This window comes from Giraffa tippelskirchi, chromosome 6 (genome assembly GCF_054371585.1).
Source record: "Giraffa tippelskirchi isolate mGirTip1 chromosome 6, T2T-mGirTip1v1.2.pri, whole genome shotgun sequence".
NCBI classification, from domain to species: domain Eukaryota; kingdom Metazoa; phylum Chordata; class Mammalia; order Artiodactyla; family Giraffidae; genus Giraffa; species Giraffa tippelskirchi.
In genome coordinates this window covers 54,181,189-54,325,367 of record NC_137280.1, presented here as the reverse complement: position 1 = coordinate 54,325,367, position 144,179 = coordinate 54,181,189, and the positions used below count along the sequence as shown (strand labels likewise).

General features: G+C 43.3%; 3 protein-coding genes and 1 long non-coding RNA gene across 11 annotated transcripts; 1 reads left to right on the top strand and 3 right to left on the bottom strand.

Annotated features, from left to right (window-relative positions):
- Positions 1-31,481: 31,481 nt before the first annotated feature.
- Positions 31,482-50,886, bottom strand: SDR16C5 (short chain dehydrogenase/reductase family 16C member 5). 7 transcript variants are annotated; one of them, XM_081505089.1, is made up of 9 exons: positions 50,598-50,886; positions 49,537-49,637; positions 48,617-48,939; positions 44,061-44,407; positions 40,648-40,779; positions 37,308-37,407; positions 34,001-34,145; positions 32,827-32,952; positions 31,482-31,785 (listed from the first exon to the last, which is right to left on the bottom strand). In XM_081505089.1, the coding sequence occupies exons 4-9, from the start codon at positions 44,391-44,393 to the stop codon at positions 31,692-31,694; spliced, it is 930 nt and encodes a 309-aa protein (XP_081361215.1). In that variant the 5' UTR covers positions 44,394-44,407; positions 48,617-48,939; positions 49,537-49,637; positions 50,598-50,886; the 3' UTR covers positions 31,482-31,691. The 7 variants fall into 7 exon arrangements, with proteins under 7 accessions (XP_081361215.1, XP_081361218.1, XP_081361213.1 ...); XM_081505092.1 differs by lacking the exons at positions 48,617-48,939; positions 49,537-49,637; positions 50,598-50,886 and adding exons at positions 44,743-44,852; positions 45,059-45,151; XM_081505087.1 differs by lacking the exons at positions 49,537-49,637; positions 50,598-50,886 and having other exon boundaries at positions 48,617-49,257.
- Positions 50,887-50,938: 52 nt separating this feature from the next.
- Positions 50,939-132,564, top strand: LOC145511557 (uncharacterized). The gene is made up of 6 exons (XR_014057942.1): positions 50,939-50,995; positions 75,998-76,167; positions 127,053-129,768; positions 130,059-130,220; positions 130,796-130,964; positions 132,278-132,564. It is a non-coding gene; the product is annotated as an uncharacterized LOC145511557 (long non-coding RNA).
- On the bottom strand, positions 71,689-95,043 carry LOC145511555 (short-chain dehydrogenase/reductase family 16C member 6). Its single transcript, XM_081505093.1, has 7 exons — positions 94,877-95,043; positions 86,549-86,895; positions 80,418-80,549; positions 78,402-78,501; positions 77,288-77,432; positions 73,488-73,613; positions 71,689-72,102 (listed from the first exon to the last, which is right to left on the bottom strand). The coding sequence occupies exons 2-7, from the start codon at positions 86,867-86,869 to the stop codon at positions 71,976-71,978; spliced, it is 951 nt and encodes a 316-aa protein (XP_081361219.1). The 5' UTR covers positions 86,870-86,895; positions 94,877-95,043; the 3' UTR covers positions 71,689-71,975.
- PENK (proenkephalin) lies at positions 130,432-135,098 on the bottom strand. Of its 2 annotated transcripts, none has more exons than XM_081505095.1 (3): positions 134,674-135,098; positions 134,096-134,236; positions 130,432-131,408 (listed from the first exon to the last, which is right to left on the bottom strand). In XM_081505095.1, exons 2-3 carry the CDS (start codon positions 134,231-134,233, stop codon positions 130,755-130,757), a joined length of 792 nt encoding a protein of 263 aa, XP_081361221.1. In that variant the 5' UTR covers positions 134,234-134,236; positions 134,674-135,098; the 3' UTR covers positions 130,432-130,754. The 2 variants fall into 2 exon arrangements, with proteins under 2 accessions (XP_081361221.1, XP_081361222.1); XM_081505096.1 differs by having other exon boundaries at positions 134,767-135,085.
- Positions 135,099-144,179: the final 9,081 nt, after the last annotated feature.

Below are 144,179 nucleotides of genomic sequence, written 5' to 3'. Positions count from 1 at the left end.
GTCGGACACGACTGAGCGACTTCACCTTCACTTTTCACTTTCATGCATTGGAGGGGGAAATGGCAACCCACTCCACTGTTCTTGCCTGGAGAATCCCAGGGACGGGGGAGCCTGGTGGGCTGCCGTCTGTGGGGTCGCACAGAGTCAGACACGACTGAAGCGATTTAGCAGCAGCAGCAGCAGCCTTTGGTTGACTTAATTGAAAATTGAAAACAGGAAAGATTACAGTCTGCCAAAGGCCTACAACTGGCTAGTGGCAGATGCCTAACACTTGACCTGCAGATTTTGGTGAGACTGGGGAGGCTCTGGCTCATTTGGAGGGCAGAGCCCAGTCTGATCTCAACTGAGAGGTGTGAACATCACCACCTGGCCTCAGCAATGCCCTGGTGGAAAGTCATGCATGTATGTGTGCCTGCTCAGTCACTAAACCATACGTATCTCACTCCTTGCCAAATCCCCGCGCCCACCCCTCCCCCCACCCCGCCAGGCTCCTCTGTCCATGGGATTCTCCAGGCAAGAATACTGGAGTGGGTTGCCATTCCTTCTCCAAGGGATCTTCCTGACCCAGGGATCAAATCCACGTATCCTGCACTGGCAGGCAGATTTTACCATCAAGCACCTGGAAAGCTCATGTGTGCATGCTTATAGTGTGAGATAAAGACAGCGGGGAGGGATAGCAAAAGTGGAGTTGGAGGTGTTTGGTTTCTTCAACTGGGTAGAAGATGAACTCTGGGGATGAGTGAGAGGATTTTACTAGGATTAAACAAAGCTCGAATGTCTTCAAATGCAAAAATATTCAGCCACTCACTTCATTATGTGCCCAAATACATAATGTATTTTGGTTTTTGGTGAATGTGCACAACTTTGTGGAAAGTACCAAACACAAAAGGGCACACCTTAGCTGCTCTGGTAAGATTAGGTGGGGAGGGGACAGGTAGAGGCGGGGGTCCAACCTTCAAGGGGAGGTTGTAAACAGGTGATGTAACCACAGAGAGGGGACAAGAGATGTAGGGTAGTAAGGACAGGAGGAAATCTGTAGTCATGGGAACACCTGCAGGTTAGGGAGGTGGATGTAGGGTGATTTTACTTTCTTTGTAAATATTCTATTTTTTCACCTTGGTATATGTTATTCATTAAGAAAAGAATAAAGTAAAAATTGTCTTCGGCTTCCCTGGTGGCTTAGTGGTAAAGTATCCCCCTGCAATGCAAGAGACTCAGGAGACGTGTGTTCCATGCCTGGGTTGGGAAGATCCCCTGGAGAAGGAAATAGCTACCCACTCCAGTATTCTTGCCTGGGAAATCCCATGGACACAGTAGCCTGGCGGGCTACAGTCCATGGAGTCTGCAAAGAGTCAGACACAACTTAGCGACTAAACAGCAACAACAAAAATTGCCTTACTGGATCTTAGTCTGGAACGACTTTCTGCCTGTCATGTTTTTCTTAACGAGTTACTTTTAATTTTGAAAAATTTCAAACTAGTAGAAAAATTTCAAGAATGGCCCAAAGGACTCTGACTTAGTCTTCACTCAGACCCACCAGTTGTTAACACTTTCTGTGTTTGCACACTCTTTCCCCTACACATGAGAATTACGTGTTCTCTCTGAGTCTCTTGAGAGTACATTGCCCTTTATCCCTAAACACATTAAGTGCATATTTCCTAAGAACAAGTACATCCACTTACACAAACGTGTACAATGATTAAAATCAGGAAACTTCACATCATTGCATTATTATCTATGTGCTGTGCTGAGGTCAGTCACTCAGTCCTGTCCGACTCTTTTGCCACCTCATGGACTGTTGCCTGCCAGGTTCCTCTGTCCATGGGATTTTCCAGGAAAGAATACTGGGGTGGGTAGCCACTTCCTTCTTCAGAGGATCTTCCCGACCCAGGGATTGAACCCTCATCTCTTGCATTTATAGCGGATTCTTTACTACTGAGTCACCTGAGAAGCCCATCTAATCTATAGACCTTATGCAAATTTCACCAATTTTCCCAGTAGTGTCCTAACTAGCAATTTTTTTCCCCTGGTTCAAGCTGGAATCCTGGATTACACGTTGCATTGGGTTTTCATGTCTCTTCCATTTTCTTTAATTGGGATCAGTTTCTCCTTTTGTCTCTCATGACTGACATTTTCAAAAAGTACAAGCCATTTGTTTTGTAGAATGTTCCCCAGTTTGGCTGATCTTCGACCTCCTCATGATTAGGTTCAGGTTGTGGGGTTTTTTTTTTTTGGACAGAGTCCTATCTAAGAGTTATTGTGGCTTTTCCAGTGCCTGATACTAGGAGACACATAATTAGTGGTAATATTAACTTTAGGTTAAGCCTACATATTGGAGAAGGAAATGGCAACTCACTCCAGTATTCTTGCCTGGAGAATCCCAGGGATGGCGGAGCCTTGTGGGCTGCCGTCTATGGGGTCGCACAGAGTCAGACACGACTGAAGCGACTTAGCAGCAAGCCTACATATTTCAATGAGTCGATGTTTTGGTTGTCTTCAGCTCAATGTAGTGTCATGATTAATAGGTAGTTTTGGAAATATGCTAGAAAGTAATGTAGACGTACAATTAATCCACGTTAAGTTTAGGCTCAAAGCTTCCCCGGTGGCTCAGTGGTAAAGAATCTGCCTGCCCATGCAGCAGACGCAGGTTTGATCCCTGGGATAGGCAGATCCAGTGGAAAAGGAAATAGCAACCTACTCCAGTATTCTGGTCTGGGAAATTGCACGGACAAAGGAGTCTGGCGGGCTACAGTCCATGGGGTCGCAAAGGGTGGGACACGACTTACTGACCAAAGAACAACAACACAGAAACAAGGAGTGAGAGCATAACTACACTACCAGGCCGGGCTCTCTCACAACAAAAAGGCAAATTAGAGGAAACTTTCAGGTAAAAGTAAACATTGACATCAGCAAGAATAATGTGTCTTCAACTTCTGCATAATGTGTAGTTCCTAGAGAACCATTTGGATACATATTTATGTCACATCTGCTGACAAAATCTAAGCACCAAATGTAAATTATAGCATTTGGGGGACATCATGTATCTGTGTGAAATTCTCCTTGAATGACTTGGCCCGAATTTAAAATGAATGGGTTGACTGATGGTTCTACAGTATTTTGATATTGGATAGATCACCGAAATGCTATTTCTATTGATGGCTATAAAGGAAAATGATTTGTTTGCTTAGTTCAACAATGAATCATAAAGACCTTGGGTTTGAGGATGCAATATACTTTATTTGTATGAATCCATTTAGAAGCAGAAGTAAGAGACTTGGGTTCAGTCCCTGGGTGGGAAAGATCGGTATTCTTGCCCGGAAAATTTCATGGACAGAGGAGCCTGGTGGGCTACAGTCCATGGGGTGGCAAAGAGTCGGACAAAACTGAGCACATTTAGAAGCTATTAAGTATGTGGAAATTAATCTTAAAGGATGTTGATGGCAGAAAGCTTGACTTTTCTGCAGAAAAGCAATTGGATTTCTGTGGCGTCTTTATTTTTGAACTACTCTTGTTAAAATGTGGTTTGCCTCTTACTGGTGGAACTGTTAAACATGGCAAATGGTGTTTCGTTTTAATAAAATTTTTAGCCATAGCTGAACCACTATGGGTTTAGAAAGAACAGCAAAAATGCTTTATGCAGAATGGACTCAGCAATTCTTTAATTTGGAAGTAGAGTGATTCTTTTTTTGGAATAAATCAGATTTACTAGTTATTCTACATTCCCAGTGACAGCAAGAAGAAAAGGGGGAACGAGGAAACGTGAACGGAAGTGGGATTCAGGAGAATCAATGCTCAGGTTTTGGGTAGTGCAATAAAAGGAGTCTGGCTAGAATAATTCCTGTTTCCATAACTGTGAGTCCAGTCCTTCTTTGAAACATTGTATACAGTTCAATGGAGCTTCCCTGGTGGCTCAGTGGTAAAGAATCCACCTGCAATGCAGGAGAGAGGGGAGAGGGTGTGTGTGGGGATGGCACTCCAGTATTCTTGACTGGGAAATCCTATAGACAGAGGAGCCTGGCGGGCTACAGTCCATGGGGTCTCAAAGAGTTGGGCTCGACTGAACAACTAAAAAACAACAAAACATAAAGTTCAATATCATGAAGCGGCAATGTGGGCCAAGGGTGAAAATGGCAGTAGCTCTATGCTGCCATCTGGTGGTTAACTGCTGCACTGCCTCCTCAGTGAGTCGGATTCACCCGCCCTCAGCGGGCCCACCAGATAGCAGGCAAAATCGGAGGTTTAGCCTGTTGGTCCACTCTGCAGCATAGGAACTCCTTAGTTCTTTTGGTTTTCTTTTCTTATCTGTGGACAACATCTCGCCTCTCCTCAGATAACTTGGTGCCCTTCCTACTGTCTCCTCTTTTCCATCAGTATACTGGAAAAGACCCTGATGCTGGTTAAGATTGAAGGCAAAAGGAGGAGAGGGCAGCAGAGGATGAGATGGTTAGATAGCATCACCAACTCCATGAACATGAATTTGAGCAAACTCCAGGAGACAGTGAAGGACAGGGAAGCCTGGTGGGCTGCAGTTCCTGGGGTCTCAAGAGAGTTGTTCATGACTTGGTGGCTAAATAACAACAACAACGTAATGTTGGTCATGTTTACACATGACCGAAGGGGTAAATACTCATTTCGTGATGCATTTGTATCAACTACAAGTTTTTAACTTGGAGAATAAAAACTCTGACTGATTTTAATGCAGTATTTAATAAATATTATATTTGGTATTATTTTTTATCATAAACTTTACCAAAAATAATAGCCAACCAACCAACTGTTCATCCAACCATCCAATACAGATTCCTATTAAACTTAACAACACTGATGCTGTACTAGTTACCATATTTTCAAGAATTTCTTTCTAGTCTGGTTTTTAAATAGACAAATGTTTAAAATTAAAATACAGACTTAAATATTTTATTGAATGTATTTAATATCGTATAATTAAAATATGGACTTTAAGTTTGTGGCAAGTGGTAGTGGTTTAGTCACTAAGTCGTGTCTGACTGTTGCGACACTGTGGACTGTAGCCTGCCAGGCTCCTCTGTCCATGGGATTCTCTAGGCAAGAGTACTGGAGTGGGTTGCTATTCCTTCTCCAGGTGACCTTCCTGATGCAGGAATTAAACCCGGGTCTCCTGCATTGCAGGTAGATTCTTTACTGACTGAGCCACAAGGGGAACCCTATGGCAAGTGTTAGGTATTCCATAAATCCTCTGTCTGTAGCACTGTGTTCCTGAAATCCTGTTTCCACCCACTCTGTCTGGCTCTGCCCTTTTGATTTGCGAGGATCCCAGAGTGAGATCCTGAGCTGTACCCATCTGGAGGTTCAGGCATGTCTGGAGGTTTCTGGAAGGACCCCCAGAGAGCAACTATCCTGAGATGCAGGAGAGGACGTTGGAAAGAGTTTCTTGAAGAAGCCTGCTTCTTTTCAAGCTTCAGAGTAAGAATGAAAGGGACCATGGGAAAGTCAGTGGAGAGAAGTGGTGTTGCTGGTTGTCCCACAGGGTATTGTCCCCAGGGTTATTGTGAGTACAGGTTCGTGTGACTGATGCACCGTGAATCCAAACACGCTGAAACATTGCAGTGTGGAGCAGAGACAGGTTTGTTGCAGGGCCCTTAAAGGATACAGGTGATTCGTGCCCTAAAAAGTTCTGAGGTCCCTGGAGCGTTTCAGCAAAGCATTTTTAAAAGCCAGGTGGGGCGAGGGTGTGGTTGCAGAGTTCGTGATCAGCTTGAGCACAATTCTCTGATTGGCTGATGGTGAGGTCACAGGGGTTCCCTCTATCGGTTCTTAGGCTCCAGAAGGCCTGGGGCTGTGTGTTCATGGTCCTCAAATAGTTAACATCTTCCATTTGATGGAGGGTTTTCACATCTGCAAAGCAACTCAGGAAATGTGTGTCCAGTACTGTTATCTTGGTTCTTCAGAGAAGAGCTGCAACAGAGGATATGGGGGAAGGCTTGTCCCGGGAAGAACCCATGGGGTCCTGCTCCGTTACATTTTGAGCAAGGAGGTTGTGATGCACACACCGAGCAAGGCCAAAGGGGCCTGTAGAGACAACAGGGGGGCCACCAGCAAGACGGTGGCATCGTTTTCACCCAAACAGATCATGGAGAGAGCGTGTGGGGGAGTGAGCGGAGCACAGGCTCTGGGTCGGATACTGCAGTTTGGCTGCTCCCAATACCATTCCCAGGTGGTTAGTGGTAAAGAACCTGCCTTCCGGTGCAGGAGACTTAAAAGATGTGGGTTCAGTCCCTGAGTCAGGAAGATCCCCTGGAGAAGGAAATGGCTACCCACTCCAGTATTCTTGCCTGGAGGATCCCATGGACAGAGGAGCCCGGTCGGCTATACAGTCCATGGGGTCGCAAAGAGTCAGACACGACAAAAATGACTTCACTTACTTAATGCCATTCCCAGGTTCTTTCCCTTCCTCAACATGGGCTGTGGCTCACCCACTTCCCTTTCTAGGTTCTTTCACAGGAATGGTGGCCCCGCTATTCATTTCAACAATAAAATGCATTTGTCTCCATAACAATTTTCTCAGGATTTTCCACAGAGAGGTTGGCTGATGTTGAGCAGATTCTCTGGGCCAGTTCTTTTCTAATGCCTGTAACACCCATGGCAACATTTCTGAAAGCAAGTCCTGCAGGCCACCAGTTCTTTTGGAAATCTCCAAGGGGGAAAAAAGAAAAGCAGCATTAGGGGTAAATACATTTAGAAAGCACTGAATTTAAAAAGTTAATCCAGTTTCTCTGTCTCATATCCAGTTACCCAAACAACTAGAAATCTGCAGATTGATAATTTGTTGTTCAGTTGTCTTGTCTTACTCTTTGCGACCCGACGGACTGCAGCACACCAGCCTTCCCTGTCCTTCACCGTCTCCCAAAGTTTGCCCAACTTCATGTCCATTGAATTGGTGATGCCATCCAACCACCTCAACCTCTGTGGCCTTCTTCTTCTTCTGCTTTCAGTCTTTCCCAGCATCAGGATCTTTTCCAGCGAGTCAGCTCTTTGCATCAGGTGCCCAAAGGACTGGAGTTTCAGCTTCAGCATCAGTCCTTCCAATGAATATTCAGGGATGATTTCATTTAGGATTGACTGGTTTGATCTCCTTGCTGTCCAAAGGACTCTCAAGAGTCTTCTCCAGCACCACAGTTTGAAAACATCATGTAATAATTATTTAATATTAGAATAAATAATGTATTATTATTATATTTTTCCCATTGCTATATAATATATCTTCAAGTCTTATTTATTTTACTTCCTAAATATTTCTCCATTTTTGTCTTTCTCTCTCCATCCCAATTCCCCTACCAAATATCCTATTTCAGGTTTTAGCTGCCTTTCCTAATCACCCTCTTTCAACCCCACTGCCAGATCCTATTTAAAAACATAAACGTCACACATCATGCCCTGCTTACAACCAGTCCACTCCTCATTGGTGCTTTCTAACTGGTTTTCACTGGGATGTTCGAAGAGGTGCAAGAAAAATTCGACAGGAAGCTTTGGATAAGCCAGTTTAAACAGAGTTCTTTACCTCTCAGAGCTCTTAAATATTGACTACGGAGATTTTTGCTGAAACCAGTGCCTGTGACTGGTGATGTTTATTTTGGTTGGCCAAAATTTAATTCTGTTATTTCACTAATACTTTGATAGTTATTACAGTCAATAGTTACACCCAACAAACCTGTAAAGTCTTCAAATTTTCATGAAATGTTGTCTTCCATACACTCTTCTGTAGATGCAAAGGAGCATTCTCCAGCACTATAGGTTTCATTTTAATTTTTCAAGTCATAATCAGTCTCTAAGGTTTTTGGCCTTTTTGTTGGTCTAATATTCACATCGTTTGAATCAACACTATATTCTGAAGAACTATCATCCTCTGAGACACTAATATACATGTCACTTGGACAATCAGAGGAAGTATCTGCATAAAATTCACTGTAAAGATCTTCACTCAAAACTTCATGATGTGTCATTTAAAAAAATTTTATGTATATAATATATACAGGGCAGGAGGAGAAGGGGACAACAGAGTATAAGATGGTTGGATAGCATCACTGACTCAATGGCCATGAGTTTGAGCAAGCTCCGGAAGATGGTAAAGGACAGGGAAGCCTGGCCTGTTGCAGTCCATGGGGTCGCAAGGAGTCGGACACGACTTAGAGGCTGAACAATCATAAAGGTTGGAACAAAAACCTAACCAAGCAAGTGTGAATGATAACGATAATCGTAAGTTGGCTAATGAACCCTTGATCAGTTTTAAGCCCTAGCAAGTTTACCTGGTGAAGTTAATTGTTGTTGTTGTTTAGTTGCTGTGTTGTTGTTCGGTTGCTAAGTCTTGTCGGACTCTTTGCAAGCCCATGGACTGTGGCATGCCATAGTCATATTAATACATAATGTTAATTGTATCACTCTCTAAAACATATTGATATGTCTCTGGGCAACAACATTCTGTTAACAATAGACATATCTCCAGTCAGTAATGTGTTGCAGACTCCTGACCTTTGTGACCCTTGTAAGAGAAGATACAAGATAGAGCCTTTCCTTAATCTAGCTGGATGGGCCCCACCCTTTCTCCAGGGAAGCACAACAGAGATTAGGATTACAAATTAAGTCTTTTGAGAAACACTTCCTACAGCAATTGTGAAGAATTCAAACCAGTGGGGATTGACTCCACTCTGCCTCCCCCACGTAAGAATTAGTGTCCCTTTTGATGTTGCCCCTAACCATTTATCTTGGCTACGTTGTCTTCCTCACAGCCCTGGTGAGAGAAAATGAAATAGATTTGAAGGTTAAAGAGCTTGGCTTTGCAATTTCAACCACTTACTCGACCTACCAGCTGGTGTAAGCTTCCGTTTCTTTAGTCTCTTTCCTCCATCATTAAATTCTGTATAAGATCTACCTCACAGGAATGTTTTGTTGTTAAAAGTGTTAGCTGTTCAATTGTGTCCGAGTCTTTGTGACCCCACGGACAGTAGCCCACCAGGTTTGTCTGTCCGTGGGATTCTCCAGGCAAGGATACTGGAGTAAGTAGCCTTTTCCTTCTCCAGGGGATCTTCCCAACCCAGGGATCAAACCCACATTTCCTATATTGGCAGGTGGATTCTTCACTGTCTGAGCCACCAGGGGACCAACTGATTAAACAATACACCATCTATAAGGTAAAAAGCTCAGTGACTGGCATGTAGAAACTGCTCAATAAATGCTATTTCTACCTATGTTTGAAGGGCTTCACTGGTGGATCAGTGACAAAGAAGCCCCCTGCCAATGCAGGAGATGTCACTTTGATCCCTGGGTCGGGAAGATCCTCTGGAGAAGGGAATGGCAACCCACTCCAGTATTCTTGCCTTGGACGTTCGATGGACAGAGGAGCCTGGCGGGCTACCATGGGGTTGCAAAATAGTCAGACATGATTGAGCAACTAAACAGCAGCAACAACAACTTGCATTTGAACTTTCAGGGGAGCTGAGCAGGAAGGTCGTGAAACAGGCTCACTATTTGGTTCTACCTCCACTCTGAATAATAAGTATGTCTCTTGTGTATGAGGAAGGCTCTTGAGAAAATACCTTATGTGATGTACAGAATATTATCCATACAATGGGTACAGGACCTAAAGAGTGGGTCTTGGGCGACCGTCTCTCCACTGTCCGTGTGAACTCATCAGCTTCACGATGCACGGTGCATGGATGCATCCTCCAGGATGCACGGTGAGGACTGCAGTGCCAGGCCAGGGATACCTTCCTGCAGAGGCACCAATGATGCATTTAACTGCACATTGTTTGCATTTGTGTTAAATAAGGTGAACACATCTGGCCCTTGCCTTGGGTCAAAATTCTTTTTCCCCCTGAATTTATGAACAAAATAAGTAGTATCTTTTGTTTGTTTGTTAAAGATAAATAACTGTTCAGACTTTGCGGCTGTGCTAGCCACTAATTTCTATTTTAAAAATTTTGATTAAGGACATTAGAAAAAAAAACACTAAAATTTTAAGGGAGATGTGAACAACATTTAAAAATGGTCATGGGGTATGTATGGAGGTGGTGTAATGTTTTCCTAAATAGTAATGTGCTTAAAATAATCTAGAAAAAGACAGTTAAATATGCAGTGGACAGAGTATGAAATTAGGTAAGACAATTCTCAGGAGCAATGTAAAGATAAGAAATCACTGAAGTTGTCATGTCTCTGTTATTCTCCATTTTATCGGTAGATGGCACCCTTCTCCTACCTTCAAAGCTTTTATTTACACTAAGGTGTAAAGGACTGACAAGTCCATTACAACAGTAACTAAGTCCTCTTTGGGTCTCAGCTAAATACATAAATACAGTCCTATCACCCTGAGTCTGGTGGGCTATATACTCCATAGGGTCACAAAGAGTCAGACACGACAGAGAAACTTCACCCTAGGCCTCTTAGTCTAGACAGATGACTCACCTATTATTTTATCAAAAAGATCAATCTCTTCATTTTTTCCATTAATTTATTTATTCAATTCACAATCATTCATTCAGTACCTGCTATATGATAGAAGGGGCTTTCCTGATGGCTCAGCAGTAAAGAATCTGCCTGCCAATACAGAAGATGACACAGGTGTGATCCCTGGGTCGGGAAGATCCCCTGGAGAAGGAAATGGCAACCCACTCCAGTATTCTTCCTGGGAAATTCCATCGATAGAGGAGCCCGGTGGGCTACACTCCATGGTATCGAAAAAGAGTTGGATATGACTTAGTGATTAAACAAAACAACAACAATATGCCAGATACTGCTAAGTTCAGAAGGATGCAAAGATGTATGGCTTATGGGCTTTGCCTTTAGCTCAAAACTTATTTGGACTTCCTAGGTAACACTAGTGATAAAGAACCCGCCTGCCAGTGCAGGAGACATAAGAGACGCAGGTTTGATCTCTGGGTCGGGAAGATTCTCTGAAGGAAGAAATGACAACCCACTCCAGTATTCTTGCCTGGAGAATCCCATGGATAGAGGAACCTAGGAGGCTACAGTCCATGGGCTTGCAGAGTCGGGTACGACTGAGTGACTGAGCACCAAAACTTATTTGGAGGAGACAGAATTATTATAATACTGTGTACTACAAAACTTACTACAATAGTAGAGATATTTACTTGATGTTATAGGAGCCCAGAGAGAATAGACTAAATCCAGCCTGTGGGAGGGAGTGTGAGGATGCTGCCTGGGCTTGTCAGCAGTACCTATGGCTAGTCCTGTGGGATAAAGAGGAATTGGTTCAGCACAGGTCTGGGCACAGGTCCATCTAGGTGAGGAGGGTTGTGGGTGAAGGAATGGAGATGAGACACATCATAGATATGAGGGTACTTTTCCAAACAGCTCAACCCTAAATGCTACCAGTGTTCTTAGTCCTGGGTCCATATCAGATTACTTGGGGACTTTCTAAAAAATACAATCCCTGGACTTCATTCTCAGATATTGTTCTTCAGTTTCTAAGTCACGTCTGACTCTTTGCGACCCTATGGACTGTAGCCTGCCAGGCTCCTCTGTCCGTGGGATTTTCCAGGCTAGAATACTGGAGTGGGTTGCCATTTCCTTCTCCAGGGGATCTTCCCAACCCAGGGGTTGAACCTGTGTCTCCTGGATTGGCAGCTGGATTCTTTAACACTGAGCCACCAGGGAAGCCCCTAATTCCCAGATAGTCTTCTTTAATTCATCTGGAGATGCCTAGGTGCTGGTATTTAACAAAATAACTTCCCTAGGTGATTTTAACTGGAGAAAGCAATGGCAACCCACTCCAGTACTCTTGCCTGGAAAATCCCATGGATGGAGGAGCCTGGTAGGCTGCAGTCCAAGGGGTTGCTAAGAGTTGGACATGACTGAGCAACTTCACTTTCATGCATTGGAGAAGGAAATGGCAACCCACTCCAGTGTTCTTGCCTGGAGAATCCCAGGGACGGGGGAGCCTGGTGGGCTGCCGTCTATGGTGTAGCAGAGTCGGACACGACTGAAGCGACTTAGCAGCAGCAGCAGCAGCAGGTGATTTTAACAAGCATCCAGGGTTGGGAAACACTGTTTTTGCTTCAGAGAGTGATGGAAAATGATGACTCAGGAGGGTAGACAGGAGGCTTCCTATTTTACATCTGGGAAGCTTGTTAAATATGGAGATCCTAGATCCCCTCACAGGGAACTTAACAGTTTTCAAATGAATGTGCTAACAGTGGTCAGAGGTCATATCTGAGAAACACCAAAATATATCAGGAAAACCTTGAGTGTCTGGCTAAGGTGTGTGAACTTTCCCTGTTGTCCCTGTGGTACCATTTGAGAGGTTTACTTTGTTCTGTTTGTCTTTTGAGTTTGCTTTTGCAAGGGACTGAAATGGTTTTGAAATTGCTTTTTCAAGGAGCCAGCATGGTGGTCTTGAGGGAAGGATGGTATTTCAGGAGACAGGGAGGTAGTGCAAAAAGCTCTTATAAAACTCCAGCTGGGAGGATAAGAGCCTGCCCAAGGGTGGTGGCAGTTAAGGATAAAGGTCCGGATGTGGGAAGGGGTAGATGTAGAGATACCTGGGGCACCAAATTGCCAGGAGTTGGTGACAAGTAGCAGCAAGCTGGAATCGAGATTCCCCAAAGAAATAACAACAACGTCAGATATGCAGATAATACCACCCTAATGGCAGCAAGTGAAGAGGAACTAAAGAGCCTCTTGATGAAGGTGAAAGAGGAGAGTGAAAAAAGTGGCTTAAAACTTGACATTCAAAAAACTAAGATCATGGGATCTGGTCCCATCACTTCATGGCAAATAGATGGGGAGAAAATGGAAACAGTGGCAGATTTTATTTTCTTGGGCTCTAAAATCACTTCAGATGGTGACTGCAGCCATGAAAGTAAAAGATGCTTGCTCTTAGAAGAAAAACAATGACAAACCTAGACAGCATTTTAAAAAGCAGAAACATTACTTTGCCAACAAAGGTCCACCTAGTCAAAGCTATGGTTTTTCCAGTAGTTATGTATAGATGTGAGAGCTGGACCATGAAGAAGGCAGAGGGCTGAAGAATTGGTGCTTTTGAGCTGTAGAAGACTCTTGAGAGTCCCTAGGACAGCAAGGAGTTCAAACCAGTCAGTCCTAAAGGAACCCTGAATATTCATTGGAAGGACTGATGTTGAAGCTGAAGCTCAATACTCTGGGCACCTGATGTGAAGAGCAGACTCATTGGAAAAGATCCTGATGCTGGGAAAGACCAAGGGCTGGAGAAGAAGGAGACGACAGAGGATGAGGTGGTTGGATAGCATCACTGACTCAATGGACATGAGTTTGAGCAAACTCAGGGAGATGGTGAAGGACAGGGAAGCCTGGTGGGTTGCAGTTCATGGGGTCGCAAAGAATCAGACACGACTGAGTGACTAACACTAAATATTATTAATATCTACATACTGCAGATGAAGATGTAAGACGAGTAGAAACCTCAGTGAAATAGCGCCAGGAGACCAGCAGGTGGAGCTCTCACGCCCTGTGACAATAGAGCCAGACAGGAAGGACTCAGCCAAAGACAAGCTATGTGCTTACTGAATCCCTCCCCACTTCTTTCCCCCTCTAAAAAACCTCCCCTTGCCTGCAGGGACTTGCTGTGGCTGCCGACCCCAAGTTACAAGGCTCTGCGTGTCCCGAATAAGCCCCTCTGCTTGAGAAGCATCGGGCAGTCTGTCAGCTTCAAGCCTTCATCCTGGTGGTCCACGTGGGGTACAGAGAAGACCCCTGAGAGTGCCGGGCTGGTGAGCAAGAAGGTCTGGGAGCCACGTGGAGCCCATCAAGCTCATGGCTTCTCTGAAGGACTCTGGAGCTTGAAGGTAAGTCTTTCTCCTCCATTGCAGCCTCCACCCTCTTTGCGTGTGAAGCTCTCTGGGCTTAATTTCGGATCTTTAAGGTTCTGGTTTTCCTTTTTTTTTTTCCCCTGGGTGAAATCCTTCTTTTGTATGAGTGTAGTTGTTTGGTACTTTGGTCTGATTTTTGTTTTCTTTTATTATTTAGTTTTGGCTGTGCTGGGTCTTCATTGCAGCACGTGGGCTTTCTGTAGTTGTGGTTGGCAGGCTTCTCATTGCAGAGGCTTCTCTTGTTCTGGAGCGCTGGCTCTAAGACACTCCGGCTTCAATAGTCATGGCGAACGAGCTTAGTTGCTCTGAGTTATGTGGGATCATCCTGGACCAGGGATCCAACCTGTGTCCCCTGCATTGGCAGGCAGATTCTTAACCATTGGCGCACCTGGGAAGTCCCTGGTCTGATTTTTGTAGTGTATGTTTCACTAAAACCATTCCAGTTCAGCTGTTCATTTGTTCCTTTGGAAGAGGAGCTGACCTATAGGAACTGCCTGAAAAGCCCGACTCAGTTCCTCTGGGACCCAGCTGTTTCCTTAGAACTGGCTGTTATTAGCCCTGAAGGTTGTTTGGGATGTTTGAACTGTTTGAAGTGTCTGAGCTGTAAACTGTTTGAGCTGTTAGATTGTTTGAAAATTATTCTTTTACTCTAGGGGGAAAAAAATGAGAAATGGGATTCTAGTTATCTAAAGAGTTTGAGAGTGTACCTACCCTCTGCAGGGATTCCAGCTGATTTTATGTTTAAAAACCATAGTCCTGCCTTGTGCCCATTTCTAACTAAGCAGACCTACCTGACCAAAGGAGGTTAGCACATCAGTGGCCATGATGCGGACCTTGGAAATCCCCAAAGCTAATTTTCTTAAAACCAGATTGGACTTCTAAAAGAAAATCAACCCTGAATATTCAACTGGAAGGATTGATGCTGAAGCTCCAATACTTTGGCCACCTGATGCAAAGAGCTGACGCACTGGAAAAGACCCTGATGCTAAAAGAAGTACGTCAAGGTTGTATATTGTCACCCTGCTTATTTAACTTAGATGCAGAGTACATCATGAGAAACGCTGGGCTGGAAGAAACACAAGCTGGAATCAAGATTGCTGGGAGAAATATCAAGATCCTCAGATATGCAGATGACACCACCCTTATGGCAGAAAGCGAAGAAGAACTAAAGAGCCTCTTGACGAAAGTGAAAGAGGAGAGTGAAAAAGTTGGCTTAAAGCTCAACGTTCAGAAAACTAAGATCATGGCATCTGGTCCCATCACTTCATGGGAAATAGATGGGGAAACAGTGGAAACAGTGTCAGACTTTATTTTTTTGGGTTCCAAAATCACTGCTGATGGTGATTGCAGCCATGAAATTAAAGGACACTTACTCCTTGGAAGGAAGGTTATGACCAACCTAGATAGCATATTTAAAAGCAGAAACATTACTTTGTCAACAAAGGTCTGTCTAGTCAAGGCTATGGTTTTTCCGGTGGTCATATATGGATGTGAGAGTTGGACGGTGAAGAAAGCTAAGTGCTGAAGAATTGATGCTTCTCAACTGTGGTGTTGGAGAAGACTCTTGAGAGTCCCTTGGACTGCAAGGAGATCCAACCAGTCCATCCTAACGGAGATCAGTTGTGGGTGTTCATTGGAAGGACTGATGTTGAAGCTGAAACTCCAATACTTTGGCCACCTCATGCAAAGAGTTGACTCATTGGAAAAGACCCTGATGCTGGGAAGGATTGGGGGCAGGAGGAGAAGGGGACGACAGAGGATGAGATGGTTGGATGGCATCACTGACTCAATGGACATGGGTTTGGGTAAACTCCGGGAGCTGGTGATGGACAGGGAGGCCTGGCGTGCTGGGATTCATGGGATGGCAAAGAGTCAGACATGACTGAGTGACTGAACTGAACTGACTGAAGGGGAGAAGGGGCAGACAGAGGAGTAGATGGTTGGATAGCATCATTGATATAATGTATATAAGTTTGAGCAAACTCTGGGAGATGTTGAAGGACAAGGAAGTCTGGCGTGTTGCAGTCTATGGGTCGCAAGGAGTCGGATGCAACTGAGCGACTGAACAACAACAGCTCCCACCAGAAGTAAATTCTCTATTGTAACTGATTGATGCAGTGCATTCCTAGGTATCCAGTTGACAAACTACCTATTACCTTTTTGCCTTCACTTGGGAAGAAAAACAATTCTCTTGGGCAGTAATGCCTCAGAGTTTTGCTGAGAATCTTCCAATTTCTCACAAATGCTGGAGGGTGATCTGGATAATATAAAGTTCCCTGGAGGTTCTACTTTGTGGCGATATGTATGTGATTTTGCTGCTTTGCTCTCCTTCTGCAACCACCTCACAAGGATACAGCATCTACTCACGACTTTTAGCCTTAAAGGGGCCTTCTGTCCCCAAAGAAAAATAGCAGTTTGCCCACTCCCAGAGTGACTTTTTGATGATAGCCATTCTGACAGGTATATGGTGATATCTCACTGTGGTCCTGATTTGCATTTCTCTGGTGGTTTGTGAAGCTGAACACTTTTCTATGTGCCTCTTGGACGTCTGTGAATCTTTGGAAAGATGTCTATCTAGGTTTTCCAACCATTTTTTAAAATCAGTTTTGTTTTTTTTTAATATTGAGTTGTATAAGTGGCTTATGTGTTTTGGGCATTGATCCCTTGGGCTTCCCTAGTGATTCAGCAGTAAAAAAAATCCTCCAGCAATGCAAGAGATGGAAGAGACTCGGTTACAATCCCTGGGTGGGGAAAATTCCCTGGAGGAGGGCATGGCAACCCACTCCAGTATTCTTGCCTGGAGAATCCCATGGACAGAGGAGCATGGTGGGCTACAGTCCATGGGGTCATAAAGAGTTGGACATGACTGAATGACTGAGCATATTAATCCCTTATCAATCATATAATTTGCAAATATTATCTCCCATTCAGTAGGTTGACTTTTCATTTTGTCAGTGGTTTCCTTTGCTGTGCAATGTTTTTAGGTTAATTGGGTCCCATTTGTTTTTCTTTTGTTTCTTTTGCCCTTAGGAGACCATCTAGGGAGTGTGTGTCATAATGAGAAAGGAATTAAAGATGGGCTGCTGAGAATAGCAACATGTAGCGAGATAGTGTTTTAGGGACTGAGTGTGTCTCTCCTGGCTCCCAATTCATATGTTGAAATTCTGACTTCTCCCAAATGTGATGATGTTGGAAGTGGGGCCTTTGGGAGGTGACTAGGTCATGAGGGTGGAGCTGCCATGAATGAGATTAGTGCCCTTTTAAGAACAGACACAGGGGGCCCCCCCACCCCACTCTCTCTTTCTCTCTCCCTCTCCCATTGCAGTATTCTCTTTTTTAATAGTTGTAGAATGGTATCCCACTAGGTTTTTTTTTTTTAATTGTAGGATAATTACTTTACAATATTATGATGGTTTTTCCTATACATCAACATGAAACAACCATAAGTATACATATGTCCACTCCCTCTTACCCACCTCCCCACCCAGGTTGTCACAGAGCACTGGGTTTGAGCTCCCTGCGTCATACATGAAACTTCCACTGCCTATCTATTTTGATTATGGTAATGTGTACATTTCAATGTTATTCTCTCAAATCTTCCCACCCTCTCCTTCCCTTACTGCATCCAAAAGTTTGTTCTTTATTGTCTGTGTCTCCTTTGCTGCCTTGCACATAGGATTGTCAGTACCGTCTTTCTAGATTCCATATATATATGTCAATATATGATATTTGTCTTTCTCTTTCTAACTTCAGTATGTATAATAGGCTCTAGGTTCATCCACCTCATTAGAACTGATTCAAATGCATTCCTTTTTATAGCCCACTCCAGTACTCTTGCCTGAAAAATCCCATGGACAGAGTAGCCTGGCAGACTACAGTCTATGGGGGTAACAAACAGTTGGACATGACTGAGTACGCACACACACACCACTCTTTCTACCCTGAATCAAACAAACCCAGGCCCTGAAGATGTGGATTGGCTCAGTCAGGCAGGAAGGAGCCTGGGGCGAAGTTTCCGAGTATCAGCTGCTAGGAATCGCTTGCAACAGCTAGGGTGAATGTATCAGGGCAAAAGCGATGGACTGGGTGAACTCCACTAGCATAATATGATATCCTCGTCACAATTTGAGAAACAGGGAAAGAGAAGTAAAAAAATATCACCCTGGTCACATTACCTGTGAAGGCTTATGGACATAAGCTTTTCTCCAAATGACTGTAAGTTGTTTTAAGTTTTCCTTTATGTGGTTATGATTCTGCACAATTCGTTTTCCTGTGTTTTAAAGTCCTGGATCAATTGTGAGAAGCACTTCTCAATCATCATAAGAGTTTTTAGAAACATAATTTTTAATGCAATACAAACATAACACTTCTTATCATGATGAAAAATTTAAGAGTAAGTAGTACATCTCTGATTTCATGTGCTATTTTAAAAAATAAAAGTCTGGATAGGGCTTGTATGAGTATCCAGGTTGACAGCTGTCACTGGTCGGGGTGAGCAGAGAGCAGTGGTGCTGGGTTGGTAGGTCCTGATCTGTGGGACATGGACAGTTTGTGCAGAGAATGTTACATTCTCTGGTGATGCATCCATCAAGACAGCAAAGTGACTATATTCACAGGCAATATGGTGACTCAGATGGTAAAGAATTTGCCTGCAATGCAGGGAACCGGGGTTCAATCCCTGGGTTGGGAAGATCCCCTGGAGAAAGGAATGGCAACCCACTCCAGTATTCTTTCCTGGAAAATCCCATGGACAGAGGAGCCTTGCCAGCTACAGTCCAAGAAGTCACAAAGAGTCGGACATGACTGAGCGACTGACATACACATATGCCATCAGAATCCAAATTTGCATGTTTATGCGGGAAGGCAGGTAACACAAACAGATAAATATCAGGTGAAGGGAAAGGGTCCATGCCCAAAAGGGAATTGCAAAAGCATATTATCATGTAACACCTTCTGATTGCTTCAGCAGGAGTTCAGAAGAGAGAGTCTGTGTGTGTTTAATCTTAGTAAAAGAAACTTTTGGAAAATTAAGAATAAGAAGCTCTTTCTTTACCTTCTGGTATTCCAGTTGTGCATATGATACACATTTGAAATTGCCCCACAGTTCTTGAATGTTCTGTTCTGTTTACTCCCCTCATCTTTTCCTCTTTGCATTTCAATTTGGGAACTTCTCATTGAACTATCTTTTAAAAATCAACTTATTTTTAATTGGAAGATAATTGCTTCACATATTGTGTTGGTTTCTGCCATACATCAACATGAATCAGCCATAGGTGTACATATGTCCACTCCCTCCCACCTCCCACCCCATCTTACTCCTCTAGGTTGTATTGATCCATCTTTAATTTCATTGATTCTTTCCTTGGTTATATCTAGTCTACTAATGAGCCCATAAAAGACATTCATTTCTGTTATGGTGCTTTGAAGTTCTATGGGTTTTTTTTTTTGATTCTTTCTTAAAGTTTCTAGCTTTCTGTTTGCATCACTCTAATGCATATTTTACAACACCACCAACTGTGTTGGGAAGACTTCCATACTCATAACACTTCCAACGTCAGATGTGTGTGTGTGTATGTGTTTTATCCCCACACAAAGAAGTTTTCCAGTTCTCAGTGGACACTGACTGAGTATCTTATAAATGGACACAGTTCTGACACTATCTACCTGGAGCTAGCATCTGACTCTACAGGTTAGGGCTCAGTCCCATAAGACTGACCACACTTCAGATGCCAGTTGTAAGCACAGGTTGTCACCAGTGTTTCTGACCTACTGGCTTGAAATAGGAAGTTCACATGCCTCCTTTTTCCAGTTTGATTAATTTGTTGGAATGGCTCACAGAAGTCAGAGAAACATTTACTTACATTTATGAGTTTATTATAAAGTGAAGTGAAAGTGTTAGTTGCTCAGTTGTGTTTGACTCTTTTGAGACCCCATGGACTGTAGCCCACCAGACTCCTCTGTCCATGGGATTCTCCAGGCAAGCATACTGGAGTGCGTTGCCATTTTCTTCTCCAGAGGATCTTCCCGACCCAGGGATTGAACCTGGGTCTACTACATTGCAGGCAGATTCTTTACCACCTGAGCCACCAGGGAAGCCCTACAGTCAGAGAAACACACGTTTAAGTTTATTATAAAGGATGTTATAAAGGATACAGATGAAGAGATGAATTGGGTAGAGGTGGGAAAGGTTCTGAGTGCAGGAGCTTCTGTCCCCATGGGACTGGGGGTGCCCATCCTCCAGCCATGGGAGGCATTCACCAACAGGGACAGTTTCTGAACCCTGTCCTTCAGGTTTTACAGAGGCTTCATTACATAGGCATGATTGATTGCATCATTGGCCATTGGTGACTGATTCAGCCTCCAGCCACTCTTCCCTTGCAAGAGGTTGAAAGTTCCAACCCTGTAATCATGATTGGTTCCCCTGGCAACCAGCCTGGACTCTCAGGGACTTTCTGAAAGTCCCCCTATTAATCTAAACTCAGGTGTGAGTGAAAGAGACTTGTCAAGTGGGTACTAGGACATCCATTTCATCTTTATCGCTCATCACTTAAGAGTTGCGAGAATTTTAGGAACTCCGTGCCAGCACTGGGGAAGAGGAATGTGTATGTTTTAATACAAATCACAGTATCACAATTACCTGTCTGTGCATGTTATCTACTGTTTCCATGAGAGCCCTGAATATATTAATCTATTTATTGTAAATTTCTTGCCCGGTAATGTGAATATCTGTGTCATATGTGAGTCTGGTTTCAATGATTACTATGTCTCTTCAGACTGTGTTTTTTTTCAAAAAGCATGCTTTGCAATTTTTGGCTGAAAGCCAAACATGTTTTATTGGGTTCTGGGAATGGGAGTAAATAGGCTTTTGGTGTGAAAGTCTTTCCCAATGATCCCTCTTCCCAGAGCCAAGAAGAGATCTTTCTCAGACCTTTACTGTGAGAACCTTCTGGGATTCCTGGAGAAAAAGCCCATTGAAGTGTGAGGGTCCTTAAGATTTTGGTTTTCAAAAGTTTCTTGTTGTCATGCTAGTTCATCATCATTGTTGTTGTTTAGTTGCTTGGTCATGTCTGACTCTTTGCAACTCTGTGGACTGTAGCCCACCAGGGTCCTCTGTCCATGGGATTTCCAGGCAAGAATACTGGAGTGGATTGCCATTTTCTTCTCCAGGAGATCTTCCTGACTGAGGCATTGAACCCATATCTCCTGCATTGCAGGCAGATTCTTTACCATCTGAGCCATCAGGGAGACATATATATAACTACCTATGTATTTTTTGGGGGTGCTTTTCTTTTATAGGTTATTACAAAATATTGAGTATAGTTCCCTGTGCTATACAGTAGATCCTTGCTGGCTATTTATTTTATATGGTTGTGTGTATATGTTAAACTTCTAGTTTGTAGCAATGTATCTGGTACCACTTGAAATTCTTTATAACACATTTGCAATGACATTTTAAAACCTATATGTTAAGGGTATTTTAGTATTTCATTGCAGAAAGTGAAATTATTTACAGCTATGGATTTCTACAGAATATTCTTTTACAAACTTTTAACTTTTTACTTTGTATTGGAGTATAGCTGATTAACAATGTTGTGATAGTTTCAGGTGAACAGCAAGGAGACTCAGCCATACATACACTTTTATCCACTCTCCCCCCAACCCCCATCTCATCCAGACTGCCACATAATATTGAGTAGAGTTCCGTGTGCTATACAGTAGGTCCTTTTTGGTTATCTATTTTAAATATAGCAGCATGTACCCAACCTTCCTCAAACTCCCTAACTCTCCCTTCCCCCAGCAACCATTAGTTTGTTTTCTAAATCTATGAGACTCTTTCTGTTTTGTAAGTTCATTTGTATCATTTCTTTTTAGATTTCACATATAATGGATGTAGTGTGATATTTCTCCTTCTCTGTCTGACTTACTTCCCACAGTATAAAACTCTAGGTCCATCCATGATGCTGCAAATGGCATTATTTCATTCATTTTTATGGCTTAGTGATATTCCATTGTATATATGTACCACATTTTTTCTATCCATTCCTCTTGTCAATGGACATTTAGGTATAGAATATTCTTTTAATTCTTTGTAATCTAAAAGAATTTGCTATCTTTTGGAGTACACACACACACACAAAGAAAACATAATGTTCTACTTTGATGTTTTTACTTGTGTTACTATTCATTATACTCTATGTAGGCCACTTATGTTGATATAATTTTGGGTAAACTTTGGATCTTGACTGTCTCGTTATGGTTCCTATTTGTTCCCTCTTTCCTCCTGACCTTCTCCTTTCTAATTTCTGTCTTTCTATCTCTTCCTGTATTCCTTTCAAAAATATGTCCTGAATGTCCATTTTGTTTCAGTCACTGTGCAAAGTACTATGTGTACAATATGTACTAGATGTGCAAATATATGCTATTAGTTCAGGTCAGTTCAGTCGCTCAGTCATGTCTGACTCTTTGCAACTCCATGAATCGCAGCACGCCAGGCCTCTCTGTCCATCACCAACTCCCAGAGTTTACCTAAACCCATGTCCATCGAATCAGTGATGCCATCCAACCATCTAATCCTCTGTCATCCCCTTCTCCTCCTGCCCCCAATCCTTCCCAGCATCAGGGTCTTTTCCAATGAGTCAACTCTTCGCATGAGGTGGCCAAAGTATTGGAGTTTCAGCTTCATCATCAGTCCTTCCAAAGAACATCCAGGACTGATCTCCTTTAGGATGGACTGGTTGGATCTCCTTGCAGTCCAAGGGACTCTCAAGAGTCTTCTCCAACACCACAGTTCAAAAGCATCAATTCTTTGGAGCTCAGCTTTCTTCACCGTCCAACTCTCACATCCATACATGACCACTGGAAAAACCATAGCCTTGACTAGACGGACTTTTGTTGGCAAAGTAATGTCTCTGCTTTTAAATATGCTATCTAGGTTGGTCATAACCTTCCTTCCAAGGAGTAAGCGTCTTTTAATTTCATGGCTGCAGTCACCATCAGCAGTGATTCTGGAGCCCAAAAAAATAAAGTCTGACACTGTTTCCACTGTTTCCCCATCTATTTCCCATGAAGTGATGGGACCAGATGCCATGATCTTAGTTTTCTGAACGTTGAGCTTTAAGCCAACTTTTTCACTCTCCTCTTTCACCTTCATCAAGAGGCTCTTTAGTTCTTCTTCACTTTCTGCCATAAGGGTGGTGTCATCCGCATATCTGAGGTTATTGATATTTCTCCCGGCAATCTTGATTCCAGCTTGTGTTTCTTCCAGCCCAGCGTTTCTCATGACGTACTCTGCATAGAAGTTAAATAAGCAGGGTGACAATATACAGCCTTGACATACTCCTTTTCCTATTTGGAACCAGTCTGTTGTTCCACGTCCTATTCTAACTGTTGCTTCCTGATCTGCATACAGGTTTCTCAAGAGACAGGTCAGATGGTCTGGTATTCCCATCTGTTTCAGAATTTTCCACAGTTTATTGTGATCCACACAGTCAAAGGCTTTGGCATAGTCCATAAAGCAGAAGTAGATGTTTTTCTGGAACTCTCTTGCTTTTTCGATGATCCAGCAGATATTGGCAATTTGATCCCTGGTTCCTCTGCCTTTTCTAAAACCAGCTTGAACATCTGGAAGTTCACGGTTCACATACTGCTGAAGCCTGGCTTGGAGAATTTTGAGCATTACTTTACTAGCGTGTGAGATGAGTGCAGTTGTGCGGTAGTTTGAGCATTCTTTGGCATTGCCTTTCTTTGGGTTTGGAATGAAAAGTGACCTTTTCCAGTCTTGTGGCCACTGCTGAGTTTTCCACATTTGCTGGCATATAGAGTGCAGCACTTTCACAGCATCATCTTCCAGGGTTTGAAATAGCTCAACTGGAATTCCATCACCTCCACTAGCTTTGTTCGTAGTGACTCTTTCTAAGGCCCACTTGACTTCACATTCCAGGATGTCTGGCTCTAGGTGAGTGATCACACCATCATGATTATCTGGGTCGTGAAAATCTTTTTTGTACAGTTCTTCTGTGTATTCTTGCCACCTCTTCTTAACATCTTCTGCTTCTGTTAGGTCCATACCATTTCTGTCCTTTATCGAGCCCATCTTTGCATGAAATGTTCCCTTGGTATCTCTAATTTTCCATGGAAAAGAAATGCAAAAAAAGCAGAATGGCTGTCTGTGGAGACCTTACAAATAGCTGGGAAAAGAATAGAAGTGAAAAGCAAAGGAGAAAAGGAAAGATATTCCCATCTGAATGCAGAGTTCCAAAGAATAGCAAGGAGAAATAAGAAAGCCTTCTTCAGAGATCAATGCAAAGAAATAGAGGAAAACAACAGATTAGGAAAGACTAGAGATCTCTTCAAGAAATATATGCTATAGGCTCTGTTACAAAAATTATTTATTTATTTATTTTTGGCTGTGCTGAGTCTTCATTGCTGCACAGGCTTTTCTTCAGTAGTGGCAAGCAGGGCTACTCTCTAATTGTGGTATGTGGGCTTTTCATTGCAGTGGTTTCTCTTGTTGTGGAGCACAGGCTCTAGGGCACACGCACTTCAGTAGTTGTGGCACATGGGCTCAGTAATAGGCTCAACAATTGTGGCACACGGGCTTAATTGCCCCACAACATGTGGGATCTTCCTGGATCAGGGCTCAAACCAGTGTTTCCTGCATTGGCAGGTAGATTCTTTACCAATGAACTACCAGAGAAGCCCCTGTTACAAGCTCTTAAGTGGAACATTTTCTTGATACCTTGAACTTCTGGCAGAAGCCACAAAGCTGAGGATGATAAGGATCTTTATATTATGAAAAACCATATTAAACATGAGCATGAGATGTCATCTTCTGGTTTCAGATTTCATCTTCTAAACATCAGGTTTCATCTCTAACATGAAGCCGTCATTCCAATCTTAAACAACAAAATCTGAATAAACTGAAAACAAATTACTTTTCTTTGACCCATCAGAAAACTGAAAGCAATAAATTAAGTGTTTGTGATTAACATAGGGGACACAGTAAAAAACTGGTGTATATTGAGCATTGTGTGTGGGTGTGTTCGTCACTCAGTTGTGTCCGACTCTTTGCGATCCCATGGACTGTAGCCCGCCAGGCTCCTCTGTCCACAGGATTCTGGAGTATTGAGCATTAGTAGGTACCAAATCATACACTGGGCATTTTATAAGTGTCAGCTCATTTACTCCTTATGAGGAATTCAGTTCAGTTCAGTCGCTCAGTCGTGTCCGACTCCTTATGACCCCATGGACTGCAGCATACCAGGCTTCCCTGGCCTCCACTATCTCCCAGTTTACTCAAACTCATGTCCGTTGAGTCAGTGATGGCATCCAACCATCTCATCCTCTGTTGAACCCTTCTCCCACCTTCAATCTTTCCCAGCATCAAGGTCTTTTCCAATGAGTCAGTTCTTAGCATCAGGTGGCCAAAGTATTGAAGTTTCAGTTTCAGCATCACTCCTTCCAATGGCTATTCAGGGTTCATTTCCTCTAGGATTGACTGGTTAGATCTCCTTGAAATCCAAGAGAACTCTCAAGAGTCTTCTCCAACACCAGAGTTCAAAAGCATCAATTCTTCAGCGCTGAACTTTCTTTATAGTCCAACTCTCACATCCATACATGACTACTGGAAAAACCATATCTTTGACTAGATGGACCTTCGTTGGTAAAGTAGTGTCTCTGCTTTTTAATATGCTATCTAGGTTGGTCATAGCTTTTCTTCCAAGGAGCAAGTGTCTTTTAATTTCATGGCTGCAGTCACTATCTGCAGTGATTTTGGAACCTCCCAAAATAAAGTCTCTCACTGTTTCCATTGTTTCCCCACCTATTTGCCATTAAGTGATGGGACTGGATGCCATGATCTTAGTTTTCTGAATGTTGAGTTTTAAGCCAACTTTTTCACTCTCTCTCCTCTTTCACTTTTATCAAGAGGCTCTTTATGAGGAATTACACATGAGGAATTATAGTCATCTGCAGCATTGCAAAAGGGTTTCAGAAAGCTCACATCACTTGACGTAAGTTGCATAACTCAACTGATTTGAATTCCCATCTATGATCTGAGAGAACCTCTGGCCAAGATCACTGAGGCCCAGTTTCCCATGTTTAGAAATCTCTGCAGTTATTAGGTGGAACCATGGCTGCTATAATAAAGGCAACAATCCTCAGTCTCACTTGCATCTGACTAATAATGTTTGAAGAGTGTATTGTGTGGCTGTTTCTAGAAACATTCTTACAAGGCAAATTGTGCCTGTGTCCTTTTCATCCTTATCCATTCCTACATCTGCTGCCTGGAGGGGTCTATGACATCTGCCATCTTGCTGGCGATATGGTTGCCACACTGTGGGCAGGACCAGGTGAGGAGCTGTCTGTGGCCCAGGTCACTGGAACTTCTTGGAGCAAAGCCCACATGGAAGGCATGCTCCACTTACCTTTGGACTTTCCCATGACAAAATACACTTACAGTTCCTAACTCACTGTTGTTTACAGTCACTGTTACAGTTGAACCTTATTTTAATTTTTTTGTAATTTATTTGTTACATATAATCTTGTTTGAGTTATATTCATTCTCTTAATACAACCCTTAATTTTTTTTCTTATAAAGCATCTAGGAAATAAATGCGAAAGTTGAAGTCCTAAAAATTTAACAATTGACTTACAAAGAGGTTTTGTTTTCAAACTTTAGAATTATCTAAACCCACTGATAGGCTTCTCTGGTGGCTCAGATGGTAAAGAATATGCCTGCAATGCAGGAGACCTGAGTTCAATCCCTGGTTCAGGAAGATTCCCTGGAGAAAGGAATGGCTACCCACTCCAGTGGGCTTCCCATGGGGTGCTAGTGGTAAAGAACCCACCTGCCAATGCAGGAGACATAAGAGATGTGGGTTTGATCTGTGGGTCACTGAACCTTGTTTTTAAACTAATATAATTTTTAAACTAATCTATATCTCAATACCTTGCTCCTTGGAGGAAAAGCTATGACAAACCTAAACAGCAAGTTAAAAAGCAGAGACATCATTTTGCTGACAAATGTCCATCTAGTCAAAGCTATGGTTTTTCCAGTAGTCATGTACAGATGTAAGGGTTGGACTAAAGAAGACTGAGGGCCGAAGAACTGATGCTTTTGAATTTTAGTGTTGGAAAAGACTCTTAAGAGTCTCTTGGACAGCAGGGAGATCAAACCAGTCAATCCTAAAGGAAATAAACCCTGAATATTCGTTGGAAGGACTGATGCTGAAACGGAAGCTCTAATACTTTGTCCACTTAATGCAAAGAGCCGACTCATTGGAGAAGACCTGACTCATTGGAAAAGACCCTGATGCTGGGAAAGATTGAGGGCAAGAAGAGAAGGGGACCACAGAGAATAAGATGGTTGGATAGCATCACCGACTCAATGGACATGAATTTGAGCAAACTCTGGGAGAGAGTGAAGGACAGGGAAGCCTGGTGTGCTGCAGTCCATGGGGTCACAAAGAGTTGGACATGACTTAGCAACTGAACAACAAATGATAACTCAATACCATGTTGAGCAATGCTATATATGGCAGAGATGAAAATATGTGATGTAAGTTCAAGTTCTCAGGTGGGAGGTGGCAAGGGCTCATAATCATATGGACTAGAAATCTGGTGATCCTTGTTTGGCATATGGGAACATTGGGTTCACATTGACCTTACTTTACCTTGAAAGTTCTGTCACCCACTAAGGGAGACAGTAGTGTGAGGGGGAAAGCTAAGACAAATTCATAATTTTGCTACAACTTGGATGTTTTTGTTGCTTTCAGCAGAGTCTTCTGGAATTGAAGACCGGAGAGCACCCCGGTGCAAGTGGAGGTGTAAGAGGATGCAAGTCTGTTCCAGGAGGCCCTATCTACCTGCAGAGCAGAACCTGGAATGGTTGAAGCAGCCAGCACCCTCTGTGTCTGATGAGAAGCCCTGGGAAGTGTGGATTCCAGACAGTGGCCTTAGCAGAAATAAGGTCCTAATAATTTCCCCAGCAGCTTCCATTAAAGCTTGTCTTCTAGACCATAGAATCCAGACTGGCAGCCTAATATCACCTTTTATCTTCTTGGTGATCAGACTGAGAAGAGCAAATTCTGGACCTGATGCAGAGTGCTGCCCTGCTCCAGATATCCTGTACTTTGCCTGAGATGCAGAATGGGAAGGTCTTGAAGGCAGAGTGGGTCTGTGGTTTCCATCTGAGAAGAGGATAAATAGTCATTTGAGTAAGCAGACTGTGGCAAAGCTGTAAGTTGACATCAACAGGTGTCTTTATCTTTTTCCATAGTGAAATAACCCCTGAAGTTTAGCTGGCTCATGCAGTGCAAATCAGAGACCACACTCAGCTTCCGTTGCAGGCTAGTTCAGTCATGTGACTACTTCTGGCTGATAACATGTGGTGTTGGAAACCCTAATTTCTAGTGTGATGATATGTGGAGATGGAGCCTTGGGGAGGTAAGTAGGATCAATTAGGTTGTGAGAGTGGGGCCCTCATGATAGGATTAGTGCCCTTATAGGAAGAGCATGGTCTCTCTCTCTCAGTGGTCACACATAGGGGAAGGCCATGTGAGGACAGTGAGAAGAGGGTTGACTGCATGGCAGGAAGAGCCTTTACCAGAAACTGAACCCACTGGCACCTTGATCTTGGGCTTTCAGCCTCCAGGACTGTGAGAAAATAAATGTCTGTTATTTAAGCCCTTCAGTCTCTGCTGTTTTGTCATGGTGGCCCAAGCTAAGCTGACTAATACAGCATCACAACATTAACACCAAGCCAGGGACCTCCCTGGTGGTCCATTGGCTAAGACTCCACGCTTCCAGTGCAGGGGGCTGGAGTTTGATTCTCGGTCAGGGAACTATATCTCACATGTCCCAACTAAAGATCCACCACAGCCAAACAAATAAAAAATAAAAGTAAATATTAAAATAATAATAATAAAAAAACAAGCCAAAAAGCTGTCCCAAAACCATGGTCATACGTATCTTCCCCAGCCAAACTCCTTCCAAGATCAAGAGTTCTTCCTCATTCTTGAGCAGCATGCTGACTGCAGTATGTGAGGTGACGCAATCTGGAGGGCAGGGTGCCCACTCCTGGGGACAGCTCTTGTCTCTAGCCTTTTGAGTCTTGAGGCCTCTTTGGATGTTGGGCTCTTGATCGTGGCTTCATTAGGATTAAATTTCAAATGGAAACTGCCAGGAAACACTCTCTGAGGATGCTTGTTCCCCGGTGGTGTTAAATCACCTTGGTATTTATCACCCTCTGGAATTCTCTAATTTACATGTGCTCTCTTCTCCTCTGAGTGCTTCGAGTAGATCCAAATTCATTTAGACAATTGTACGGGTACTGTAAAACCACAACGGAATTTCGGGCCTCTGTAGTCGTCCAGCCAAGATGCACTCCAATTAGAAATAATTGCTGTTAATGCTGTTATGAGGTGGTGGGTGCCTGCTCTCCCCCAGACTCTTGTTCTCCAAAATCCCCTTAGAGTCTCTTCTTTATTCTTCAGTTAAAGAGACAGGCCCCTAGAATCTACGCGTTGGGAATCGTAATATGGGAGCAATATTGTGCCTCACTCTTAATTAACTTTGTTAGCCAAGGATTTGGCATAGGAGTTGGTCGATGCAAGTGGGTCTTTGATCCTCTGAATGCAGGTCCCTGGTTGAGGAGGATGTCACCCTCGTGAAATAAATGCCATTTCTTCTTCAGCATCCACCAGATACCTTTATGATTCTCATTTAATGAAATCATGTGTGTAAAGTGGCAAGCTTTGTGCCAGGCACAACAAATATGAGCTATTGTTTTTATGATCATAAAATAAGTTTTTTAAAAATACATAATACCTATATTGTTAAGGCCTATATTTTTGCAAAATAATACTTTACTTTGTTGAAGAATTTTCTTCTTTTCCAACAAAACAGTAAAAAACAAAATATTTTAGCCCAGCACTTCTGCAGTTTATATAACCACAGACATATGTGTGTGTGTGCGCTCAGTCGGGTCCAAGTCTTTGCAATCCCATGGACTCTAGCCCTCCAGGGTCCTCTGTCCATGGAATTTCCCAGGCAAGAATACTGGAGTGGGTTGCCATTTCTTTCTCCAGGGGATCTTCCTGACCCAGGGACTGAATCCACATCTCTTGCATCTCCTGCACTGGCAGGTGGATTCTTTCCCACTAGTGCCTCCTGGGAAGCCCAAAGTATTTTAAACAAGGAAGATACAGTTGTTTTGGAATATTGAAAATAATAACCCATTTTTGCAAAAAGAAAACATATTTTCAAATGTCTTTGTGGGCTAATTTTATGAAAGACAAGTTTTTAAAAAAGGCTTTCTGAAGGGAAAGGAAATACAGGGGCAGAATTGTCAGAATCCTACAGGCAGCTCAGGAGAAATCAGTCCATAATGGATTCTAGATGCCACATTTCCTGAGATGGCCACCCCTCTAAGAGCATCTTACCCCCAAAATGACTCTCACAGGGACTCCCAAGGTACTCCTCCCCACTACCCACTCTCCAGTGACAGAGACAGGAGACAAAGGCTGCTGTTTCTCTTGCAAGGCAGGTGGTTCCACCCACCCGGGGAAGGAGATCTGGGGCTATGGTAATTAACATACTTCTTTTAATCTTGCTTTTATAGTTAATCTCCAAAGCATGAAAAGAGTTGGCCAGTCGATTAAACCCTAAGCATGCAATACATCTGAAATGAAGGCAGCCCTGATGAATATAAATGGATAAATTTGTTCCTTCTGTAAAAAAAAAAGTACCTTACGAGAACCTCAGTTTGAACTACTAAATGAAACACTTGAAATTACCCACAGGAATGGTTTCTAGTTTAATAGGGAACAGTTCATCTAACTCTGGAGAAGGTCATTTCTTCAGGGTCATAAACAACCGCTCTTTGGTATCTTCTAGGAAAGCAATGTGATTCTATTTAAAGTTTGGTCCAGGATCACTGGAGCTTCCCAGATGGCGCTAGTGGTAAAGAACCAGCCTGCCAATGCAGGAGATGTAAGAGATGCGGGTTTGATCTCTGGGTCAGGAAGATCCCCTGGAGGAGGGCATGGCAACCCACTCCAGTATTCTTGCCTGGAGAATCCCATGGACAGAGGAGCCTGGTGGGCTACAGTCCATGGGGTCGCAAAAGAGTCGGACACAACTGAAGTGACTTAGCACGCACAGCAGTATTACTGGCCCTTGGTTATGCAGGAATGTGCAGTAAAGCTGCCTGACACGGTGCCCCTGGGGAGCCTTCCACAGGTCTGGCACTTGCTGAGTACCCAGGGCTGTAGAAACAAGCATCTTTGTAGGGAGGAGGACGAGCATCTGTGTGGGGAGGACATGGGAGGCTGACCTTTCCATGCCGGACGGCACAGTTTCAACAAGGCCAAGTCTGACAACAAGGTGATGCTCCCCAGCACTCTGTGTCCTCAGGACACCCCACCTCTGCAAGCACCCAGGCTTCTCAGCCCTCCCTTCCTCTGTCCAATGCAGGTTCAGCCACAGACACCTGAGCAAAATGATGGGCAGTTCACAAGAGAGAGAGGATTATCTCACTTCCACACATGGGGTCACAAAAGCTTGGATGTGATTTAGTTAACTAAAACGACAATGACAACAATAACAACATTCACTTCCACAGCAGTTGCAAGCCAACAACAAAAATGGACTTTTTTTTTTTAATTTAAAAAACTCAAAAGAAAAACAGAGCGCAACATTATTTGCAGAGGCACTGGTTGCAAATACTAGTCCAGACAGCAGACAAAGGACAGTGCTATGGTCTCCAGGTACATTCTGTCAACAAAGACACTTCTTCATTGAAACAGATGTTGTATAACTGTGGGTATCCGGGGATGTCAGCCACAGAATTGGTCTTCAGTTTTTCTTCCTGGCGCCAGTGAAGCCATCCATCAAATTGAAGGCCCCCATGTACTCACCCCAAAGCAGCCCCACCTTGAGGGGCAAGAAGCTAAAGAGAACACAAGAGGGAACATCTTGGTTATCATTCATGGAACATCTTTACGAGCTCCACTGAAAAGCAGGGCCATTGACTTGCTGTAGAAGACGTCAGTCACTCATGCCCACCTGAACGTCCCTGTCTTGTGGTAACTCAGGGCTCGGCCACCACGTGGGAGGACACTGGCCCAATGTCTCCGTGTCTCTCTTTGCTTTATTTACATTATTCACTCACTTCCGTGTCAGTCTCAAGGCCTGACTACATTCTGTAATGATGGACAGGAAGCGTGCAGCCTTGAGGAGTCTTGATCCTGCCTTGCAACCTTGCTCTGTTGCTCACAGTGCTACTGGGCTCTTGACACTAAGTTCCTCCCACTGTCCAAAGAGGTTTATTGACCTTTCTATCCTGGACAACTGAGAGAAGTCCATGCAGTAGCTCCTCAGAGCTTTGGCGAGACCCAACTAAGACTATCCATCTTCTGCATCCCACTCACCCCTCCTGACACTCTGACCCTGTCCATCATGACGTTCACACCCCAGGATGAGGAAGGGCACAGTCAGCCAACTGGAGACTTGTCCCAGGAGTGGGGACAAGAAAAAGGCCCTGGGTTCATGGACCCTCTGGGGGCAGCCCAAGATATCCAGGGGGTTCCTGCCCTTCCCAGTTTCAGGTCTCTGGTCAAACATTATCTTCTCCATGTGGTCATCCTGATGCTTAAATCAGGATGCATCCTAGAGCCCTTGCTCCACAACAGGAAAAGCCACTGCAGTGGGAAGCCTGCTCACCACAACTACAGAGTAGTCCCCACTTGCTGCAACTAGAGAAACGCCCACACAGCAATGAAGACCCAGCACAGACAAAAATAAAATAAATAAATTAAAAAGTTACCTTTTTTGTCCCCCCCCACCCCCCACCCCCCCCCGCCCCTGTTATCTTTTAAATGGTTCCTCTCTGTTGGCTCTGGAGTAAGCTGTTGACTGGACTGGCACGTTGAGAATTAATAGGAGCAGAAACATTACCTTTTTATTTATTACTTTTTTCCTCGAACATTACCTTTTTAAAAACACAATGAAGTATATAAACTTAGGCATATACAGGTACATGTTTTCTTGCAGGATGGCATCTACTATCTTCCTAACTGCATATTCTGGCTCCAGAATCGGTAAGAGAGAAGGACAGCTGGTGGTGGGTTGGGGGTGGGGGGGGAGGGTTAAAAAAAACAAATAAAGAAATTAGAGAAAGCAATTCTTAAAAATTACAATAAAACAGTTGTAAGCTTCCCAGGTGGAGCTCGTGGTATAGAACCTGCCTGCCAATGCAGGAGACATAAGAGACGCGGTAAGAGACGCGGGTTCCATCCCTGGGTCGGGAAGATCCGCTGGAGGAGGAAATGGCAACTCCAGTATTCTTGCCTGGAGAATCCCATGGACAGAGGAGTCTGGCAGGCTATGGTCCATAGGGTCGCAAAGAGTCAGACACAACTGAAGCTACTTAGCAAGCATGCACACACAAGATATTATCATTTATTGGCTTCTTTTCCTTCCAGATTTGATATTTTTCTATACTCCCTTATTATCAATATGGTGAGTAATAACTAGAATTTGAAGTGGAAAACAGGGATTCTAATTAATACAATGATGTCATAATAGGCACATGTGTGAAACCAAATTAAACAAATGGCCTAAATGTTGCAAAGCGCATCTTTGAAAAGTAACTGCCTGTCATCTGATGAGTGCAGACTGGGTATTTACGCCCCTTCAACAACCTCTCGTCCTTCTGTGGAATCAGGGATGAGAGCAAGGTGGAGTTGGTGGCAGAAAGGGGGTGTGAGACAGGAGCACCAAGGAGATGGGGGAGCAGGTTGAGGCCACAGGGTGGCCTTGCAGACGTGGATGTAGCCTTGATGTTTGTGTGCTGCGCTCATGTCGGTTGTATCCGACTCTTTTCCACCCCATGGACTGCAGCCCACCAGGCTGCTCTATGAGATTTCCCAGGCAAGAATACTGGAGTGGGTTGCCATTTCCTTCTCCAAGCCTTGATAAACCATCACTATTAAACCTAGTGTCTTAATCACTAACACATCTAAGGAAAGAAATTCTGAAACCATTTATAAAGCAGGCTGAATGCTGGAAAAGTCTTTTTAAACAACTTTAGCCAGAACAAAATAAAATCGATAGTCAATCATTTTTCAAAATACAGCTCCTTTGAAATCAAATGACATGCTTACCCAGTAGTACATCCGTCAAACATTCCGGTTTTTATAAAAAATGGACACACGATAGTGGTTTTGATCCCCTTCTGTGCCTTGGCAAATGATTCTAAAAATATCGCTTCAGCAAATCCATTGGCTGCAAATTTACTTGCACAGTAATCTGAAAAGACAAATGATACTATTATATAGTGTAAAGTTTTTAAATGGCATTATAGGAAGATTTCCTCGTAACATGAATACCGGCAGAGACAAACCATTTCAGAGTTCTTGTTTTGCATGATCTTGGTCTGCTCTGCCTGGAAGAGGTGAGGGGTGAGTGGGAAGGTCGGTGGTGACCTCAAGGTCAGATGACAACGGCTGTGTGGGCTTGAGGAACAGCAGGGCTGCAGGGAGTCACACAGCTGAACTTCACTCCCGTGGTAGTGATGGTAATGCACTCTGCAGCCCTGACACGGGGCACCAGATGTTGGTTCTGCCCCAAAGAACTCTGGCCCAAATGGGGAGGAGGACACATAGAAGAAGAATTAAAATAATAAGTCAAGGGATTTCCCTGGTGGTCCAGTGGTCAAGAATCCGCCTTCCAATGCAGAGGACGCAGGTTGGATCCCTGGTCAGGGAACTAAGATCCTACATGTCTCGGGGCCACTAAGCCACGAGCCACAACTATGGAGCCCATGTACTCTAGAGCCCGTACTCTGCAACAAGAGAAGCCCCTGCATGCTGAAACTAGAGAAAAGCCCAAGTACCACCACAAAGACTCAGTGCAGGCAAACAAAAACAAAAACAAAAAACTTATACTAATAATAAGTCAAGTGAGAATCTAGGCGGCAGAGATCAGTGTGGGTCATGATATCTGTCAGAGCAAGTTTTCTTCCAACTCGAATTCTTCCACCTCCAGAAAAAAAACAAAGTTTTTCTTATTTGGGCTTCCCTGGTGGCTTAGACAGTAAAGAATTCGCCTGCAATGCAGCAGGCCTGGGTTTGATCCCTGGGTTGGGAAGATCCCCCGGAGGAGGGCATGGCAACCCTACTCCAGTATTCTTGCCTGGAGAATCCCATGGACAGAGGAGCCTGGTGGGCTACAGTCCATGGGGTTGCAAAGAACACACTGCCCCTTCAACCTCAACTGCTTGAGTATCTTCAAATGCAGGGGAAGTGGTATCTGGGTCAGTTTTGAGCTTTCTGTCCTCGGTTACACTCACTTCAAGTCAAAACCTGGACATTCAGTTTGCTGAATGGAAATGTCAGGAGAAGAAAAGGCATTTAGGTGACTTATCCTTCCCTCTGCCTCACAAAGCAGAAGACACACACCTTGGTGCTCTGCTGGGAAGCAGCTACTCCAGCCAGCAAGAACCAGGCTTCTCATGCTAGGCATGGAGTATCAGGCAGTTACTGCCTCAGATGCTGGAAAAGACACAGAAGAAGTGGCGAGGGGTGCAGGGAGGTGAGAGGAGGGGTCCTGAGCCACCTCTGGGATCATATGAGTCATCTGGTAGAACTATAACTCACTGAGCTCCTCAACCCCCGAGACTGGGATGAGTGGGCACAGCCCAGGGCCAGGGAACCTGCATTTCAAGTAGCAGCCCCAGAGGTTCTGATTCTGGGGAGTTGCTGCCCACGCAGAGAGTACTTGTTTCTAAGGGAGCTGGGGAGGAGAGACCTGCGTCTGAAGAGAGAGATGCTGTGTCTAACTAAAGGATTAACAGGAGCTGTAAATACACTTGTGGTATGTCAAGGACCTGTGACTTCTCAGATGTACGAGAGAGGGGGTAATAATAATACTTGATGGATTCTAAGGAGGACAGAGGCAGGGAGACCCAGGCTGCAGGGAGACGTGTACAGACGGCTAATATTGGGGTGATGAGTGGTTCTGGAAACCTATCTAGGCAGCTGAGAGGTACTTGCTGAGACCAGTGTTGTGAATCTGGAACCAGCTGTGAGTCAGCCAGCTGGCTGGTCTGCTACCTGAGTGTTGCAATTAGGGTTCTGATGGATGAGCCTCCGGGGGACACCCTGCGGGGAAGGACAGGACTTCCTAGAGCCAGCTCCCCAGTGGGCTCTCTTCACCAAAGATCTTGTTGTATGTCTTGTCCCCTCCCCCCTGCTAATGTCAAGTCGGTTGCAGGGGACATAGAAGAGACAACAAATTCCTGCCAGTCTCCAAAGAATGGAACAGCAAAAGAAAGTTAATTTTAGGTTTCCTGGGGTGAAGACATTTTCTCCAAGCTCCCAGCCAGGGGAGACCACTTAATGTAAAATTCATAGAGCAGAAGGGTCCTCTCTTTTTTTTGGCTGCGCTGAGTCTCCATTGTAGTGTGCAGGCTTTCTCTACTTGCTGTGTGTAGGGGCTTCTCTAGTTGTGGAGCACAGGTTCTAGACTGTGGGCTCAGTAGTTGTGGCGCATGGGCTTAGTTGCCCTGAAAAGACTCTTGAGAGTTGCTTGGACAGCAAGGAGATCAAACCAGTCAATACTAAAGGAAATCAACCCTAAATATGCATTGGAAGGATTGATGCTGCAGCTGAAACTCCAATACTTTGGGCACATGATGCGAAGAGCTGACTCACTGGAAAAGACCCTGAAGCTGGGAAAGATTGAGGGGGCGACAGAGGATGAGATGGTTGGATGGCATCACCAGTTCAATGGCCATGAGTTTGAGTAAACTCTGGGAAATTATGGAAGACAGGGAAGCCTGGTGTGCTGTGGTCCGTGGGGTCGCGAAGAGTCAGACACAACTGAGAGACTAAACAGCATATGAGATCTTAGTTCCCTGACCAGGGATGATACCTGGTCACACACCCTGCATTGGAAGGCAGATTCTCCTTCACTGGACCATTAAGGAAGTCCCAGAAGGGTCCTCCTTAACACCCCGATTACAGTGCCAGGTGAGTTTGGGGGAAGGTGCCTATGCTAATTACTTGTGTAAGGAATTTATAAGTAGGGTCTCTTTCTTTTTTAAAAAAATTGGAGGATAATTGCTTTACAATGTTGTGTTAGTTTCTGCTGTACAACAACATAAATCAGCTATATGTATATGTATACTCCCTCCCTCCTGAGCCTCTCTCCCACTTCCTTATCCCACCCATCTAGGTCTTTTATTAATTCCAAGCAATTGCATAAGACCTAATGATTCTAAAGTGCATAGTTCAATTTCATGTAAGTATAGCAGCTGGGCAGTTTTGCCGGATGATCAAGTTCTCAACAACTTACCTTACTGAATATATGTCTGCATCTATTACCATTTGTTATTAGTGCACCAAGTTAGTGCTGATTATTCAGAGCTATTGCTCAAGCTGCGGTTGTGAAATACCATATTTCTCTTACCTGCCAGTCCATTTATTCCAATTAATCCAGCTGAACTTGAAATGCACACCAAATGTCCATGGTCATTAGCAATCATAGCAGGTAGAAAGGCTTTATAAGTCTAAGAAGATCAAGGTAAAATGCTTAACATTTTATAGCACATTATATTTTTTTCAGATGTTTATATAATCATCATGATTGAAAAAAGTTGTTCAAGTTCAAAAAAATACCTGAAGGAAATGGGACATTCAAACTTAAATATTTGGCAAGTAACCATCTTAACTTGTTTAAACTGTGGATCAATATTTTGCTGGTGGTTATTCCAGTATTTTAATTGGAATTTCAATTATTAAAAATAATTTACTCAAACTTACATTTGCTCATATTTGACTTTTAAAAACACAACAAAAACAATAATTGAAACAGTACAGGAAAATCTTAATTGTGGTATCCACAGTCCACAAATCAGTTAGATCACTCAAAGATATGGTTATTTAGATTTATGGTGCCTTTTTTCCTCCCTTGACTTATATTTGAGTTTCAAATTTTTCCTGAACTTTGTTCACAGGACATGTGGCTGTTGGTTTCAGTTTAAAAATATCACTTTGTTTTTAAACTCATCTGGCCTGCCAATATCCGCTGGATCATCGAAAAAGCAAGAGAGTTCCAGAAAAACATCTATTTCTGCTTTATTGACTATGCCAAAGCCTTTGACTGTGTGGATCACAATAAACTGTGGAAAATTCTGAAAGAGATGGGAATACCAGACCATCTGACCTGTCTCTTGAGAAACCTGTATGCAGGTCAGGAAGCAACAGTTAGAACTGGACATGGAATAACAGACTGGTTCCAAAGAGGAAAAGGAGTACGTCAAGGCTGTATATTGTCACCCTGCTTATTTAACTTAGATGCAGAGTACATCATGAGAAACACTGGATTGGAAGAAGCACAAGCTGGAATCAAGATTGCCGGGAGAAATATCAATAACCTCAGATATGCAGATGACACCATCCTTATGGCAGAAAGTGAAGAAGAACTAAAGAGCCTCTTGATGAAGGTGAAAGAGGAGAGTGAAAAAGTTGGCTTAAAGCTCAACGTTCAGAAAACTAAGATCATGGCATCTGGTCCCATCACTTCATGGGAAATAGATGGGGAAACAGTGGAAACAGTGTCAGACTTTATTTTTTGGGGCTCCAGAATCACTGCTGATGGTGACTGCAGCCATGAAATTAAAAGACGCTTACTCCTTGGAAGGAAGGTTATGGCCAACCTAGATAGCATATTTAAAAGCAGAGACATTACTTTGCCAACAAAAGTCCATCTAGTCAAGGCTATGGTTTTTCCAGTGGTCATGTATGGATGTGAGAGTTGGACGGTGAAGAAAGCTGAGCGCCGAAGAATTGATGCTTTTGAACTGTGGTGTTGGAGAAGACTCTTGAGAGTCCCTTGGACTGCAAGGAGATCCAATCAATCCATCCTAAAAGAGATCAATCCTGGGTATTCATTGGAAGGACTGATGTTGAAGCTGAAACTCCAATACTTTGGCCACCTCATGCAAAAATGTTGACTCATTGGAAAAGACCCTAATGCTGGGTAGGATTGGGGGTGGGAGGAGAAAGGGCCGACAGAGGATGAGATGGTTGGATGGCATCACTGACTCGATGGACATGGGTTTGGTAGACTCCGGGAGTTGGTGATGGACAGAGAGGCCTGGCGTGCTGCGGTTCATGAGGTCGCAAAGAATCGGACACGACTGAGCGACTGAACTGAACTGAACTGGCCTGTCAGGGAGAAGTGGTTATGAGCAAGAGCCAGGAAGGGCAGAATGAGGGCGTGTGCATGGCTGGAGAGGCTGATGTGACTGGTCTGTGCAGAGGCCAGAACAATGCAACTTGAGTGTGGGCACCTCTCCTTGCGAGTCAGGACCATGCCTTTTAATGTTCAAGGCATGTAGTTATCAGGCTGCTGGTGGGCACGCTGTCCCTGGAAGAAAAGCTATGACAAACCTACACAGCATATTGAAAGGCAGAGACATCACTTTGCTAACAAAGGTCTGCATAGCCAAAGCTATGGTTTTTCCAGTAGGCATGTATGGACGTAAGAGCTGGATCACAAAGAAGGCTGAGGGCTGAAGAATTGATGCTTTTGAACTCTGGTGCTGGAGAAGACTCTTGAGAGTCCTAAAGGATCTCCGTGCTGTCCTTGATCCATCCAATCAATCCTAAAGGACATCAACCCTGAATATGAATTGGAAGGACTGATGCTGAAGCTGAAGTTTCAATACTTTGGGCACCTGTTGTGAACAGCTGACTCACTGGAAAAGACCCTGATGCTGGGAAAGATTGAAGGCAGGAGGAGAAGGGGGCAAGAGAGGATGAGATGGTTGGATGGAATCACTCAATCAATGGACATGAGTTCAAGCAAACTCTGGGAGATAATGAAGGACAGAAAAGCCTGGAGTGCTGCGGTTCATGGGGTTGCAGAGTCAGACACAACTTAGCAAATGAACAGCAACAACAAAGTTGACTGTGCATCTTAGTGTGCCCCTAAACAGACCTGGTGGATGTTTGCTTGTTAATTATGCCTCCATTCACTTCAAGGGAGTTTCTGCCTAGGCAAATGGTGAGGTCACCTGGTCATGTCTATGCACGGTCACTTTCAACTTTTATGAGCCCTTATCTCACTGGGCTGTTTGAAGGCTTACTCATGAGGTGCCTGGGACAGTACCAGACAGGATGCTGGCCGTCAGTACATGATTAGGACACAAGGGCAGCTGTGTCTTTGCAGGATTCCCTGAGCAGAGGTGTGGGGAGGTAGAGCTTAAGGTGGATCAGGAAAGGACAGCTTGAGCTAGAACTGAGAAGTCTGCACTTTATTTAAGACCAGTACTGCTGTAAGAGTCCACTCTGATGGTAAAGAATCCACCTGCAATGCAGGAGACCCGGGTTCAATTTCTGGGTCAGGAAGATCCCCTGGAGAAGAGAATGGCAACTCATTCCAGTATTCTTGCCTGGAGAATCCCATGGACAGAGGAGCCTGGCAAAGAGTCAGACATGACTGAGTGACTAACACTTTCACTACTGTTAAGAGAACAAGAGGAAGCCTAAGTCGCTTCAGTCGTGCCCAACTCTTTGAGGCCCCATGGACTGTAGCCCACCAGGCTCCTCTGTCCATGGGATTCTCCAGGCAAGAATCCTGGAGTGCGTTGCAATTTCCTTCTCCAGGGATCTTCCTGACTCAGGGAGCTTCCTGACACAGGGATCTAACCCACATCTCTTATGTCTCCTGCACTGGCAGGTGAGTTCTTCACCACTAGCGCCACCTGGGAATGACGTTTATAATGAGAAGAAAAAATACTTACCCATATATGTGCTTTGAAATTCACGTCAAGAGACTTTTCTATAAGCTCATCTGGGCAGTCCATGAACTTTCTGCCTGTTACGATTCCTGCATTGTTGATCAGGATGGAAACATCACCAACTTCTTTCTTCACCTGAATTGAATAAGGAAATCAGCACCACCAGGGCAGCACAGGCAGACCTTGGAGATACCTGGGTTCAGTTCCAGACCCTCCGCAGTAAAGCTGACGCCATAACATAGTGAGTCATACAAATGTTTCGGTTTACTGGTGCATATAAAAGTTATGTTTACACTATACTGTCATCTATTAAGTGTGCAATAGCTTTAGGTTTAAAAAACAAGTCGCCTTAATGAGAAATGCTTTTTTGCTAAAAATGCTAACCGTCATTTAAGCCTTGACTGATCTGCAGTAACAAACATCACTGATGACAGATCACTAGAACAAATATAATAATGAAAGGGTGAAGATTGTGAGAAACAAGGTGATGCTGAGACATGAAGTGAGCAAATGCTGTCGAAAGAAGGGTGCCATTAAGAGTTGCTCAAGGCAGGATTGCCACAAACGTTCAATTTTCAAAAAAATCTTCAGATGGTAGAAAAAATGCAACATCTGTGAAGTTCCATAAAATGAGGTACGCCCATAATTCTTTACGTCAACTGGATTTATTTTCCTGTAGTTTTAGATGCTTCTGTTCTTGTTAACTCAGACTGAGCTAAAGCACTCTTAAAACAAAGCGTGTCTATTTCCTTTGCAGAGTTCATGGCACATCAGAGATCTAAGCCTAATGCCGTTCTACTCATCTTCCCCTCTTCTTATGATGGTTCCAAAACCTGTAATGCTACTTTCCTACACGGAGAGTTATTCTTATACTCAGTAGTGACATGGTTAGTGACTTTGTCGCATGCTAAAATGAAGCATGAGCCACACAGCCTTTTGATGAATGTGGTGATATATCAGGCATGATACCGTGCCATGTAAATCAAGCCCTGGCACTTGTAGCAACGGGGATGGGGCAGGGAGGGAGCAGAGGGAGTATGATAGTCATATGAATGTTTCAAACACACAGGAGCTCAGAACCCGTCCATCCTGTTTTCATCCCTTGGCTGGTTCTCTTCTCCCCAACACCAACGTTTAGGTGTAAGATCTGTGAAGGGAGGATCAAAGGGGCCCCCATCTGTTGCTGTCGCCCCGGCACCGGCCAGACTGGATACTTAATAACTTTCATTTAAGAAATAAAAATCCTGGGAGTGCCACTGGAGCCTTCCCTTTAGAACAAACCTTCAGGAAGTGACCCAGGCTCTTTGTCAGATTTTTTTTTTTTTTTGAGCACAGGGCTTTCCAGGCTCGACGGCAGGCGGTGGGGCCATCCCTTGGCTTGCCTTCGTGTTTTGAATTTCATTCCTGTAATTTGTATCACATAGCAGGGGCCCTGTTCCCCCCGAATCAGAGGGAACCCCTGGCTGCAGCACCACTTACATCTGTCTCTGGCTCTGTGCATTGTGTGCGCACTCGTGTGGGTGTGCAGATGTGGGTGTGAACCTGCCTGTGTGGGTAGTGCAGCTGGGGAGAGGGAGGCTGGATTACTGATGAGCCGACACTTCCACTCTCCTTACGTGCTCTCCCAGAAGGCCTGAGTCCCAGCAAGGAAGGTAACGTGCTCGGTATCCACTGGCCAATGAGATCCCTAGCCTCAGGGAAACTTAGGATTGCAATGGAGGCCAAGGAAACCTTACGTTTCATGTTGAAGTTTTCGGATAGAAGTGCTGGGAACCATCTAACTTAAAGTCTGATGTGGAGAGTGGATAAAATATTTAGTCAAATCAAGCTGAACAGCAGTCAAGGCACTCTTCCTGGGGCAAAATCACACGCTAAATGGGGCTGTGTGATTCTGAACAATAAATGACTCAACCAGGATGCCAGGTGGCAAGGATGGACTTTCTGAACTTAGTCCCAAGCTATGATCTAGGGACACAAGATTTCAAAGTTACTGGGGTCTGTGGAAATAAAACACTGACATATCAGCTCTAAAAGTCTGCACCTTGATTATTCCTCTATGAGATAAAAATTTCCTGCTTACCTTTCCTCTGTCAATAACAAGAGGTGGAAATGGCTGGTTTATAGTATGACTGTCTTAAGGTCTTCTGTCTTTAAATGTGAACCAGTCACTGCTTTAAGAGTGCCTCATAGCCAGAGAAGTGGCTCATAGTCGGGGGAAGTCATAGTCGGCTCATAGTCTCCTGGCAGGAGATCGTGTTCCAAGTGCAAAGAGCTTAGTTTGCAAAAGTAGCTGCAGCAGTACCCCCTGCACTTTGAAAGGTGGTCCCTGCACAAGCCCATGCCAGCTTGTCTGGTCTGGATTCCCAGACTTGCTGGGCAGCCTGCGATTGGTGATGGTGGTGGTACCGGATGTCTAAGATGTAAAGACAAAAGTCACAACTTAAACTCACTGGCCAGAGACCTCACACCCGTCCACTGGGGAGTCAGATGAGAAGCTGCAAGCAGAGCCGGGTTAGAGCCTACAAGCTGGGCAGGAACCTTCCAGCAGGCACATCTACTTTCTTTCTTCTGAAACCAGGGAACTCTGAAAGCCACAAAAGTGGCTTTCTAGTCCAGGCGAATGATGTGTGCAGCGCTCGTGCAACGAGTGGGCAGAGAAATCCTTATAAGGGAAGAGGAAGCGGCCACCACATGGGCATGTGCCTCCTCGGGCTCTGCGAATCCACTGGAGCTCTGGGCTCCTGAAAGTGTTCTTTATACATTCTTCTCTACCGTCACCAAAGGGGCAGCGTCTTTAGGATGAATAAAATACGCGATTTTCATATGACCATGTGAGAGAAATGCAGGTTGAATGGAAATCACTGTTGGGGGTGGGGGAAACAGCTGGCCTTGCCATCAGGCTAGATATGGGTTCGCCTCCTGGTGTGGTCCTCCCCTAGCTCTGTGACTCCCAGCAGGTGATTTAATAGCCCTGCTTCTCAGTTTTTGTTATGCCTCCATGAAGGGTGCTATGGCCTTTCTCTTACACGGTAACAGGTGGCCTGGACAACGAGCACATGAGCTGGCTAGAGGGCGTTCTTCGGAGTCAAGAGACTCGCATCCCACCTGCAGCTCTGCTCCTTATTACCTGCACTTCTCAGGTAAGTCACCTGAGAAACTCACCTGCACTAAGTCTCCGTTTTCTTGTGAAGTGGAGATAATAAGAGGCCTGACTTGATAGGAGTATAATTCAGAGGGTGCCAAGCATGGTGTGTGGCACACAGCAAGAACTTAAAAATGCTAATTCCCATGCCCTGATATTTTTTAAAGGGAGGCAAATTAGCACTGAGGAAGGCAAACAGAGAAACTGATGGACGTCAGAGATTACATCCAGTCCTTACTGCCCATACATAGGAAGAGCAAGCACACAGGTTTACCTGATTGGCCACTCTGTACACTTCCTCCTTCCGGCCGCAATCACAGGTATAGGCATAGACCCTCGTGGCTCCAGCTTCCCCAGCCATCTTGCAGGTCTCCTCATTACTCTCCTGATTGATATCCCAGAGCACAAGCACCGACCCAAGCTGGGCAAATCTGAGGGCTAGGAGCCTTCCGAGTCCACTTCCAGCGCCTGTTATAAGTACGATTTCACCAGCAACATTCTTTCGTGGCTTTGGGATTATAGCAAAAACTATAGCCTCCACAAGAGCCAATGCTGATTTTCCTAAGAAAATGAACAATTTCTTGGCTGACTTCAGCTTGAGCGCCATGTTTTGGCTGACACCTATAAAGCAAGAGGGACTCATGTGAGGACCTTATTCCATGGGGCCCATACTTCCTTGCAGAAGTGAAAGAAACTAAGAATTGTGATGTAAACATCCCTGTTGGTAGCAGACTCTGAACTGAGAAGGGGGAGAGGGGGTCCACAGGGACCATCTCGACCAACTTGCATCACAGTGCCGAGCTCATCACATCCCTGCATGCCTGTTATGTGTTCTAGGTAACAGAAATGCTCGTTACCCAGAAATTGTAACCATGGCTACATTTAACCCAAAGCAGAAGCTCACTCTTTCTCATAGCTAGCTTTTCTCCATAATAAGTCCTGTAGGTTGATTTCACCTTCAAGGTCTTGACCCTATTGTGTTGATGACACAACTGCTCTCTTCTGGTTTTATTTTTTGCTTCCTTTGAGGTTTCTGTTTTCTCATTGCACTGTTGTTCTTTAAAATCTGAGATTCAAGAGGAAAATGTGAAATCCTGCTTGTATTAATCTACCTGAAGAGGAGTAATTAGACATTCTAAACCTCGGCCCCTACAACTTGCCGTCAGCACAGGGTACCCGTTTCCCAGGCTCTGAGGCCCTCATGCCACATCCCTTACTACTCGGCCCTGCAAATGTACGACATCTGGGAAGGGTGAGATAGCTAGGCCCTACCCCTGTCTGGCTGTAGAGCCTGTGACAGGCCACGCAGCCCCTCTGGGCCTCAGTCTCCTCACCTCCTGGTCCTGTGGTCTAGGGTGGATCTGCAAGTAGGATGAGAATGTTTGCGCATGCATGACCACAATGCTGGCTCGCAGCCAGCACTTTGTGATGTTAGCTTGTTTCTCAGACTCACAGCACTGCCCACAGGAAGGTACCCAATAGGTTTGCTGAATGAATAAAAGGCAAACTTATACAGGGCTCAATGTCTCCATACTATCAGTCACTCACACTTTAGTGAGAATGAGCTTATAAGATGCTTTTCTAATAAGCACCTGAGAAAGAAGGGAAATGTCTTATTTCCTCCAGACAAGGAGAGAAGGGCATACTGTGCTGTGGGTGGGGGTTTTCCTGAAGGGGTAGCCAGCTGAGAGTTGGATGTGAGGACAGAAGATGGGACTTCATTAATGAAGTGAAGCAGTTCCACACTGACTTTGCAGCTTGGCTGAGGACACACTAGTTCTCACAGATTCATTAAAGGACAGCTTGAAGCATGGTCAGACCCTTAGGAAGTGGCAAACTAAACTGTTGCTTCTTGGCTCTTTCTACAGATGGAGGCTGGCAGATTATAGTCCATGAGGTTGCAAAGAGTTGGACACGACTGAGTGAGCATGCACGCATGCGTAGATGAGACCAAGGACCAGAAAGAATATGTGTGTGGCTTAGCCAGGATCCCTGTCTAGTTTGTGCAGGCCAGGTGAGCTCATTGTCACATTTCCTGGGCGTGGATCCTGTGCAGGTACAATGCTGGGCCCTGGGGCTGAGTGGGTGGGCAGTCTTCCCTAATCTCTGCCCTGGGGAGATAAGACTCTAATGAAGGAATGAATACACCACTACGAGCTGCAGTGTTATAAAGAAAAGTGTGTGTGGGGGGGGCACTCTAGAGAGTATCCAGGAGACCTGCTTTAGATGGGAGTCAACAGAGGAGGGAACAGGCCAGATCTGTGGAAAGTGATCTTTGATTGGACATGCAAATGATGTACGGGGCAAGGGAGGGCTTGGGAGCGGCTTGCCCAGCGCAGGGATGGAAGAGTGTGAGCCTTGAGGTAGGTTTGCCTTACGTGTCCAGGAAATAGGCATGCTGGTGGGGGTGGGGGAGCTGGATGTGCCGGTCCAACAAGTGCTTCCTGCTGTGGAGCACTCAGCTTTACCACACTTTGGATGAAATGGCTCTCAGACTGTCTGTCATCTTTGCTTCTGGATGATTGATAGAGTCTCCCAGGCCCACAGGACTTGGAGAGAAGGTACCTTAATGGGTGAACAGTGGTCTTCAGATTCTCATTTTAAACACACAGGGGATAGATTCCTTCAGACCTGAAGGAAGAGGGTCAGACTTCCCACAGGGTTGCCACGCCTTGGGCACCCTTCCTAGGCGGCAGCCTTGGCATCATCCATACTCCTTCCGTGAGAAAACTCACATCAGCCGGCTGTGCATGTAACACTCCTTCTGTGAGAAAACCCACACCTGCCAGTTGTGCACAACTCCTTTCAGGGACACCATGATGTACGTCCTCACCAGGGGGACAATGGTCCACCTCCCTCCTCAGCGTCTCCAGCACCATCAAGATAGCTGGAAGCCTCACCAGTCTCCTGGTTGATGTGAAAGTTATTTGTTTCAGGGGTTCTAGACTCCAGTTTTCCCTTGTCTCCATGCCGGTGTGACACAAGCCCTAGGACAAGCCACTTCTTAACTCAACCCAGCAGATGCTTCCCAGGTTCTCTAGAGTTGGGCCTCCTGAGGTCCCCCTCATTTGGGGTTTAGGGTGTCTGCGGGGTACCGGCACAGGCAGTGAGGTCTCGGGATTGTGGGCTGGAAACCTGGATCTGCCACTGACCGCTCTGCATCCTTGGTAGGAACCGCTGCCTCTCTTGTGTTTCAGTTTCCTTCTCTGAACAGGGGGATTCTATTAGTACAAGCCAACATGTATGAAATTGAAAGGTGTGGAAGTTATATGAGGTTAACGCATGCTTCATGCTAAGTCGCTTCAGTCATGTCTCACTCTGTGTGACCCCATGGACTGCAGCCTGCCAGGCTCCTCTTGTCCATGGGATTATCCAGGCAAGAATACTGGAGCCGGTTGCCATGCCCACCTCCAGGGGCTCTTCCTGACCCAGGGATCAAATTCTCGATTCTTACATTTCTTGCATTGGCAGGCAGGTTCTTTACCACTAGCACCACAGGTATTGAGGAGTGTAATATGATTTCTACTGCTCCTTATGAAGGGCTCCCCAGAAAATAATCTGTTACAATGCAGGAGATGCAGGTTCGATCCCTGGGTTGGGAAGATCCTCTGGAAAAGGAAACGACAACCACTCCAGTATTCTTTTTTCCCCAAACTTCATTGTTGTCTTATTTTAAGAAATTGCCACAGCCACCCCAACCTTCAGCAGCTATCACCCTGATCAGTCAGCAGCCATCAACATCAATGCAATATTCTTTACCAGCAAAAGGACTATAGCTTGCTGAAGCCTAGGATGATGGTTAACATTTTTTAGCAATTAAGGTTTTTTTTTGATTGACATTCCAGGATTCTTGCCTGGGACATCCCATGGATAGAGGAGCTTGGTGTGCTGCAGTCCATAGGGTGGCACACAACTTGAGACGGATACAACTTGGCGACTACACAACAACAACAAACCCACGTGAAACTTCTGAGCAGATTGGAGGGAAAAAAAAGGTCCCCATTGTGCCACAGAGCACAGCCCTCTCCAGGAGGCAGAGGGTGAGGGTGAGGGTGGAAGGAGAGGAGCTGGGCTAGATCTGAGTGCTGCCAGGTTTATCTCCCATCCACACCCACCTACTATGTGCTAGAAGAGTGCCAGGAGCATAGTGACAGCAAAATAAATACCAGCTAGGGCTGTGATTGGTGTTCCAGCTAGCGTATGAATTACAGATACTCGGCTATGCCAGAGAAAGAGGTTAATAGTAACTTTGCTGAGGAACCCAGGTAAATGTCTGACTCTCTCTTAGTGTAAAGACTACTCCTTAGGAAGTCAGGGAACATATGTGTTAAATTTCATCAGGCTGAAGACTTCTTTGGCGTCTTCATCCCATGGCTTACCCACTTAGTCCTAAAGCTGAGCTAACTTGGTGCAGCATAAACAGATGAGGCCTGCCTCCCAGGCCAGGGCTCTGCTACCCTGCTAAGGGGGCACGGGGTGAATTGTGTGTATGTGTGTAGGGGGTAGTCTGGAGAGGGACAGCGACAGACCAAGGCCAAGGTGGGTGCACAGAGCAGCAGAGAGTGGGGGACCTGGGCACAATGCCCGGAAGAAAACGAGGACACCCGGGAGGAATCCCACCCTGCTCTGGGTTGGGGCGGGAGGCTGGCAGCTCGGTTCTCGGGGCTCGGGGAGCGTGGATCGCTGACGCAGTGGGGGCCTCGGGGACTCTGCACCCAGCCGCCAGGTCTCCCCAAACGCTCACGCTCAGCGCACGCCCACCCCCATTAACCTTAACGCCCCGGGCTGGCCTCGCACGACCCCGGCCTCCCGGAGACCTCGGCTACTCACCCGGGACAGCTGCCGCAGAGAAGCCCGCCTGGTCCGCCGTGGGCACCGCGTCTCTGGCTTCAGCCCGGTGAGGTTCGGGGTTTATCCTGGCCGCGCCCGCGCGGGGGTGGGGCGCCTGCGGGCCTCTGCGCGCCCCGGGGGCGTGTGCGTTCCTACTTTTTTCTTCCCAGGCTGCCAGATTTGGAAGCTGGCAATTCTGTCTGGCAGACCCGACGTGTACCTAGATGCCGGGCAAGTGCATCCCCCGGGGACGTTTAACGTTTGCGATGCCCATGGCTGCAGCTTGGATTATCAAGTCAGAATGGCTGGGTTGACAGGGGGCCCTGGCAAGAACAATTAAAAAGTTCCCCAAGCGTTTCATAAACGCAGATCAAGGTTGGGACCCTTTAAGAGGAGAACACTGAGGAGGCAGATGCGGGGTCCGTGCGGGGAGGGAGCCAGGTACTGTCCGTTTGGCCTGCAGTGCGGAGCAGAGAGGCGAGAACTGGGCTGTTTGGCTGCTCGGATTCCGCCCTGGGCCTTGGCATGTGGGCGTGGCACAGCCCGGGAAGCGGGTGGGTGCGGAACTGGCAGGGGGCCTGGAGAAGTCAGAGAAGTTAACAAACACTGACTGGTGTTTATTGAACATTTTGTCTGTGTACAAAGATCCAGAGACATAGCAATGCTACATCTGTCGGGAAAAAATGAGATAATAATCAGCGAATAACCTTTGGTCATCATTTACTAGATCACCAGTGAAATGAGTGGGGGTGGAGTTTCATGGGTGGCATGAGGAGGAATATCAGATTATAGGGTGCTAAAGGAAGAACTGGGAGTCAGGACAAGATTGCGTTTGGAGTTTAATGAGGGTTAAGTGGGACACACAGGAGTGCCCAAGGTTCACAGGAGAGCTGCGTAGCCAACATGTATCTGGGACAAACCTGGCTGTCAGATTAACTCAAGTCCGTGTGCTGGATGCACGGTGAGGCCAGACACACTGTCAAGTTGGAGTCTGGAGCAGAGAAATGTTTACTGCAGAGCCCTGCAAGGAGATAAGGAGGCTCAGGCCCTGAAAAGGTTCCAGCAGCCGGAAGGGGTTTGGCAAAAATTTTCTTTTAATATATATATTTATTTATATTTAATTGGTTGATGATTGCTTTACAATATTGGCTTGATTTCTGTCATGCTTCTGTCGGGGGAGTTTGTAATTTCTTTGGTTCTGTCTCACTGAAGCGATGGACAGACTGGTGTTATTGCCCTTGGAAGGACCAGTGTCACTGTTGTAGCCACCCGTTCAGGGAAACAAACTCACTCAGAAGGACAATGCAGATATTGGAGTGCAGTTTATTACACCAGAGGGCCCAGGGCAGAACCTCCTCTTAGCCAAGAGCCCCGACCAGTTTTTGTGAAAAACTTATATACCCTAAATGTAGGTGCCCAAATCCACCTCCCCAAATTCCCTGAAGCTAGTCTGAACAATTGAAAAGAAAGATACAATCAAAGTTAACCCTGTGATTCATATGTCTTAAGCCTAGGTAGTTAACAGTGGACAATTCAATAGGCCTGTGGTCATACTCCAATAAGCATAATAGAATGTATGATTCTATTCTGTTACACAGATAATTAGGGTATTCTTTTAGGCAACAGAGAGTCTAGGTATGAGCCCTGGGGCTCTTCCTTTTGGGGGCCTGGTTTTCCAGTTGGTATGTCGTTTCCATAGATACTGGGCATATAGCTCAAAGTCCACAGTCTGGCCCAAGATGGAGTCCTTCTTTTAAGACAGAGCCTGTTCTGTTTCCTCCTTCATTATAGCTCCGTGTTACAGCTCAGTTTTATTTAGAAAGCAAAGGGAAATACATCCTTGAGTCATGAGGGTGGGCCAACCCTAAAGATGTGAAGAGAAGCCCCCAGACCAATTTTGGCTCCTCTTTTTATGTCTTTTCTCCTCCCCTTGAGCCTACCCTGTGTGAATTGGGCTAGCCAGGAGGGCTGATTGTTTTACCTGAGGTTCTCACTCCAGTCCTCCGACCTTCCTTTGTTCTGTTTTCCTGGACTTTCCCCTTCTTTGTCTTTTAGCCACCGCCCTTCTGGACTCCTTTTTCCTATTCTAACTACCTAACACATCAACATGAATTAACCATAGGTGTACAAATGTCCCCTCCCTCTTGAATTTCCCTCCCATCTCCCAGCATTCCCACCCCTCTAGGTTACTGTGGAGCCCCAGTTTGAGTTTCCATTGGCTCTCTATAAGGGCTGGTGGGGAGAGAGGTCCCAGGATGATCAGCTTGAGCACAATTCTCTGATGGGCTGATGGTGAGGTCACAGGGTGGTGTCACAAAGGTTAGTAAGATCAGTTCTTGGGTTCCAGGAGGCCTGGGGCTGTGTGCTCATGGTGGTCAGGTACTTAACATTTTCTATTTGGTGGGGGTTTTCACAAATGCAAAACAGCTCAGAAAATTGGCATCCAATACTGTTGTCTGGGCCCTTCAGAGGGGAGCTACAGCAGAGGATATGGGGGAAGGCCTGTTCCAGGAAGATTTCATAGGGACCTGCTGGGTTACAATGTGAGGAACTGCACATTTGTTCTTTATTTGGCTGTGAGAAGAGTCAGACAGGTGGTTTAAGCCTGGAGGAGTAGGTGTATGGGAGAGCCTTGAATGCCTTTTCAGCGCTTAGAGGGGAATGCTGTGTTCCGGAGGCAGTGAGGAGCTGTTCTGTGTGAGGGTGAATAGGACAGGTGTGTGAGTTGGTTTCATGTTGGCAAGCGTCACCCAAGGATATGTGCTATGGGGGGCTCTACATGGCTGGGGGAACCACAGAGCTTTTGGGGGGCTGTGAGACACAGGAAGTACACATGTGCAGGTGATAGAGACAGGCAGGGAGGTGCCCCAAGTGCATGGAAGAAGGGGTCCCCTCAGCCTGAATGAGGAGAGGGAGCTGGCCAGAAGAGGCTTCCTGACTCAGAGACAGAATGGGTCATATTAGGGGCTGACTCAGTGGGGAGTGAGAGGGCGCTGTTACCAAGTCCAAGCTCGCTCTGCTTGCCGCATGGAAAGTCAGTGATTCTGAGACAAGGCGTTGGGACTAGGAAGAGACTTTATATGGGAGCCAGTTGACTGAGAAGATGGCAGGCTAGTGCCTCAAAATAACCATCTTGTTGGGGCTTGGTTGCCAGGATTTTTATGGATCAGAGATGGAGGGGTGAGGAAACAAAGTAAAAAGACTATTCAATCCTTGCCAATATCCCCTAGAATGGCAAGCTTCAGGCAGGGGAATGTGCTAGTTTCACTTCCTAACAGTCCTTCACAGGTGAGTGGCTTAGGTTATCTCCCTGAGGCAGGCCATTATGTATGCTTACAATGACAAAAGTGGCAAGATGAGGGTAAAGGTCACAGAAACAGATCCAACATAAATTCAAAATTAACCCTTCTGGCTTACAGACCAGGGCACAGAAAAGTTGGGTGATGGACTCCAGGTCACATAGCCAGCCTGCAAGAGTTCAGATGGGGGTAAAACCATTGGATGGCATTTCAGGGCACTCTGAAGTGCCCTTGGTCCTCTATGTCTCAGCACAGAAAGAATTTGGCAGGAGGCAAAGTGATAGATAAGAAGCAATTTATTAGAATAGGATGCTTGAGAGGGCTTACAAGTGGGTGGGAGAAAAGGTATCAGGCTGAGAACTTACTGGGCTACAGTTCTATATTCCAAGGAAAAGGGAGGGGGGAAAAACTTCTTTGACTTTCTTGAATAGATGTCATGCTTCTATCATCAACTTCTCCTCCAGGTTGGGCAGGGAAGATTTCTTGCACCTACATGGCCAGGCTAGGGCCACAAATGATTGTTTTTTAATGTGTGCAGGGAGTGTGTCCTAACTTACTGAGCTCACTGGGCAGGATGTGGGGCTCATGTCACCATCGTTTTATTGTTTGGAGGTACATCCTGTGCTTCTGTGTCATGGTTTTGTTGCTAAGCAAGCCTGCTTGGTTTTGTGGTTAAACAAACCTGCTGTTTTTGAGTAATCGTTAACTTACAGCTGTCTCCCATGTTTTTTCTACTGCCAGTCCCCTAGTGGGGTCACTTGTGTGTGTTAGTCGCTCAGTCGTGTCCGACTCTTTGCGACCCCACAGACTATAGCCTGCCAGGCTTCTCTGTCCATGGAATTCTCCAGGCAGGAAGACTGGAGTGGATTGACATTCCCTTCTCCAGAGGAACTGCCCAACCCAAGGATCGAACCCTGGTCTCCTGCATCACAGGCAGGTTCTTTACTATTTGAGCTAGAGGGAAGTCCATGAGTGGGATCACTTACTTTGTCCCTTTACTCTGTTCCTATCAAGGGGACATTGGGAAACACCAGCCTTCTATCATCTTCATGGTTTCTCTGCACTGTCCCTCTTCTTTCTGGTCAGGAGCTCACAGTAGACATCAAGAAAGAAGTCTCCAGCATTATTAGAAAGCTCATTAAAACAACATGAATGCGAAGCAGTGGGCTCCCCTGATGATGCCCTTCAGAGAACTACAGGCACTGCCTTTGGAAAAGGCCTCTGTTTGACTTGGTATGGGGAGCACTCATAGGTGACCGGAAGCCTGAAAACTACCATTACCTTTAAAGGGTCCTTTGTGGCAAAGTCTAGGAACAGATAGTTTCTGATGCTGGATGTAGAATCGTTGATGAACACATGAAAGAAAATGCTCTAACTTTATTCTTAGAAAAATGCATATTAAATAATTTCTTGCCTTCCAAATTGACAAATATTTGAAAAAAAGAGAGAATGTCTTCATATGGCAGTGGTGTAAATGAAACATTTCTGGAAAGCAAGTATGTATCAGGAGCTAGAAATACATGTAACCTCTCATCCAGTTCCATCTATGACATTAATTTTTACAAAATAATTGGATATCATCTGTTGACTCCAGGAAGGAAAACTGGCCACCGGGAGGAGCATTTTGACTGGTTTGACTCATGGAAATGTATTACCCTTTCTGGAAACACATATATTACTAAAAATAAATTGATCCTTAATTTCTAAGAAATATGTGCAGATGGAGTACTTTATAGTCATTTTTAAAAATAAAATCCTATTCTCAAGGATATAGAAAAATACTCATGTGATATAAGTTTAAAAATCATAGTATAAGACTCAATATATGATATGATCCTATGTTTCTAAGAAAACTTTATCTACATGCATTAGAAATGCTGGTAGTGAATTCACCAATGTCTTAACATTATTTTTATTATTATTATTGAATAGTGGAATTTTGGTTGATTTTATTTTTTCTTTGTGCCTTTTGTATTTTCCAAATTTTTTATTATGTGATTTTATTTCACAGTAAAAATTTTTCTTTGAACAGACACACACAGATGTTTCCATTCAAGATGGTAGGATGCGTATAGGCATTTATCCCTATTTTCTTCTAAAATTCCTGTGAAATGAAGGGGAAGATGTTAAAGTGAGTTTGAACATAATAGTGTTAGAAAAAAAGAAAGGCTGTCTCAGTGAGGACTGACTAGAGGTCAGTAAGCAGATGGATCCCATTTCCAGAAACCAGAGCAAAAGATACCTTAACCTAAAACACTCAGGGAAGGCACTGGAGAAATGAGTCATTCTTCCCAACAAAATCCCCGAGTAACTGCAATCCAGTAAATAAACACAAAGAGTGGAAATAGGATATAGATCATCCAGATGGAGTACGAGTCTTGATATAACAAGAAAAACAAAGCACTAAAAGTACTAAAATAAAATATACAAACATTGTTTTGTTACTTCTACCACCAGAAACCATCAATTTTTTTATCTGACTCCATAAAGAGTATGAACTATCATACAGTAAAAAAATACCATAAGCAAAGTAAAATAGCAAGCAATAGACTATGGGAAAATATTTTCACATAAAGAATTGACAATTAGCCATAATTTATAGACTTTCTATAAACCACTCTGAGCAAGGCAGTAGAAAAAATGGGTAAAGATATGCACAGAAAACTCATAGACAATAAGTACAAGTGACTGAAAACTTCTGAAAAGATGCTACATTTCACTAGTATTCAGGAAAATGCACATTGGAAAAGAATATCCTTTGGTTTCATCTTTTGGTATGGAGACATTACAAAGTTAGGTGAAAACCCAGAAATGATGCTGGTGTGGGAACACAGGTATGCTTATGGATTTGATGTGAGGGCAGATGCTGATGTATCCTTTCCAGAAGGCAGCTGGGCAGCAGCTTTCATGCCTCTGACCCTGTTCTTTCACATCTAGGGATCAATCACATAGGAGTATTGACACTTGCTCAGAAGGAATTCTCAGTGAAGCTTGTTTGCAGTGGCAAGAAACAGAAACTCCTTAAATGCACATCTTTTCCAATCATTATCAGTTCAGTTCAGTCAATCAGTCATGTCCAACTCTTTGCAACCCTGTGAATCACAGCACGCCAGGCCTCCCTGTCCATCACCAGCTCCCGGAGTTTACCCAAACCCACGTCCATCGAGTTGGTGATGCCATCTAGCCATCTCATCCTCTGTTGTCCCCTTCTCCTCCCACCCCGAATCCTTCCCAGCATTAGGGTCTTTTCCAATGAGTCAACTCTTCACATGAAGTGGCCAAAGTATTGGAGTTTCAGCTTCAACATCAGTCCTTCCAATGAACACCCAGGACTGATCTCCTTTAGGATGGACTGGTTGGATCTCCTTGCAGTCCAAGGGACTCTCAAGAGTCTTCTCCAACACCACAATTCAAAAGCATCAATTCTTCGGTGCTCAGCTTTCTTCACCATTCAACTCTCGCATCCATACATGACTACTGGAAAAACCATAGCCTTGACTAGACGGACATTTGTTGGCAAAGTAATGTCTCTGCTTTTAAATATGCTATCTAGGTTGGTCATAACTTTCCTTCCAAGGAGTAAGCGTCTTTTAATTTCATGGCTGCAATTACCATCAGCAATGATTTTGGAGCCCCCGAAAAATAAAGTCTGACACTGTTTCCACTGTTTCCCCATCTATTTCCCATGAAGTGATGGGACCAGATGCCATGATCTTAGTTTTCTGAACGTTGAGCTTTAAGCCAACTTTTTCACTCTCCTCTTTCACTTTCCTCAAGAGGTTCTTTAGTTCTTCTTCACTTTCTGCCATAAAGGTGGTGTCATCTGCATATCTGAGGTGATTGATATTTCTCCCGGCAATCTTGATACCAGCTTGTGTTTCTTCCAGCCCAGCATTTCTCATGATGTACTCTGCATAGAAGTTAAATAATCAGGGTGACAATATACAGCCTTGATGTACTCCTTTCCTATTTGGAACCAGTCTGTTGTTCCATGTCCAGTTCTAACTGTTGCTTCCTGACCTGCATACAGCTTTCTCAAGAGACAGGTCAGATGGTCTGGTATTCCCATCTCTTTCAGAATTTTCCACAGTTTATTGTGATCCACACAGTCAAAGGCTTTGGCATAGTCAATAAAGCAGAAATAGATGTTTTTCTGGAACTCTCTTGCTTTTTCGATGATCCAGCGGATATTGGCAATTTGATCTCTGGTTCCTCTGCCTTTTCTAAAACCAGCTTGAGCATCTGGAAGTTCACGGTTCACGTATTGCTGAAGCCTGGCTTGGAGAATTTCGAGCATTACTTTACTAGCATGTGAGATGAGTGCAATTGTGTGGTAGTTTGAGCACTCTTTGGCATTGCCTTTCTTTGGGATTGGAATGAAAACTGACCTTTTCCAGTCCTGTGGCCACTGCTGAGTTTTCCAAATTTGGCATATCGAGCGCAGCACTTGCACAGCATCATCTTTCAGGATTTGAAATAGCTCAACTGGAATTCCATCACCTCTACTAGCTTTGTTCATAATGATGCTTTCTAAGGCCCACTTGACTTCACATTCCAGGATGTCTGGCTCTAGGTGAGTGATCATCACACCATCGTGATTATCTAGGTCGTGAAGATCTTTTTTGTACAGTTCTTCTGTGTATTTTTGCCACCTCTTCTTAATATCTTCTGCTTCTGTTAGGTCCATACCATTTCTGTCCTTTATCAAGCCTATCGTTGCATGAAATGTTCCTTTGATATCTCTAATTTTCTTGAAGAGATCTCTAGTCTTTCCCAATCTGTTGTTTTCCTCTATTTCTTTGCAGTGATCATTGAGGAAGGCTTTCTTATCTCTCCTTGCTATTCTTTGGAACTCTGCATTCAGATGGGAATATCTTTCCTTTTCTCCTTTGCTTTTCGCTTCTCTTCTCTTCCCAGCTATCTGTAAGGCCTCCTCAGACAGCCATTTTGCTTTTTTGCATTTCTTTTCCATGAGGATGGTCTTGATCCCTGTCTCCTGTACAATGTCATGAACCTCTGTCCATAGTCCATCACGCACTCTGTCTATCAGATCTAGTCCCTTAAATCTATTTGTCATTTCTACTGTGTACTCATAAGGGATTTGATCTAGGTCATACCTGAATGGACTAGTGGTTTTCCCTACTTTCTTCAATTTAAGTCTGAATTGGCAATAAGCAGTTCATGATCTGAGCCACAGTCTGCTCCCGGTCTTGTTTTTGCTGACTGTATAGAGCTTCTCCGTCTTCGGCTGCAAAGAATATGATCAATCTGATTTCGGTGTTGACCATCTGATGATGTCCACGTGTAGAGTCTTCTCTTGTGTTGTTGGAAGAGGGTGTTTGCTATTACCAGTGCGTTCTCTTGGCAAAACTCTATTAGCCATTGCCCTGTTTCATTCTGTACTCCAAGGCCAAATTTGCCTGTTACGCCAGGTGTTTCCTGACTTCCTACTTTTGCAATCCAGTCCCCTATAATGAAAAGGACATCTTTTTTGGGTGTTAGTTCTAGAAGGTCTTGTAGGTCTTCATAGAACCGTTCAAATTCAGCTTCTTCGGTGTTACTGGTCAGGGCATAGACTTGGGTTACTGTGATATTGAATGGTTTGCCTTGGAAACGAACAGAGATCATTCTATTGTTTTTGAGATTGCATCCAAGTACTGCATTTTGGACTCTTTTGTTGACCATAATGACTACTCCATTTCTTCTAAGAGATTCTTGCCCACAGTAGTAGATATAATGGTCATCTGAGTTAAATTCACCCATTCCAGTCCATCTTAGTTCGCTGATTCCTAGATTGTCGATGTTCACTCTTGCCATCTCCTGTTTGACCACTTCCAATTTGCCTTGATTCATGGACCTAACATTCCAGGTTCCTATGCAATATTGCTCTTTACAGCATCAGACTTTGCTTCTATCACCAGTCACATCCACAGCTGGGTAATCATTTTTGCTCTGGCTCCATCCCATCATTATTTCTGGAGTTATTTCTCCACTGATCTCCAGTAGCATATTGGGCACTTACTGACCTGGGGAGTTCATCTTTCAGTGTCGTATCTTTTTGCCTTTTTATACTGTTCGTGGGGTTCTCAAGGCAAGAATACTGAAGTGGTTTGCCATGCCCTTCTCCAGTGGACCAGATTCTGTCAGACCTCTCCACCATGACCCATCCGTCTTGGGTGGCCCCACACGGCATGGCTTAGTTTCATTGAGATAGACGAGGCTGTGGTCTGTGTGATCAGATTAGCTAGTTTTCTGTAATTTTAGTTTCAGTGTGTCTGCCCTCTGATGCCCTCTTGCAACACTTACCGTCTTACTTGGGTTTCTCTTACCTTGGACCTGGGTATTTCTTCACGGCTGCTCCAGCAAAGTGCAACCGTTGCTCCTTATCTTGGACAAGGGGTATCTACTCACGTCAGCCCCTCCTGACCTTGAATGTGGAGTAACTCCTTTCGGCCCTCCTGTGCCCACGCAGCCGCTGCTCCTTGGGCCTGGGGTAACTCCTCTCTCCGCCGGCCCCTGCCCCCGGCTCAGCCTAGCTCCTCTCGCCACTGCCCCCGGCTCCGGCCCCCAGCCCAGCCTAGCTCCTCTTGGCCACACTTCTGCACGGACCCGTCGCAGCCGCCTCGCTTCTGCGCGGACCCATCGCAGCCGCCTCGCTTCTGCTCATCTATCATCATAATCTCCATTATCATCCTAAGTGAAGTAAGTCCCTTCAAGGCTGTGTATTGTCACTCTGTTTATTTAACTCATTTGCAGAGTACATCATATGAAAGGTTGGGCTGGATGAATCACAGGTGGAACCAAGATTACCAAGAGAAATATCAACAACCTCAGACATGCAGATGATACCACTCTTATGGCAGAAAGTGAAGAGGAACTAATGAGTCTCTTGATGAGAGTGAAAGAGGAGAATGAAAAGCTGGCTGAAAACTCAATATTCAAAAAAACAAAGATCATGGCATCTGGTCCCATCACTTCATGGCGAATAGATGAGAAAACAATGGAAACAGTGACAGACTTTATTTTCTTGGGCTCTAAAATCACTGCAGATGGTGACTACAGCCATGAAATTAAAAAACATTTGCTTCTTGGAGGGAAAGCTATGACAAACCTAGGCAGCATAGTAAAAAGCATAGACATCACTTTGCTGACAAAGTTCCATCTAGTCAAAGCTATGACTTTTCCAGTAGTCATGTACAGATGTGAGAGTTGGACCTTAAAGAAGGCTTGCTTTCAAATTGTGGTACTGGAGAAGACTCTTGAGAGTCTTCTGACACTTGAAAGTCAGCAGGGAGATCAAACCAGTCAATCCTAAAGGAAATCAATCTTGAATATTCATTGGAAGGACTGATGCTGAAGCTCCAATAATTTGGCCCCCTGATGTGAAGATCTGACTCACTGGAAAAGACCCTGATGTTGGGAAAGATTGAGGGCATGAGGAGAAGGGAGCGACAGAGGATAAGATAGTTGGATGGCATTACTAATGGATGTGAGTTGGAGCAAACTCTGTTAGATAGTGAAGGACAGGAAAGCCTGAGTGCTGCAGTCCATGGGGTTGCAAAGAGTCAGACACGACTTAGTGACTGAACAACAATCTCCAGGTCCATCTGTGTTGCTGCAAATGGCATTCTTTTTTTTTTTTTAATGGTTTAATAATATTCCACTGTATATATGTATCACATCTTCTTTATCCATTCCTCTGTTGATGGACATTTAAGTTGCTTCCATGTCTTAGCTCTGGTAAACAGTGCTTCAATGAACATTGGGGTGTGTGTATCATTTTGGACAATGTTTGTCTCCAGATATTTGTCCAGCAGTGAGTCTGAAGGATCGTAACTCTATTTTTAGTTTTTTGAGGAAACTCCATACTGTTCTCCATCGTGGCCATACTGATTTATGTTCCCACCATCAGTGTAGGAGGGTTCCCTTTTCTCCACACCCTCTCTAGCATTTATTATTTATAGATTTTTTTTTATGCCCATTCTGATTGAAGTGAGGTGATATCTCATTGTAGTTTTGATTTGCATTTCTCTAATGATTAGCAATGTTGAACATCTTTTCATACGCCTCTTGGCCATCTGTATGTCTTCTTTGGGGAAATATCTGTTTAGGTTTACTGCCCATTTACCTGAATGATAACCTTGCCAGGGAGAGTATTCTTGGTTGTAGGTTTTTCGCTTTCTTCACTTTTTTTTTTTTTTCTTTCATCACTTTAAATATTATGTGTCACTCCCTTCTGGACTGCAGATTTTTGCTGAAAAGTCAGCTGATAGTCTTATGGGAGTTCCCTTATATGAAACTCATTTTTTCCCTTGTTGATTTTAACATCCTGTCTTTATTTTTAATTTTTGCCATTTTAATTAATGTGTCTTGTTGTGGTCTTCTTTGGGACTCTTTGTGCTTCTTGGACTTGGATGTCTGTCTTCTTTTCTTCCCAGGTTAGATAAGTTTTCAGCTATTACATCTTCAAATATGTTCTCTGCCTCTTTCTCTCTTTCCTTTCCTTCTGGGATCTCTGTAATGTGCATGTTAGTATGCATGATGTTGTCCCAGAGGTCTTTTAAATTGTTGTAATTTCTTTTTATTCTTTTCTCTCTTTTTAGTTCAACATGAGTGGTTTCCACTACTCTGTCTTCCAGTTCGTTGATCCATTCCTCTGTATCATCCAATCACTACTGATTCCTTCTGGTGAATTTTTCATTTCAGTTATTGTATTCTTCATCTTTGGTTCCTCTATTTTATAACTCTGTTAGAAACATAACTTCTCACTCTGTTCATCCCTTGTTCTCCTGAGTTCTTTGAGCACCTTTACCGTCATTACCTTGAACTGTTTTTCAGGTAGATTGTTTACTCCATTTAGTTCTTCTGTGGTTTTATCTTGTCCCTTCTCTTGGAACATATTCCTCTGCTGCCTCCTTTTGCCTAATTCTCTGTATTTGGTAAGTTGGTTACCTTGATCTTGGAGAAGTGGCTGTATGTAGGTGTCCTTTGGGGCCCAGTGGTGCATTTCCCTCTGATCATCAGAGCTATATACTCTAGGGGTGCCCTCTGTGTGGGCTGTGTGGACCCTTCTGTTGTGACAGGCTGACTACTGTGAACATGCTCATAGGTGTTGGTGTTGGTCTGGTTGGTTGTCATGTCCTGACTAGTGCAGAGGCCACTGGTCCACCAGTGGGTGGGACTGGATCACTTGCTATGAAACCTGCATCATCCTGGGGCTAGTGCTGGTCCATTGGTTGGTGAAGCCAGTCCCAGAGTGACCGACTGTGGGGCAATGGGTCCTGAAGCTAGCGTTGGCCTGCTGATGGGTGGGCTGGGTCCAGACATAGCTGGCTGCTGGGCTGCTGTAGTCCTGGGCCAATGCCCACCCACTGATAGGTGAGGCTGGATCCTGGGGCCTCTGGCTGTGGGGCCCAAGAGGTCGCTGAGCTGCTGTCAAGCTGCTGGCAGGGGGGAGCTGTCCTGGCAGTAATGAACTAGAGGAAGGATTCCAACATTGTGCTTGCTCGCTTCCATGTCCTTGTGGTAGAATGAGCTCTGCTGCCAGAATTTGTGTCCCCAGTGGGAGTTGCAGTTGCCCCGTGCTTGTCCAGGAGGCTCTCCAGGATCAACAAGTGAGTCTGACCCAGGCTCCTTTCAACTGACTGCTTCTGCCCTGGGTCCCGGAGCATCTGAGATTTTACATTTGCCCTTTAAGAGTGGAGTCTCTATTTCCCAAACCCTTTGGCTCTCCCAGAAGTAAGCCCTGCTGGCCTTCAAATCCAAACATTCCAGGGGCTCATCTTGATATAGGACTCTAGAGCTGGGGAGTCTGATGCAGGCAGGACTCTGACCTCTCGCTCTATAGGGAGAACCTCCACAACTGTAATTATAATTCTAATTATACTGCATGTTCACCACTCCTACCCACCTCCTTGTGGTTCCTTCCTTATGTCTTTAGTTGTAGATCTTTTCTGCTAGTCTTCAGGTTGGGCTCCTGATGGTTGCTCTGTAAATAGTTGTAATTTTGGTGTACCCATGGGAGGAAGTGAGATCCTCCTCCTGTGTAAGGAGGGTCTTACTACTGTGCCATATTGACCACTTCTCAAGGTAAATAATTTAAAAAGTTTTTGTTGTTATTGAGTTGCTTAGTCATGTCTGACTCTTTGGGACCCCATGGGCTGTCACCCAGCAGGCTCCTCTGTCCATGGGATTCTCAGGCAAGAATACTGGAGTGGGTTGCTGTGCTCTCCTCCAGGGGATCTTCCTGACCCAGGGATTGAACCTGAGTCTCCTGCATCTTGCCTTGGAAGGCACATTCTTTACCACTGAGCCAAATGGGAAGCCTTTAAAAGTTTTAGGGGTTGTTCAAACAAGTTTGAAGGCCATTGACTTATACCAATCTTTCTTTCTTAACGTTTTAGTATTGTCAAAACCAGCAATATTTATCTTTGGTGCTAAAGGTCAGAATGGTGGTTACCTAACTGGAGTAACAACAGAAATGGCTCGAAGGGGATTCTAGAGTGCCCTCTATTGTCTACAACATCATGATCTGGATGGAGGTCACACAGGTGCATTCACTATGAAAATATATGTCGAGCTATATGCACTGGCTGTAGCTCGCTGAATATATGTTCTATTTCAAGAAAAGGTTTACTTAAAAAAAAACATTGTGATTTTTTCACCCAACTAAAACCATGGCAACTCTTTTATGTTATATATTCATTGCCTTTTTATTGCTGCTGCTAATGGTGACAATGTTCAGGTGAATATTTTGTCACTTATCAGGGGTCCCCAACCTCTGGGATCTAATGCCTAATGATCTGAGGTGGAGTTGATCTGATGATAATAGAAATAAAGTAAATGTATTATGCCTGAATTAGCCTGAAATCACCCCCTGTCTCCGGTCTGTGGAAAAATTGTCTTCCATAAAACCAGTCCCTGGTGCCAAAAATGTTGGGGACCACTGAGTAGCTTTTAGACTTTAGCCTGTGGAGAAGACGCACCTTGGTGTTATCCTTTACCAGGTTCTACCTTGTTAAGGATTTATAATCTGCAGTTTTTTTGGCTGATGAAATCGCTGAGAAGCAGGTAGAATTCTGAATCTCATCATACATCACAAGCTTTCACTTGTGCTTGGTTTCTTGCAGTATTTCTTATTTATGGCAGGACTGAGGCAGAGTTTGAAATGCCAGGTACACAGGAGGATTTTTTTCATCAAATTGCAAAACCCGGTGCTTGGCAGGGACCCTGTGAACCTTCCCTGTGGGACTGCCCACTGGCTTCCAGAGGTGGACAGACGCGCCCCCATGCAGGGGCACTAGGGAGCCCCAGCTGATCATGTGATGTCTTTAATCACACCCACACCCAGGGCACATGACCACTCCACATACAGGCTTTCACCACCCCACACCCCATGTCATTCCATCCACTGCACCCATTCCCACCATCTCCCAGGTGCACCCCTCACACATAGACAGAACTTCAAGTTCCAAGACAGGCAATCATTTCACCTTTAGGCTTAATTGACTCCTTGAAAGTTTATCAGTAGATTCACATGCTCTTTAAGAAAGTCATTCACAGGCAGCTTCCATGTTATCCAATTCATACTTGTGGGTTTTGCATATCAGCTGCCACAATTTTGTCTCTACCATGTGAAAAATGACATTAAAATGTGGAGAAGCACCCCTTTAGGTTTACTAAGTGGAGAGCCCTCTCTCCCAGAGTGGGGAGTGGGGACATCCCAGCTCCTGTGAGGACCAACTGATGACGTTGAACCTGACTTCTCTCCCACCCTTAAGGGGCCTTCCTTCATCCTATTTCTGTTCCCAGCCACTGGCCGCTTCCAGGTACACTAGGAGCCCAGCCTGGCCTCTGCTGCAATATGGCTGTTCCCAAGGAGGGGTTTCCAGGGTGCATGGAAAGGAGAAGGGGCAGAGCAGTGGGCATAAGTGACCTTGGACCCTGGCTCCATAGAAACAGAGGAGGAAACTGACTTCTTCCTGTGGCTTGTGGACAGAGACTGACATTGTGTGACAACAGCACAGATCACCATGTGTTTGTTGATCTGTTTCCTCGGTCTGGACCAGTTCAGAGATGTCAGCCTATATGGTGGAAACTGCTAGCAGAAAAGTCCATAACTGATGTTATCCAGTTTTGACCTGGGTTTATAGGATGTTGGGCTTCCCTGCTGGCTCACACGGTAAAGAATCTGCCTGTGATGTGGAGATCCGGGTTCGATCCCTGGGTGGGGAAGATCCGTTGGAGAAGAGAATGGCTAACCACTCCAGTATTCTTGTCTGGGAAATCCCATGACAGAGGAGACTGGCGGGATACAGTCCATGGGGTCACAAAGAGTTGCACATGACTGAGCGACTAACACACTAGCTGGGAAGGATGTTGGAAATCAGTTAAATCCAAAAGTTTTCTGCTTGTGGTTTTGCAGATATGACTTAGGGGCTGTGGGCCCCTCACCATCCAGTCAGCAAGGTCAGATATGCATTGTATTCATTTGGGAACAGTAAGCAGTTTTGAGTTTGGGCCTTGAAGTCAGAAGGGCCACAGCCAGGCTGAGACCCCTGTCCACCCCTCCGTGGCGGTGTAATGCTGGGTGAGCTGCTGCTGAACCTTTTGGAACTTCAGTTTTCTTCTCTGTAAGATGTGCATCATAACATGTACCTGTCCTGGTTGTTGTAAGAAGTAAATAATTATAATGAGAGATATTCAAAGCTAACACTCATGGAATGCTTGCAACTTGCTGCGTGTTTGTATAAGATCTTTCCGTGTATTAATTGAGGACTTTTATTACAGACAGGACACCTGCAGCCTAAGAGGGTGACTTGCCCAGAGTTACAGTTGCAATCGGTGGCACCAGGGCCAGACTCCACACAGGGCCATTATCTTGACGAAAGTGTCTACGTCTCGTCGTGGGTAATAAACTATGGAGAGCTGGAATTAACCGAGCCTTAACTGTGTGCTAGGTACTGTGCTAAGAACTCTCCACGTGTTATTGCAATGCAGTTCCTCCAGCAGTGTTTGGAGACGTGCTGTGTTACTACTCTCGTCTTTGTTGTTGTTGTTTTAGTCTCTCAGTTGTGTCCAACTCTTTGTGACCCCATGGACTGTAGCCTGCCACGCTCCTCTGTCCAGGGGATTTCCTAGGCAACAATACTAGAGCAGGTCGCCAGGCCCTCCTCCAGGGGAATTTTCCAACTCAGGGATCAAACCCTAGTCACCTGCATTGCAGGTGGGTTCTTTGCCCTCAGAGTCTCTTATTTTCTTTTTCTCATCAAGTCTTAATTGTGAGTCAAAAGTATGTAGAGTAATTTGACAGATATTTGTGCTTTGCACGTAGGGTCTCAATAAAGATTAATTACAAGAATGAGCCCTAACTAGAGATTTTTTTTTTTAGGATTGGAAAGGATCCAGATAATTTAGTCATTAACTTCCTCTGGTTTTCAGAAATGGGAAACTCCATCTTTCAGGAGTCACACTGAAGTCATTTTTATCTCAATCCGCTGTTATTGTTAGAAAGTTCTTTGTTATGTTAAGTCAAAATCTACCTCCTTTCCAATATCAAAGAGAATAAATGGCTACTTTAAAAAATGAACTTATACAAAAGAAAATGCTCTCATTTTCCAAACCCATGGAGGATTCTAGCCATCTATTTTAGAGTATCAAAACTTCCATCTCTTCAGCCTGTAAATTTTCTCAAGCATTTGATCTGTGCTGTGCTAAATCACTTCAGTCATGCCTGACTCTTTGCGACCCCATAGTCTGTAGCCCGCCAGGCTCCTCTGTCCATGGGATTCTCCAGGCAAGAATACTGGAGTGGGTTGCCACGTCCTCCTCCAGGGGAACTTCCCCACCCAGGGATCAAACTCGTGTCTCCTATTTCTCCTGCATTGACAGGTGGATTGTTTACTGCTGGTGCCATCTGGGAAGCACCAAGCATTTAATTTAAAAATGGCTAATTCACAATTAACACTGTTTTCATATATTCTTTTTAACATTTTAACATAACTATTTTTATTGCCTTGGATTAGGAAAACTTTTCTTCCTTGATGGCTCAGATGGTAAAAAATCCACCTGCATGGCACAAACACAGAAATATAGATCAATGGAACAAAATAGATAGCTCAGAGATGAATCCATGCACCTATGGACACCTTACCTTTGACAAAGGAGGCAAAAATATACAATAGAGGAAAGACAATCTCTTTAACAAGTGGTGCTGGGTCAACTGGTCAACCACCTGTAAAAGAATGAAACTAGAACACTTTCTAACACCATACACAAAAATAAACTCAAAATGGATTAAAGATCTAAATGTAAGACCAGAAACTATAAAACTCCTAGAGGAAAACATAAGCAGAACGCTCTCTGACGTAAGTCACAGCAAGATCCTTTATGACCCATCTCCCAGAGTAATGGAAATAAAAGCAAAAATAAACAAATGGGACCTAATTAAAGTTAAAAGCTTTTGCACAATGAAGGAAACTATAAGTAAGGTGAAAAGACAGCCTTCAGAATGGGTGAAAATAATAGCATATGAAACAACTGACAAAGAATTAATATCAAAAATATACAAGAAGCTCAAGCAGTTCAATACTAGAAAAATAAACGACCCAATCAAAAAATTGGCCAGAGAACTAAACAGACATTTCTCCAAAGAAGACATACAGATGGCTAACAAACACATGAAAAGATGCTCAACATCACTCATTATTAGAGAAATGCAAATCAAAACCACAATGAGGTACCATTTCACATCAGTCAGAATGGCTGCTATCCAAAAGTCTACAAGCAATAAATGCTGGAGAGGGTGTGGAGAAAAGGGAACCCTCTTACACTGTTGGTGGGAATGCAAACTAGTACAGCCACTATGGAGAACAGTGTGGAGATTCCTTAAAAAACTGGGAATAGAACTGCCATATGACCCAGCAATCCCACTGCTGGGCATACACACCAAGGAAACCAGAATTGAAAGAGACACATGTACCCCAATGTTCATTGCAGCACTGTTTACAACAAACAATCTAGATGTCCATCAGCAGACGAATGGATAAGAAAGCTGTGGTACATCTACACAATGGGATATTACTCAGCCATTAAAAAGAACACATTTGAATCAGTTCTAATGAGGTGGATGAAACTGGAGCCTATTATACAGAGTGAAGTAAGTCAGAAAGAAAAACACCAATACAGTATACTAACGCATATATATGGAATTTAGAAAGATGGTAACGATGACCCTATATTCGAGACAGCAAAAGAGACACAGATGTAAAGAACAGTCTTTTGGACTCTGTGGGAGAAGGCGAGGGGGGGATGATTTGAGAGGGTAGCCTTGAAACATGTATATTATCATATGTGAAGTGGATCGCTGGTCCAGGTTCGATGCATGAGACAGGGTACTCAAAGCCAGTACACTGGGGCAAACCAGAGGGATGGGATGGGGAAGGAGGTCAGAGGGGGGTTCAGGACGGGGGGACACATGTATACCCGTGGCTGATTCATGTCAATGTATGGCAAAAACCACCATAATATTGTAAAGTAACTAGCCTCCAATTAAAATAAATTAATTAATTAAAAAGAAAGAATCTCCCTGTAATGCTGGAGACCTAGGTTTGATCCCTAGGTTGAGAAGATCCCTGGAGAAGGGCAGGCAACCCATTCTAGTATTCTGTCTGGAGAGTCCCATGGACAGAGGAACCTGGCAGGCTACAGTTCATGGAGTCTCAGATGACTCGGTGACTTTCACTTTGCAAGGAGAGAGTAACTATCAATTATACTATTTTCCTGTTGCAAAAATGAATCTTCACTTCTCAAAGAAAGAAAATGCTCAGTCGTGTCCAACTCTTTGCAACCCCATGGACTGTAGCCTACTAGGTTCCTCTGTCCCTGGGATTTTCCAGGCAAGAATACTGGAGTGGATTGCCATTTCCTTCCCCAGGAGATCTTCCTAACCCAGGGATTGAACCTGGGTCTCCCACATTGTAGGCAGATGCTTTACCATCTGAGCCACCAGGGAAGTCCATTGGCAGGTTGGTATAAACCCCTGTCAAGATTTCTGCCATAAGCCAAATGAGGTCACTGTGGAACCACAGAGCAGGGCTCCTCACTTGCTTCCCTCACTTGCAGGGCATGTCATTCATTCACACAAGCACACTGTAGAGTTAGTAAAGTACAGCAGAAAACATGTTTGCTAGGAGAACAAAAAACTAGAGCTCCAAGCATGCTTACCTTGTCCTGAAGAATCCCGGATGAGCCCCCAACATGAAAGGTTGCTGCTGAACCACAAAAGACACCAGGATTCTTGGCCTCCAGAGGAGAAGAGTTCAATCTGAGGTCAGTGATGAGGCTTGATCGCACAGAGCTTTTGTGTAATAAAGTTTTATTAAATTATAAGAGATAGAGAAAGCTTCTGACACAGACATCAGAAGGGGGCAACATGCTTACATGAATCTTCACTTCCCAAAACATCCTCATGAAGTGTTTTAAGTGCAGGGAAAGGGTGAGGGGAGCCGTCACATGAAAAGGGCTAGGGTAACTGCAGTTTTTGAGAACTTGGTGGAAGGAAATAATAGATGTGACCAAATTTCATACTCAATAATCAATTCAGTTTTGTTGCTTCTACTGGACAGATTTCATTGCTCTATGTGAAAATATGGAACATAGTTACATGTACAATTGTTATATATTCTCACGTTTCAGAAAGCACTGAAATAGGAAGAAAAAGTTCAGTGCCTGCCCCCCACACCCTCAGGGAATCTTTTAGGTTCAACTCCACCTTCAGACTCAGGGGACAGGGGTCCACTCTGAGGCTGAGAGGAGGAGTGGGAAAGGGATGCCAGTCCCCCAGTCCAGACACCCTTGCGCACGGACGTCAGTAATCTTGTGGGGCCAGCTCTGGGGTGGGGAGATGCAGACAGGGCGAGTGCAGGACTTGCCAAGGTCTTTGCCCCACAGAGCCGACATGGGCATTGCCTACAGCATCCCACGTACCAGATTCCCCTACTCAGCCTCAGGGAGTCGTCCCTCCCTATCACCCCCTTAGGATGCATTCACAGCTCCTCTCAGTCTGCTGCAAGTTACCAATTGGTGATCCTTTTCCTCATAAGCAACATTGCTTAGAAACATATTTGACATTTAACTCTTAACCAGGTTACCAGCAGAACAGAGCTAGGATGTCAACCTCAGGGAATAGTCTCTTGAAGAAAAACAAAACATAGGTTAGCATTTATTTACCCACAACCCAAATGAAAGAGTACAGAGAAACAGACTCTTTCTAAACCTTGTCAGCCTACAAGATGAGAAGCTAGAGTTCGGACGACATTAACTAGGAAACAGGCAAGACCAAACAAAACCGAAGCCCCTGTGTGGCTGAAAGTTGTCACAAAGATCTCATCCCTCACTAAGTGACTGCCTCATTTGCTGCTGTGTTTCTAGTGCCACACAGAATGTATGTGGGGTGTGTGTGTGTGCTCAGCCACATCTGACTCTTTGTGACCCCATGGACTGTAGCCCGCCAGGCTTCTCTGGCGGAATTTTCCAGGCAAGAATACTGGAGTGAGTTGCCATTTTCTTCTCTAGGGATTGAATTTGTGTCTCCTGCATTGGCAGGCGGGTTCTTTGCACCACTGGGGAAGCCTGCCGCACAGAGTAGGTACTCAGCAAACGAGGCAGAACAAATGAACAAATGAACACATAAAAGACCCTCCTGAAGCTTGACAACTGAAAATAAGTGGGGCTTGATTAGAAGTAGCAGGACCCCTCCTGGCTGAGTAAAGTGGAAGGTGATACCCAGTGGGTGGGTGGGGAGCACTAGTTTACTTAGAGATAAATGGCCATTCAAAAGCCACTCCTGGCCATTCAAAGCCCAGATAGACAGAAATATGTTACTTCTCCTCAGACATTAAGGAAAATTAATGGAAATTTATGAAAATTAAGAAAAATGTATATACATTATATATAGTTGTTTGAATACTTGGTTTAAGAAGGCAGCGAGATGTCAAAAATTTATAAAGATTTTTTCCTACAGAACTGTTAAAAGATAACTCATTTCCTGAAAATTATTGCATTTTGGAATTTTTATTCGTCTTTATTTCAAAAATTTCCTCTAGTTTATTGCAAATTAAACTTTCTTTGCATAAACGTAGAAATACTATGTTTCAAATAATAGGATGTGCATACATGCTAAGTCTCTTCAGTCGTGTCTGACTCTTTTCGACCCTATGGACTGTCACCTGCTAGGGTCCTCTGCCCATGGGATTCTTCAGTTGAGAATACTGGAATGGGTTGTCATTCCCTCCTCCAGGGTATCTTCCCCACTCAGGGATCAAACCCACATCTCTTATGTTTCCTGCATTGGCAGGTGGATTCTTTACCACGAATGCCACCTGGGAAGCCCCAAATAATAGGATGGATTTTATATATTGAATGCTCACATTTGGTTAACAAATAAAAGTGAAAGTTGCTCAGTCGTGTCCGACTCTTTGTGACCCCATGGACTATACAGTCCATGGAATTCTCCAGGCCAGAATACTGGAATGGGTAGCCTTTCCCTTCTTCAGGGGATCTTCCCACCCCAGGTCTCCCGCGTTGCGGGTGGATTCTTTACCAGCTGAGCCACAAGAGAAGCCCAAGAACACTGGAGTGAGTAGCCTATCCCTTCGCTAGTGGATCTTCCCGACCTAGGAATCGAACTGGGGTCTTCTGCATTGCAGGCAGATTTTTTACCAACTGAGCTATGAGGGAAATATATATTTGATATTTCTTTTTTTTGGTTTTGCTGTTATCACTAGCTCTTGACCTGTTAGAGACAAAGCTAGGTGGCTGTCCTGTGATTCAGCTCAAGTACATTTCTGAACTCACAGAGTCACTTAGGAGTGTTTGCTGGGGCTGTCAGATGAGGTGCACATTTGAATTAGTATATACATTTTTAACAGGGGTGGCTCATGTCATGTACGCAAACCCATCACAGTTAAGGCTAATTTATTGACTGAATTATATAAATAAGTCTCTTCTTCAAACCAGCAGTACATAGTCTAATATGTACATTTTTTTTTTCCCTTATGGAGTAAAGAAGAAGAGGGCTTCCTAGCTGGCACTAGTGATAAAGAATCTGCCTGCCAATGTGAGTTCGATCCCTGGGTTGGGAAGATCCCCTGGAGAAGGAAATGGCTACCCACTCCAGTATTCTGGCCTGGAGAATCCCATGGGCAGAGGAGCCTGGCAGGCTACAGTCTACAGGGTCACAAGAGTCAGACACGACTGAGCACATGTGCATGCTGTGTGCTAAGTCACTTCAATTGTGTCTGACTCTTTGTGACCCCATGGACTGTAGTCTGCCAGGGCTACATGGAATTGGTTGCCATGCCCTTCTCCAGGGAATCTTCCCAACCCAGGGACTGAACCTGAGTCTCTTATGTCTCCTGCATTGGCAGACGGGTTCTTTACCACTAATGCCACCTGGAAACATCATAACACATAAAGAAGCTAAGAATTACCGGCATATTCAGATACAAACAAACATGATTAGTTGTGGACTTATTTTGTTGAATAAACAGATTCAGTGCCCCCTTAAGGATCTTGATATGGTCATCCAGCTCCAGTAGGAATTAATAGGCACATAGAAAAGTGTTATTTTTCTTAACTGCTGTACTAAAAATTTTCGTTACATACAATGTTGAAAAATTATCAGCCTAAAACTGCAATTTTTAAAGTCTATTTATAGTTACTCTTTTTCTAAAAGTATCATCTACTTTATTTAAAAATTAAATTAAGGTTAACTTGCATTAATATGTTTTATTGCATTTATTAATACATTGTATTCTCTGAGTTCTATGACATTGGAATGGCTGCAGTGTTTTTTTTTTTTTTTTAATCAAACTAAAAAGTGACGGGAAACTGTTGAGTACTAATGTGAATGCCTAGGGAGATTGTGATGGTGTCAGCTATGTCCCGGTGAGCACTTCCGGAAGACTTGGTCATTGCTGGAAGGCTGGAGTGCTCTGAGCATGAGCAAGACTTCCAGTGGCCGCTCCTAACGGCACTTATTACCACATCTGAGGCTTTAGCTACTGTTGTTTCCTCTCGGCATTGGTCTGAACTTCCCCTGATTTCTCTCGCTCTATAAATGAAGCCACGCAAATGTCCATTCCAAGGTACTCAGCAAGGGTCATCATCATGTTTGGAGATACTATTCTAGAGAAAAGCAGAGGAAAAAAATTAAGAATGCTTTAGAAGGAGTCAAAGAGACATCTTCAGGGAATTCCCTGGCGGCACAATGGTTAGGGCTCTGGGCTTCTACTGCAGGAGGCGTGGATTCTATCCCCGGCGGGGGAACTAAGATTGCGCATAACATGTAGTGCGGTTAAACTAATAAATAAATAAACAAAAGAGAAATATCTTTGTAAAGATTACATGTGAGTTCTCTTGCCTCACTGTGTATGTGTCACTGCTGAGAGGGATGAACGCGGAAACGTTGCATCATGGGCACTGAATGCTGTCTACAGAGCTTTGAACAGTCCCAGTGCTCAGGCCACAAAGTGTGTGTTGGTTGTTCAGTCGTGTCCAACTCTTAGCAACCTCTTGGACTGTGGCCTGAGGGCTCCTCTATCCATAGGATTCTCCAGCAAGAATACTGGCAGTGGGTTGGATACCCTTCTTCAGGGGATCTTCCTGACCTAGGGATCGAACCCGGATCTCCTGCATTGCAGGCAGATTCTTTACCATCTGAGCCACCACGGAAGCCCCATTAGCTGCTTAATCCTGCAAAAATGACTTACTCTCTTTAAGCCTCAGTTACTCGAAGTGTGATAAACCTCGGGAGGCTGTCATGCAGAGTCCGGCCCAGGTAGACACTTGATGAATCTTACACGTTGTTCTCTGTTCTGTTCATAGAAGATAGTGGGCCTGGCCTAAATGCACTCACAAAGACTCTGGAACTTTTAGCATGAAGTTGCAGGTCCTCTTTCACCAGAGGAAGTGAAGAACTTGCCAAAAATCCTTAATATTTTTCTGGCAATGCACTCGGGTTTATTGGTCCTTTGTTTTCAAAATAGAATTTTATGTCAGCTGAACTGATAGAATTCACCTCCTATAATTGGGATTCTATTTGTTTTTCCTGAAGTTAATTTTTATTCTCTAAGAGGGCTTCCCAGGTGGCGCTAGTGGTAAAGAATCCACCTGCTAATGCAGACATAAGAGATGCGTGTTTGGTCCCTGGGTCAGGAAGATTCCCCTGGAGAAGGGAATGGCAACTCACCCCAGAATTCTTGCCTGGAAAATCCCATGGACAGAGGAGACTGGTAGGCTATATCTGTGTGGTTATAAACAGTTAGACACAACTGGATCAACTTAGTACTTAGTACTCTGTAAGAACCAACAGTCTCTGAATTTTCTCAATGTCTGGAGTAACCAAGCACAGCTAGAAATAGTCCAATAAATTGCCCTGGCTTTATTTAGATATTATTCTTCCTTCAACCTTAAGAAAGATACGAGGTTGCTTTCTGGTAAAAGAGGTAGCAATGATGAGAACAATTTGTTCACAAACAACCAAAATGATAGAGAAGTTGTTATTCACTTACTGTTTCAGGAACAATGCAATACGCAAGAATCTGGGTATTATCAAGTAAAACTGCTCCTCTAAAATAGCATTTAAAATACTTTGGGCAGCATACTCCTGTTTCATCATGGGCATCAAAAGTGGAAACCTGGATTAAAAACATCACAAAGAGTTACATCGTTAAAGTGGCATATTTTTGCTGCCATGGGGAGCACTAATTATTAAATTTTAGCTGTCAAGTCATCAACATATGTCTACAAATATGCAAATCATGTGTAAATATTAGAAAAAGGCTTGTGTTTTCTCTTGTGATCATACTGGGACCAGTGCTAACACGTTTCCAGCTTCCCCGGTGGCTCAGAGGCAAAGAATCAGCCGGCAATGCAGGAGCCCCAGGAGATGAATGTTCAATCCCTGGGTGGCAAAGATCCCCTGGATAAGGAAATGGCCACTCACTCCAGTATTCTTGCCTGGGAGATGTAATGGATGGAGCAGCCTGGTGGGCTACAGTCTGTGGGGTCACAAGAGTCAGACATGACTTAGCAAGTAAACAAAAGCTAACGTATTTCATTTCCTGGAGTGAATTCCTGGCTTTTATTGATTTTCTCCTCTGTGATGGTCTAGATCTATGGAAGGAAGTGCTTTGAGATTTTTTTTCATATTTTTCTTTTCTCTCTTTTAGCCCAAACATCAGATAGTTGTATACTTTTAAGAAGTGGAGCTGCAAAATTATTTTACCAAAAGGAAAGAGCTCCTGAGCATGTATAATGTGGCTTTATTTTAGGCACACTATTGTTACTACAGTAAGCAAACTCAGAAGTTTGCAAAATCAATTGGAGTTGAAATGGGATAAGCATGTAATGAAGCTCCCATTAGACATTACTTTGACATTTTATACTTTTATATTATGCTTCTGTGTTTCTTGAACCACACCTCCTGAAAAATTCTATTTTTTTTGTGTATATTCAATCACTTAGTTGTGTCTAACTCTTTGCAACTCCATTGGCTGTAGCCTGGCAGGCTCCTCTGTCCATGGGATTTTCCAGGCAAGAATACTGGAGTGGGTAGTCATTTATATGTAAATTAATGTTTTTCATTTAATTGGGGAGGTTTTCAGCCATCATTTCTTTAAATGCTTTTTCTGGTCTTTTCTCTTATTTCTTTGTTACTCCCCTTGTGTATATGTTGATGCGATTAAAGGTGTCCCAGCTTTCTCTGAGGATCTGTTCCTTTTTTTCCATTTATGTTCTCTCTTCCTTCTGGTTGCATATTCTCTGTTCATTTGTCTTAAGGTTCACTTTTTTTTTCTGCCAGCCCAAATCTACTGTCAAGCTGCTCTAGTGCATCTTCCTTTTTATTCACTCGTCTTTTCCAATCCCAAATTTACATTTGCTTCTTAAAAAAATCTGTATTTATTTATTAATATTTGATGAAACATCTCCACTCTAAAAATATGGGTTTCTTTAGCTCTTTGAATGGATTTAAGATGGCTGCTTTGAAGTTTGTCTGCTAAGTCCAACATCTGGGTCCTTTTCAAAGCAATTTCCATTGCCTATGGGTTTTTCTCATGTACGGGTCACACTTTTCTGTGTATTTGCATATCATACTTTTTTTTTATTAAAAACTGAACATTTTAGATGATACATGGTAGCTACTCTGGATAACTGTCCTCTGTGATTGTTTGCTTGTTTATTTCTTCAGTCACTTGGCTGAAACTAGTTCCACGAGGTCTATCTCTCCTCCAAGGTGTGGCTTCTGATGTCATTCCTTGAAGGACTCCATCCAGGGAAACTGTGGTTTTAACTGGGCAATCTTTGCCTCTTTCTCTTAAGCCTCTAGCTGGTCTGCCTCTACTTCCCTGGTGGCTCAGATGGTAAAGCGACTGTCTACAATGCGGGAGACCTGGGTTCGATCTCTGGGTCGGGAAGATTCCCTGGAGAAGGAAATGGCAATCCACTCCAGTACTCTTGCCTAGAAAATCCCATGGACGGAGGAGCCTGGTGTCCATGGGTTCACAAAGAGTCAGACACGACTAAGAGACTTCACTTACCTCTTATGCTGTAGTTTGCTAGCTGGTGGTGCTACATTTTTGAAAATGCTCTGATTTATGGTTTTATCCAATGGCAGAGGGAGAGAGATGCCAGTCTTTGCTGCTGACTGTGACCTTGTCTGTCAGAACCTCTGTTATGAAGCAGGAGTTGGGTGATGAGAAAATGACTCTTCACTGGGTTTCTCACCTTAGCTATCAAACAGAGTCTGGGGGAATGGTAGGAAGTAGTGCTGCCGCCCAGCTGCTGTTACCAGCCTGTATGGATCTTCCAGCACCCAGAACCTGGGGGTTGGGGTCTGCCAATTTTTACTGTCGGGTAAGTCTACTGCATATAGGTCTTTTGCTACATGACTGCTGCTCCAACAACAAAGAGCTGTGGAAAGGGGAATTGCTTTCTTCAACAATAGCCTCTCCCCAGGTCTTTCCTACCTTGGAGGTGGAGGAACAAGCACTGTCTGACTGAGTCTCTCCTTTCATTATAGGCCTTCCACAGAAATTGGGATCTTTCAGTGTTCACCTGCTGCCAAACTACCCAGAGGCGTTCTCCTTCTCCAAGGACTACTGTGCGTGTGTGCATGCTGCATGCTCAGTTGCTTTTTGTGACCCTACAGACTGTAGCCCGCCAGGTTCCTTCGTCCATGGGATTCTCCAGGCAAGGATACTGGAGTGGGTTGCCATGCCCTCCTCCAGGGGATCTTCCCTACCCAGGGATCGAACTTGAGTCTCTTGTGGCTCTTGCATTGGCAGGCGGGTTCTTTACCACCAAACCACCTGGTAAGCCCCTCCAGAGACTGGGGGACATGGGAATTACCACTGGTTTGCCAAGCCCCTGAAACAGTTGTTCTGCAAGGCAGAGCTGTTGCATGGAGGATGAGTGTAGTTCCTGGTTCCAATGCCAAGGCCTCTCAGAGTTCTTACCGAATTTCTGTAGGTTTTGTTAAATAAATACTTCTCAATGGATTGCATGCTCTTTGGGCAATCTCCAAAGATTTTAAATGATTGTCTTTGCTAATTTTGACTTGCATGGTAGATGTTTCTTTGTGAGAGAATTTTCCCTGCTGTACTGTCAACTCCATCACCTGTTTTGACACTTTTAATTTAATTTTATGATTTCCCTAGACTCTAAATAGCCTCATTGCTTTTTAGACAGGATTTTGTTGGCTGTCTCTCTTTCCTACAGATATAGCTGATTCATAGCGTTTGGTTCCTGTCAATCCCCCTTTTAGCAATTGTAATGACTACACTGACCCTAGACCATGTCTATATTTCTCAATATACGCTACTGATTGGCTCCTTTGTATAAAAGTCTTCGTATTTCACTTGTTTCTTCCTTGGTCTAGTCTACCAAATATAAACTTATATTATCCTCCAATACTTCCCCAAATATATTAATCAATCTTTCAAAATATTTTATCTTTTGGATGATTTTTACTTCAGTATTCTTTTTAGAAAAGAAATTATCTTCTCAACACAACAATGCTAAAGATTTTAATAACTTCTCACTACCAACTTTTCTGTTATATTGTAATATTCTGATTAGCAATTTAGGTTTATGTTTTCATAACACCATATGCTCATAACCATATTATTATCCTTAAATGGAGTAAACTCATTAATTTAATGCAGGTTGAATGTTTTCTTTGACTAACTTAGGCATTCAACCGATGTCTTTTGTTTTACTTTTCATAGTTCAAAACTTCAAAATGAAAGATGATAATTACCTATATTGGAAGATATCATAAGAGTGAAGATTACTGTAAGATTTCACTTACTTGGTTGAACAGCCCTCAAACATTCCAGTTTTGATAAAATATGGGCAAATAATGGTGGTTTTAATTTTACTTTTTTGTAGTAGTGTTAATTCAAAGTGGAGAGACTCTGCAAAGCCACAAGCTGCAAACTTGCTGGCACAGTAATCTGAAACAGAGTGAGGAGCTGTTAGCAACAGACTTTGACAAGTTAATTCATGGAATTATTTTGAAAATGGAAACTCCCTCCCCTTTCTTTGGCTTATTTTGGGGGTAAACCGAAAGTGTTAGTCACTCAGTCATGTCCTAATCTTTGCCACCCTGTGGTCTGTAGCCTGCCAGGCTGCTCTGTCCATGGGATTCTCCATGCAAGAATACTGGAGTGGGTTGCCATGCCCTCCTCCAGGGGATCTTTCTGACCCAGGTATCAAACCTGTCTCCTGCATTGGGAGGCAGATTCTTTATTATCTAAGCTACCAGGGAAAGCATCACTGTTAAAGTCATTTTTTTGTGGCCACTCCACTCCTATAGCTCTATACAGCATACCAACAACAAAATGAAAACGATTTCAATTTCTCTTAACCCAAGAAGACTACAAAGCCAATTGCTTCTTTTTTTCTCTTTGTATTATTTTTTATTAAGAAGAGAGTGATTTTATTATTTTAAAATATATGTATTTGGCTGCCTCAGGTCCCAGTGACATCATGCAGAATCTTTCCTTGTGGACTCTCTAGTTGTGGTGCATGGGCTTAGTTACTCTGTGGCATGCGGAATCTTAGTTCCCTGACCAGGGATACAACCCACATCCCCTGAATTGTAAGGCAGATTCTTAACCATTGGACCACCAGGGAAGTCCCACCTCTGTTATTTTATATAGAGGAGGGGAGCAGCAACATGAATGAACCTAGAGATGGTCATACTAAGTGAAGTAAGCCAGACAGAGAAAGACTAATACCATATGATATCACTTATGTGTGGAATTCAAATTTGGGAAATGGGAAGGAATCCTGGCATTATAAACAGAGCCAAATGTACTAGAGACTTCCCCTTGGTGCAGAAGAGTTCTTCATGCCTTGGAAGAGTCCTGACTTCTGGGTACTGTGAGCTGGAGATACAAAGTCATGGGTGGAGCACTCACCCGACAGCCCGTTGATCCCAGTCATTCCTGCTACACTTGAAATGCAGACTAAGTGACCGTGGTTAGCTTCAAGCATGGCAGGAAGGAAGGCCTTACAAGTCTGGAAGATATAAACACACTGTGTCAATATTCAGTACTCATTTATTATTCTTTCTGCTCAATGAGTATGTGATCAACTTACAGGCTCACTTAATAAATACTTATTTAACACCTAGTGTTTGTGTGTCTGACTCTTGGTGGCCCCTTGGACTGCAGCCTGCCAGGCTCCTCTGTCCATGGGATTTCCCAGGCAGAAACAGTGGAATGGGTTGCCATTTCCTTTCTCCAGTGGACCTTCCTGCCCAGGGATCCAACCGGCATCTCTTATGTTGCTACCATTTTTCTGTTTCCAGCTGAAAATAATATTTTCCTCACAGGGGAAAGGTGACTGGATATTTCAAGGGTCTGTTTGTGTTTCTAGCCCTGTGTGTCAGTGGAGGGCTTTTTAAAGACATTCTAGAAGATAAATTTATATTATAAAGACATTATTTGTTCTGGATGTACAGATTTCCACCATTAAAGGGAAGAGAAAGGAATGCAAGTATGTGTTGAGGAAGCATTTAGTCATCAAAAACATATCAATGAAACTTAGGGAACATCATTTTAAGCAGAGACATCATACAAATCCAGGTTTACGTATATGTACAATCAAGGTAACTCTGTGAAATAATGACATGTGTTTGATAAATAGGTATATCTATTTCCCCTGATTTGATCACATGTGGGGTGTAACACAAACAAGTGTCAGATTGGCTTCTCTTTATTTTATTGTATTCGTTGTAAGATTCCATTTTTCTTATGCAAAAGCTCGATGACTGAACTTCCTAAATGTTTTCCCCCTGGTTATAGATTAAATCAGTTATCACTATTTCCATAAAATAGCTCAGGTTATGAAGACAGCAAATATGTGTTCAGTTGAATTTCAACAAATGATGACTCTATTGTTAAAAAAAAAGAACTAGTAGTTTTGAACTTTGGACAGGTTTGCCAATTACTTGGACTTTGTTTCTCCACCTGCATTGCCTTTTGCAACTTTTAAAAATTACCTTTGGACAACCTTTTAATATCAACAGTAACTGTGTTACTCTGTAGTGTCAACTTAAAAGACTTCAAGACTTTAGAAGAATGTTCAGTTGGATCAATTTACAAGAAATATTTGGCTTCCCATAAAATTTTAAAAGAAGTGCAAAGTCACACATCAGAAGATGGAGGCACCTAGCAGACTGTGGTGTGGACAAGGAATGTTGCCTGCCACCCTTGGACACCAAGGAGATGAAGCCAGCCAATCCAAAAGGAAATTGAACCTAAATATTCATTGGAAGGATTGATGCTGCAGCTGAAGCTCCAATACTTTGACCATCTGATGCAAAGAATGGACTCATTGGAAAAGACCTTGTTGCTGGGAAAGATTGAAGGCAGCAGGAAGAGGAGGCGACAGAGGATGAGATGGTTGGATGGCGTCACCAACTCAGTGGACATGAGTCTGAGCAAGCTCTGGGAGATGGTGAGGTACAGGGAAGCCTGGTGTGCTGCAGTCCATGGGGTCACAGAGAGTTAGACATGACTCAGCAACTGAACAACAATACCTGTAAACAAAGGATGTTTCAGCCATCAAGCCCGTAGCCACCTCTGCCTCCAACTCTGGATAGGCCAAGAGTTCTGCTTAGTCTATGAACAGGAACTCACAAATGGTCTATCAACAGATAAATGGTTGACTAGTTGTCAGGCTTCCCTTGTGGCTCAGCTGGTAAAGAATCCGCCTGCAATGTGGGAGATCTGGGTTTGATCCCCGGGTTGGGAAGATCCCCTGCAGAAGGGAAAGGCTACCCACTCCAGTATTCTGGCCTGGAGAATTCCATGGACTACAGTCCATGGGGTCGCAAAGAGTTGGACACGACTGAGTGACTTTCACTTATAGAACTACATGAAATTCTCATATTCACCAACAAAACAAAATGAAAAAGAAAGAAGACTTACCCAGAAGTGAGACATGACGTTGATGAGAAATGATCTTTCCACCATGTGGTCTGGAGTTTTGAGGAACTCTCTTCCTGTCACAATCCCTGCGTTGTTAATGAGGATGCTCACATTGCCCACTTCCTTCTTAACCTGTGCAGAAGTGAGGCAAATGATTCATTTACGTTTGCATACTTATTTTTCCACGCCATTATTATTATTATTATTATTTTTACTTTATTCAGGTAGTTTCTTTAAACCTAGCTATTTTATCTCACTCACAGAAATTCAGCAAGTTTAAAGTAGCTTTATGATTGATTGTGTAAAAAAACACATTGATTTGCCAGTTGTGCTTATCTTTGTGTGTGTGCAGAGATGACCAGGTGTTGCAGTGTATTTTCTCTGCCTCCTGTTTTTGTCATGTTGCTGTCCCTTTTTGCTGGAGGTGAATGCCAGGGGTACTCAGAGTGCTGGCTCTCAATGTCTCCCTTTGGATGGTGGCTGTGTCTCTCTTCAACCCGGTGTGTGCGGCAGTTACTTCTGTAGGTGCCCTTTTCCTGACTCCTCTGTGGCCAGGTGCAGGAGCTCATCCCATCCCTGTAGGGCATGGCCAGTGCTGAGCACAGTTTAGTTCAGTTGCTCAGTCGTGTCCAACTCTTTGCGACCCCATGAATCGTAGCACACCAGGCCTCCCTGTCCATCACCAACTCCCGGAGTTTACCCAAACCCATGTCCATTGAGTCGGTGATGCCATCCAGCCATCTCATCCTCTGTCGTCCCCTTCTCCTCCTGCCCTCAATCCTTCCCAGCATTAGGGTCTTTTCCAATGAGTCAGTTTTTCGCATCAGGTGGCCAAAGTGTTGGAGTTTCAGCTTCAACATCAGTCCTTCCAATGAACATCCAGGACTGATCTCCTTCAGGATGGACTGGTTGGATCTCCTTGCAGTCCAAGGGACTCTCAAGAGTCTTCTCCAACACTACAGTTCAAAAGCATCAATTCTTTGGCACTCAGCTTTCTTCACAGTCCAACTCTCACATCCATACATGACCACTGGAAAAACCATAGCCTTGACTAGATGGACCTTTGTTGGCAAAGTAATGTCTCTGCTTTTTAATATGCTGTCTAGGTTGGTCATAACTTTCCTTCCAAGGAGTAAGCATCTTTTAATTTCATGGCTGCAGTCACCATCTGCAATGATTTTGGAGCCCAGAAAAATAAAGTCTGACACTGTTTCGAGCACAAAGACATCCCAAACATAGGTATGTTGGATCCCACCTGTGGGATCACAGATGTCTGTGGGCCTGTGACCTCTGTCAAAAAGACCTCCCCAGGTCTAATTATTGTCTGTGCCCAATTATTTCCCTGAGTTTCCAGCTGTGCTACCACGGCTGTATCCTGAGGGTCTTCCTTCACCCTTCCTTCTGAATTGGTTACCTCATCTGCTTACGGAACCTACTACCACCAGCCCCACTCGGAGGAAGCTGGGCTCCAGGAAACACTGCAGTGACCTTGATAAAGCTGGCCTGGGGCAAAACATGATGTAAAGCGTGATACATGTTCAAAACGACGATTTGAAGATGTTTTTGCCCTGAACTGTATCTTTGGTGCTGTCACGACAATCTGTTCCTTTTTCTGAACAGGAAGCACTATTGCCTTGACGTGGCTGTCCTGGCCCCGCCTACTGCTCTCTGTTGAGGCTTCCAGATCACATGGTGGAGAGAGATTAGGAAAATACTGCCTCTAATGTCATCAAGTTGAACAGGCTCTGAAAGGAAGGGTTATTGTTGCTGAACCAATGTTGGGCAGAGTGATTAGTCCCCTCTGCTTTAGAGAGGGGCAGTACAGGGACAAACACCCAAGAGATGTGAGCTTTTTGGCTTGATGAGGGAGCCAGTGTGAGCAAGTGCTTGATCTTAGACCAACTTGGGGAGGAACTTGGGCCTCTGGAGGATGGGAAATCTTTGGTGTAAGGCATTCTTAAATATTTAAGAAAAACCTAGTGGTCACCATCATCCTGTCCAAGAAGATCCCTCAGAGCCAAAAGGAACCCAGAGCTAAGAGGACCTTTAGGGACCCAGAGCTAAGAGGAACTTTATCGAGGTAATAGGATTTAATTTTCACTGAGAGTTTAGGAAAGCATTCTGATACAGTTTATAAATGAGGAAACAGAGGTTCTCAGAAGTTAAGATTTTGCCAAAGGATAGCTTTTGGCTTTTGAGAAGAATCACAGTGATTCTAACTCAGTTTGAACACATATGCAAGAAAGTAAAAGCTCTTTTTACCTAGATTTTCTTCTCTGCGGCCCAAATGATTACTTCTGTAACAAACAAATCTCACTTATGTGAACATGTACACAGACACACTAACAAATATAAATAATTGATTGGATCTGGACACCTGGGAATAAAGCATGAGGCTGATTATTCTAACAAAAACAATTCATTTATATACTGGGTTTCTGTGGTGGAGATGAGAAAGTTACCTCAGTCAAATTTTGGGAAATTAATTACTGAGCCCTTTATTTTAAAAAAATTTAATATTATCATTGTTTTTTTGGCTATGCCCCATGGCATACGTGATCTTGGTTTCCTGACCAGGGATCAAAACCAAGCTCCCTACAGTGGAAGCCTGGAGTCTTAACCACTGACCTCTAGGGAAGTCCCATTACTGAGCTCTTTAGAATGCTGTTATTGAAGTTTCCTATGAATTTCAGGGGTCTGGATAATGTCCATGGCTTGTTGACATTCTGGTAGATAAAGTCTAACAGTAGTATTAATATTTGGGTTTCTTGGGAGTTGGTAAGTAATTGAAATTAGACAGAAGAGTCGATATTAATAAAATGGTTGACTTAGAAGAATTCTATTTACAGGACTGTGAGAAAAGAAAAGTCTAAGATACATTCAAATGGTGAAAAGACACAATTTTTGATTAAAGTTTTTGGCCTCATTTTCTACTAGACAGCAAGGAAATTTTAAACAAGAGGGAAAAATTCATTGAGGGTGATGGAAATTACAGTGCTTTTGATAGAAGAAAGAGGACTGTGAGGGTGTCTTTATTGCTGACACATTGGTGGGTCACTGCTGGGGATGTGGCAGGTGTCTTGATTCCAGGCAGATGGAGCCCCAGTTCTACTCTGTCACTAATGTGCTCTATGCCTTGGCTTCCTGTCATCAGAAGAGTGGACAATGTTATCGTGTCCACTTTACTATAAAGATTATACATGAACCCAGAGCCTGTTATACAGAGTGAAGTAAGTCAGAAAGAGAAAGACAAATACTGTATATTAACACATATATATGGAATTTAAAAAGATGGTACTGGCGATCCTACACGCAGGGCAGCAAAGGAGACACAGATGTAAAGAACAGACTTTTAGACTCAGCAGGAGAAGGTGAGGGTGGGATGGTTGGAGAGAATAGCACTGAAACATATACATTACCATATAGAAAATAGATGACCAGTGCAAGTTCGATGGATGAAGCAGGGCACCCAAAGCTGGTGTTCTGGGACAACCCAGAGGGATGGGGTGGGGAGGGATTGGAGAGGGAGGTTTAGGATAGAGGGGACACATGTATATCTGTGGCCGATTCATGCTGATGTATGGCATCATACATGATGATGCAAAAATCATCACAATATTGTGAAGTAATTATTCTCCAACCAAAATAAATTAATTGAAAACAAAAGATTATATATGATGACACTACAAATTTCAGAGTCCTGATCTGTGACTTAGTGGTGGTCCTGGGACCGCCACTCCCCCACAGGCTCCTTCCCTGAGCTAGCCCCAAAGACCTCCATCTGTGAACCTTTCTTGCCATGTTGCTTTGGCAAAATAAGACCTGATTTTGATTTCACTTGTTCTGTTCTACAATACCCCTGGGATCTATATATAATCCCTAGGTTATATCCTCATTAGTTGGTGATGGATTATAAAGAACAAATCCTATGGGATCCCAACAAAGAAGGAGGCAATAGTAACTGAAGTCGAAGGACTTCCCTGCTGGTCCAGTGGTGAAGAATCCATGCCTGCCAATGCAGGGGACACAGATTTGATCCCTGGTCTGGGAAGATCCCACATGCCTGGAAGGAACTAAGCCCATGGGTCACAACTACTGAGCCTGTGCCCTAGAGCCCATGTTCTGCTTTAAGAGAAGCCACCGCCATGAGAAGCCCACACACTGCCACAAGAGAGCAGTCCTCACTCGCCGCTACTGGAGAAAACCCACACACAGCAACGAAGACCCAGTGTAGCCAAAAATAAACAAATCACTGAACAATTGAAAAAGGACTTTGAGGCAGAAAAGTGAGGAGGAGGGTTCAGAAGATAAGTGTCTACATAGATTGCCAGACGGACGGACAGCCCCTCAGAGATTCTGTCATCACACTGAGTTGCATGGACACTTTCAGGTCACATAGCAGAGGATGAGAACGACTTTGACCGTCCCACTCCCGTCCTGGGCATGTTTGGTTCTGCCCATGACCAGGTTCAGCATCTTGGGCAACTTGCACGCCCTTCCTACTCCTCAGTTGCCTCATTTGTAAATGGCAAGGATGCCAACCGCATATTCCCAAGAGGGCTGTGTGTTGGTTAAAGGAGTTATTATGTGCATAAGGTGCTCAGAACAATAGCTACTTGTAATAGAGTGTTTTGTCTTGTTCTGTCTTCACTTGGTTTTGAGGCTCTGGCTAGAGGCCAGAGCATTGCCCATCTTGATCAGCCCATTAAGCTTACACGCCCAGCACTTACCTCACCGGGCTCTTGCTGTAGGCTACCATGTGTGCGTGCTTAGTTGCTTCAGTCATGCCCGCCTGTTTGTGACCCCATGGACTGTAGCCTGCCAGGCTCCTCTGTCCATGGGATTCTTCAGGCAAGAATGATTACTGGAGTGGGTTGCCATGCCCTCCTATGAGGGAACTTCCCAACCCAGGGATCGAGCCTGTGTTTCTTACATCTCCTGCATTGGCATGTGGGTTCTTTATCATTATCAACCACCTAGGAAGCCCATAGGCTACCATATGTACACTGTCCTAATGGTCCCAGCATCAGGTATCAGAGGGCTAGGAACAGCTCCTATGCCCCAGGTCCTGCCCACGTGGTTCCTCTTAATCCATCCTAAACTGGCTGATCCTGCCTCACCTATTCCGACTTGTGGAAACCACAGTGCAGGCTCTGGTTCATGCCCTTTCTTTCACTTGCCCCCTGATCCACCCAGTGTTTCCCCTGGAGGCCCTGTGCGGCATGCCATGTCCCCCCCAGGGAACTGTGACTCTCACAGAACTGTGACACGCTTTATGCTCTCTCTCTCTCGGTCTGTGTTTATCTTCACTGCACCTCACCCAAGACATATGGCTAAATCACCACATGAGGGCTGGACTGTTGTTAGAGGGTGTGGTAATTACACTATAAATACCTATTATAATTAAAGCATTTATCAGTACTTAGTGACTGGCGTGCTGAAGTCCATGGGGTAGCAAAGAGTCAGACATGACTTAGTGACTGAACAACAACGACAAGTGTGAAGTTAGAGTGAATATCTATAAGTTAAATCTAAGAGGAAATTTAGTCTAGAAATATATATGCTTCTTCCCCATCCTTCCTACTTTCTACCCTCAGTACCCAGTGACAGTGGATGTACACTGGAATTATACAATACAGAGACCTAAAACTGTGTCCTCTTGAAGATCATCTGGTCCAATCTTTTCATTTTACTAATAAAGGAACAAGGACCCAGAGAGGACAGGTAGCTAGACAGGGTTCGTTCTAGTTTCTACTGACCTCTGGTGGCAAATGAGTCACCAGAAAATCAGCTGGCAACAACTCAAAAAGCTCATCAAATTCACAGTTGCATTGTTTTCTTCTGTTTCCTTTTCTGGAGGCCACAAATTCAGGTTCTTTTCTTTTTTTGGCTACATGTGGGATCTTCATTCCCTGACTAGGGATTGAACCCATGACCTCTTCACTAGAAGTGGAGTCCTAACCACTGGACTGCCAGGGAAGTCCCCACAAAGTCAGATTTCTGACATGCAGAATCAAGCAAGAGGCATAGGAAAAGAAGTGTACGACGAATTTTCTCCTCTTTTTTTGGTAAAAGCACATATTAGATGCAGTCCTTTTCTTGGGCATAGAACTAAGAACACGTCAGCTTACCTGATCAGCAGCTCTGTAGATATCTTGTCTGTTACTACAGTCGCATGTATAGGCAAATACTTTCACATCCTGCTTTTCTTTGATCATTCTACACGTTTCCATGTTGCCTTCTTCGTTAATGTCCCATAGAACCAAAATGGCTCCAAGCCTGGCAAATTTGATAGCCAATAACCTCCCAAGTCCACTTGCAGCTCCTGTTATAAGGACAATCTCTCCCGTAACATCCTTTTTCTTCTTGGGAATTATCTTGTAAAATAAAGATTCTAAAAAATAATATAGAAATTTTCCCAAAAACATGGAGGTGTCGAGAACCACATCCATATTGATTCACTGAAGAAAGGAACGTCCTAATCAGGAAAAAAGGTAACTGATAAATTCATGACATTATCACAATTGCAACACACATAAAACACTTAGTCCAAGGGAATTTACCTTTGAGACATCAGTTCTTCAAAATACATATTTTGGCAACAACTGCTATCACTGTTGAATGCTTAAATTATATAAGTAATGAGTATGAAAACATTTTATGTTTTTTTTTTATAAATTTATTTATTTTAGTTGGGGGCTAATTACTTTACAATATTGTAATAGTTTTTGCCATACATTGACATGAATCAGCCATGGGTTTACATGTGTTCCCCTTCCTGGACCCCCCATCCACCTCCCTCCCCATACCATCCCTCTGGGTCATCCCATTGCCCCGGCCCTGACCCCTTGTCTCATGCATCGAACATGGAATGGTGTTCTCTTTCACATATGATAATATACATATTTCAATGCTATTCTCCCAGAACGTCCCACCCTCACCTTCTCCCTCAGAGTCCATAAAATTGTTCTATGCATCTGTGTCTCTTATTCTGTCTCGCATATAGGGTTATCGTTACCATCTTTCAAATTCCATATATATGCATTAGTATACTGTATTGTTGTTTTTCTTTCTGGCTTACTTCACTCTGTATAATGGGCTCCAGTTTCATCCATCTTAGTAGAACCGATTCAAATGTATTTTTTTTAATGGCTGAGGAATATTCCATTGTGTATATGTACCACAGCTTCCTTATCCATTCGTCTGCTGATGGACATCTAGGTTGCTTCCATGTCCTGGCTATTGTAAACAGTGCTGCGATGAACATTGGGGTACACGCGTCTCTTTCAATTCTGGTTTCCTTGGTGTATATGCCCAGCAGTGGGATTGCTGGGTCATATGGAAGTTCTATTCCCAGTTTTTTAAGGAATCTCCACACTGTTCTCCATAGTGGCTGTACTAGTTTGCATTCCCACCAACAGTGTAAGAGGGTTCCCTTTTCTCCACACCCTCTCCAGCATTTATTGCTTGTAGACTTTTGGATAGCAGCCATTCTGACTGGTGCGAAATGATACCTCATTGTGGTTTTGATTTGCATTTCTCTAATAATGAGTGATGTTGAGCATCTTTTCATGTGTTTGTTAGCCATCTGTATGTCTTCTTTGGAGAAATGTCTGTTTAGTTCTTTGGCCCATTTTTTGATTGGGTCGTTTATTTTTCTGGAATTCAGCTGCAGAAGTTGCTTGTATATTTTTGAGATTAATTGTTTGTCTGTTGCTTCGTTTGCTATTATTTTCTCCCATTCTGAAGGCTGTCTTTTCACCTTGCTTATAGTTTCCTTTGTTGTGCAAAAGCCTTTAATTTTAATTAGGTCCCATTTGTTTATTTTTGCTTTTATTTCCAATATTCTGGGAGGTGGGTCATGGAGGATCCTGCTGCGATTTATGTCGGAGAGTGTTTTGCCTATGTTTTCCTCTAGGAGTTTTATAGTTTCTGGTCTTACGTTTAGATCTTTAATCCATTTTGAGTTTATTTTTGTGTACGGTGTTAGGAAGTGTTCTAGTTTCATTGTTTTACAAGTGGTTGACCAGTTTTCCCAGCACCACTTGTTAAAGAGATTGTCTTTTCTCCATTGTATATTCTTGCCTCCTTTGTCGAAGATAAGGTGTCCATAGGTGCGTGGGTTTATCTCTGGGCTTTCTATTTTCTTCCATTGATCTATATTTCTATCTTTGTGCCAGTACCATACTGTCTTGATGACTGTGGCTTTGTAGTAGAGCCTGAAGTCAGGCAGGTTGATTCCTCCAGTTCCATTCTTCTTCCTCAAGATTGCTTTGGCTATTCGAGGTTTCTTATATTTCCATACAAATTGTGAGATGATTTGTTCTAGTTCTGTGAAAAATACCATTGGTAGCTTGATAGGGACTGCACTGAATCTATAGATTGCTTTGGGTAGTATACTCATTTTCACTATATTAATTCTTCCAATCCATGAACACGGTTTATTTCTCCATCTGTTTGTGTCCTCTTTGATTTCTTTCATCAGTGTTTTATAGTTTTCTATATATAAGTCTTTTGTTTCTTTAGGTAGATATATTCCTAAGTATTTTATTCTTTTTGTTGCAATGGTGAATGGTATTGTTTCCTTAATTTCTCTTTCTGTTTTCTCATTATTGGAGTATAAGAATGCAAGGGATTTCTGTGTGTTAATTTTATATCCTGCAACTTTACTATATTCATTGATTAACTCTAGTAATTTTCTAGTAGAGTCTTTAGGGTTTTCTATGTAGAGGATCATGTCATCTGCAAACAGTGAGAGTTTTACTTCTTCTTTTCCTATCTGTATTCCTTTTATTTCTTTTTCAGCTCTGATTGCTGATCCAAAACTATGTTGAATAGTAGTGGTGAAAGTGGGCATCCTTGCCTTGTTCCTGACTTTAGGGGAAATGCTTTCAATTTTTCACCATTGAGGATAATGTTTGCTGTGGGTTTGTCATATATAGCTTTTATTATGTTGAGATATGTTCCTTCTATTCCTGCTTTCTGGAGGGTTTTTATCATAAATGGATGCTGAATTTTGTCAAAGGCTTTTTCTGCATCTATTGAGATAACCATATGGTTTTTTTCTTTCAATTTGTTAATGTGGTGTATTACATTGATTGATTTGCGGATGTTAAAAAAACCTTGCATTCCTGGGATAAAGCCCACTTGGTCATGATGTATGATCTTTTTAATATGATGTTGGATTCTGTTTGCTAGAATTTTATTAAGGATTTTTGCATCTATGTTCATCAGTGATATTGGCCTGTAGTTTTCCTTTTTTGTGACATCTTTGTCTGGTTTTGGGATTAGGGTGATGGTGGCCTCATAGAATGAGTTTGGAAGTTTACCATCTTCTGCAATTTTCTGGAAGAGTTTGAGTAGGATAGGTGTTAGCTCTTCTCTAAATTTTTGGTAGAATTCCGCTGTGAAGCCGTCTGGTCCTGGGCTTGTGTTTGCTGGAAGATTTCTGATTACAGTTTCGATTTCCGTGCTTGTGATGGGTCTGTTAAGATCTTCTATTTCTTCCTGGTTCCGTTTTGGAAAGTTATACTTTTCTAAGAATTTGTCCATTTCTTCCAAGTTGTCCATTTTATTGGCATATAGCTGTTGGTAGTAGTCTCTTATGATCCTTTGTATTTCTGTGGAGTCTGTCGTGATCTCTCCATTTTCATTTCTGATTTTGTTGATCTGATTCTTCTCCCTTTGTTTCTTGAGTCTGGCTAATGGCTTGTCAATTTTGTTTATCTTCTCGAAAAACCAGCTTTTAGTTTTGTTGATTTTTGCTATGGTCTCTTTTGTTTCTTTTGCATTTATTTCTGCCCTAATTTTTAAGATTTCTTTCCTTCTACTGACCCTGGGGTTTTTCATTTCTTCCTTCTCTAGTTGCTTTAGGTGTAGAGTTAGTTGATTTATTTGATTTTTTTCTTGTTTCTTGAGGTACGCCTGTATTGCTATGAACCTTCCCCTTAGTATTGCTTTTACAGTGTCCCATAGGTTTTGGGTTGTTGTGTTTTCATTTTCATTCGTTTCTATGCATAATTTGATTTCTTTTTTGATTTCTTCTGTGATTTGTTGGTTATTCAGAAGCGTGTTGTTTAGCCTCCATATGTTGGAATTTTTAATAGTTTTTTTCCTGTAATTGAGGTCTAATCTTACTGCATTGTGGTCAGAGAAGATGGCTGGGATGATTTCAATTTTTTTGAATTTACCAAGGCTAGATTTATGGCCCAGGATGTGATCTATTCTGGAGAAAGTTCCATGTGCACTTGAGAAAAAGGTAAAATTGATTGTTTTGGGGTGGAAAGTCCTGTAAATATCAATTAAATCTAATTTGTCTATTGTATCATTTAAAGTTTGTGTTTCCTTGTTAATTTTCTGTTTAGTTGATCTATCCATATGCGTGAGTGGAGTATTAAAGTCTCCCACTATTATTGTGTTGTTGTTCATTTCCCCTTTCATACTTGTTAGTATTTGCCTTATATATTGTGGTGCTCCTATGTTGGGTGCATATATATTTATGCTTGTTACGTCTTCTTCTTGGATTGATCCTTTGATCTTTATGTAGTGTCCTTCTTTGTCCCTTTTCACATCCTTTATTTTAAAGTCTATTTTATCTGAAATGAGTATTGCGACTCCTGCTTTCTTTTGGTCTCCGTTTGCATGAAATATGTTTTTCCATCCCTTCACTTTCAGCCTGTGTGTGTCCCTAGTTTTGAGGTGGGTCTCTTGTAGACAGCATATATAGGGGTCTTGTTTTTGTATCCATTCAGCAAGCCTTTGTCTTTTGGTTGGGGCATTCAACCCATTTACATTTAAGGTAATTATTGATAAGTATGATCCCGTTGCCATTTACTTTGTTGTTTTGAGTTCGTGTTGAAACATCCTTTCTGTGTTTCCTGTTTAGAGAAGATCCTTTAGCATTTGTTGGAGAGCTGGTTTGGTGGTGCTGAATTCCCTCAGCTCTTGCTTGTCTGTAAAGCTTTTGAATTCTCCTTCATATCTGAATGAGATCCTTGCTGGGTACAGTAATCTGGGTTGTAGATTATTCTCTTTCATTACTTTAAGTATGTCCTGCCATTCCCTTCTAGCCTGAAGGGTTTCTATTGAAAGATCAGCTGTTATCCTTATGGGGATCCCCTTGTGTGTTATTTGTTGTTTTTCCCTTGCTGCTTTTAATATTTGTTCTTTGTGTTTGATCTTTGTTAATTTGATTAATATGTGTCTTGGGGTGTTTCGCCTTGGGTTTATCCTGTTTGGAACTCTCTGGGTTTCTTGGACTTCTGTGACTATTTCTTTCCTCATTTTAGGGAAATTCTCAACTATTATCTCCTCGAGTATTTTTTCATGGCCTTTCCTTTTATCTTCTTCTTCTGGGACTCCTATGATTTGAATGTTGGGGCGTTTCATATTGTCCCAGAGGTCCCTGAGGTTTTCCTCATTTCTTTTGATTCTTTTTTCTTTTTTCCTCTCTGCTTCGTTTATTTCCATCATTCTATCTTCTACCTCACTTATCCTATCTTCTGCCTCCGTTATTCTACTGTTGGTTCCCTCCAGAGTGTCTTTTATCTCCTTTATTTCATTATTCATTCTATATTGACTCCCTTTTATTTCTTCTAAGTCTTTGATAAACATTTCTTGCATCTTCTCAATCTTTGTCTTCAGGCTATTTATCTGTAACTCCATTTTGCTTTCAAGATTTTGGATCATTTTTATTATCCTTATTCTAAATTCTTTTTCAGATAGATTCCCTATCTCCTCCTCTTTTGTTTGGTTTTGTGGGCGTTTCTCATTTTCCTTTACTTGCTGAGTATTTCTCTGCCTTTTCATCTTGTTTAGATTGCTGTGTTAGGCGTGGCCCTTCTGTATTCTGGTAGTATGAAGTTCCTCTTTATTGTGGAGGTTCCTCACTGTGGTTGGGGTTGGACAGGTGGCTTGTCAAGGCTTCCTGGTTGGGGGAGCTTGTGTCGGTGTTCTGGTGGGTGGAGCTGGATTTCTGCCCTCTAGAGTGCAATGGAGTGACCAGTATTAATTTTTGAGATGTCTATGGATTTGGTGTGCCTCTGGGCAGCCTGTATATTGATGCTCAGGTCTATGTTCCTGCGTTGCTGGAGAATTTGCGTGGTATGTCTTGCTCTGGAACTTATTGGCTCTTGGGTGGAGCTTGGTTTCAGTGTATATATGGAGGCTATTGGATGGTCTCTTATTAATTAATGTTTCCCCTGGCTTTCAGTCTTATTCTTGCAGTAGCCTCAAGACTTCTCCTTCCATACAGCCTCAATAATAAAACTTTTAAGTTAATGGTGAAAAGATTCTCCACAGTGAGGGCTACCCAGAAAGGTTCACTGAGTTACATGGAGAGATGAGGTGTGGGGGGGGGGGGTTGAGGTGACCAGGAGGGGAAGAGGGGAATTCAAATGTGGAGACAGCAATCTAGCCAGTAAGCACTTCCCTCTGTGCTTTCGACAGTTTGGAACCCTCAGAGTGGTTCACAGAGATACATAGAGAGGGGGGAGGAAGGTAATAGAGGTGAGCATGAGTAGAAAGGGAGGAATCAAGAGGGGAGAGAGAGATCTGGGCAGTATCCTGTTCCTGAAGTGTTCTCCGGTACCCAGATCACCCTCAGAGATTCACAGAATTGGGTTGAGAAGAGAAGGAGGAGGGTGGGAGATAGAGGTTCCCTGGGGGAGAAGAAAGAGCATCAATAGGGGGAGAGAGTAATCAGGCCGGTGATCACACTCCTGAGTAAAAATGGGTCCTAAAGATTGGGTTCTTAAATGTACAAAATTGATATCAAATATGTAAAAAAAGATTAAAAATCTAGAGTAGAGGTTAGACTCTTATAAAATTTACAATATAAAAAAAAAAGAAAAAAGGAAACAGTGTAAAAAGAAAAAAAACCCAGTAAAACAGTAAAAAAAAAGTAAAACAGGAAAAAAACAGTAAAAAAAGAAAACACAAAAGGTATAAGATATATGTACGTAGTTTGCTTCAAAAATAGGGTTTTTTTTTTGCAAGTTAATAGTGGGTTATGAAAACGAAAGTTAAAGATGTAATAGAGGACTTGAAGAAAAAGGAAAGAAGAGAAAAAATATTTTTTAATTTAAAAAAAATTAAAAAAAAAATAATAATAATAGTAAAAAAATATATATCCCGGACTTTCTCTGGAGCTGTTGTGAGCAGTGTGGGATCTGCTCAGTTTCAGATAGATCCTTATTCCTGCTTATACTTTTCAAGATCTATAGGCCCTTTTCAATGCAGTCGGTATTAACTACAGGGATTTTAATCTGTTGGCCTGTCCCTTCCAAAGCGCTTCCCTCTGTTTATTTTGCTTCTGTTTGGAGATCTCTTCAGTATCTAATTTCCGCCCTGCAACAAAGCGGTGGAGGTGATCTCTTTAGGTTCGCTTGTTAAATCGTGCTGTAGGGAGGAAGGAACACTGCAAATCTGGCGTGTGTGTGGTGAGCTCGCAGTGCCTCGGCCGCACTGGGTTCGCCCCCGCTCACGGCCTGTGTGCTTTCCCCGTCTACCCTGCTCAGGCTTCAGGTTGCTCCGCCGGGGAGTGGGCCGGGGAGTGGGCCCTGAGATGCGTGCACTTCCCAGTTCTAAGCCGCTCAGGTTCAGGCTCCCGGTTACTCCACAAAGGCGCAGACTCGATTTCGCCCACGGCTTGTGCCGTTCCCGGTCGGAGCTGCTCAGGTGGCCAGGAGTTTGGCGAGCGCGCTCCCCCCTGTTGGGGCGGTGCGGCTTATCACCTCCCTGGTCCCCGCCTCGGTTTACGGCCGCGCCCGGCTCCGGTGTGCTTTGTGTCGGTTCTGGGGAGCTGGTCTCTGGCTGCGACCCTCCCGGCGGCTGTCGACCCTCCGGGATCTCAGGCAGTCTTTGTTTAGAAACTGGGAGCCTGTTTGCAGTTTGGTAGGGGGTGCCCTCTCTGGGGCCGAGTTTGCCCCTTTCCGGCTCTGGCGGGCCCCGCCTGCCCGCTGTGTCTGGCGGGGGATGGGGCGGTCCGCAGCCGGCTAGCTCTCCTCTGGTATCGCTCAGTCCTTTGTTCTGTGAGCGGGCTGGCAGTGCCTTAGCGTTGGGCTTTTCGTGGGATAGTTCTCTCTCTCTGGCTGTCCCACAGTTTAGGTTACTATCTCACGTTAGCTCCCTCAGGTTACCCTCGGGGCACTCGGGCCCGGTCCTTACCCTAGGCAGTGCCGCCCGCTCCTCTCCGTTCAGCCCCCACTTGCTGGTGGCGGATGATGTGAGCGTCTGGGGTTCTTTGCTGGGAGTTGCTTTAAGCACGTAATCTGTGGATTTTTTTTATTTTTTCCTCCCAGTTACGTTGCCCTCTGAGATAAGAAATCTTCCCCCACACCCGCCGGTGAGAGGGTTTCCTGGTGCTTGGAAATTCCTCCTCTTTTACGACTCCCTCCCCGGGACGGGTCTCCGTCCCTAACTCTTTTGTCTCTCTTTTTATCTTTTATAATTTCTCCTACCTCTTTTTGAAGATAATGCGCTGTCTTTGTGGAAGCCTGACGTCCTCTGCCAGCCTTCAGAAGTAGTTTTGTGAAGTTTGGTCAGCGTTCAGATGTTCTTTCGATAAATTTGTGGAGGAGAGAGTGGTCTCCCCGTCCTATTCCTCCGCCATCTTAGCCCCGTCCTCGAAAACATTTTATGTTGACAAGAATCTTTCCAACTTGCAGGGCATTTCCTTACAGGTAATCTAATTTGATCTACTGGTAGATCTCATTACTAGGAGAGCTTCATAGTGAAAGACATATGGTGTTTGAGTATCAATTTGCCCAACATTGCATGACTCCTAAACCAAGACTCTGGACTCTCAGCTGGTCATTTTTCTATTATATGAACTCAATTCATGATCTTATATCTAATAGAAATTAATATAGAAGTAATATTTCTTGCAATACAAATATTTTTATATTTTCACATGCATGTGTGGGTGCCAAGTCTCTTAAGTCGTGTCCGACTCTTTGACCTATGGACTGTAGCCCACCAGGCTCCCCTGTCCATGGGATTCTCCAAGCAAGAATACTGGAGTGGGCTGCCATGCCCTCCTCGTGGGGATCTTCCTGACTCAGGGATCGAACCCATGTTTCAGTCTTCTTTATTGGCATTTGGGTTCTTTACCACTGGCGCCACCTGGGAAGCTCTATGTTTTCTCATAATCCTTATAATATTCCTTTGACAGAGTCAAACCAGGTACAGTTACTACTGGTTTGTAGTGAGCGGTCTGAGAGAAAAAAGATTGAGTAGATTTGTTCAAGGGCTTCCCAGGTGGAGCTAAAGGTGAAAACCCTGCCTGCCAATGCAGGAGACCTAAGAGACACAGGTTCAGTTCCTGGGTCAGGAAGATCCCCTGGAGGAGGGCATGGTGACCCACTCCAGTATTCTTGCCCGGAGAATCCCCATGGACAGAGGAGCTTGGCTAACTACAGTTTATGGGGTGCAAAGAGTCAGACAGGACTGAAGCACTTAGCGGACATGCACCAAGACTTGTTGAATGTCACACAGCCAGCTAATAACATAGGAAATGTCAAGATTGAGGACAGAGGTGTCCTGGATGAAGTGCAGACCTTTAACATTCAAATAGGCTTTTTCTAGAGCTAATGTGCCCTTTGCCCAGGCCTACCTTTTAAAAAATAAAATAATGGAGCATTTTTGCTTTTTGATGATGTGTCCTTGATTTTTGATAATCATCTTCTGTTAAACTTGAACATTCTTACACAGTTATTTCATGTAGAAGCTTAACGTGGTCATCCTTAAAACCCACATTAAAACAGACCACAGCTCCTACACTGTTTGTGGAAATAAAAGTTGGTGCAGTCACTATGGAAAACAGACTGGAAGTTCCTCAGAAAGCTAAACAGAATTATCATGTGATCCAGCAATCCCACTCCTGGGCAAATTCCCAGACAAAACTATAATTCATAAAGATACATGCACCTCTATATTCATAGCAGCCGTATTCACAATAGCTAATAAATGGAAACAACCGAAATGTCTGTTGACAGATGAATGGATAAAGAAAATGTGGTACATATATATAATGGAATACTACACAGCTATAAAAAAAGAACAAAATAATGCAACCTGGATGCAACTAGAGATCATCATACTAAGTGAAGTAAGTCAGACAGAGAAAGACAAATACCATATGATATCACTTATGTGTGGAATCTAAAATATGGCACAAATGAACCTATCTATGAAACAGAAACAGACTTACATACATAGAGAACAGGCTTGTGGTTGCCAAGGGGCACAAGGGAGGCACAGAGATGGACTGGGAATCTGTGGCTAGAGATGCAAGCTATTATATTTAGAATGGATACTACACAACAAAGTCCTACTGTAATAGCACAGGAAACTATATCCGATCTCCTGGGATAAGCCATAAAAGAATATTTAGAAAAGAATATGTGTAAAACTGAGTCACTTTGCTGTATAGCAGAGACTAGCACAACATAGTAAGTTGTGCTGTACTTCTATATAATACTAAGTCAACTATACTATTTTGATAAAAAACAAAACAAAAAACCAGACCAGAGCTTCTTGAAGAAAGAACAAGAAGTAGCATCATCATCATAAAAGCAGCAGCAATAGATTTGGAATCTTGTGACACACCAGGCAAGTTCTAAGTCTCTGCATGCATTGATTCAATTAACTCTTCCAAGGGCCACCCTGTCGTACAGTTGAGAGAACAGCGTTACTGAGAGGCTAAGCCAACTAGTCCATTGTCACAGTTAAAAATGACGAAGATGGAATCTGAACCCACATAGTGACTTTACAGCCAAGCTCCAAGCACTAAGAGGTATAGTAAAGAAAAAAAAAAAAGAGTCTGGTGGAAAGAATTATCTTTGCATAACATCTACTTCAAGTCATTGAGGAATTAATTTTGGGATTTTTCTAGGACCCAAGTGAGGATGCTAGAGTGGGTGACCCAGGCTCCCTTCATCTGTTCTTGCTTCATCAAAGTTCTTGCTGTCAGCCCTGGCCAGTCAGAACTTTCCACTGAGAAAAGACAGAAAAGAGCATTGTTGCCAGAACACTGTTATAAATATTTGTGTGTGTTTCCAACGGGACAAAAAAAAAAAGTCCCCAGGAAAGCATCAGGGCCTTTGTTGAATTCAATAAGTATGTACTGAAACTCTTTTTTTTTTTAATTGGAGAGTAATTGGTTTATGATGTTGTGTTGGTTTCTGTCATACACATGTGAGTCAACTGTAAGTATGCATATGTCGCCTCTCTCTTGAACCTCCCTCCCACCCCTCTAGGTTGTCACAAAGCACTGGGTTGAGCTCCCTGAATCAAACAGCAAATTACCACTGGGTATCTATATTACATAAGGTGACATACATGTTTCAGTGCTACTCTCTCAATTTCTCTCACCCTCTCCTTCCCCCTGCTGTGTCCCCAAGTCTGTTCTCTACGTTGGCGTCTCTATTCCTGCCCTGCAAATAGGTTCATCATTTTTCTAGATTCCATACATATGCATTATTTTATGATATCTGTTTTCCTCTTTCTGACTCACTTCACTCTATCACAGGCTCTAGGCATTGAGTTTTAAAGATGCTAAGTTTTGATCCCTGGACCTGAGAAGCAGGGAGTCCAGTTCTCGGAGATGACAAAGAAACACAGGGTTGCAGAGTGAAATTGCTGCAGATAAAGCTTGGTCCCAGGGTTGGGGACAGGGAATGTGGTTTTCAGTAGAAGATAAGAAAATGGTAGGCCAGAAAGAAAAACACCAATACAGTATACTAATGCATATGTATGGAGTTTGAGGGATGGTAACGATAACCCTATATGTGAGACAGAATAGGAGACGCAGATGCATGGAGCAGTCTTGTGGACTCTGAGGGAGAAGGTGAGGGTGGGACGTTCTGGGAGAATAGCATTGAAACATGTATATTATCATATGTGAAACAGAACACCATTCCATGTTCGATGCATGAGACAAATGCTCAGGGCTGGGGCAGTGGAATGACCCAGAGGGATGGGATGGGGAGGGAGGTGGGAGGGGGGTTCAGGATGGGGAACACACGTAAACCCATGGCTGATTCATGTCAATGTATGGCGAAAACTACTACAATATTATAAAGTAATTAGCCCCCAACTAAAATAAATAAATTTATTTTTAAAAAAAGAAAATGGGCAGAAGCATTTGCATTTGAGCTCTGCTCAAGTGCAATTTGAAGTCTGCCTTTCAGACTGAGCAAGAGAAAGGGCATTCTAGGTCTTTCCTGTTAACAATTTGGATTTATTAAGAATACTAACTATATCCCTAAAGGTATCATCCTTGGAAAAATTTAGAGACTTCTACTTACCTTGACCTTCACTAAGAGTTCATGCAGATTTCAAGTGTTCATTCAGAAAAGAGATCAAGCTATGGAAAATTCTCTCCTTGCCAAACTTATATAGACTTTGTGGCTCAGGTGCAACCCTGGCAACATATAGTATATTGCAATCATGAGATGCAATTGTATCTTATCATCTATTACAAATAAACACAAACGGAGCAGAGATGGGGTTCTGCGTCACAGAATTCTTGCGTGGAGAACAAGATTTCAACTTTACTCATCCTTTTTCTGTGGAAGGAAGTTTATCCTTAGTAGATGATTTATCTTGAAGTTCAAGTAGATTTCTCTGAAAATTATTAAAACTCAGCTACAGATTGTTACACTTGGGGACCATTCTGAGGACAGGAGTTTTGGCGTTTCTCCAATCATTCATTGTTTAAATGTTCCTTGAACTAACTAACAGACTGCACTCTCTGGCTGCAGAAAGCAATTGAATAGGCAACAAAGGGAATAAGTACAAGTAAAGTATATTCTTCCTTCTGGATGTAGGAAGTACTGGTGAGAAAAATGATCACTCCCAGGTGGTGCTTGGGCAGTCACGGCAACCAGGTAGTTAGAAAAAATCATGAAGCGTTATAGTGAGCAAGCACTTATCAAGTTTAAACCACATCACATCTCTCCATTACCTTGTTTTTCATAAGTCCCAAAATGGTCCTGTGGGATGAGTATGCGACTCAGGTAGTGACAACACTCGGGGGCACACAGTGCATGAGATGAAGTGGGATTTGAGCACAGGATTTGTGCTCCTTTGACTACATGCATATAGTTTCTCATTCAGTAAACTGGACTTGGAATCACAAGGATCTTTTTTTTTAGACCCTCCTGAGCCCTTTGCATTAGAGTGTTGGCTGAGAGCATGGAAGATGTATTTGTAGAAATAGCTGACTCTCAAAATGTTAAAAATATTGAAGGAACGCATATAACAAAGCATTCTGTAAACTGCAAAAGTGTCGTGCAAATACTGATTTTTATCACTTGCAGCTGCAAATCTTGGGTGATGACAGTAAGTCTGCAGCTGGGCATCCATAACGAGGTCCAATGAGGCAGAATGGAAAGATTTTCTGTGCTGTTGAGACTGTGCCTCCATTGTGACATTGCTGAGGGAGGCATGGGAGCCAGGATTGCGCAGGGATTAAGATAAGTTGCAATGCTGGTGTCAGCTCTGTTGCAAGGTCAAATCCATGCTCTCACAGGTGTGCACAGCGGTGCCCCAAGCATCTTTCTTAGACTCCTTCTTGGCTTTCTCCCACGTCCTTTCACCACCTCTTCCCTTCAGTTCAGTTCAGTCCCTCAGTCGTGTTTGACTCTTTGCGACCCCATGAATCGCAGCACGCCAAGCATCCCTGTCCATCACCAACTCCCGGAGTTCACCCAAACCCATGTCCATTGAGTCAGTGATGCCATCCAACCATCTAATCCTCTGTCGTCCCCTTCTCCTCCTGCCCCCAATCCTTCCAGCATTAGGGTCTTTTCCAATGAGTCAACTCGTCGCATGAGGTGGCCAAAGTATTGGAGTTTCAGCTTCAACATCAGTCCTTCCAATGAACACCCAGGATTGATCTCCTTTAGGATGGATTGATTGGATCTCCTTGCAGTCCAAGGGACTCTCAAGAGTCTTCTCCAACACCACAGTTCAAAAGCATCAATTCTTTGGCACTCAGCTTTCTTCACCGTCCAACTCTCACATCCATACATGACCACTGGAAAAACCATAGCCTTGACTAGATGGACATTTGTTGGCAAAGTAATGTCTCTGATTTTAAATATGCTATCTAGGTTGGCCATAACCTTCCTTCCAAGGAGTAAGGGTCTTTTAATTTCATGGCTGCATTCACCATCAGCAGTGATTTTGGAGCCCCCAAAAATAAAGTCTGACACTGTTTCCACTGTTTCCCCATCTATTTCCCATGAAGTGATGGGACCAGATGCCATGATCTTAGTTTTCTGAATGTTGAGCTTTAAGCCAACTTTTTCACTCTCCTCTTTCATGTTCCTCAAGAGACTCTTTAGTTCTTCTTCGCTTTCTGCCATAAGGGTGGTGTCATCCGCATATCTGAGGTGATTGATATTTCTCCCGGCAATCTTGATTCCAGCTTGTGTTTCTTCCAGCCCAGCGTTTCTCATGATGTACTCTGCATAGAAGTTAAATAAGCAGGGTGACAATATACAGCCTTGACGTACTCTTTTTCCTATTTGGAACCAGTCTGTTGTTCCATGTCCAGTTCTAACTGTTGCTTCCTGACCTGCATACAGCTTTCTCAAGAGACAGGTCAGATGGTCTGGTATTCCCATCTCTTGAAGAATTTTCTACAGTTTATTGTGATCCACACAGTCAAAGGCTTTGGCATAGTCAATAAAGCAGAAATAGATGTTTTTCTGGAACTCTCTTGCTTTTTCGATGATCCAGCAGATGTTGGCAATTTGATCTCTGGTTCCTCTGCCTTTTCTAAAACCAGCTTGAGCATCTGGAAGTTCACGGTTCACGTATTGCTGAAGCCTGGCTTGGAGAATTTTGAGCATTACTTTACTAGCATGTGAGATGAGTGCAGTTGTGTGGTAGTTTGAGCATTCTTTGGCATTGCCTTTCTATGGGATTGGAACGAAAACTGACCTTTTCCAGTCCTGTGGCCACTGCTGAGTTTTCCAAATTTTCTGGCATATCGAGTGCAGCACTTTCACAGCATCATCTTTCAGGATTTGAAATAGCTCAACTGGAATTCCATCATCTCCACGAGCATTGTTCGTAGTGATGCTTTCTAAGGCCCACTTAACTTCACATTCCAGGATGTCTGGCTCTAGGTGAGTGATCACACCATCGTGATTATCTAGGTCATGAAGATCTTTTTTGTACAGTTCTTCTGTGTATTTTTGCCACCTCTTCTTAATATCTTCTGCTTCTGTCAGGTCCATACCATTTCTGTCCTTTATCGAGCCTATCTTTGCATGAAATGTTCCCTTGGTATCTCTAATTTTCTTGAAGAGATCTCTAGTCTTTCTCAATCTGTTGTTTTCCTCTATTTCTTTGCATTGATCGCTGAGGAAGGCTGTCTTATCTCTCCTTGCTATTCTTTGGAACTCTGCATTCAGATGGGAATATCTTTCCTTTTCTCCTTTGTTTTTCACTTCTCTTCTCTTCCCAGCTATCTGTAAGGCCTTCTCAGACAGCCATTTTGCTTTTTTGCATTTCTTTTCCATGGGGATGGTCTTGATCCCTGTCTCCTGTACAATGTCACGAACCTCTGTCCATAGTTCATCAGGCACTCTGTCTATCAGATCTAGTCCCTTAAATCTGTTTGTCACTTCTACTGTATACTCATAAGAGATTTGATCTAGGTCATACCTGAACGGAGTAGTGGTTTTCCCTACTTTCTTCAATTTAAGTCTGAATTTGGCAATAAGCAGTTCATGATCTGAGCCACAGTCTGCTCCCGGTCTTGTTTTTGCTGACTGTATAGAGCTTCTCCATCTTCGGCTGCAAAGAATATAATCAATCTGATTTCGGTGTTGACCATCTGATGATGTCCACGTGTAGAGTGTTCTCTTGTGTTGTTGGAAGAGGGTGTTTGCTATGACCAGCGCGTTCTCTTGGCAAAACTGTGTTAGCCTTTGCCCTGCTTCATTCTGTACTCCAAGGCCAAATTTGCCTGTTACGCCACGTGTTTCCTGACTTCCTACTTTTGCATTCCAGTCTCCTATAATGAAAAGGACATCTTTTTTGGGTGTTAGTTCTAGAAGGTCTTGTAAGTCTTCCTAGAACCATTCAACGTCAGCTTGTTCGGCGTTCCTGGTCGGGACATAGACTTGGATTCCTGTGATATTGAATGGTTTGCCTTGGAAACGAACAGAGATCATTCTATCGTTTTTGAGATTGCATCCAAGCACTGCATTTTGGACTCTTTTGTTGACCATGATGGCTACTCCTTTCTTCTAAGGGATCCTTGCCCACAGTAGTAGATATAATGGTCATCTGAGTTAAATTCACCCATTCCAGTCCATCTTAGTTCGCTGATTCCTAGAATGTTGACATTCACTCTTGCCATCTCCTGTTTGACCACTTCCAATTTGCCTTGATTCATGGACCTAACATTCCAGGTTCCTATGCAATATTGCTCTTTACAGCATCAGACTTTGCTTCTATCACCAGTCACATCCACAGCTGGGTATCGTTTTTGCTTTGGCTCCATCCCATCATTCTTTCTGGAGTTATTTCTTCACTGATCTCCATTAGTATATTGGGCACCTACTGACCCGGGGAGTTCATCTTTCAGTGTCCTATATTTTTACCTTTTCATACTGTTCATGGGGTTCTCAAGGCAAGAATACTGAAGTGGTTTGCCATGCCCTTCTCCAGTGGACCACATTCTGTGAGACCTCTCCACCATGACCCATCCGTCTTGGGTGGCCCCACACGGCATGGCTTAGTTTCATTGAGTTAGACGAGGCTGTGGTCTGTGTGATCAGATTAGCTAGTTTCTGTAATTTTAGTTTCAGTGTGTCTGCCCTCTGATGCCCTCTCACAACACCTACCGTCTTACTTGGGTTTCTCTTACCTTGGACGTGGGGTATTTCTTCTCGGCTGCTCCAGCAAAGTGCAGCCATTGCTCCTTACCTTGGACAAGGGGTATCTACTCACAACGGCCCCTCCTCATCTTGAGCGTGGAGTAACTTCTCTCGGCCCTCCTGTGCCCACGCAGCCGCTGCTCCTTGGGCCTGGGGTAACTCCTCTCGCTGCCCCCCCCCTGCCCCCGCCCGGCCTAGCTCCTCTCGGCCGCCACCCCCGAGGCGGCTGCGACGGGTCGCGCAGAAGCGAGGCGGCTGCAACGGGTCCGTGCAGAAGCGTGGCCGAGAGGAGCTAGGCCAGGCTGGGGGCCGGGGGCAGTGGCAGAGAGGAACCTCTTCCCTTAAGCCACCCAAAGTAAGCAAAACCAGAAAAGATCAAACAGACCCTGGTGATGACAGACAACCCCCAGCCCCTAATTGGAGGTGTGTGTGTGAGGGAGATAAATTACGTCCAGAGAAGCTGGCTCTGAGCAACAGATATGAACATTTGCTCCCAGGTCATTTCTGCAGAAATACTGCATTCCAGTGGAGTCCCCCTTACACAGGATGAAGCAACAGAGCTCAGGTCAACAGCTACAAGCTGTTCTTTGTGTTTTCTTGTCTTCCCACACCTTCTGTGGTCTTTATGGGTGTCAGATAACGGAGACTGTGTTTCACCTGTGTGTACATTACGGATAGCGGGCAACCTACATCCTAAACTTTCAAATCCCACAGTGGGCTGGAGTCAAGGTGTAAGTCCTGTGAAGGCACACATTTAAGGTGACTTGCAGGCATAAGCCCTTATGAGGGTGTCCTGAAATTTTACTTCTAGGTCAGTTAGGAAAAACTAGGAAACAGTGGTCAACTCATCTCAGCATATTGATGATCAGGATACATCCTTTTCCCCAATTTTGTTTGTTTGTTTCTTTTTCTAGAAAATTAATTAATTTATTTTAATTGGAGGCTAATTGCTTTACAATATTGTGGTGGTTTTTCCCATAGATCTACACAAATCAGCCATGGGTGCAAATTTATGCATTTTTGGCTTCACTGGATCTTTGTTGCTATACGCAGGCTTTCTCTAGTTGTGGTGAGCAGGGACTACTGTTCGTCGTGGTGTCTGGGTTTCTCATTGTAGTGGCTTCTCTTGTGGAGGATAGGCTTTAGGGCTCAAGGGCTCAGTAGTTGTGGTGAAGAGGCTTAGTTGACCTGCAGCACATGGGGTCTTCTCGGACCGGGAATTGAACTCATGTCCCCTGCATTGGCAGGTAGGCTTCCCAACCTCTGGACCACCAGAGGAACAGTTTTTCAACACATAATAAAACTTGAATAGTACATATGTGTTCCAAGAACTTACATGTAAACAATTTTAACATTTTACCATATTTACTTTTTATTTCTTTCACTCTGTAGTTGAGTTCTTTCAAGGTACATTGTAGATATGAACCTTCACTACAAGTATCTTGCACTCATCTCCTGAAGAGGAAGTTATGCAAAACCACAGTAAAATGATCACACTTCATGAGATTAATGTTAATTCTAAGCATCCTCTAGCACTGATCTATATTTAAATTTTTCCGCTTGTCCCAGGGCTTAGTTGCTCAGTCATGTCCGAATCTTTGCAACCCCATGGACTGTAGCTCACCAAGCTCCTCTGTCCATAGAATTCTCCAGGCAAGAATACTGGAGTGGGTTGACATTTCCTCCTCCCAGAGATCCAATTAAATGTCATGCATTGTCATGTTTTCTAGAAGGTCCTATAATTCCCTATTTGTCTGTCTTTTCTCTTGGTGTCATTTAACTTGACTTCTATCCCCTGTTTTATTTTTTCTTTTGCAAATTTTATTTTATTTTTTTAAAAAGATTTTGATGTGGACCATTTCAAAGTCTTCACTGAATTCATTACAATGTTGCTTCTGCTTTATGTTTTGGTTTATTGGGCTGTGAGTCACGTGGGATCTGAGCTCCCTGACTGGGGATCTAACCCATATCCCCTGCATTGAAAGCCGAAATCTTAACCACTAGACTGCCAGGGAAGTCCCTTTGCAGATATTAAGTTAGAGTTCAGTTCAGTTCAGTCACTCAGTCGTGTCTGACTCTTTGTGACCCCATAGACTGCAGCACGCCAGGCTTCCCTGTCCATCACCAACTCCCGAAGCTTACTTAAACTCATGTATATGATGCCACCCAGTTAGATTTAGAGCCTTGATTATATATAGTTTAAGTATTTTTGGTAAGGAAATATCATACCTACTGTTGAGCACATTCTACTGCAACTGGCATAATGTCTAGTGTCAGACTGTTTCACCACCAGAGATGCTAAATTTGGTCCCTTGGAGAGGGTGGACCCACAAACTTTCTCCACAGAAAAAGCACCTTTCCCCTTTACAATTCCTAGTGATCTAGGTGGGGCACCTGGACAACCTGGGACTATATTGCTCCCAACAATCTTTCACTTAATGATTTTAAAAATATGTAGATTTTATTTTTCCAGAGCAGTTTTTGGATAATAGAAAAATTGAGCAGAAAACACAGAAAGTTTCCATCTACTCATTTCCCTATCACTATCAACACCCGCACTAGGTAGTACGTTGGTTACAATTGATGAGGCTACATTGACATGTCATCATCACCCCAAGTCCATAATTTACTTTAGGGTTCATTCTATTCTTGGGTCTTGACGGATGTATAATGACGTGTATCCACCATTACAGTGCCATCTGGAGTAGTTTTACTGTCCTAAAAATCCTCTGTATTCATCCCTCCCTTTTCCAACCTCTGATCTTTTCATTGTATTCATAGTTTTGCCTTTTCCAAAATGTCATATAGTTGAAATCATACAGTCTGTAGTCTTTTCAGATTAACTTCTTTTACTTAGTAGTTTGCATTTGAGTCTTCTCTTTGTGTGTGTGTGTGTGTGGCTTGAGAGCACACTTCTTTTTTAAGATTATTTTATGAAAGTTTTAAACTTTATATTGGAGCATAGTTGATTAATGATGCTGTGTCAGTTTCAGGTGTACAGCAAAGTGATTCATTTATACATAGACATGTATCTATTCTTTTTCAAATTCTTTTCCCATTTCTTTTTATTGCAGAATAACATTCCATTGTCCGGGTATACCACAATTTATTTATCCATTTACTCATTGAAGGACACCTGAGTTGCACCTTAGTTGGCAAATATGAGTGATGCTGCTAAAAACATCTGTGTGAAAGTTTTTCTGTGAACATAAACTTTCAGCTCCTATGGGTAAACACCAAGCAGTGTGATTGCTGGATTGTATGGTAAAAGTATGTTCAGTTTTGTGAGAAACTGCAGGACTATACCATTTTGCATCCCTATCAGCAATGAATAAGAATTCCTGTTGCTCCTCATCTTTGTTAGTACTGAGTGTTGTCAGTGTCTGCATCTTAGCCACTCAAGTAGGTGTGGGTGCATTCAGTAATTTTAACATCCACCCATGACCCTTGCCTGAATCAGTGATTATACTGGAGCTTGAAAAATGGTAAATTCCTAATTTAGCATCCTTACCACATTTATTAGATAGCCTTTTTCTGTAACAGGAAAAGTGTTGCCATTTAAAAAAAAATAAAATCTCTCACAGTGGGGAATCTAAAGAAAAGAATGACTCTCTTGCTCATCTAACTTTAGCATGCTTTGTGCCCCTTTGGGACTCAGAAAGCTGCATGAAGATTAATTGTTATCCCTTCATTTTTTTGTTTCCCCCGTAAAACCTAGACCAATGCCTGGCATACAACAAGTACTCAGTAATTATTTGTTGAATTGAATTGAATAGTGTGCTTCAAATGTTATTATGACTGTAGTCAATAATCTCTCAGTGTATTGTCAAGGTCTTGGAAAATAGAAAATGACATGAAAGAAAGGTATTATGGCAGAAGAGATATATTTTGAGATCTTATAACTACAGAAGCTCAGTGTTTGTCATATCTTTCAGACTATTTATCATGCCATAATTGCTGATTAACACATTTCTGTCTTCCATTAGACTATGATGTTCTTAAGAGAAAGGATATAATAAAGGATGCGGAAGATGAAGAGACAGAGTGAGGTCTGGGAGGGTCCTGAGTGCAGACATTGTAGTGTATCACTCTCCCTGGAGAAGGGAATGGCAACCCACTCCAGTATTCTTGCCTGGAGAATCCCATGGACAGAGGAGCCTGGCAGGCTACAGTTCTTGGGGTGGCAAATAGTAGGACATGACTGAGACTGGGACTTAGTAAGTACCTACCTGGGACATGACTAAGTACTCACCTGGGATGTGTTAATCCACCTGGAATTTCCCTGAACTTGATATTTTAGGATTTTATGGAGGCTTCCTCACATAGGTATAAACAATGATTATCAATAACCCATTTCCAGCCCCTCTCCCCTCTCTGGAGGATGGGGGTGGGGCTGAAAATCCCACTCTTCTCATCCTGGCTCAGTCTTTCTGGCGATCAACTCTCATCCAGGAGCCCACCCAGAGCCACCATCACAGAACCAAAGGTGTACTTCCTGCTCTTATCGTTTGGGAAATTACAACAGTTTCAGGAGCTCTGTGCCAGGCACTGGGGGAAGCGACCAATACATGTTTTCTGTTATCTCACAGGACATATGCAAAGACATTTTTATCTAGACAAATGATAGGAAGTGTGCAATTTGTATTGTATCACATCGGGAAATGTAAATATCTGTGATGGTCTGGTCATTAGTGAAATAAACCTCTGATTACTTCATTAGACAGTTACATTTTCCCACTTACAAGTAGTTAAAACACACCTAATATGTTTAATATTGGCATCATTTTGGTATGAGTCAGTAATCTTGTTAGATGTTACCAATGATGATTTTCTAATTCGATCATTCCTTCTAAATTGTTACTAGCTTTTTCTGCAAAGATCTGTCTTCATCTGGTTTCCCTGAAATACAGAGCCTGTTGGAAATGCTTAAAAAATGAAGCATTAAAGAGAATTATTTCTCTTTAGTTACCAATTTTTTGAAATTTATTTTTGATTGAGACAATGGTAGGTTCATATTCAGTTATAATAAATAATACAGAGGGAATCCTGAGTATCCTTTACTGAGTTTACAACCATAAAAACTACAGTACAATATTGTAGTTGAGATATTGACATTAATACAGTCAACCTCCTATTAGATTCTGTGAATTTTGCTTGTATTCAGTTGTGAGTGTGTGTGTGTGTATCTATTTTTAAAAATTAATTAATTAATTTTGGCTGTGCTAGATTTTAGCTGTAGCATGTGGGATCTAGTACCCTGACCAGGGACTGAACCCAGTCCTCCTGCTTTGGGAGCAGAGTTTTGGCCACTGGACCACCAGGCAAGTTGCTGTGTTGTTTTGTTTTATATAGTTTCCTCACATATATTTACACCACAGCCCAGGATCCCTTGAAATTGCCTTTTTTGTAACCACACCCTCCACAGTCCCACACCTCGTCCCCTGCTCCTGATCATCCACCCATGACAACCACTCCTCTGGTCTCCATTTCTAGAATGCTAGCATTTCAAATATGTCTTATCAAGAAAGTCATACAGTAGGTAATATTTGGGGACTGTCTTTTTTTCACTTAGCGTAATTCATCCAATTTGTCAAATGCATCAATCGTTCACATTCTGTTATTTGGGGGAATTATTATTAAGTCTTAAATTTTCATTGATTAAATGCACTTGAATCAATTAAGTCCATTAATATTTTTAAGGCTGACATTGTCACAACTTTGATGTATGGGGTCACTTTCCAACTGGTTCCTAAAAACTTTTTCTATGGCCCAAATATTTTAAAACAATAAATTTATTTATTAAAGTATGCTGTCATTGGGGCTTCCCCGATAGCTCAGTGGTAAAGAATCTACCTTCAATGCAGGAGACATGAGTTCTATCCCTGGGTTGGGAAGATTCCCTGGAGGAGGAAATGGCAACCCACTCCAGTATTCTTGCCTGGGAAATCCCATGGACAGAGGAGCCTGGCGGGCTACAGTCCATAGAGTTGCAAAGAGTTGGACATGACTGAGTGACTGAGCATACACACACACAAGCTATTATTACCAAAAGTGCACATCATAAACATATAGTTCAGTGGGTCTTCCAAAGGAATCAAAGTTAAGGTCAGGAAAAAGAAATTACCAGTCCTCCAAAATCCTCTTTGTGTCCCCTGTCCACTGAAGCTCTGCTTACTTCTCCCCCATTTTGTCTGCTTTCTCTTTACACACACACAAACACACATATATACATATGTTATACACACACATATATACTTATAAATATAAATTTTTAGTACTTTCTTTTATCTCGATCTGGTGCTCATTTTTACAAATACTAATATTTGTATGTGCCTGTGTTTTTATATATTCATATTCTGAATTCTCACTTGTTCCACACACAGAAATAACACTGTATATAATGTTTGGTGCTTTGATTTTTTTTTTCCTTTAGAAATATATCCTGATGATACTTTTATATTAGCACAGAGACCTTGCTCTTCTTTGTTTGTTTTTCACTCTGCATAGTGTTCAGTGGTGTGGATGGTTTGCAGCCTTTTGTTATTCCAAACAATGATGAAATTAATGGAATGAATTTCAGTGTATATCTTGCAGGCTACCTGGAGGAGAGATGATTAGATATGGGTTTAATAGGTCAAAGAAGAAATGGACTGAATAACTTGGCTAATGCCAAGCTCCTGTCACTACATGTGCTCTCTTTTTGTTCTCTGTATAAAGGTGCAGCTCTCGGGGTGGCCAACACTCTCTGTTGTTAACTTTAGGGGTTTTAAAAAATATGATGAATGAAAACCAGGTTTCAGGAGTAGTTTTAATTTTCCTTTTTCTAATAATGAGTCGGGTATTTTATCATTTGTTCAAGCATCATTTATAATTCTTTTTTGTGAATTGTAATTTATGCTTTTTGACTATTTTTCTAGGATATTGATTTTTCTTTCTGATTTCTACTAGCATATATGCATACATATGTACGCATATAGATACTAGTCAGATTCACCCTTTAAATGTGACAAATGTACTCAATATTTTCTCTCAGTTCTCTTTTTGCCTTATGATTGTTTGTGATTTTTTTTGGCCATACATACTTTAAAAAAAATAGTTGAATTTATCTATGTTTCCTTTCATGGTTTCTGAATTTGAGTCATAGTTAGAAGGGCCTGTCACAGTCCAACCTTAAAACTGAAGGAATTCACACGTGTTTTCTTCTCATGGTATATAGTTTTATTGTTTACTTTTAGATCTTTGATTACTTGGATCAAGTGATAGGACCCCTCCAGCTTAGAACTCAGCAGTATCTAACCACACTTAGCATGCGTGCATAGAGTGTGCTTGTTGCTTCAGCATGTCTGACTCTATGTGACTCCGTGGACTATAGCCCGGCAGGCTCCTCTGTCTATGGAATTCTCCAGGCAAGAATACTGGCGTGGGTTGCAGCGCCCTCCTTCAGGGGATCTTCCCAACCCACGGATTGAACCCTTATCTCTTACACCTCCTGCAGGTTCTTTACCAGGCAGACGGGTTCTTTACCACTAGCGCCACTCGAAAAGTCACTTCGGCTCCACAATCTCCAGTTTATATTCATGGCGTGCAGTGTGGGTTCAGTTTTACCTTTTTAAATGATTAGCAGTTAAACCCACTGGAGAAGGAAATGACAACCCACTCCAGTATTCTTGCATGGAGAATTCCATGGATAGAGGAGCCTAGCGGGCTATAGTCCATGTGGTCACAAAGAGTTGGACATGACTGAGCAACTAACACACATACTTGTCATACCCATAGCATTTCTTTCTGAAGTCCATTTTAATGGAATCAGTTGAAATTATGCCTTATCATATTCTAAATTCTCAAGTATGTTTGTGTGTTTCTAACTTTTTACTTTGCTTCTTGGTTTCTTTGTTTGCTTCTGGGCCGTGATACTTTCTATCTCTGAGTTACTATCTGGTAAGGCCATGGGGTCGCACCGAGTTGGACACGACTGAAGTGGCTTAGTAGCAGCAGCAAGGCCATGGGGTTGCAAAGAGTTGGACACGACTTGGCAACTGAACAACAACAGAAAGGCCACTCTTCAGTATTCACTCTCCTTTTCCACTGTTTTCCTTCCTTTCCTTTCCCCACCCCCCAACCAAGAGTTTACTTTTTATTTTTGGCAGGTAAATTCAAGCTCCTGGAGCAGAGAAAGTGTTCAAGCTCTTCTTGTTTTTTCTTTTTTTAAATGAAAAGTATTATTTTCAGGATATATGCAACGGTGGTTGTATAAACCAGTATTCATCCCTTCCTTGATCCTCACAAGGGTGGTTTTCAGGGATTCTTTCAGGCAGCAGGTTACAATCTTGCCACAGCTGAGACATAGACAGAAAGCTCCTATGCTGACCCTAGTTCTCTTTCTCTCTCTTTTTTGCTGGGGAGGACAGGGCTCTGAGCCAGGAACCTCAGCTGTGACCCTGTAGGCTGTGGGGAGGGAGCTAGGGAGCAGGGCTAGGCCAGGCGGGGTTCCCTGAGGCCCTCTCAACAACTGCCCTCATGTTGGTGCTGCAACCAGTACTCAGAGGGAGGGGGCTGCCCTAGCCTCTGCTGGCCATAGTACAGACTCCACTTACCCAGCACCCACCCTGCTCCATGTCTGGTGGGCACACCTCTCCTCCACTGTTTTTTTCTTTTTCATAAAAGTATACTTGCTTTATGCCAGCACTGTTTTATTCAGTGCCCCTGATCCCACTGCAGGCCACTGTTGACCCACACCTCCACCAAAGACTCCTGGACACTCACAGGCAAGTCTGGCTCAGTCTCTTCTTATGGGGTCACTGCTCCTTTCTCCTGGGTCCTGGTGTACACAAGGATTTGTTTGTGCCCTCCAAGAATACAAAAGTGCTGGCATAAGTCCTTTTGAAGGATGTCTCCAAAGACGGAGAAGCTCTATGCAGTCAGCAAAAACAAGACCAGAAGCTGACTGTGGCTCAGATCGTAAACTCCTTATTGCAAATTCAGACTTAAATTGAAGAAAGTAAGGAAAAATCACTAGACCATTCAGGTATGACTTAAATCAAATCCCTTATGTTTATACAGTGGAAGTGACAAATAGATTCAAGGGATTAGATCTGATCGACAGAGTGCCTGAAGAATTATGGATGGAGGTTCATGACATTGTACAGAAGGCCATGATCGAAACCACCCCCAAGAAAAAGAAAAGCAAAATGGTTGTCTGAGGAGGCCTTACAAATAGCTGAGAAAAGAAGAGAAGCAAAAGGCAAAGGAGAAAAGAAAAGTTATACCCATTTGAATGCAGAGTTCAAAGAATAGCAAGGAGAGATAAGAAAGCCTTCCTCAGTGATTAGTGCAAACAAATAGAGGAAAACAATAGAATGCGAAAGACTAGCAATCTCTTCAAGAAAATTAGAGATCTCAAGGGAACATTTCATGCAAAGATGAGCATGATAAATGACAGAAATGATATGGACCTAACAGAAGCAGAAGATATTAAGAAGAGGTGCCTAGAATACACAGAAGAACTATACAAAAAAGATCATAATGACCCAGATAACCACGATACTGTGATCACTCACCTAGAACCAGACATCCTGGAATGTGAAGTCAAGTGGGCCTTAGGAAGCATCACTACAAACAAAGATAGTGGAAGTGATGGAATTCCAGTTGAGCTATTTCAAATCCTAAAAGATGATGTGGTGAAAGTGCTGCACTCAATATGCCAGCAAATTTGGAAAACTCAGCAGTGGTCACAGGATTGGAAAAGGTCAGTTTTCATTCCAATCCTAAAGAAAGACAATGCCTAAGAATGTTCAAACTACCACACAATTGCACTCATTTCACACGCTAGCAAAGTAATGCTCAAAGTTCTCCAAGTAAAGCTTCACCATTGTGTGAATCTAGGACTTCCAGATGCTCAAGATGGATTTAGAAAAGTCAGAGGAACCAGAGATCAAATTGCCGAAATCCATTGGATCATAGAAAAAGCAAGATAATTACAGAAAAACATATACTGCTTTATTGACTATGCCAAAGCCTTTGACTGTGTGGATCACAACAAACTGGGAAATTCTTCAACAGATGGGAATACCAGACCACCTTACCTGCCTTCTGAGAAATCTGTATGAAGGTCAAGAAGCAACAGTTAGAACCAGACATGAAACAACGACTAGTTCCAAATTGGGAAAAGTGTATGTCAAGGCTGTATATTATCACCCTGCTTATTTAAATTCTATGCAGAGTACATCATGTGAAATGCTGGGCTGGATGAAACACAAGTTGGAATTAAGATTAGCGGGAGAAATAGCAATAACCTCAGATATGTAGATGACACCACCCTTATGACAGAAAGTGAAGAAGAACTAAAGAGCCTCTTGATGAAAGTGAAAGAGGAGAGTGGAAAAGCTGGCTTAAGACTCAACATTCAAAGAACAAAGATCATGGCACCTGGTTCCATCACTTCATGGCAAATAGATGGAGAAACAATGGAAACAGTGACAGACTTTATTTTGGGGGGCTCCAAAATCACTGCAGATATTGACTGCAGCCATGAAATTAAAAGACGCTTGCTCCTTGGAAGAAAAGTTATGGCCAACCTAGACAGCATATTAAAAAGCAGAGATTTTACTTTGCCGACAAAGGTCCATCTATTCAAAGCTATGGTTTTTCCAGTAGTCCTGTATAGATATGAGAGTGGAACCATAAAGATAGGTGAGTACTGAAGAATTGATGCTTTTGAACTGTGGTATTGGAGAAGACTCTTGAGAGTCCCTTGGACTTCAAGTTCAAACAAGTCAATCCTAAAGGAAATCAGTCCTGAATATTCATTGGAAGGACTGATGCTGAAGCTGAACTCCAATGCTTCGGCCACCTAATGTGAAGAACTGACTCATTAGAAAAGACCCTAATGCTGGGCAAAATTGAAGGCAGGAGGAGAAAGGGACGACAGAGGATGAGATAGTTGGATGGCATCACCGACTCAGTGAACATGAGTTTGAGAAAGCTCTGGGAGTTGGTGATGGACAGGGAAGCTGGATTTGCTGCAGTCCATGGGGTTGCAAAGAGTCAGACATGAGTGAACGACTGAACTGAACTGATACATGCTTTACAGGTGCTCCCCTGGTGACTCAGTGGTAAAGAATCTGCCTGCAATGCAGGAGACTGGGGTTTGATCCCTGGGTCAGGAAGATCACCTGGAGGAGGGCATGGCAACCAACTGTGGTGTTTTCTTTCTGGAGAATCCCATGGACAGAGAAGCTGGGTGGGCTACAGTCCATGGGGTCGCAAAGAGTCAAACACAACAGAAGGGACTTAGCATGCAGGCGTACTTGCTTACAATGTAGTTTCTGCTGTACAACAAAGTGAATCAGCTATATGTATACATATAGCCCTTCCCTCTTGAGGCTTCTCTCTCCCTCATCCCCCTCCTCTAGGTCATCACAGAGCGCCAAGCTCAGCTTCCTGTGCTATATGCAGCTTCCCACTAGCATCTATTTTACACATGGTAGTGTGTATGTCAATGCTACTCTCTCAGTTCGTCCCACCCTCTTCTTCCCCTGCTGTGTCTGCAAGTCCGTTCTCTACCTCTGTGCCTCCATTCCTGCCCTGCAAACAGGTTCATCAGTACCATTTTTCTAGGTCCACACGTATTAGTTAATATACAATATTTGTTTTTTCTCTTTCTGACTTACTTCACTCTGTATGACAGGTTCTAGTTCCATCCACTGTTTTCTTATTTATTTTTTCCTTTAAAATGCAGAGTCAATGTGTTTAGTTCCAGAAAGAAAGATGGTTGATATTTGTCTTAGGATGAAATGGGTACAATCACAGAAGAATTGACGTCTTCACAACTTCTTATTCAGAAAACCAGTGTTTCTTTCATGATGTTCAGGTCGACTTTTGTGTCTCTCAACAATATTTGAAAGTTTCCTAATACAGATTACTCACTTTTTAATCTATTTTTTGCATGAAATTAAAAGACACTTGCTCCTTGGAATAAAAGTTACGGCCAACCTAGACAGCATATTAAAAAGCAGAGACATTACTTTGCCAACAAAGGTTCATCTAGTCAAAGCTATGGTTTTTCCAGTAGTCCTGTATGGATGTGAGAGTTGAATCATAAAGATTGCTGAGTGCTAAAGAATTGATGCTTTTGAACTGTGGTGTTGGAGAAGACTCTTGAGAGTCCCTTGGCCTTCAAGGAGATCAAACCAGTCAATACTAAAGGAAATCATGAATGAATGATTGAATATTCCTGAATATTCAGTTGAAATTCTGAATATTGATTGAAACCCTAAATATTCATTGAAAAGACTGATGCTAAAGCTGAAGCTCCAATACTTTGGCCACCTGATGTGAAGAACTAACTCATTGGAAAAGACTGATATTGGGGAAGATTGAAGGCGGAAGGAGAACAGAGCAACAGAGGATGAGATGGTTGGATGGCATCACCAACTCAGTGAACATGAGTTTGAGCAAGCTCTAGGAGTTGGTGATGGACAGGGAAGCCTGGCGTGCTGTAGTCCATGAGGTCGCAAAGAGTCAGACATGACTGAGTGACTGAACTGAACTTACCGTGAATATAAAAAGTTAGGCTGTACTATGAAAAAAAGTAAGCCCTACAGCTTAGTCACAAAAATACAGCCAAGACCTGTCTATCACTCTTGCAAAGACCTAGGTGGGTCAGGCAACTCAGCGGGCCAGGCTGATTCTTTGTGATGGTGCCACCATCAATAAAGTCATAACCTTGCACTGGAATAAGTCCCCTGTCCTTGCCCCGCTGTGGAACAGCTGGGATGTCTAGTTTTCCTGTGTGAAGCCTGTATTCTCTTAGTGATATCTTCTAACAGATTTTATATTATAGTATAAATTTCTCTACATTAATTTTATATCCTTTTTTCTTAGTGACTTTCCTGTTGCTTTTCAGTTGACATCCGTGCATTTCTTTTTCTTTTTTTTTTTTTAAATAATATTTGCTCATTTGGCTATGTTGGGTCTTGATTTTGACACACAGGATCTTCTTTGAGGCATGTGAGCTTCTCTCTTAGTTAACCCAATGAATGTGGGATCTTAGTTCCCCGACCAGGGGTCAGATCCGTGTCCCTTGCGTTGCAAGGTGAATTCCCAACCACTGGACCACCAGGAAAGTCCCTTGCATTTCTATCATCTGTAGATAGGAGTAGTTTTGTCTCTTTCTTTTCAATCCTCACACTTGTGATTTCTCTTGTCAAATGTGCTGACTGCTGCCTCCAGGACAAGGGTAAATGGTGGTGGCACTAGTGGGCATTATTGTCTTGTTCCTGCTGTCTGTGCCTTCCCATTCCACTGGGTGATTTGCCAACATTCCTCACCTGTGCAAGCTTGCCTCTGATCTAAATTAGGGGTCCTAGGACTTCCTGGGGGTCCATTGCCTAAGATCCCATACTCCCAATACAGGGGGCCAAGGTTCAATCTCTGGTCAGGAATTAGATCCCACATGCCGCAACTAAAAAATAAATAAAAGAAATCTGAGATTTGAAATAAATAAATAAGAGGTGCCTGGTAGCCATTCCCCCAACCCACACGCATGACAGGTATCACTATCCAGTAGTACTGAACCCTGGTATGGCCTAGATCTTTTCAATCCTTACTAGGTTTTTTGTTTTTTTTTTTAAATGTGGACCATTTTTTTTTAAAGTCTTTATTGAGTTTGTTACAATATGCTTTGGTTTTTCTGCACTGGAAGGTGAAGTCCCAACCCTCATTAGATATTAATCACACTTGACACCTGGGCTGATGTCTATGTGCCATCCCACACTTAAACCCAAACTGTGGCTTCAAAATTGCACTTAAAGGGTCATCTTTATAACCCAGAAGACACACTGAAGTACAATTTTGATAATGACATAAATACTGAACTTATTAAAAAATACCAGTTCTCGGTACTGTTTGGGTGATGTGTCCTGTAATAAGCATAATCTTCTTCCAGAAGTTAGGGTGGACCTATATGACTGAATATACTTAAGACTTAGTTACATGAGATCCAGGCCAGATTCTCTCACCAGCAGCCACCCTGACTGCCCCCCAACCCACATCCCAGGATAGGTAGGACCTCTGTCCAATCACAACTCAGGTTCCATCTCCCTCATTCAGCCCATGGTGATGCCTATTTTTCTGAATTGTTGTCTGAGCCCCTCACTTCCCCCTTTGTATTGACAATTAACACTAAATATAAGTGGTCAACATCCTCCCAACTAATTTGTAAGTCATTTATTTATTCAATGAGTATTTTCAAACACCTATTTGTTTGAGACCTGTGTGTAGGCTCTCAGTTCAGTTCAGTCGCTCAGTCATGTCTGACTCTTTGTGATCCCATGAATCACACACAGCACGCCTGGCCTCCCTGTCCATCACCAACTCCCGGAGTTTACCCAAACCCATGCCCATCAAGTCGGTGATGCCATCCAACCATCTCATCCTCTGTCGTCCCCTTCTCCTCCTGCCCCCAATCCTTCCAGCATTAGGGTCTTTTCCAATGAGTCAGCTCTTGGCATCAGGTGGCCAAAGTATTTGAGTTTCAGCTTCAACATCAGTCCTTCCAATAAACACCCAGGACTGATCTCCTTTAGGATGGACTGGTTGGATCTCCTTGCAGTCCAAGGGACTCTCAAGAGTCTTCTCCAACACCACAGTTCAAAAGCATCAATTCTTTGGCACTCAGCTTTCTTCACCGTCCAACTCTCACATCCATACATGACCACTGGAAAAACCATAGCCTTGACTAGATGGACCTTTGTTGGCAAAGTAATGTCTCTGCTTTTAAATATGCTATCTAGGTTGGCCATAACCTTCCTTCCAAGGAGTAAGTGTCCTTTAATTTCATGGCTGCACTCACCATCAGCAGTGATTTTGGAGCCCAAAAAAATAAAGTCTGACACTGTTTCCACTGTTTCCCCATCTATTTCCCATGAAGTGATGGGACTAGATGCCATGATCTTAGTTTTCTGAATGTTGAGCTTTCAGCCAACTTTTTCACTCTCCTCTTTCACTTTCATCAAGAGGCTCTTTAGTTCTTCTTCACTTTCTGCCATAAAGGTGGTGTCATCTGCATATCTGAGGTGATTGATATTTCTCCTGGCAATCTTGATTCCAGCTTGTGTTTCTTCCAGCCCAGCGTTTCTCATGATGTACTCTGCATCTAAGTTAAATAAGCAGGGTGACAATATACAGCCTTGACGTACTCCTTTTCCTATTTGGAACCAGTCTGTTGTTCCATGTCCAGTTCTAACTGTTGCTTCCTGATCTGCATACAGGTTTCTCAAGAGACAGGTAAGATGGTCTGGTATTCCCATGTCTTTCACAATTGTCCACAGTTTATTGTGATCCACACAGTCAAAGGCTTTGGCATAGTCAATAAAGCAGAAATAGATGTTTTTCTGGAACTCTCTTGCTTTTTTGATGATCCAGCGGATGTTGGCGATTTGATCTCTGGTTCCTCTGCCTTTTCTAAAACCAGCTTGAACATCTGGAAGTTCACGGTTCACGTATTGCTGAAGCCTGGCTTGGAGAATTTTGAGCATTACTTTACTAGCGTGTGAGATGAGTGCAATTGTACTGTATGAAAGTGTAGGCTCTCAGATACAGTTAAATCAAAGCACCAAGCATTATATTTTCTTGGCAGTTGAGTGGAAGTCAAATAGGGAAACAACATGAATTGAGCAAAAATAATTAAATGCGACAGAGGAAAGAGGCATGATATTCAGAAACTCTAAAACAGATCTTCCCTGGTAATATTTATGTACTTTGTTTACTGTAACATCTTTCACATGATAGTATTAATAGCTCTTTATAAATTGATTAATGAGTGGATCAGAGTTTGTATCATCCATAAAGCATGGAAAACCTGATTCTTGTTGATAAATAGAGAAAAAAATGATCATAGATTTGAAGATAAACACTTTGAGAATTTCTTATACTTGAAAGTTTAGTATATGTGAATGTGTGATATGCTTTTGCCTTCAGGAATTCACTGAAATACGTCCTGTGATTCTAACTGGAATTATAGGACAGAGGTTGATCTTTTGAAGATATTTGATTTTTTGCCACAAGTTTGAAAAATCAGGTTAAAGTTCAATAGTCAGCATCACATACAAAGAAAAACATAGAAGTCTTGGCAGAACACTCAGCATTTGAGGAAGCTGCGTAATTTTCATGAATGCACAAGTCATTTCTGAAATTCTTAAAACAAAATTAATTATAACAAATGTATTTTGCTCAAGTTAAAATAAACTGACAGTGACAGCAGACAATTTCAACAACTCAATTTCAAGAAGCATTTTTTAGCTGACAATAGAAATATACACCTGACCCATTTTAAACAATTTACAAAGGAATTCTCCCTTATCAGAATGCTAGATTTTGCATTTACACAGGATCCCATTTTATGCAGAGTACAAGGAGGAGCAAGTGGAACTAAAATGAAGACGTTAGTGTAAGAATGTTCAAAATGAGTCTGATTGCTGCCATCCATCCCTAATGGACCATAAGAAACCTGGAGCTTTAGGGCATTTGAGAGTTGTTTCATTAAAATAATCTACTAAAATGACCGCATGTGTGTTTTTATTCAGAAAATAGGATCTCTTTCCTAGAGTTGGCTACTCCTCCCTGTTGTTTATTTTGATGCCTTCTAAGAACCTGAGAATTGACCAGAGTGGGTTTCTGAGTCACTCAGTCATGTCCGACTCTTTGCAGCCCTGTGGACTGAAGCCCACCAGGCTCCTCTGTCAAGAATACTGGAGTGGGTTGCCATTTCCTTCTTCAGGGAATCTTTTCCACCCAGGTATTGAACCCTTGTCTCCGACATTGGCAGGTGGATTCTTTACTGCCGAGCCACTGGAAGATTCTGAGTGTGGGACGAATTTCAAATCTCCTCTGACCCCACAGTCATCTCACAGTCACAGTTTTTCCAAGTGCCTGATTAGCACAGCTATGGAGATGGCGAACCATAGAGTCATACAGATTGATTTGTTCTTACTGCAGTGCCAGTCCTGTCATGAGTGCTGCTTCTGTGTCGTCTTTTCTCTGCAGTCTCTGGATTTCTTCCTTCCTCCCCTTCCGTCCCCCATCTCCTCCAGTCTTCCCTTTCCCCACTTCTTCCTTCTGTTTTTTTTAAAAAAACGTATTACTTCATTTTCCTTTTTTGTCACATTTATTTTTGTTTATCAGGGATTTCTATTTTCACATCTTTGCATCCTGGGTACCAGCAACTGCATGGTTCAAGTCCCAGCAGGAAATGCTCAAAATTAGAATAATTCAAGGGGAGTTGAATAAAAAGCCTGTTTACAGAGATTTGGACAGGGCTTGAGAAAACCATGTGGGAGAGTGCAGAGTTCAGTGGTTGCAAGCAGCAGGCACTTTGTACCCTGAGATCTGAAGGAGCGAGGGAGGGAGGTTACCAGGACAGGAGGCAGAGACCATGGGAGAGGGCTGAGTTTTGCCATCTGAGACCCTTAGCCTGAGGAAGGAAGGAAGCTGGAGGTGTGAATCATCCACCTCTTACTCTCATCACCAGATGTTTCTGCTGGTGAAGCCCAGAAGGAAGCCAGGGAGCAATGCCTCACAGGGAAGGAAGGAATCCATTCAGCTGGCCTCCAGAGTGGAGAAGATGGAGGGGAAGGGGAAACAGCAAGCATAGAGGATGTTTATCAGACAGTTGATGCAGGGAGAAGTCAATTCTGACTCCGTGCTGGGACTGTTTCTTTGACTTGCTTTCCATTGCTTTTGTTATTATAATTACACATAATGGCCTGTTGCAGAGAACTCTGCCTGACTGTTGAACTGAAGTGCCTTTGTTCAGAACCCTGTCCACCTGTATGTGGCAGGAACGAAGAAATTAACACATCCCCCTGCCTGAGGCTTGCCATTCTAGGAGAGACTTGCAAGATTAAATGGCCTTTTTACTTTGTTTCCTCCCCATCCCCCCAACCCCCAGCTCTGATCTATAAAAGAACCAGGCATCCAGACCCCAGAAGATGGCTGTTTTGAGATGTTAGTCTTCCTTCTCCTCGATGTGCAGGCTCTCTGAATATAGTCGTATTCCTTGCCTCAACACCTCATCTCTTGTTCAGTGACTTAGTAACACAGTCAGCCACATACCCGCAGCAATACCTGGCAATTTGAAGACATGCAAATTGTGACCATCAGATTGGGCAAAGCTTGATGTTTCAACAGAATGGCTTCTGAACTCTGAGACACTTTGCTCTGCCTCAGTTCCAGCTTCTGAATATCCCTTTGCCCTACCATCCCCATATCTGTTGAGCAAGCATAGTTTTAGTTTTGCACCCTTGTGCTAGCACTTTGAACTCCTCTTCAAGTAGGCACAACTTAGAAGAGTATGTAATAAGCATTTGTTAAAGAAATGAGTGGGCATAACCAGCTTAGTCATGTCTTGACTAATCCTCTGCTTAGCCTGTCACTCTGATCAGCACTCTTGGTTCTTGTAACTCAGTTTCTTCCTTCGTTGTCATTGGTCCTGCTTCCTTTGGGTTGTATGTTTTTATTCTGTCCCTGTCTTGATTGGGTGGCAAGCGATCACTTCTGGGCAGGATGCACTTGAGAAGACTGAAGTCCTAGAAACATTGGCTTTTCTACTCTTTTTTTTTCTCTATTAAGATTTTTTGCCTACTTCCCCAGATTCCCACTTTCAGAAGCCCATTTTCAGTGTAGCAATTATGTTAATATCTTTGTGTGGAAGATGTTGCTGTGGCTGATATTGAACTCTTTCCTATACATTTTGAGACCTTTTTTTCATTCATACTTTCTTGTTCCAGACAGAATCTCCTTTCTGAACTTTCCAAGTGGGACAAATGTTGAAATGTGTCTTAAGAAAGAAGGAGGCAGATATGGATTGTAACACAGAATCCTCACATTTTCTCATACAAGATTTAGTTTGTTCATGGTAATGAACTGGAGGAAAAGCCTAGAGTTGACTTGGTGGGGGGATGGGTCATGGGCTGAGCAACACTCCTGCTCTTCTTTCAGCTCTTCCTAGAAGCCCGCCAGGCTCCTCTGTCCACAGGATACTCCAGGCAAGGATACTGGAGTGAGTTGCCATTTCTTCCTCCATACAATAAGTATACTGGCACCCTTATCTTTCTTCTGAATATATCTTTTTTCCTCTTCCTACCTTTCATTTGACCTCCATGTATTTTGGTGTTTTTCTTGTGATTGGCATTTGTCGCATTCAGTGAACCTATGGGTTGATAGTTTTCACCAGAGCAAGACCATTTTGGGCCAGTGTTTCTTCAAATATTTTATTATGATCATCCCCATCCCCCCATCCCCCATCTTTCTTTGGAAACTCCAAACAAACATACATCTGTCTCTTTGAAGTTGTCCCACAGTTCACTGGGGTTTTTTTCAGGATTTTATCTCTGTTAAGCACTGAACCTATATTATCTTGCTTTCTCTCATAAAGGACATTCAAGTTAGGCAATATTATCACGCCCTTTATAGCACTTAATGGTAGGTAACTTGCCAAGAGGACACAGATTTAGTCATTGGAATATGATCATTCTAACCTAGGTGGTCCACTTCCAAGGTTTGCGATTTCTTTTATTCACAGCAAAATAGAACACAGATCACATCTAGTATAGCTGTGGAAATCAGCTGCTCCCTGCTTCTCTTCTTTGCCTTGGGTATGTTTCTTTCCCAACATACCTTGGAAGGGAAATGTGACCATAATGCATAAGCACGCTTTCCAAGGCTCTGTCCTGTGCTTCCTGAAACATTCACAGTGTCTTGGCTTCTCTGGTGGTTCAGATGGTAAAGAATCCACCTACAATGCAGGAGAACAGGGTTTAAATCCTGGGTCAGATCCCTGGGTGGGGAAGATACCTTGGGGAAGGGAATGGCAACCCACTCCAGTATTCTTGCCTGGAGAAATCCATGGACAGAGGAGCCTGGCAGGCTACAGTCCATGGGGTCACAGAGTCGGCCATGACTGAGCAACTAACACTTTCATTTTCAATGCTAACAGCATCATCTACAGGCTCCAAACCTTCCCTGGTACTTCTCTCAGTCTTCATCCCAGATCGGACAAGACTGAGCAGCAGCAGCAGAAGCATCCTTCCTGTAATAACATGTGTCCTGAGCACTGTGAAGCGATATCTTTAAAACTCCTTAAACACGTTCAGTTTATTGTTATCAATTATATGCCAAAAAAGCTTTCACTATTTTTATTAATATTTATGTTAGTCAAAATGTCTCAGTTTCATACTCTTAATATTAATTTAATTAAATATAGAGTTTTGATTTGAATTTCTTCAATCCTTCCCCAACACTGCCGGTAGTTTTTAAAAGTTATTTTCTGATGTCTCCTAGCATATACTATGTCTTATATAGAACCTTCAATCTGCCTGTTATTCCTTTGTAGATAATTCTCCTTTTCCTGTGGTAGTTTTTTAAGATTTCTTTTTACTGATGATGTTATAGGTTTCACCATGGTGTAGTTAGATATGGATTTACTTTTATGTAACCTTGTTGGCACCACCTTCATGTTTTCTATTTTTGGATTAAAATCTTTCTTCAATCCCATGAAATCTGCAGCCATTGTATTTTTAAAGAACATCTTAATTGAGATATAATTGACAAGCCATAAAATTCATTTTTAAGTGTATAGTTCAATCATTTTCTGTATGTTACCAAGTTGTGTAGCCACCTTACTATTTAATTCTGGGACACTTTTATCAACTGGAAAATGAACCTCAGACCTATTAATAATCACTCCCCATTCATTCCCCTCTCTCCCCAGCCCTTAGCAAACACTAATCTGCTTGCTGTCTCTATGGACTCATCTCTTCTGGATATTTAATACAAATGGAATTATACAATATGGGACCTTTTGTGTTTTGCTTCTGTCACTTAGCCTAATGTTTTCAAGGTTCATCCATGTTGTAGCATGCATCTGTGTGGCATTCACTTTTAAGGCTGAATAATATTCCATTGTATAGAGACCACATTTTGTTTAACCTACTCATCAGCTGATGGTATTTGGGTTGTTTTCACTTTTTTGGCTATTATGGATAATGTTGGTATAAACATTTGTGTTCCTGTTTTTTGTGTAGTCATATGTTTTCAGTTCTCTTGTGCATGTACCTATGAGTAGAAATGTTGGGTCATATGGTAACTGTATGTTAACTTTTTGAGGAATTTCCAAACTGTTTTCCATCAGTGTGTGAGGGTTCCAACTCTTCCTTATCCTTAAGAACACTTGTTATTAACTATCTTTTAAAAAAAAAAATTATTATAGCCATTACAGTGAGAATAAAGGGCTACTATTTTTTCTTTGTCATGCTATGCAGTATCATCTTTTTTTTAAATTAATTTTTATTGGAGTATAGTTACTTTACAATGTTGTGTTGGTTTCTACTGTATAGTTAAGTGAATCAGCTATATGCATTTAATCTATTGTCAGTTAATTTCATTTTCAATTTTTTCAAAAAATTTCTGTGTTTTGTTGTGGATGAATTCCTCATTGTTAACTTTCTGTTATATAAAGCAATCTTTAATTGTATCTAGTCTAGTATCTATCCTGTTTAATTAGTTTTTTCCTAATAACAATATGCCTCATTTATTGCTAATATATTTTAATTTCAAAATTTCTTGCTCCTTTTTTATGGAAGACCTTCCTGCCTTTATCTCCTTGAAAATCTTGAAATGCTTGTTGTAAAATTCCTTTTCAGGTGGTCTTAATATTTGCTTTTCATTGAGAGTGAAGTCATAATAGTTGCATTTGCTGGCTTTCTTTTTCTTTTTTAAAGATATTTATTTTTAATTGGAGGATAATTGCTTTACAATATTGAGTTGGTTTCTGCTATATACCAACATGAATCAGCTCTTGATATACGCATGTTGGCTTTCTTAATGTTATTTTCTTTATATACTATAGAATTTTACAGTGCTACTCATGTCAAACCAAAGTATTTGTTTCACTCTCTTTCCTTATTCTTACTTGTTTAACAGTTTTGATTCAGAAAGAGAATTTACATTGGAGGTTTGAACCACTTCTCCACCATGAAGTCAATCTTATTGCAATAAATAGGTGGCTTTGCCCAGATACTGGTTCTTCCACTCTATCTATTTGCCCTTTCCACTCCAACTATCCAGGAGTCCTGGTCAGCAGTCTTGACTGTTTTTTTTTTTGGCCATCTTCAATAGATGGGAGAGACCTGCCCCTACTGAGGTCCTTGCAATGGACCTGGCTCTCACACTCCCCTCCTAGCCCCAGTTATCATGAGATAAAGAGGAGGCTGCCTCCACTAGACTCCAGACTCGGAGCCTGGGAGCTCAGTTTTCAGCTCCCACTTCGTGCAGTGTCTCTAATATGGTTCTAGGTTACATACAGGCTCATAATTTTCTGAACATAATTATGTATTTAAATTAAACGATTTACATATCTTTGCAATGAGTTTGGGCTTCCCGGGTGGCGCTACTGGTAAAAAACCCACCTGCCAATACAGGAGACTTAAGGGACATGGGTTTGATCCCTAGGTCAGGAAGATCTCTTGCAGGAGAGCACAGCAACCCACTCCAGTATTCTTGCCTGGAGAATCCCAGGGAAAGAGGAGCCTGGTGGCTACAGTCCATGGGATCAAAAACAGTAGGACACGACTGAAGCGACTTAGTATGCAAGCATACACTCAATGTGTTTAGATGGGAGCATAGGCTCATATTAATTTTTTGTGAATGCCTCTGGCAAGAAAAACAGAAACAGTTTCCACTTTCCTAGGGATAATTGTCTACTTGTTGAGACAAAAATCAACCACACAAATTAACAAATAGTTATAAAATGAAACAACCCAGGAGTCGAACCCATGTCTCCTAAACTGCAGGTGGATTCAAGACAGAGCAGGCAGAAGTGTTTCAAACCTTGCCCTGGAGTGGCAGGGTGCTATATTAGAGGGTTACTACTACATGCACACATGTATACATGTTTTTCACATAGTATAGGACAGACAGTGCATGAATATATGAGTGTTAACTGCAGCATTTGTTCCAATGTGAAAAATTAAATTTCTAGTGGAGTTGTTAAAAGAGAGCAAAATGTACATGTTATATAATATTATATAGTAAAGAAAAGATTTACGTGTTGATGTAGAAACACTGCCAAATATAGTAAGTGAAAAAAAGGTGGTGGGATACATAAAGAATTATTTTGTTAATACTAAGTTAAAAAAAAAAACAAACTTGTGTATGTCCATGCATGTGTGTGTGTATACTCATTAATGAAAAAAATGTTTACTTAGGGTAAACATAGAACTTTTAAAAGCAGTTAAAAGTTATGCGAGTTATAGGAGGTGAAAGAAGAATTTCACTTTTAATATTGTACAGTTCTGCATTTGCTTGAATTTTCTTACAAAGGACTTGTCACACTTAGAACTACCTGAAATTTCCCCTTTTCTTTTTTTGTGGTTGATTGTCTCACTCTACACATTAGAATATAAGTTTTGAGAAAGCAGAGAAGTAGATGACCTCTTACTTTCTATAGCTCCTGGGCCTAGAATACTGTGTACACTGTAGAATATGCTCCATAAATACTTATGAATGAATAACTTGAGCAATGAAAAGGAAAAAAAAATATCTTGCTGGGTAAATTCTCTGTTTCCCCCCTAAATTCACCTAAGCTCCTGGCATCTAGCAATTCCTTAGCTAGAGTTGAATCTCTATCATCTTAATGCTGATTTTTTTTTTCTTTTTTTTTTTGGCTGTGCCCACACAGGCATGTGGGATCCTACTTCCTCAACCAAGGATCGAACTCGTGCCCCCTGCATGGAGTCCTAACTAGTGGACCACCGGATAAAGTCCCTTAAATGCTGATTTCAAAGTGTGAATTTCCTCACAGGCTCTCCTCTAGTCTTAGCACTTTTTCTGTCCATAGACGATCTAGCCTCTTACAAGAATGAGAAATTGAAGGAGGACTTGCAGAAGGTTGGCTCTTTTGGTTCCTGTCTGCAACCCCCCATTCCGATTTCTTTTGTAGATCAGTTCCCTGACATGGGGAGACAGATACCCTTGAATTGTCTGGGGTTCTCCAGGGAAGAGAGCAGTGGAGTCTCATGTCTCTCAGCCTGGGTGCGAAGCGAGCACCCAGTGATGATGGGAGAGGATGTCTCTGTAATCTGTCACCTCCACTGTATAATCATAAGAAATTTGATTGAGGCCCTACCTGAATTGCCTAATGGTTTTCCCTACTTTCTTCCATTTAAGTCTGAATCTTGCAATAAGGAGGCTCATAAGCTGAGCCACAGTCAGCTCCCAGTCTGGGTTTTGCTGACTGTATAGAGCTTCTCCATGTTCAGCTGTAAAGAATAAAATCAATCTAATTTTGGTGCTGACTGACCACTGGGTGATGTCCATGTGTAGAGCCATCTTTTCTGTTGTTGGAAGAGGGTGTGCCTATCCCTTCAGTGAAGGGGCTCCTTGAAACAGCTCTCCCATCAAAACCGGTGACTCCCCTACAAAGCGGTCTGTCCTCCTCATCTGGCTGAGGACCTTCTACTGTAAATGGCAGGGAGCCTGTGGGGAAACAGCAGAGACGGACAGGCACCCGGTGGGGAGGGCACTGCTGTAGCAGACACTCCATCTTGTGTTCCGAACGTGGAAGAGCACGTGGAGTACAGCTTGAGACATATCAGGTATGCTGCCACAATGTCCTGGAGTCTGTCTACAGGCAGGGTTATGGGCATACTGTGGAGATTGAAACAGGGAGATAAAAACTGTCCCCTGAGAAGTCATTTATATTTTTAAAAATATGTATTTATTTATTTGGCTGTGCCTGGTCTTAATTTCGACATGTGGGATCTAGTTCCCAGACCAGGGATCGAACTCAGGCCCCCTGCATTGGGAGCCTGGAGTCTCAGCCACTGGATCACCAAGGAAGTCTCCTAAAGGCATTTTATAGTTTAAAAAAAATGCCTGCATTTATTTTGTGGTGTAAGGCCATTCACCACAGAGCAGAAAATAGTTAGGATGCTTCACTTGAAAAATAAATACATTTAAAAAGCAAAAGCGTAACTTAGAATACCCGAGTGGTCAATAAGCACATAAAATGATGCTCGATCTCATTAGTAATTAGGAAAATGTAAATTAAAAAAAAGTGGCTAAAATTTACAAAAAGAAAATATGAAGAATTGGTGGGACATACACTGCTGTTAGGATTCCAAATTATACAAACTCTTTAAAAACTGGTGTGACAAGCTACATTTGAACATATGCACATCCTAATATCTGGCAGATCTACTCTTGGTTATATTCCCAAGAGAACTATCTCACTGTGATGAGTGCTGTGATGAGGTCACAGCAGTATTTGCAATAACTCCAAACTGGAAACAGCCTGAGCCCCCATTAATAATACAATGGGACTGGTGGTATTTTCAGGCAATGGAATACCATATGGCAATAAAAATAATATACCAATGATGGCTCTATGCAACAGGATGACTGAATTCCATAAATATAACTCTAGCCACATAGATGTAAAGTTTAAAAATATGCAAATTAATCTGTGGTTATAGAATTCAGGAGAGGGATACCTTGGGGAGCAGGGGTGTGCATGCTTGTTCAGTCATGTCTGACTCTTCCACACCATGGACTGTAGCCCGCCAGGCTCTTCTATCCATGGGATTCTCCAGGCAAGGATACTGGAGTGGGCTGCCATTTCCTTCTCCAGGGGATCTTCCCGACCCAGGTATTGAACCCAGGTCTGCTGCATTGCAGGCAGATTTTTTACCAGGCTCAAAGTTAGTCTGTTAAGGATGAGGGAGATAGATGGCGGGCAGGAGCGGGCGCACTCAGTGAGTGTCAGGGACCTGCAAACCTTTCCACCGACTGGGAGGACAGTGCATGGCTGTGGGGATGTCCCAGGAACCCGGTGGGGCTGGATGCAGAGCACGATGGCCCCACTGGATTGAAGCCTGCGGTCTTGCACAGCACTGGCCTGAAGAGCAGAGGCTGCTCTTCTGTCTCCCTCAGTGGCTAAACTCTGATCTTGCGGGGAAGAACTCAAAGGAAAGGATGAGTGAGGGTCCTGGGAAAATGACTCAGTGGATGGGAGTTTAGCTGCAGGTGGTTTTAATTAGAAACACAAAGACATGTTACATTTTTTGGTACCTGAATGTTGTCCCAAATGGTTTAATTAATGAAGTAGTCATAAACCCCTTATGTGATGAGAATTTGCCTTCCAAAACATTCATAGTACCTTTCCCAGGGATCTGGTCACCAAATCCCTCCATTCACTCATCTATCCATTCATCAGATGTCGGAAGACCCATGGTGGTTGTGATGTAGGAGTGGACAGCAGTGACCAAGATAGCGTCTCCAGTTCTTCGGAGTCTTGTGGTGATCTGGATGAGAGATATGGAACTGGAGTGGAGAGGACATTGCTTGGGAGCAAGAAGTTTGGGGTCTTAATTCCATTTCTGTCCTTCAACTCCTAGGTAATATTGGGCCAACGACTAGGTCTTTCTGGGCTCCACTTTTCTTATCTGTAAAATGGGGCTAAATTATCTATGATTTTTTTTTTATTAACTTCTAATATACTTTGCTGAAGAAAAGAGACATACACATCTGAATGTAAAATGTAGATTTTCTTATACATAAGGGCATAGTTGGTTAGGCTTTGGTTTTCTTTATGGATGTGAATTCCAGAAATGAGAGTCGAAATACATTGTGTTTTGCTTTAATGTGTTCATTCATCTATGATTTCATATTGTTGTTGTTGTTTCAGTTGCTAAGTTGTGTCCGACTCTTTGTGACCCCAAGGACTGTAGCCCACCAGGCTCCTCTATTCATTGGATTTCCCAGGCAAGAATACTGAGTGGGTTGCCATTTCCTCTTGCAGGGGATCTTCCCGATCCAGGGATCGAACCCACATCTCCCGCACTGGCAGGTGGGTTCTTTACTGCTGAATCACCAGGTAAGCCCAACATTTCATATATAAGGAATCAAATGAAAAATGTTTTTAGAGGCTGTAGGAAGAGGAGGGGACCAGTAACGCTTCTGTCAAAATCAGATGGTTTCACTGTCTCTGAGTTTGCGATTTGCTGGGGAAACTGAAGGGCAAATGAGACCTCTGAAGGAGAAGAAACTTAAGAATGTTATGCAGTTGGGGTAATGGGTTTATTATATCTACACACAAGTAGGCATTTATTGGCATTGTGTCAAAAATAAAGGACAAAGTGATAACAAAAACTGAGCATGAAAATAAGACACATTGCAACAGATCAATATTTAAAAGCTTAAAGATTCTCAGAACACAGAACCTGGAATCACAGCTTTCAGGTTGTATAGTTAATTATCTGGACTCTGAAGTCAACTATCTAATGCAAGCGACACAGGACAATACAACACACCAGGGCAGCAGTCTCTCACTGGGGGTGAAGGAAGGCTTGCTGGGGCTTCAGGTCACTGATGGGAAAGGGGCTTAAAATCTCATGAATCCTCCGTATCTTTTCTCCATTTCAGGAACTTCCTTGGAGTAACTTTCGCCTTCTTCCTCAGAGGGTAGGGGCTCGGCGAAGCGCTTGAGGAAGCCACCGTACCTTTTCTGGTAGTCCATCCACCACTCCGGACGACCCACTCTTCTCATGAAACCCCCGTATCGCTTCTGCAGCTCTTTGGTTTCGTCTTCCAGGTGGGGGCTTCTCTTTAAGCCTCTCATGAAGCCCCCGTATCTCTTGCTCACGTCTTCAGCATCACTGCCCTCCTGGTGGAGGCTCCCCTCTCGCTGGTCCCCAGCTCCCAGCAGCTCCTTGAGCAGGTCGGAGGAGTTGCCCAGGCCGTCATCTTCCTCTGCATCCTTCTTCATGAAGCCCCCGTATCTCTTGCCAATGACCTCACCTCCATTTGCCTCTTCCTCCGCTTCCAGGGGGTACAGCTCATCCATTTTCTTCATGAAGCCTCCATACCGCTTCATGAAGCCCCCGTACTTCTTGGCAAGCAGGTGGCTCTCCTCCTGTTTGCTGAGGGCGCTGGTGGCATCCGGAGGAAGCTCTAGTTTGGTCAGCTGCAGAAGCTCCTTGCAGGTTTCCCAGGTCTTGAGAGAAGGCAGTTTCCCCTCACATTCCAGAGTGCAAGCCTGGGGGAAGAATCTGATTTAATGACAGAAGAGGCTCTTCTGATTTCATTCAGTAAACACATTTTCACCCCCCACCGCCCTCCCCGCCGGGCCATTCTATGCTTGCTTTGATGAAGAAACTCCCACTTAATAATCTCATTTTTCTTATAACTTTTTGTTGTATTGAACAGGCAGATAGAAGGAAAATCAGAAAGGGAGATTGTGGAGAACTAACTGAATCAAATTAGAATTTGTCTTTGAATTTTAACAGATTGTATATGCTGTACTATTGCAATATTGTAAAGATATTTTCCCACTCAATTTTAACCTATATTTTTCTTAGCATTTCAGTTTTTTATGGTTCTATTTATAGAACTCAGTTACTAGCCCTTGATTTAGACATAAAAACTAGGCTCTTTCTTGAGATTTAAAATATATTGGTGTATTACTTAATATTAAATATATACATATTATTTTTTACAATGAAAAGAAGCATTTTATTAGTGCAACAAAATTCTGGTATCTAGTTAATCAGCTCTTACTAATTATTTAAGTTTTGTGTCTAAGAAAATTAAATACACGCACATATAAAAATATACAGATCTAATAAAAATAATGGTCCTGTTTTATTTTTGATCTCCGATTAAGAAAGCTAACCATTATTAAAAATTTAAGATGTTCAGGTTTCAAGACTATTTCCCTCCTAAAGTGAAATTTAAACAATCTGTTTGCCAAAAATTTATGTTGAATATTTGGTATACTATTACCAAAAGGCTATTTTAATATTGGCATTCCTTAAAACAAATAATGGCAAATAATTAGAATAACAGTCATTAGTACAGAAGTGATATTAATTTATATCTTACAGCCTCTCTCTCTCTCATGCCTAGTCATGTTGGACTCTTCGCAACCCCATGAACTGTAACCTGCCAGGCTCCTCTGCCCATGAGATTTCCCAGGCAAGAATACTGGAGTAGGTTGCCATTTCCTCCTCCAGGGCATCTTCCTGACCCAGGGATTGAAACTGCGTCTCCTGCATTGGCAGGCGATTTGCCTGCCACTGGGAAGGTAAATCCACTGAGCCACCTGGGAAACCGATATTCCTACAGCCATCTATACATTTTTCTGTATTATTTATCATACTCTGTGTTGGAGAGTAAATCCAGTTTGGACATCAGTCATGGCACAGCTGCTCATTTTTTTAAATCCATCATAGAATGAAGTACAAGAGTCTTTCACATGGTGCAAATTCCACAAATATTTGTTACTTGATTTTACTACATAGTGCTAGCTAGGCAAGCTTATTTCTCATATATCTTTTCTTTTTCTCTCTGTTTTTTTTAAATGTCTTTTTCATCCAAGCTAAAATTCCAGAGCTGCTGTAATTCTAACAATATAGTGGTTAACAAGCCATTTGTCACAGACAAAATAACTATCCTATATGCAAATCCCAAGAGAAAACCAATCAGTAAAACACAAATCAGAAAGAAAAATATGGATGCAAGGGATTGTCACCTCTACTAAAGATGCAACATTTTTTCTCAGAGTTTAAATATGAAGCCCTATTTGTCAAATGGAGAGAATGGCGCAATCCAAATGGAACAAACAAACATTTAACCTGAAACATACTGTCTTGGGTTTTGTAGAATCCTTCCTTTAGCGATTGTCCCTGTTTCGTGCATCTAGGCAACAGAATTGCTTCAGAAGGTCTGGAGAGGCACTTGACTCTTTGGATTAACACATATTCTCTGCTCAACTTTTTAAGTCATCACAGAATCTCAACTAATTGAGAAGACAGTGCAAAGGAACCCTTGGGGGTGCTAGTTAAAATGAAGCTTCCTGGGCCCCCACTTCAGCGATTCTGAGTCAGTGGGGGCAGCAAGAGTGATTTAGGAGCATCGGATTACCATTAGAATGACAGTTCTTTTGAACTTAGATTCCCTTCCCCTGACAACACCATCTTTGCATCATAGGCCACCTCTTTGGACTAGGCCACCTCTCCTGTGCCCCTTTCACAGCCAAATTAAACGGTTGTCTTACTAGTTTAATTAATAAAATGTACTATTAACAATAGTAACTTCTAGGCAGGACAGAAGTTGAATTCCAGGGGGGCTCACCTGTAGAAGAGTCGCCGACTCCTCGCTCCTGTCCACTGCATTCTCCCTGCCTCCTCTCCCTTTATCCACACCGTCCCGTACCCGCCACCCCCCCGGCCCCCCCCCCGACCTGAGGTTAAAAAGGCTAGAGAAATGAAATTCAAAGAAAGACGGCGGGATTATCACTAAAAAAAAAAAAACACAAAAAACCCCACTGTTATTTGCAGGAAGGATGGGCAGATGCTTGTGTGCGTAAGGGGTCCTAGGTGGCCTATATGAGCAGGTGGGTGAATGAGCATCTTCCCTGGGGTAGGTGAGGGGACAGCCGGTGCTCTCCGAGGTCCTGAAGAGAGAGAGAGAGAGCACCAGCGGGGCGCCCGCCCCCCCGGGGTGAAAACGAACAAGATTTGCGCGGCAACACCGCCGCCCTTTCGGTCCCTACCTAGTCGCGGGGACCCGAAACTCAGAGCCAAAGCGGGACCTTAGTCAGCGTTCGGGGAGCGGTCGGGACACCTGGGTCACCTGGGGTCGGCGCCGACTGTGAGCACAGCGGGCCCGGGCTGTGCGCGCAGGGTCCGGGTTAGCTGCTCCCGCACCGCGCGGAACACTCACCAGCGGGTTGAGGTCGGTCGGGCGCGCCAGGCGGTAGCTGCACGTGGCGCAGTCCTGGCTGCATTCTGCCCGCACGGTCGCCAGGAGCCCGGGGCCAAGCGCCAGCAGCCAAGTGCAGAGTCCCAGGAACCGCGCCATGGGCTGCGGGGAGAGCGCACAGAGCTTCGAGCCTGTCCGCGCGCCCAGCGGGGCCCTGGGAAGGACTCCGAGCCGGGCAGCCGCAACTGGGGTGAGGGTGCTTCATCGAACCAGAGCTCGCGGGACCCTCTTTCCTGCCCTCTCCAACCCGCCAGCCGGGGGGACCGCTCGGATCGTTTCGCGGTTCCCGAGTGGTCCCTGTGGCCCGGAGCCCGGGGCGGCCCCAGGCACTGACTGTCTGCAGGGCAGGATTCTGGAGGGGACTACGGAGACCAAATTCTAGAGCCCGGGAGCCCGGGGAGTGGCAACATTGACCCGGGTCACATACAAGGAGCGGAAGAAAGTTGGGGGACCCCATGCAACGCAACGAGGAATAAAACGCAGCTGGCTGAGGGCTCCAAACCCACGCAGCAAGGTGGGCTTCGGCCGAGTTCACTCACGTTGCCGCTGTTCGGGGCACGCAGGTCGGTCGGGGAAACCGGGTCCGGGGCGACTCTCGGGGGCAGAGAGCCAGGAAAGCGGGCGGGCCTCACCGTCGCGGTCCTCGGCGTCGCTCTGCAGCGCAGAGACGGGTCTCCGGCCTCGCCAGCCTCCCTCGCCGTCCAGGCTGCTGCGGCAGGAGCCACTTTATAATTCGCCCCGGAGCGCAGGAAGCGAGCGCGCCCCAATCGCCGGCTGGCTGCCGCTGACGCAGGCCCTACGCGGGCCGCGCACCGCCCCCGCCGGAAGAGGGGTCCGGGCCCGGGCGGGGGGACCCGCGTGGCGGCGCACCCCTCGGCCGGGTGACACACCGAGGCAGTTAGGAAAGTTGGGGAGAGGGTGCGATGAGATCAAGTTCCCCCGTGTAAAGTCACCGCAATTGCCCTCCCCGGGGAGCGCATTTAGCATCAGATCCCGGGGAGGGTGTGGGGGGTGTTGTTAGCGGGTAGATAGACTGATTTAGATTCTAGAATGTGCTGGAGACCATAGGAGTAAGTGCTGGGATTACCCCCGCCCCCGCCTTCTCCTGGAGCGCCCCCGCCGTCCGGGTGGGCATCCGCACAGCCGTCCGGAATGTCGTCACTTGTCCACCCGTCTGTCCCCAACGCACTAGACTTCTTGCTGACAGCAAGGCGCGTAGTAGGCGCTCAGTTAATGGTTAAGGGAATGACTGAAAGTTTCCGGGAATCTTAAAATCTCCGGAGGGCGCTTTCTCTTTTTGCGTTAGTGAGACCCCCTTGCCAAGCGCGCACGCGGTTGCCAAGTTCCAACGCTTCGGGAACGACTTTCCGTCCGACCAGAGTGTCCTGGGGGATTTAGGCTAGTGAGAGGGGGTACGGGGTTGGGATGGTCCCAGGACCATCCATTTCAGTAACTAGTAGATTTTTGCTGGGACTGTGGTGGCGAGAGAGTGAGGTGGGAGGACTCGGTGTCCAGGGCGTCCGGCGCTTGGGGCGCCCACCTAGGCTTGGGCGGGGAGGGGGCAGAGCGCCAATCGGAGGTGCGGGCTGGCTGTCAACTGAGGCCCGCTAGCCGTCTTGGCTCTGCGTAAAATCGCCAAGATGCAACCATTTACCTTGTCAGTTTCCACATCTGGAAAATAGGGACAGAGGTAATGGGACAAAATAGGGCCGGAGGCTATCTATAGGGTTCCAGAGAGGCACAAATGAAATAATGGACCAAAGCACTTAGCCTTAGCAAGCCTTTAGAACGTGCTTCTAATCCTGACATCCATGTGCCTTTAGGTTGTCATTAACGTATCTTTCGTTTACTGTTTACTTATCCATCCATCCATCAACCATCCATCCTTCCATCCATTCATCATCCATCTTCCATCCATCCATCCTTCCATCCACCCATGTACCTATCTATCAATCCTGGTCTTAGAGGGAAATCAGAGTCTCAAAGCTGGCAGACGGAGAAAGAATCCCAGTGCTTTCCCAGCCAAAGCGCCTTCTGCCCTTAGACCTTTGCGTGGACCAGCCGCCACAGGGCTCCTCCGAGCTCGGGCGGCGTTGCGTCTTCCACTCTGGTCACTAGAGGGCACCGTTCTCCTGCGTAGGTCTGGGTACTGGGGAAGAGTCCAGGGTCGCCAGCCGCGGACACGCACACGAGTGCCCGCGGAGCAGCATCGCGCTCCGCCTGCCTCCCGGGCAGGGGCAGCCCCGCACCGGGCGGGGAAGCGGAGCGCGGGGCTGCGGCGACAGAATGCCCCAGACAGCCCGAAGGAGCCAGACTGACAACTAGCCAGAAAAGCAGGACGTTTTAGGCTTTTCACAGGGACGGTGGTGGAAAGCTGGTGATGTCTCCAGCCACTCACCCAGTAGGAACGAGGGTTCCCCCTGCTGCCTGGGGTTTAGAAAGGCAGCAACTACACAGCAGTGCTCAGTGAGAAAGGATTACACGGACAATCCGGGCCTAAGAGAAGGGATTACTCAGAACAGACTTGAAACTCTAACGGGAGGCTGGAGACTGAGACCCTGGTGTGACGGCACCACGTGGTGCATTCCCCCAAAGGCCCCCTGGAATCTTGGAAAAGTAGCAGCTGAAGACTGAAAGGGGACTTGGGGATAAGTTATTCCAACCTTTACTCTGTAGATGAGAAACCGAGGCTCAGAGCGTCCAAATGACCGACCCAGACATAACCAGGCAGAATCAGATCATCTCACATGTCTCTAGGGAGAATCCCGCCACCCTCTCAGGCGCGCTTTGTTTCAGTTGAAACAATTACTGTTTGCTCTGAGTTAGTTTCTCTCGGTGCATCTGCATGTTTATGTATATTTTTATGTATTTTTGGTTGCACTGGCTTTCTCTAGTTGCAACAAGCCGGGGCTTCTCTTGTTGCAGAGCAAGGGCTGTAGGTGCTATAGTATTGTGGCTCAGTAGTTGTTGCGAGGCATGTGGGATCTTCTGGGACCAGGGATTGAACCTCCCAAACTGGCAGGTGGATTCTTAACCACTGTGCAACCAGGGAAGTCCTCTCTGAGGCTTTTTAAATGTCAGGAGAGAGAGGAAAGGAAAGAGAGGGCCATTCCCTAGGAGTAGGGCAGGGTATTGAATGCCCCAGCACCTGCCTGGCTACTTGGGGTGTAGATGGTGCTAAATGAAATGTGCATTGACAGACTGACTGAAGGAATGAGGTGGGGACAAGTGGGCCTATTTTTGTGCACCAATCAGCCAGGATCTCTTCCTACCACCTTTTCCTTGTCTACCCTGGGACTACAGGTCATATATTTCTGTGTTCATTTCTTTGTATTTGAACAGTTGGTAGCGGGTTGCAAAGGATTAATCTTTTCATGATCCTTTAAATATTTCAGGAACTAGTAGATTTTTGCAGTTATCTTCTGGGGAAAATCTGCCCTTGTAATCATACTCAAAAAAAGAGAAGAGAACCTTCTCTTAAAGCAGCTAACCCAGAGAATTCTGATTCCCAGGTTAGAATCAAGACCTTGCCTTCTAATCCTAAGGTCCTTGACATCAGATAGAAGAGATTCATTCTAGAGACCAACAAATATGGCTTGTAAAATCCTGATGATGAGTAGTGTTTTACTCAGTTCTTATGTATTCTGGGAGCCCAAAGGAGGGATTTTAAAATGTCCTCTCAGTGTCCTGTCATTTCCGGGATGGAAGATGCTTAAGTTGAACCATATCATCCAGGTGCCCATCCTTTTTCTTGCTTCCCCTTCCCACCACCCGAACACACATACTTTATTATGGAAACTGGTTTCTCTGCTCTTCTCTCTGTTCAATAAAATAGCAGCAGAGGGTAGAGGGAAGTTCCTCGTTCTGGGGATTGTGTAATGTTTCAGAGTAAAAGCACCATATTCTCACACTTCTGACGTTTGGAGTCACACCAGAGCAGGGCAGACCTGCCCCTTTTCAGTTACAGTGTAAAGCGCGGGCTTTGTGAGATAGGATTCTGTGAGCTGGGCATGTTGCTGTGAAGGACCACTGCTAAAGCATTTTCTTCAGACTGGAGCAGACAAAGCATCCTGGCAGAGAGGCAGTAAGTGGAGTTCCTGGGAAAATGATTTGTGATGTAATAAATCCCCATTCTGAGGAGCATGAATGCTGGCACATTCTCACTCTCAAACAGTCAGGAAGCAAAATAAACCCCTTGGAAGAAAAAGGAACCTGGTACAGAGTTGCGTGAAACTGAGTTTAAATAATAGAAAATGTATCACAGAGAAAGAGAAAGACAACGAGGAAACATTAAAAGAGCCAGGAAGGGAAATATACATTTTAGTATTGGGATTTCCCACGCAAGAATACTTAGGGTTGCTGTTTCTTCCTCCAAGCAATCTTCCCAACTCAGAGATCGAACCAGGATCTTCTGAGTCTCTTGCATTGCAGGTGGATTCTTCACTTACTGAGCCACTGGGGAAGCCACATTTTAGTGTTAAGCACAAGTAATTAGACCATGAATAAAACAAGTCACATTATGACTCAGATTGAAAGAAGATAGAGCTACAGATCCTTTGAGCTGTTTGACTTTTGAAATGACTTTGGAATGGAATTGGCATTGAAGGAATTTAACAGCCACTCCAGAGAACCAGTCATATTAAAAAGTTGCATTGCCCCTTTGAACCTAAACCATATTTAATCACTTGACTTTGATTTGTTTTGGGTGGTTTCCAGAATCAAATTCTAGATCCCACCTGCAGGTCCTGAAGAAAAGGCGATCAAAAGTATTAATTGAATGAATGAAGACATCCACCAAGGAGGCGGTTTCCACCATTGAGGCAATGCTAGAAGAGAAAATCAAAACAGGTTTTGGGTAACAAGAAATCACTGATGTGAAATCTGTGGCTCCAGGTCTCCCACTTCTGGAGGGAACCCACTGCACACAACCCACAGCACAAGCTTTACACATGATAGGCCCTCAGGAAAGTTGTTTTTGTAAAACCTGTTCCTCTTGTGGCTACGTCGCCCATAGTTCATGTGCTCATGGGGTGGACATCAGAAGTCAAACTGTTGTCATAAAATTTTATAGAGAAAGAGCTTAACCCTGCAGATGCTCACTTCTCACACATTACTCTCTTGGTATCTACTTTGTTGTAGATAGACATGTCAACTTGAAAAATAGTCACAAGTTGAAAGTTAAGAGTTATGTTTTATTCACTGGCAGTTTTTAGGACTTTAGGTCTGAGAGACAGCATCTCATGTGATCCCGAGAGAACTGCTCTGAGGAGGCAATAGGAAGAGTCAGGTTACAGAGAAGTTTTACAACAAAGGGCAGGTAGCCTGAACATCAAGAGATTATTGTGAATTAAAGGAAACCAGATACCCCAAGTTAAGGAATTGAACAATTTTCTATGTATAGGAAGATGCAAGAGTCTGGACTCACTGAAATCATTCCTTTCATATGCATCTCAGCTCTCTGGGGCCAGTATCCTGTGTTTTTTCACATCCTGATCTCCCTTGGGCTCACTATAGGGAGTGGCTGTAATATGATGGCTGTTAGATCCCAGGTATTTTTCTCTTCCCTGAGTGCCCTGAAGGGCTGGAACTGCTGATGACTGTGACATCCTTATTTACAGATATGGCAGGAAATTCTCCATTTCTCAGATGTTAGAGCTTAGACAAAAATGTTATTTTTATGTGTGTGAACCTCGTGAAAATCAGTCTAGAAGTGATCTTGTGTGGCACAAAATGGAATTGGAGGAGAACAGTAAGATCAAATTATATGTCTTTTTTCTACTCTAAGATTGTTATCTGATTATACATTTAGTGGAAGGGCAATGCCAAGAAATACCTCAGTGGAAATCCTAGAACCTAACAGGATACACAATTTCATGCAGGAAAACAATTATTGTGCTGTTAAGAGTTTAGGTTCACAAAATACTAATTTTAATTTCCATTTTGTTATCGAGTGTGTAAACTTGTGAAAGTCAGTCTCTAAACCTTATTTTTCTCATCTGCACAATGGGGAAAACAAAATGAACCACGCTAGCTTGTTGCATGGATTAAATGAAAAACTAATATGTACGTATGTACACATATACTGTGTAGGGATTCAATTTTTATTAATGACCTTTTTTGTTGTTGTTTTGCTGTATTAAATTGAATTTCTGAGGTAGAATTTATTTTTCTTCTTCTCAGTTTCTGGATTGTCATGTTCTTGGCTTCTTATTTTTGGAGCTATAATTTGGTTGCCTTAGTGGAGTGTTCAGATAAAGAAAATAAGTGAAGATTTTGATAATGGTTGAAGGAAATGGGCTATTTATCTACCTGGATGTAGTGCTCCAAATTAAAAATTGGAGAGATAGAGCAATTTATAATAACTGTAGGTAGCAAGCTGCTTCATAGCATTATAAGATATTGCTGGAAAAGAGGACTTCGGCATGGCATGCACAGTCATCAATTGTTGTTTTATTTGGGATAGACTTTGTAGATTAATCTTCAACACTTCTGTGTGTGGCAAAGCCAATTAGAGGAGGTAAGATGTAGAAGTGTTTGGATTGGGACACTCACAGGCTACCCAGGAGGGCAGGGTTCCTCGAACAAGTGGAAAAGGCTGGAGAGAGAGTCAAAGAACAAGGCAGAGAGGGAGGAAGGAGCCCGTGGATGGAGACAACTGTCAGAGGGCCAGGCAGTGTGAATGGGGAATTGACTTGCTTTGGAAGCCTTGATGGAGTAGGCTGAGGGATAGTGGGAGTGAAGCAGGAAGAAAGGGGGTTGCCTAAGCACTCTTGGAGGGGACTAAGGGAAGCAGCTGGTCACCCAGATGTGCCTGATGGCTCAAGCATTGGCTCCCGTGAGTCCACCACATTCTCTGCCATGCCCACTCCCACAGTGAGCTCCCTCAGTAGTTAGATCATCCAAGGACATCTGCTTAGAGATAGGAGTGAGAAGAAATTATTTCGTCCCTCATGTAGAATATGTTTGTGTTTTTAACTTCATACTCCCCAGAGAAGCTGTGGGAATAAGACAGAATGGGAGCCACTGGGATCATCTCTTATCATTAGCCCAGTCCATCATTCCCCTAGAGGACCACACAGGCTTCATTAACAGACATTCTCCAAGGCAAGTTCTCCTTTAGCTTCTTGCCATGTGTCTTCCAAATGTACTTGCCTCTTCTATGTATATTGTCTCTGATTTTGCATGGGGCATCCCCCTAACCCTCAGGAAGCCTCAGGAAGCAAAAACAACTTGCTTATTTTTCTTGTTTTTTAAATAAGCACTTTCTTAGTACATTGGTAGATGCCAAGGACTAGGGTGGGGAGGATGTGGGGAGGGTGAATGAGAAGTTAGTGTTTAACAGGGACAAAGTTTCAGGTTAGGAAGGTGAAAAATTTGGGAGATGGATATGGTGAGAGTTGCACAGCCATGAGAATGTACTTAGTGCCACTAAACTGTATAGCTGAATATTGTTAAAATAGTATGTTTTATGTTATGTGACTTTTACCATATTAAAGAAGTGCTAAAAAGAGCACTTTCTTAAATCTGTAATCATTCTCCTCCATGCTCAATTTCTATCTATCTTGGCAGTAAAGACTGTTGAAGAATGGTCTGACTCCTTTATGGCCCTTCCTCATCCCTATGAATTTCTTATTCCACAGCCATTTTACTGTTGCTCTTACCACTCCCATGAAATCATATCTGTTAAGGTCAGTAATTACTTTTAGATGAAAATCCAAGAAACTCTTTAGCTCTTATATTATGTGTTGTGTCTACAGTATTGGATTCTGTTGTCCATTCCCTCTAAGATTTCTCCCTAAAACTTTTCCTCTTCCTGTTTTGCTTGTGCATTTGTACTCTATCTCCTGGACTTTTCTTTCTCCATCTGTCCCTTACATGATGATGTTCCCTACAGTTTTGTTCTGGGTTTCATCTCATCTCTTTTCAAGATACATGCTCTGCTTGGGAAAACTTATCCAGTTGCAGGACTTTATCTCTTATCTGTGTATCAGTTATTTCTGAGTTGCTGTCTCCAGTTCTGGCTTCTTCTCTGTCTACATGTGAGTACCTCAATGTTTATGTGCTCCAGGAATGTCAAACTTATCATGTGATCAGTTGCTTTAGTTATCTCTTCTTTTAAAAATCTGCCATTGCAGATTTAAAAAAATGTTTTATTTTAAATTAAAAAAATTAAACTTTGAGTTTAAATTTTAAAAACGTCTGTGTTTACTCTCAGTGACTGGCAGACAGCTAAAATCATTCTTTTTTATTCTAAATTTATCCATTCTAATGGATATTGAACCATGGTGTTGGAGAAGACTCTTTAGAGTCCCTTGGACTGAAGGAGATCCAACCAGTCCATCCTAAAGGAGATCAGTCCCGAGTGTTCATTGGAAGGACTGATGTTGAAGTTGAAACTCCAATACTTTGGCCATCTGATGCAAAGAGCTGACTCATTTGAAAAGACCCTGATGCTGGGAAAGATTTAATGTGGGAGGAGAAGGGGATGACAGAGGATGGGATGGCTGGATGGCATCATCGACTCAATGGACATGAGTTTGGGTAAACTCCGGGAGTTGGTGATGGACAGAGGGGCCTGGCATGCTGCAGTCCATGGGGTCGTAAAGAGTCGGACACAACTGAGTAACTGAACTGAACTGATGATAAGGTTTCAAGTAAAATAGTTTTCAAACTACATATCCAATGTTTCAGCACTATTTCTTGAAAAGACTATTCTTTTCCAATTGAATTATTCTGGAAACTTGGTTAAAAATCAATTGACATAAAATTGTGGCTCTATTTCTGAGTTCTGTGTTCTATTCTTTGTTCCACCGATCAGTATGGTGTTAACATTCCACACTGCCTTGACTACTGTAGCTTTATATTAAATCTTGAAATAAAACAAATTCTCTAGCTTTTTATCTTTTTTCTAATTGTGTTAGCCGTTACAGTTTTTCGCATTTCCATGTACATTTTAAAATCAGTTCATCAATTTCTACAGAAAAGCGTATTGGGATTTGGATTGGACTGATTAAATCTGTAGATTAGTTTTGGGAGAAGTGACATCTTAACAACTGTGTCTCTCAGTCCATGAGCTTGGTATATCTTTCCATTTATTTCATACATTTTGATCTCTTTCAAATGGTATTATTTTATGGTCTATTTTCCAGTTGTTTGATTTTTCTTAAATAAAGAGGAACAAACTTTTTATTTTCTACTTTTATTGGAGTATAGTTGATTTAAAATGTTGTGCTAATTTCAAGTGTACAGCCTAGTGAATCAGTTCTATATCCATTCTTTTTAAGATCCTTTTCCCATAGAGGAACAAACCTTATTGGGTTCTGTGCTCTTTAGTTGCTCAGTAGTGTCTGACTCTGCAACACCATGGACTGTAGCCCCCCCAGGCTCCTCTGTCCATGGAATTTTTCAGGCAAGAATACTGGAGTGATTGCCACTTCCTAATCCAGGGGATCAAACCTGTGTCTCCTCCACTGGCAGGCAGATTCTTTACCACTGAGCCACCTGGGAAGCCCCTTATAGGTTCTAACCTGATGTTATTCTACCTTAGATTGTAATTGATAGTGCATTTCTTGACTCCTAGCTTGCAGGTGACTTCACACTGTTCAATTCTTATGTGTAGGCACAGGGACTTACATTTAATAGGCCTCAATAAAAGTTTTTTGAATAAGAGTATCACTTTCAAGATCAAGTTCATTTTGGTTTAGTTTTCAAAAGACCATTAAAAAGCACTCAGAATTTAAAACTCTGGGGATTCTCATAGCTTGAACTATATCTGAAAAATAGAATGAAGTGATTTGACAGTTACCTGACTGATTTGAAAAATGTGGACTTTTTCTACACTTGATTGGCATCCAAATTATTCATTGTTCATCTTAACAAGATAAATGTCAAATCACATCCTAGATTATGTTATCTCAAGTGAGAAGTCTAATAAGAAGAGAAAAAGGAGAGGGAACGGCTCATCCTAAAGCAACAGAATTGCACACAGAGGTAGAGTATAGGGAGCTGGTGCTGCTCGGGGCCATGACAACAATCACAGAGTAGT

Coding starts and splice junctions, on each gene's coding strand:
- SDR16C5 (XM_081505086.1), bottom strand. CDS start 44,920: ATGTCTAATTACTCCTCTTCAG. Junction 40,780..44,060: donor TGTACAGAGTGGCCAATCAG/GTAAACCTGTGT, acceptor TATTCAATTCAG/GTGAAGAAAGAAGTTGGTGA. Junction 34,146..37,307: donor TGGAATAAATGGACTGGCAG/GTAAGAGAAATA, acceptor TTGTCTTTTCAG/ATTACTGTGCAAGTAAATTT.
- LOC145511555 (XM_081505093.1), bottom strand. CDS start 86,869: ATGGATGTGGTTCTCGACACCTCCATGTTTTTGGGAAAATTTCTATAT. Junction 80,550..86,548: donor TCTACAGAGCTGCTGATCAG/GTAAGCTGACGT, acceptor ACTTCTGCACAG/GTTAAGAAGGAAGTGGGCAA. Junction 72,103..73,487: donor ATTGCATTGTTCCTGAAACA/GTAAGTGAATAA, acceptor GCTTTTCTCTAG/AATAGTATCTCCAAACATGA.
- PENK (XM_081505095.1), bottom strand. CDS start 134,233: ATGGCGCGGTTCCTGGGACTCTGCACTTGGCTGCTGGCGCTTGGCCCC. Junction 131,409..134,095: donor CGACCGACCTCAACCCGCTG/GTGAGTGTTCCG, acceptor TTCTTCCCCCAG/GCTTGCACTCTGGAATGTGA.